The sequence below is a fragment of the Pollicipes pollicipes genome, unplaced genomic scaffold, assembly GCF_011947565.3.
Source record: "Pollicipes pollicipes isolate AB1234 unplaced genomic scaffold, Ppol_2.1 Scaffold_3087;HRSCAF=3621_pilon_pilon_pilon, whole genome shotgun sequence".
Lineage (NCBI taxonomy): Eukaryota > Metazoa > Arthropoda > Thecostraca > Pollicipedomorpha > Pollicipedidae > Pollicipes > Pollicipes pollicipes.
In genome coordinates, this window is record NW_023596225.1 from 27,932,960 (window position 1) to 28,075,854 (window position 142,895).

The window sequence follows — 142,895 nt, forward strand, 5'->3', positions numbered from 1 at the left end:
TGTGTGTGTGTGTGTGTGTGTGTGTGGTGTGGTGTGTGTGTGTGTGTGTGTGTGTGGTGTGTGTGTGTGTTGTGTGTGTGGTGTGTGTGTGTGTGTGTGTGTGTGTGTGTGTGTGTGTGTGTGTGTCTGTTAACAGACATGCATTTCTTACAGAGCACACTTACCTAGTCAAAGCCCATGACGAGTAATCCTTGATTGGAATGGTCCTCGAAGCCTGCCTTGCTCCACGCGACACCGATGTTAACGATAACGGCGCGCCACATCATCCCACGCCCACGATCGATCCGCGCGTTTGCCAGGCCTGGTGTAACCCCAGAACTTAAAGGTGAACTAAAGACATGGACTGAAGGCACGCATGTCTATGAACCAGTTCATTTGTGTTATAAACTTAGTTCAAGTTCGGTAATCGTGTCTTAGCTACTGAATATCCACGCAATTTCATGAAAAAATTATTTTGTTAGCTGATGCATCATTAAAAAATTTGTAAACATTTTAAAAAAACTCTTATTAAAAAATTCAGGCCAGCAATTATTCATGAAAACGCCTAACATGGTGTCTCCGTTTTTGTCTAATTTCATGATTATCACCCGAACTTCACGGTTACCTAGACCACGCCGCTCCACCATTCCATGTCTGTTCCGGCTCCAGTGAGTAGTGCACTGTCACGCGGCTCGACGTTTACCGAGTCTCACAAATCATTCTTTGGAGCTTGAACCTGCATTCTTGTATGCAGCATGTTACGGGTCTCCATGGAATATCCTGTCATTCGTTCACAAAAGCGTTGTGCCAGCAGTCATTGTCTCCTTTACTGACTTTATTCACCATATTGCAGTTTTCCCCAAATCCAGCGTTTAGCCACGATCAAATCTGTTCCAAGCCGTGTACGATCATAAACGCAACACCAGCCCCATCCTCCTCTCCTTGCAACTGGTTTCCATCCGTCGGCACTCGGCACATTCCACACTGGAGCGGCCCAGAATACCGTACAGGGATCCACGTCAGCTACCACGGCGCGGACCAGCTCGCCGTGAAGAGGCTGCCTCCGACAGGCGGCGTCGGCGGCGACGGTCGACGGTCGAAGGCTGCCGGCGGGAGGCGGGCGACACGGCCGGGAATCTCATCGACGCTGGGCTTGGCCGGCGCACCGACGGGGGCCGGGGTCCGACGGCAGGGACTGGGGTGCCGATGTCAGTCAGGCGCTAGAGCCTGCTGTCGCCGTCGGAGCACTTGAAGGCGATCGCCTCGATCTCCACCATCCCGCCCTGTGGACGGTGCGTGGATGGTCAGCGCCGGCCCAAACAGACGCCGTGACGACCGTGACGGCCCCGCCGCGGCAATGTCGTGACGCCGTCTGCGGGACAACTGTCCACTGTGTACGGGACCTCGCCGTATGCGGCGCCCCGTGTACGGGACCTAGCAGTGCACGGCGGCCCGTGTACGAGACCTCGTAGTGAACGGCGGCCCGCGTACCGGACCTCACAGTGTACGGCGGCCCGTGTACCGGACCTCGCAGTGTACGGCGGCCGTGTACCGGACCTCGGGGGCCCGTTGTACCGGACCTCGCAGTGTACGGCGGCCCGTGTACCGGACCTCGCAGTGTACGGCGGCCCGTGTGCGGGACCTCGCAGTGTACGGCGCCCCGTGTACCGGACCTCACAGTGTACGGCAACGCGGCCGTTCACGGATATGGCAGCCCTCGGCCCACGGTATCAGCTGAGCATGATGGAGGTCACTGAGTCTCAGGCAGACGATCCGTAACAATCTTCAGTATCTATCAGCTTTAGTCAACATTCTAGTAAAATGAAGTAGTTGTCTTCCATTCTCAGTGTCCGTAGGGTACATACTGGAAATACAGTATCAAGCTCAATTGAAAGATGCATGTGTGTGCAAACTATGCCGCAGTTATTGAGTTTAATTGAGCGACTATGGTAAGCAGGGATGAAATTTTGTTTAAAAGTCCAAAATGTTTCGTCGGGAGGCAGATACGCTTTGTCACCATAGCTCATGACCTCAGGCTAGTAGATGGAATCATGACTACTGCTTCCCCCCCCCCCCCCCCCATCTCCAATGGCGCCTCATCTTTTGTATGGTTTCAAAAGTTCGCCAGCGTTCCGAAATACACCACTCATGTTAAAACTACTGGCGTACGGCCTTGTCAAAAGCCAGCGATCACATGAACCTAAACATTCCGGCCCTATTCAATATCTAACCTTGTGAATGAGATGTCCGTGGCCAGATCGCCTCATGCCTTTCGGAACGTAAAAAACATCCGTGTACAACATGGTTTCGCCCAGATCACTCCACGGAGTCGGCCATGTGGTGCACTGCCAACTTATTCGCCTACTACACGGACCGAGGCCTTGTTACAACACTGACAACGACGGATACATCGAACGCGTTTGATAATGCTTAGCATTCCCAGCTCCTGGAGGATGGCACGGGATTGGTTTTCACTGGTTCCGCGGTTGACGGAGGGCCGTTCACGTGTCGTAAGATGTGAAATGCTAATCCCGGTTACGAACGTTGAAGATCAGAGAAGCATCTTATTGCTAATGTTCTTTTTCCTGTGTGATAACGACCTGCCTTCTTATATTTACGGAGGTTATCTCATGTATGCCAACGACCTTCAGTTTTTTTTCGACGCAGATACTCCGGTCAGCGTTGACGGTCTTCGTGTTAGGGTGGAGACTATGCAACTATTGCCAGAAACTAATCAACACCAAAACATCTCAACACTAATTCTCGCAAAACTGCTTTTTACTAGTAAAATCACCCCCGTTTCATCCAGACGAAAAAATTTTGGTTCCCCTTGTGGCGGTAAAAAATAAAACCTTCAGCTTCCGCCAAGTTGCTTATCTCACGGTGAATTTCAACCAAACTTTGAAATACCACGTATCTGCCCCTGTAAAGCGCCGTTCTAATATATATATATATATATATATATATATATATATATGTTTCAAAAAGACAACCTGTTCATCGAGCGTAGCCTTTCAGCGCTCCACCCCACAATAAGTCGCCTAGAGCTCCGGATAGTCTGCATAGTCTTGTGATACCGCGATCTGACGTGTTTGGCAGTACCACGCGAGGTCCTGAAAGTCTGCTGCCACTCCGCGTGTCCGTACCGAGCTCGCCGCAGACCCTTCGTGCGCTGAGACACTGGTGCATGGGATCAGCTGCCCCCAGATGTTAGAAGCGTACAATTGGCCAAGCTTTCCCATGCGCTAATCTGGCTACTGTCGGATCACACATCGTGCAGATTAGCTGCCTTTTTCCAAAATTATAACTGCGCCGCCATTTTGTATTGCCTGATGTTTTGGCGGCAGGGGCTACTTCCATTATCTGGAAGATTGGAAGTTACGTTGCAAAAAAATTATAGATAAATAGCCGCATGGATTTAAACGCACATGCATGTCCTGCATATGTGCTTTCATTACGGCGGATCCATTCTCTGCGCGTATGCTGCAAACTGGCTTGAATCAGGCCACTGAGCTCACCTTAGGCAGTGCTGCCACTTGGTAGGCCGCCCGGGCCGGAAAATCACTGGTGAAAACTGGAAAATGATATCACAATCACTGACATATCGCTGGGCGGAGCACTGTCGCGAGACCGCACAACAGGTGACGTGCCTCACGCCTGAGCCCACGGCACGCGCCCGCACGGCACGTCTGCCGCCCGCCTGGCTACTGATGCATACAGCACCCGACCAGCAGTGTCGGCGCCGTTGCTTGCTATTGTCACTGACATGACACTGCTTAGTTGAGACTCCCAGGCACTATCGAAATCGGGCTCCTCTAGTCTCACCCTGCCCCGCAAACTGAGGTCTCATGCCAGGCATTTTGTGTTATGAGAAGTAAACAAACAACTAACTGCATGCAGCCCTATTCCAGATCGGCTCCACACCAACGCCTGCCCATGTCTATGGTTCCCCCTTCGCCACAATGAGTGCATTGTTCCGTCCTCCAGGCGCCTGCCACTTGTACGCGAACCGGGTGCTCGCCGCGCTGGGGTGTGGATGAACTCCCTGAGCCTGTGCAGTGTGTCAGCGCTGTGATTGCCCTTCCCCCACCCCTCCCCCGTCAGGGATTCGGCAGACGGCCGGGTATGACGTCACGTGCCGGCTGTCAGAGCCGGCCATGGTTTCGCCGCTGCGATCTCGCCGACTCATGTGGGGACCGCCGCGTCGGCGAGAGTCGATGACGCAACGCGTGGTACTGCGGCGCCGGAGAGCAGTGGGGCGGCGGACGGGGCCGGCGGACCGGGGGGGGGGGGGGGGGGAAGGGGGAGGGCCAGGGCGGTTTTATAAACACGATCGAGGAGGAATGGTATCAGCAGCCGCCTCCGGTCCGCTTACATGTCTTGTAGACTTCGTTGACTTTGGAGAAGTCGTTCATGTCGGCGAGAAGAACCGTCGCTTTAACGACTGGAACAAAGAAAGGCGTCGATCAGGTGGGCGCGCGCTGCAATGTCGCCGACATCCAGGGCAGGCTGGGTAGGACAACAATGTAAAATACATGCAATTTGTTGAATGCATCGGAATGATCCGTTCTGGCGTTAAGCTATAAAACAAGGTGACGACACTGAGGGTAGTACGCGCAGTCGTAAGTATGAAGGTTACATCGAGCCCCTCATTAGCAAAAATCAATTTACTGTGCATATTTGCATTTGGACAAATTTAAACAGATTTGGACGGATAATTTCATCAAAATATCGAACCAATAAAACGCAATGAAAGGAGGACGGGTGGAGAAGAGAGAGTGCGATGAAGAGCAGACATAAACGTGTGCAATTGGTTCATTCGAAGGAAACGTGGACTCAACATATTTTATGTGACCATCCTCACCGTCCGCGTGCCGGTCTGCCACCCTCGCCGTCCGCGTGCCGGTCTGCCGCCCTCACCGTCCGCGTGCCGGTCTGCCATCCCTCACCGTCCGCGTGCCGGCCTGCCGCCCTCACCGTCCGCGTGCCGGTCTGCCACCCTCACCGTCCGCGTGCCGGTCTGCCACCCTCACCGTCCGCGTGCCGGCCTGCCACCCTCACCGGGCACCCTCACCGTCCGCGTGCCGGTCTGCCACCCTCACCGCCCGCGTGCCGGCCTGCCGCCCTCACCGTCCGTGTGCCGGTCTGCCGCCCTCACCGTCCGCGTGCCGGTCTCCCACCCTCACCTTCCGTGTGCCGGTCTGCCACCCTCGCCGTCTGCGTGCCGGTCTGCCGCCCTCACCGTCCGCGTGCCGGTCTGCCATCCCTCACCGTCCGCGTGCCGGCCTGCCACCCTCACCGGGCACCCTCACCGTCCGCGTGCCGGTCTGCCATCCTCACCGTCCGCGTGTGTCATGCCGGCCTCCTGCAGGATGTGGCCCATGTTCTCCAGCGCCTGGCGCGTCTGCGCCTCCACGCCTTGGCACAGTTCTCCGGAGGTGGCATCGATCCCCAGCTGGCCGGACACGTACAGCGTGTCGTTCACCAGCACCGCTGGCTGCGGACGCGGAACAGATATGTCCCGTATCTGTCCTCGTTCACCAACACCACCTGGCTCCGGACGCGGAACAGATATGTCCGGTATCTGCCCTCGTTCACCAACACCACCTGGCTTCGGACGCGGGACAAAGATGTTCGGTATCTGTCCCTCGTTCACCAGCACCGCCTGGCTCCGAACGCAGGACAGAGATGTTCGGTGTCTACCCCTCGTTCATCAGCACCGCCTGGCTCCGGACGCAGGACAAAAGATGTTCAGTATCTACACCTCGTTTACCAGCTCCGCCTGGCTCCAGACGCAGGACAGACGTGCTCGGCATCTGGCCTCGTTCACCAGCACCGCCTGGCTCCGGACGCAGGACAGAGATGTTCGGTATTTGCCCTCATTCACCACCACCGCCTGGCGGCGGAAGCAGGACGGAAGGGTTCTGTATCTACCATCGTTCATCAGCGCCGCCCGCTGCTGGGGACGGGGTGGTGCGACGGCGGTTCGGCCTAAGGCAGTGAAATACATTAAACGGCGTACAAGAAAATAAGGCGACGTAGAGACTGAAGATAAAACTTCGAACGTGAACACATTAGAACGCACTGAAAAATTTGATATAAAAACCTTCCGTGAGAGCTATCGACCGTAACGTCTTTGCTGATACTCCGATGACTTTGGACATTTATTAAGAAGGGATGAGCGGACGAGAGAATCTCAAGATTCCTAACAAAATCACGTTTTTTCATTCTACTGTGTACGCTTGAAACGAACTACATTGACAATCAAGGGGCAAAATCGCAATCGCACTTACATAGGATCTGCTGATACATACAACTAACCACACGGAACGCGACTGACATCAGCTCCCGACTGCTGGTTTTGGAATTGCGACCCCTGAAATCAACCTTAACTTCAGAGGGGCAGAGACAATTTTCGGCAAAGCTTACTTGCGAAAACAGAAAGCTCCACATCAAAAAGCACGTACGTTACAGCAAGCTTTCCGCCGGGCCTCATTATCAACCATCTTCTGCGGTACCCATGCAACCACTTGCTGACGACGTTTGCGTTGTGAATGTGTTTAGGTCCCACGCCAAAGTCCGCGTCCTTTGATACGACGAGTGCAAGTCCGAGCCCACCGGCCATTATCAGGCGCGTATCCAGACCAAACTCCCAGGGGGCACACCAGAAAACCAACAAAAAAGTGGACACTTTGTGAAGTATAATTAATTTTGTTCTGGCTGCAACGAGTTTAACCAACGCTGCACTGAACGAATTTTTAGCCTCTGAAACTAGCTGGATTACCTTTGGGAACGGACGGGATGAAGAGTACATACAAATTCGTTACAAATACGCGGGAAAAAACGTTGTAAATGCCTTGACCTAAGAATGCTGCATGGCGCATGCGAGCATCGTGGAAATGACAGCCCAAAACAACAAAATGACCAAACGATGACACCTTATCAAATTGCTAACTGTCGCTTTATGAACTTTTTTGTACGGACAACCTTCTGTGTCGGAATGTGCGTTGGCTACTGACCGATTCATGAAATGAATGGAAGCACCCACTTTGCACAAAGCGTGAAAGTTCATAGGTAGTGGCGACTTTTCCAGTTATCTTATTGCTTCTCAAGGTCTTTTCATTAAAATCAGCGAATTAAAAATTTGGTGGGAGGTCGCGCTACGAGCTAACAAACTGTCTTTTTCCACACACAAAAAAAACGCTTAAAATCGGACAAATTTGCTTCTAAATAAGTGAACATCTACTCTATTTACTGTATGCAGGTGGCAGTACCGTATGGATGAGTTATATGCCATCCTTTCATACCCATTCATTGATATGCGCCGGCTAGTTAGTAAAATTCTAAATGTCCTGCAAAATGACGCTTTCATGCGCGAGTACATGCAAAACGATTGCGCAGACACTGGGTGTCCTAATCAATACTCCATTTGATAGCTATGCAACTGTTGATGCCTAGCTACGCCAACATTTTTCAAGGTCAAGTTAAGTCATGTCACGACAGAACACGGCACGTTTGCCTTAAGCCATTCTCTCCTGAACTTTCCACTGGTAAGTCCTGGTCTCTGCGGGTTCCGCCGTCTCTGCAGATTTGATTCCTATTCCGGATTGAACCTCGTTTCGCTTGCAGGATTATCTCCGGGACTATGTTTTGTGAATTTAGTACACCACGGTTGCAAGTTTTGTGATGACGTGCATCAGACGGAAACATTGCATTACATGTTCCACAGGTTAAGCGAGGCTTTGCTACCGCACGCATACCGCACGAGTGTGCTTTTAAGTACAGAGGCTTGGAATTTGACATTTCCAAAGCTAAATCAATTTTAATAAAAAAAAGTATGCTCGACGAGTGGCCGAAACCGCGGGAAAATTTTAATGAAATAGGAAGGGAGCACTGCCCAGGGACTTGGAGAACAAAGAACTTATCGCGTAAGATTTTCCTCACCAAATCCATCCGCTACCCCTGCGGCTGTGCCCGCAATAGATACCTTCACGGGTGAGACTTCCTTACCCCGATCCTCTCGTTACCCATTCGTTAAGCATGCTCATACCTTGCTCTCAACCAGCCGTCCATGTAGTTATGACCGCCCGTTACCCACTCGTTTGCATTTTCCCAGGCATTTCATTTTACATTATGAAAAATGTAAGAAGAAACGTTTGAATTCATCTTTACGCTGATGCGTACATAATTGCAAAGAAGGTACGAATTAAGCTAATCATGTCTTGATAAAGCGCCAGCAGCAACACTGCGAAGTGTTTCTTGCAGAATCCAAAAGACATTTCGTAAACGTCTCACCCATATCAGAAAAATAGCTTGACCAAAATGTGTATCAATCCACCCTGTTACCCACATCACATAGTTACCATTGGGTTAAACCAACCCATGAAGTCCTCTAGCGCACACTTACCTGTTGCCCTTCCATAATCAGTCCTATCTACACATTACTCATCCATTCGCCACGTTACAGTACTTAAGCTCTAAGCAACAAAAATGTCTTAGAGAAGCTTCCGTGCGCCCCGACATCTCAGTTGGTTTGTGCTTCCATCCTCCGATTCACCAATCCGTGGTGGGCTGAGTTCGAGTCCCTTTATTTTTTTGCCATTTGCCCCTGGCTGAGATGCTCCGCGGCACGAAGCAGCAACCGCGCTGAAGTTCAGGTGGCCATAGACGGATCGTGCCGAGTAACGGGAGACGGTTAAGTTTTCGCCGTAAAAATCATGACATTGACCCGGAATTCTACGATCGGACGGTGATCTCAGTCGTCACGCAACAAGCACCGCTTAGCGCGAACACTGATCCCAAAAATCAGTCTATTCAAAGAGTTTAGACTAAACCATAAAAACGAAATAGATATTTCGTCGAGCCCAGGCACAAACTTCCTGTTTTGCATTAATAATTGCAAAAGTGAGATGCATGAACCTAATAATGAGGAAAAGAAGCGCAAGCAGTCAGATCGCGTTATATTTATTTGAGACATCCGCCTAATATTTCGTAAAAGTCTTATCCATACTCGTGCCCACTTATATAATTTTCCAAAAAATTCATACAAGCCCAAGCCGCTGCCCGTTCCATGTAGGTGCCTATGGGTTTGTCCAGTCCGTTCATTTTCCTGTTGTCGAGCACCCGTATTCAGAACTGTCGAAAATCTAGACAAAAAGAAGTAAAAGTGGCCCGAAAAGTGTCTCAGAGTTCATAAAGAAACTTCGCCCTTAAAATACGTCGATCGTAATCCCAATGCACGTGCATAACATGGAACATCCGATAGTTGTCTCCTTAAATCTATCCGCTCTAATATCGCTTGGTTGTCAGGGAAATGTGGAGACACTTAGAGTTGAAAAGAAGCCTCTGTCCACACGAAGAATTAGGCCTCAAAACGCAACCCCGACAACTGATACGTGGTTTGAGATCGGTAACAAACCTGGTATGAGTCAAGTGCTAACTCCAACGCTTTTCCGTTACAATTGTCGCAGATCTAACCGCGGGGAAGAATTGCATCCAGTCGTGAAATCCCCCGCCGTTTGTTTAAGGGAGCACTGAATGCGGCTGGGGATGCGCTCCAGATCCCGGGATCCCCCGTTAGACACGCTAGACCCGGGGCACCGGCCCAATGCACGCCACTGGTACGCACCCGGTGTAGCCACTGGGTGCGTGCACTACACCCGCATGCAGCCAGTAGCAACACATGCAGCCAGTTGCTACGGGCCTGGCTATTCTGAACGTGAGTCAGTCTGAATCTTACGGCTCAAGTTTGAGTCCTAGAACCCTAAGTCCTAGCCCGATGTTCTTTGGTCTGAATCAGGGTACGAGCTTTTCTATTCATCAGCGCAGAGTCCAGAGCTGTAAGCCCGAATCCCAGGACCCTGGTAACCAGTCCTGTTATCTTGACTTTGAATCTGTGCTGCGATAGGAATAGCCTTCTGGACATTTAAAATTGGATGTTCCAGCGACTGGAGGGCGGAAATGAGGTGGATTCCACCAGGGCAACAAATATTGTTAAATATTTGGTGAACATGATGAATCAGGCCGGCGCACCGGATACTCGCGAAGCAGGCGTGCCTTCAAGGTTCCAGACAGGGGCAACCACAAGGACATTCTTTGGAGCAACAGGTACAAAGCATCGTGATGTTTTTCTTCTTTATCTTGAGGACGTGCGTTGAAGCATATGACTTATGGTGGGGAGTAACACGAAAAATGTCGACATTTATGTGCAACAAGTACTCCGCGCATCGCAAATACGTTTTCTAGTAAGTAGGACCGAGAAGAATGCGCCCCCGTAGGACCAAGCATTTCTGTTCTGCCAACTACTAAGATCGATTTCTTTCGTCATCATGGGGTCTTGAACGGTACGGGTTCCGGAAAAGACCAGCAAGTATGATAGGACCAGGAGTTGCGGTGGTCGGAGGCATGGAAAGCTTAGATTTTCCGGGTCGTCTCGCAAGGGACCATCGCCCAAATATCCACCTCCATGTATTCGCCCTGTTCATCAACCACCGATGGGCACATTATAGCAGACTAACGTTTACCGCCACGGGAACATTGCTTGCTTCACCCACGTTAGACCCGTATCGCACGCACAGTGCGGCTCAAATAGACCCCGATGAGACACAAGACATCAAGGTGCCTGATGCACAAGACATCAAAATTGTGCTCCGTGCCATTCGGATTTTGCGTCCTCTTCAAAGGATATTAACGAAGGGGGATTTGTTTATGACGCCGTGCAGGGGCGCATATCTCAGATGTCACTCAGACACGCCCACTTTTGCTGTATTCTCATTGGCCGCCCCAAGGTCAGCGTTTGTCGATGAGTCGGCGGAATGCCGGTGGTTTCCGACCCCCCACCGTAAGAGGGCAGCAATGTGAGATGCTCGAATCCCGGTATGTTTCAACACAACACTCATAATTTAGACACAGAAACTAAAATATGATTTTAGTGGCATACTTCCTATTCACCGCCGTACACAGTGACATCAGTTGTTTTGAAAATATTCTTGACAGACATGATGAAGGAAACCTATGTTGAAATCTGTAATTTATGTTGCTGTTTTTAAGCTCACAGCTTAGCTGTCGAGCGTAATACAGAGTCTTGGCCGGACGGGGTTTGTGCGCAGAAGGCAGTGAAATGCAACCAGCCTTGATACATTGGGCAGCTCTGCCGAAAGCTATATCTACGACGCTAGCAGACCTAAGGCACCTCATTTTCGGCATAGACCAAAAGATGCTTGAGGCCTTGGAAAGGGCCATAAAAGTGGCTCCTCCGATAGAAAATGATCTCTGCACCCTTGAAAGCAAGAGGCCAAAGGTCAGAACAATTTCAAAATTCTGAAGGTAGGATGAGCCTGACGTTTCGGCTCACCTGCCCCTCGGCGAAACCCTGGGGAGAATAATCGGGGTCGGGATAGAAGAATATTCATGGTTTGAGCATGTCAAAACCGACTTTTTCTCTTATCCACTAATGTGACGTAGTTCATAACCATACTGACGTGTAGAAATTGACCATGAATATGACGTCTCCCCCCCCCCCACAACCGAGAAATTCAGATATTAACCGCCTCAGTGGTACCTTTCGTGGCTGTATATCTGCCACTCGGTCGACGCGGTGCCAACTGATCAGTGAACGCTTCGGCCAAGAGCGGTAATCTGTGGCGACTGAGAAGCGAGCCTAAATCCGCCAACTGCGCAGGGCGGCCTGCGGTGCCGGCCTACCTGTACGGGCCAATGGCTGGCGCTGCCTTGGGTGTGTAGATGGTCCTCTTCATGGCGCTGCCGGCCGCGCGTGACGCCTGCCCGCCTATATCGGTCGTGTGGGGGTACGCTGGCAGCCGACTGCGGTCCTCGCACGCGCGGCTACGGCAGACGGCGGCGAACAGGGCCGGCCGGTGGCTGGCCGGGGCCGGCGTCCTGTCACATGGCCCCTCCCCATCCTCCCCCTCCCCCGGCCGGCCGCCCGGCCAGACGCCAAGGTCGGCTCAGCTGGCTGATAAACACGCCCGCCGAACGTCACGTGACTCCGCCATCTGTCACGAGCCGGGCAGCCGCCGCGCGGTGGAACCGCGAAGAAAAGGGGCCGTCCGGGCATGGGGCAAGGAGGGGTGAAGGGGAGGGGGGGAAGCATAGCCAATGTGTTTCAGGGGTGTGGGGCCTTGGACAGCTTCACGGCACACCCAGGCGTGGTTGTCATTCATTCGGAAGTCTTGAGAATGCTTACCACATCGCTGGATGGCCGGGTGAACACTAATCGTCCCGGCGGGGGCGGTTCAATTTGACTCCCACTGATATATCAAAGATTATGAGAGCTCGATACACTGGATTGACAGGGTGGCTTTGCGGGAACGCAACTGTGTCAAAATTTCAGGCCAAGTTTTAGGTCCATAGGTCATGACCTCTGAGTCAAATAGGGTCGGACAAATTTTCCTTCAAGATTTCTGTCCAAAGTGTCCCCAGACCTCCTCATACAGCCGCCTTGGACCTAGATGTCTGTTTGAAGCAAAAGGTCACTGATGCTCATTTCGGGTCCGTAGCCTTGTTTAACCGTAATAAGGTTATAATCTGTTCTATGGCCTTGGTTATAATGACCAGAGACCTACGAAGTTGCCTTGATTTTGTCAAATTCAATAAGGGGTAATAAATACGCCAAGGCGGTAGGCTCCTAAAGCACAAAGTTGATCTGGGTCATTTTAAGTCAGTGACCTGCTCTAACCTTTAAGAGGTTCATGGCAAAATGTATGTTGCGGTCCTTGCTATCAATTCGTTCGAAATGAGCGTGAGTTGCCAACCACTCCTTAGAGAAAGCCTTTCACATTTGGAGATATTGAGGTAAGCATCAGATATGGCGAAACCAGCTCACTTATAGCTGTTCGTATACTTTTAATTTTTATAAGACTTCTATAGGCAATACTATTTCTCTGCTTAGGAAATATTCTCCTCGCTACGTCATTGTTTAATACGTTATCGTATCTCGCACAATATTGATTACGCTATCGTATCTTGCGCAATTGTATTCACGAACCCCGGATATGAATGACTCGACCATTTTATCTTTATTTACCTTGATCGCCGTATTGCTTATGGAGTGGCAAAAATTGAATGACGCTGTTGTGACATCCTGCAAGCCAAGGTGGCAATGTAATGCTCTTCCCCAAAAAGTTTCCCAGTCTTCGCGGACGTATGGTTCAATAACTATAGGGGGCTTGAACTTAAGAAGGGCAGGGCTGTTAATTGTGTCCAATGATATTCAAAATGGCCATCTTAGTTAATAGCCCGATAGAAGTGTGGAAGCATCCCTTAAAGCAGCCTTTCAAGTAAAAAGGTTGGTTTTGACCTTGGCCTTGACCCTGGCCTTCATACCTAATCACAGGTCAATGGCCATCCCTGTAATCCCAAATATATTTCCTGTATTGCCTACGAAACTGTCTACCTACTGAGGTAGAAACTGTCTACCTTCATACCTAATCACAGGTCAATGGCCATCCCTGTAATCCCAAATATATTTCCTGTATTGCCTACGAAACTGTCTACCTACTGAGGTGTATCGCCTCGTCTAGCACTCCATTGTCTGATCAGATTGAACGATTCCCTAGTAACTGGCTTCTCTTACAGCCACGGCCTGACTCTGACTTGTCATCGGTCAGTTGCCTTACAAGGTGCATCTGGTTTGTTATACTAAACGATCCGCTATTCAATTGTCTACAGTCATGCAGCGTTTGACGCAGTCATGCCACACCGTTCAGAAATTATCGGTAAAAACCTTCGGAGGTGGTCATACCGTTAGGTACCCGAGCGCGTGCTTAAGCCGAATGCTGTCGACTTCCGCTCATGCAAACAACGCGCCCGTCCTTGTCTGCACCTGAAGCTTAATTTTAGGGGAAATGAACGTATTGAGCACAATCAAAACACGACTGTAATGATGAACTTGGCGCTTGCAGCAGTCTTACCGTGATTGAATTGTTGGCGGAGAACATGTATGCTTTGGGAGTGGGCGAACAATACTTGTTGAGAAAGTGCAAGATGCAACTGCTGGGAATAGTTGCCCTGTAACTTGCAATGAGTGCGAGCAAAACTTGAAATAAATCTGCCAGGCTTAGAGGCATGGCTCCACGGCGCTAAATAAAGCGCTACCGTACACGCCGGGCGTTGCGGTCTCCCGTCTCGCCCCGCCGTGGCAGCCGGTGCCTAACACCAGCAAAGCACACCGCGCTGGAAGGGGCAACAGTAGCGGAACTTTTACGCAGCGACGGATCCAAGAAATCACCGAGGTCGTCCAGAGCAATGAGGGAACTGGCCCCACAACGGGTCATGTTGTGCCCCCAAGCCATATTCTTACCCTAACTGGAATGAGAAACGGCAAATTTCAGTCACTTTATCTTCAGGAGACCTCTCATTCCGGGCTTGTTTGCGAAATAACGAGCTTCTGAAGAGGGGCGCTCTCCCTCTAACGGTTAGCTTTAACATCGCAGTTGCTCATTAGATCTGCTACGGGCTAGCTGGTTGCAACAAATGCATTTTTACCAAGGCAACATTACAGGTTGACGCGTGATCCTGCGGTTTTCCTTTGAAGAATTATTTTTCGAAACGTCATGTAGCATTCATCCTTATGATGAGTTAGTAAGTGACACCATATCATTGCGAGCCATATGACATTTTTTAAAGAAAATGTGAGCATCATGGGCAACGAGCCACTGTGACGAGATATCTACGTGTGCTCCGCTCAAACCGAGTGTTAATCTAAGCTTCGAATTACATTCCAAGGTATGTTCGACAAACTTGGCCAAGTCTTGTCTTACTGATTTATTCACCAATCAGCCAAACAAATGTGAAACAACATTTCGCGAGCAAGCGAGCACAGACATCAATTTGTTCCGGCGTCACAGTCAGTGACGTCCGCAACTCAGTGACGTGACGTATGTTACCGTGATATTGCTGACATGTCACACCGGCCGACTGGGTACGCGCTATGCTTATGCCTAACCATATGGAGTCGAGACTCGACAAAGACGAACTTCACTACACAGTACGCGGTCCGGTTACTGCCGATACGGCCCAGGTTGTATCAGCTGCACCGCAGTCTTGCCACGCATGCCCGGCCAAAATATTGCTACCAGTTCACCCAACCACAGCACTTAAGACATGAAACACCGTCCCAATTCACCAGACCACAGCACTACAGATGAAGAACGCTGTTCCAATTCACCAGACCACATCACTACAAATATAGAACGCCTGTTGTGCTCAGCCTCAGGCCACTCATTATTTGTTAATGTAGGACTGTCGCAACAGCAGGTCTTTGGTAGTGCGAGGGAAAAGGGGGAGAGACACAGCATGCACGAGAATAAATATGGGGTTTTGATGTCAGGCTTCGTGGTTGATTGCTGAGGCAGTGGCGAGCATCACTGAACCTCGGCTGCCGGCGTGGTCACCCCAGATGTTAAACATGACCTGGGACAGGGACGTTCGCCTCCTTCACCAGTGCGAAGGAACTGCACCTGTGCGCACTGACCTGCGCCCATGCTCCAGTACACAAAATAGACATATTTTGTGGAGCTGACCGCATGCCAAATAAACAAACAGTCTTACTTGTACGGGAACTGAGGTGCGGCCGACCTGCTGGTGCTAATAGTCCGCTTCATGGTGGCTGGGGAGCTGGCTGCTTCTCTACAGGCAGATACGAGGACGCGTGGCGCTTGGGAAGAACGTGTGGCTCGCGGAGGAACTCTCTGGCCGGGAGGCTGGCACGGGTCAAACGAGCACCATCCCAGCATTAACGTAAACACCCCGACGGCGTCTGGTTCTTGACACAGGCAGCGCGTCACAGACAACACGCGGCTCTTGGTCGCAGGGATGTGACGGCAGCGTGGCGATTCACTCGGCGCAATCGCTTTCAGGTTCCCACATCTCTCGCATCTCTTCAGAGATGATGACATCCCTAGTTTTTAGGACATGAATAACGACCCCAAGCAAGTGTTGCATTGCGCCCAGTAATGTCCAGTGTGCTTGCTACGGGACTGTGCGCCTTGTTTTTGTTGCAGGATGTCCCAATTCTGACCAGCAAAGCATACAGCGCCAGAGCCCAGGTCTGTGCTCGACTTCAAATGAGCAGCCGGGTGTATCTGTGCCCCACAAATCTACGCTTTAACTGACTCCCTCATACGCAGGGTAAATTTTTCATCCGCCTCCAGTTTACTTTTCTTACATTTGTGCACTCGCGCAGACATAAGCATAAAATGCATACATCTATGTACACACACACACACACATACACACACACACACACACACACACACACACACACACACACACACACACACACACACACACACCACACACACACACACACACACGCACACACACACACACACACACACACACACACACACACACACACACGCACACACGCACACACGCACACACACACACACACACACACACACACACACACACACACACACACACACACACACACACATATATATATACATATATATATACATATATATATATATATATATATATATATATAACTAGACATAATAAGCATGTCAATAACTTTCATCTTGCATGATATCTGTATTTCCTGAATTAATCATTACAAAAACGGCTAGGAAAGGTGCCCCTGTTTCTTTATAAAGTGGCATTGGTTTTCTCAACGCCATCCATCAACACAGACACATTTATACATAACAATTATGTATCAATCTTTCGCAGTCCTGTCAGGTAAGCGTCATCTTTCTGCATTTATGCTGCCAACAATGGGTCATTTGTGAAAAAAATAATGCCCATCATCAGCCAGATGCTGGACCCCATTGGACATCGACACGTTTTTGCAGATCTCAGGCAAAGAAATGGATAAATTTTGCGTCTGATCTAGCACGTTTTCACTATGCAACATATCGAAGTGTCGAATATAGGCATAAGTTACCCAAACACGTTCATTCACGGAAATAATAATTCATGGAGTAAGCTGTGTGCGTGTATTGTTTTATCACATTGGCCTACTAGCTCGTAAGTTGTTTGCGAAATTTTATGTAAAAAAACGAAGTTAAGCAAAATCAAAATCGTCCACATGTTACCTCGCTTTTGCGGAGTAACCACGTAAGCTGCGGTATCTGCAACTGTCTAAATTTGAAGCAACAACATACCACGCTGCTATTTCGCAACATTTATTTCTCGTCACTGTTTTTCATTGGATTTTGCACATTCAGTATTTGGAGCCGCTGGGCTCCTCCAAATGTTCTAGCTTAGTGAAATGAAAACCGCCGTTATTCTGGGTTCGGCGGTGTTACAAAACAAAAAACAACAAACAACTGGGGCAAAACAGTCGTGATTCTTGACACCAGTACAAAACAAGAACAGGGGAGGCTCAAAGATGCAAACATGATAATTTCAGAACAGAGCATTCGACAGAAGACATTCACAAATACTGAACATAGACCGTACGGGCCCGTACGGTCTATCGCTCCATCCTACCCTCACGCCAGGGGTGTCAACCTTGAACGTGTGTACGATAGTGTACCGGTAGCCAATGATGAATCCATTTAGCGCGTCCGGGCAGGGACGGCGCCACCGGAGCGACGGGGAGGTCGTGTTCCCCTCTATCGTCGGAGAGGCAGGGATACTCCCCATATCTTGACAATCTCTTGTAAAAGAATATGTACCCTCGGCACAGATATTTACTGAGGGGACCTTGTTCTCGATTGCTGTCATAAAAAGTTGTCTCTCATCGGTAGGATTGCATTGTTAAAGAATGCTAGTGCGATGCTACTAGTGTTCCAAGACAATTCGGGGATCTTCCCCCATACTGCTCGAGTACATTCGATGTTATTGTCTTCCGCACGCCTGGAGTTTGTGTGTGATTGGGACTTTACGACGCACTCAGCTGCTGAGGCTATATGGCGCCGCCTGCCCTCACCCTGGCAGCAAGGGCGGGCACCGCGGGGAATCGAACCCCGTACCTCTGGTTTCCCAGACGCGCAGTAGCCAACGCAGACGCGTTAACCACTACCCCGCCGGCACCCCGTGCCTGGAGTTTAAAGTCGGATGATGAGGTGATGGGTGATTGGAGCGTCACGTGCATGCAACCTATGAACATAAGGCATTGTTTTTTAAGAGAAAGGTGGAACTAAAATTGAATTACAATGTGCGTACTTCGACCCAAAATATTTCATTCTCCAGGTACAGCTGCTTTTCCATACGCCCTCGTCAATGTCCATCGCGTGTCATCACCACTTACACCGTCGTGTTTTTGCGGTAGCTGTAGAACGCAAATAGATACGACCATACACGGTTGCGTATCTTCTCTGTGCATTGCGCACCTGGAAACATTTCGTGTATAAGTAATTCCGAGGTCGAAATCCAAAAATTAGAACCCTCTAATCTTGTCTAGGCATTGACACATTTGGTGGATCATACAGAAGCATTGCAATACGAGTCGACATGTGCATTTACTCGTTTTGTTTAAGTTTATAAGCTTTCTATGATCCTGTACCATGTAGAAGAATGACTTTCAGCAAGTGTTCCGTGAACTGCTTGCCGGACTGGCAGGGACCAACCTTCAAACATTTCCCTTGAATAATTTTGAAGTGGGGTGTTTGTGGTCAGTAGAATTTCATCAAGACATCAGTGTTGTAGTTTCTTGGTGTTATGGCATTACCGTGCCATTACGCAATGCAGTGGCGGGTTTAAACGGTTTGCAGCACACCACACATTCTTGGACACAACTGACAGCAAATGTGACGTCTTAGGTCCAAGATGGCATTCCTACTTAGTGAGGAAGACGTGACATAGCCGTTTCAATTACCACGTGTCTGTTTAGCAAATAATTTATTCAAAGACAAACGTCCTTAAAATCTGCGTGTCCATCTGTATATGAGGAAATACAAAACAAATTCTAACTCCTATTTGACCTTGTGATGGACCGCCAAAATGATGAATTTAAAACTTAACAGCGGCTCATAAGACACAAGCTCACTCAGCATCTACAAAGTTAAGTTAAAAAGCAGCTATTCTCTTCCATAACAAAACGCATGTGTTAATGCAGGAGAAGGGGAACTGCACTGATTTCTCAGCCTTTGCCTCCCTTCCCCTCCACACACCGTTCCCAGCCTTTCCTGCAGCTGTGATGGCTTGACATGCACGGAGGCTCTCCTTCAGGTTTTCAAACAGCCAGAAATCTGACAGGCCGCCTGGAAAGCAGGGCCGGTGCGGATGGGTTTCGATATGCTCCTCGTGCATGCGTGTGTGCGTGCGTCAGTGGACGATTGTGTGCGAACTGAAAACTAGCTGTTCTTCATTTAAAGTTTCAGCACAGGCAGCTCGATAACGTCGTTTGTCAGACGTACGCAACTGCGACCCATCATCCTGCACCAAAGTCAGAAGCGAAACGTGTATTGCTTGCCGCTGGCGAGCTGCGCTTTGGAAAACCGTCAACGGATTGATTTCAAACGGATTTCAAACGGATTGATCTTCATTACAAAAGTGTCAGCACAGGCAGCTCGATAACGTCCTTTGTTAGACGTACGCAACTGCGACCCATCATCGTGCACCACAGTCAGAAGCGAAACGTGTATTGCTTGCCGCTGGCGAGCTGCACTATGGAAAACCGTCAACGGATTGATCACCACACACGCTGCTAATAAAAAGTAAACGTACCGCTTGCAGCGGACGGCAGACACAAACGGCCAACCACACCACCTGGGAGGATTAACACCTGGACCCGGCGTCACGGCCCGAGGGGAGCGTGACGTGCCCCCGACACTCCGGGGGTCGCGCGTCCCGGTGCAGTGAAACACAAGTGCGAGCGTGGACATGCCGGTGCAAGGAACACAAACACATGCAGCATCCGTGCCACGATACACCCGGTGCACCCGAAGCAACAGCAGTCACGACCTGAGTTTGCACATAAACCAGTGCAATAAATTGGCACCCTATAGATAAGACGCTAGTGTTAGCCTTATTCCTCCTAGAATAGCCCGAAAGGAGAGATAAACGCAATGACGTTTCAGCCACCTGCCTTTATCGAACCAAATGTGAGTGGTGAATTCAAAGGTTTAAATTGCTTGTCAGCCCCACTCGATTTTTCAGGTTTGTTTAAACAGCGAGTCACAGTTTCTACAAGTCACCAACACGCAGGGGATTAAACAGTGGCCACTGCCAGCTTATACTGCATATGCATTGTCAGCATATACTGTGTATGATACAGTATATACCCCACAAAATATCAGAAACGTAAAAATACGTGTACATATACGCAAATTCAAGAAATAACGCATTCAAGGAAAGACACATGCATCTTAATGCATTTTAATGCTTAGTTGGATATCCACTATAGCATATTCGTGTCTGGAAATTGATCCTTGTTTAATCCTCTGAATGTTGGTGACTTGTGAAAACTGTGGTTCGCTGTATTAACAAAGAAAAAATCGAGTGGGGTCAGCAATTTCAGATTTGGAATTTCCTGGTCATATTGGTTTGATAAAGCCATGTAGCCAAAATATCAATACATTTATCTCTCCTTTCTCCTGGTTACTCTAAATGGAATAAGGCTACCAGTATTGTCTTATCTTAATGTATAATGTTCCTCGCAAATGCACTTAACAACATACGTAAATTGACACGTTCTCGTAAAGAACGGCACAGTACATTGGCGCGCAAGGTCTTGAACGCAAATAATTACGCATGCAGGAGGATGATTCGCCTAGTCAAGTTTGGAGCACATAATATCATTCCAGCTGCTAGACAATATATTTTGAGCCACATGGGTTCGGCACGAGTAGATGCCCCTCCCAACAAAAGACAAGTGACTGCAACGCTGTAGCCCAGCGTCAGCGATCCTCCACAGTACGTACAATGCTGCCGGCAGACTGGAAGCGGCACAATGGAAGACGTTACTATGACAACGGCGGCCCTAACTACAGCTGTGACGACCCACAATTCGCCAACACGCAAACTTAACTGCCGAGTCCGTCGGACCCACCAGAATACCAGTTGCTAGAAAGCAAGCTACATCGTGCTCTACAAAAAATCCTTAGCCGATGCCCCAGCCTGTAGCATAGTATCATCCTCCGGTCGACAGGCGCTTACGACCTAGCGCCAGTGCCAAATGGCGTCCCCTGGTGATGGGGTCAGCGACCGGCCGGCCAGATCCAGTAGCCGATGACGGGGGCCACGCAGCCGGTGGCGATGGTCATCAGCAGGTTGACGGAGTGGTTGTCGATGACAGGTCGGCCGCAGATGTGACGCACACCCGGCCCCGGCCGCTCCACCACCACGCCCTCCTCCGTCACACCTGAGCAGGGTGGGCAGTGATGGGACGCGGGTCTTAACTGCGGCCAGGCGCCTGGCCTAACGCACCGCTACTCAGCCGCGTCACTCGGCACTGAGTACTGCACTACACCTCGACCGCTGACCTGACCTGGCCTGACCCGTCCCACGTCACACCTGCGGACCAAGCCTGAACACTACGCCACCACACCTGCCGACCCCAGTACCACAGACTGGCCTCGACCCGCGCACTACAACGACATCTGAGCTTTGGTCCGAGCCAAGCGTTAATTAACCATTGACCTCTGCCGCGGCCGCCGGCGCATGTGACGTCAGCGCTGACTCCACCGCACCAGCAGCAGCCGCAGCAGCAGCAGCAGCAGCAGCAGCAGCCGCGGCGCGCTGACCTGAGTACTGCAGCGTGGCGCCGAGCAGCGAGTCCAGCAGGCTGCCGAACAGGCCGGAGAGCAGGCCGACGGTGAGCAGCGGCCACTGCGGCGGCCGGCCGTGCAGCGTCCAGCTGCCCAGCACCGCCAGCTGCGTCAGCCAGCACGCCAGGCCCACCAGCGCGCCGCCCAGCAGGCTGGCCAGCAGGCCGGCCAGCGACACACCGCCGTTGGTGCCTGCCAGAGGGAGCGTCGACTGTAGGCCAGAGCGGGGTGCAGGTGCGAGAACTGAACGCTGGGCTTAAGGGCAGGTGTTCCACGTGCCGCGCAACGCGCGATGGATTCACGAGGAAACTACGCTGAAGGCATGGCCAGCGCATGGTCACAGCGCGCCGAACCTACAGCCGATGCAAACTAAACGTGCTGTCCATGCACGCCTGATGTAAGCGAAAGTCGGGAAAGCGACACGGTAACAATGCAGAGAGCGCACTAATAACAGGCCGGTGGTTAAGAGGGCATGAGGTACAGCAACAACAGAAACGTAAGGCGCACCAGTTGACACCGTGCGAAAGCCAGGCGCATGGTAAAACTGCACTAAGTAGCATCAGCAGGCCCGTATATAACGCGACCTCCACTGCGGACCGCACGCTTTCTTTTGCACGGTAGGCCTCCGCTCATTAGCACAGAGCTGTGAGCAGCACGCTGCAAGCGAGGCCAGGCGGCGGCCGGCCCGGTCGCCGGGTGCACCCCCGGCCGCGGTCGGGGCGCGTACCTGTGGGCACCCGCTTCAGGGTGGTGATGAGCACCGGGCCCCGGCCGGCCAGCACCGTGCCCAGCTCGGAAGCCCACGTGTCGGCGTTGGCGGCGGCCAGCGAACCTGCCGCGAGGGGGCGTCCAGTCAGCGGCGGCCGATGGAGCGCGCCGACACCACCCGGACGCGCGCCGCGGCCGGACACGTGCCACCACCGGACACGTGGCACGGCCGGACACGCGCCACCACCGGACACGTGGCACGGCCGGACACGCGCCACCACCGGACGCGCGCCACGGCCGGACACGTGCCACGGTCGGACGCGCGCCGCGGCCAGACACGTGCCACCACCGGACACGCGCCACGGTCGGACACGCGCCACCACCGGACACGTGCCACGGTCGGACACGCGCCACGGCCGGACACGTGCCACGGTCGGACACGCGCCACGGCCGGACACGTGCCACGGCCGGATACGCGATACGGCCGGACACGCGCCACGGTCGGACACGCGCCACGGTCGGACACGCGCCACGGTCGGACACGCCGGCCGTCGCACTCAGCAGATAAGAGACAGACCATCTTGAATTTGACTGTGCGCAGGCTCCCGGAAAGGTCAACAGATTCGAAACGGCCGCTGTCAGCATAAACTGTGCTCCACATCGCTTGGATATCTGTCTGTTTCGACCGGTTATGCTGGAGCTACCATACAAAGGTCATCGTTACAAGCATTCACCAGCTAACGCCGAAATCTACGGTCAAGACGAACATGTAGGCACTTGCCATCGGCTGTGTTTCTGATTCTCAGCGACAATCGACATGGCGGAAAACGAAGAAGGCAACAGCCACACCAGTCACACCGCTCCGAAGCTCAGGCAAACGGTACACTGAGGTGGCAGAGCCAGTATTCACCACTTTGACGTTCACATAAGAGTAAGTCGCATGGCGGCTCCTTGCGGACTCATGCGTCAACCTCCAAAACGGTCAAGCGGAGAGCTCATGCCTACCGACCTCAGAAACCCACCCCATAGCATTCCCACCTGAACACCTCGCACCGAGGTCCGCAAATCCAGACAAGAGCTCCCGGTTTTCCGCTTGCCATCAGCCAGGATGCTCTCCAGAATGTCGTTCCCAGCGCTAATCCATCGACCCGATGTCCAACTTCGCACACACCGGGCAACCGGCGCGTAACACTTGGTGGTTGCTTTTTTCCGACGGTGACGGGTCAGTCAGGGCCGCACCGATATTCCCACGTCCCATCGCACCATCCCGGCTCTCTCCCAAGTTCCGTCTTACCGAGCACGGCCAGCATGAGCACGGAGCCGTGGAAGTCGGCGTGGAAGTCGACGGGCGTCTCGCGGCAGCCGCACTCGATCAGGTACAGACAGGCGGCCTGGGCGGCGGCGCCACCATTGCAGAACACCTGTCGCCAGTTGCGCTGACCGCCTGCGGAAGGGGAGGAGCAACGGCTCAGCGCTCTGGCAGCGGGGGTCTTGCCCTGGCGATTGCCCTCTGTGGTTTTGCTAAACCCAAGGAATTTCCCGTCAGTAGCAGATTAGTGTCCTTGCACGAGTACCGGTTAAGTGCAATGCGTCTTGGTGAGGGTTAGCTTGATCTGTAGGGCAGCTTGATCTGCCCTGAAATACCAAAAATTAAGAGAGCCAACAACACCAAATTTACATGATACGTAGAACTCAATGTGCTAATTTGGGCGCACTTTTAGGGCTTAAGATCGTGACCTTCAGGTCAGTTAAGGTCAAACATGGCCAAGCTTGAAATCAGGCAAAACGATGTCGCACCATACACATAACCCACCGCCAACTGGAAGGATAAACTGAAATAAAAAAGTTGACATTCTCAAGACAAGTACCTTACACACTTACCTTCCTTAAAATCGTCCTCAAACCTTTGCTTCTGTTTGCTTCTAAAACGTGTGGCCTTCGACGATGATAAAAAGAAGGTCAGCAGCATTGCCAAGAACGTCCAGTTTCCCAGGGTGAGGAGAAAGCCAACAATCAGACCTGAAATGCAGCGAGTTTTTCACCACCTCACAGTTATGCAGCATGAAAATAACTCTTGCAACTGTAATTGCATCCTTATCCACGAACAATGAGGATAAACAGATAGGAGTATATGTAGCGTAAAGGTCTTTGCTCGCACCCTTATCCATCCGCCTAGGGAATACTATTTCAATTCAACTGATATTTTGCCCCCGACCATTTTGGCAGACAGGGCAGCGGACAGATATTTCTCGTGGCGTACAAAGCGGCGCACGTGTGCCACGCTGACCACCTCTGGTCAGATGGCGGCTGACCATCTTTGATCAAGTGGCAGCTGACCGCCTCTGGCCAGATGGCAGCTGACTACCTCTGGTCAGATGGCAGCCGTCTGCCTCTGGTCAGATGGCAGCTGACCGCCTCTGGTCAGATGGCAGCTGACTACCTCTGGTCAGATGGCAGCCGTCTGCCTCTGGTCAGATGGCAGCTGACCGCCTCTGGTCAGATGGCAGCTGACCGCCTCTGGTCAGATGGCAGCTGACTACCTCTGGTCAGATGGCAGCTGACTACCTCTGGTCAGATGGCAGCTGACTACCTCTGGTCAGATGGCAGCCGTCTGCCTCTGGTCAGATGGCAGCTGACCGCCTCTGGTCAGATGGCAGCTGACCGCCTCTGGTCAGATGGCAGCCGTCTGCCTCTGGTCAGATGGCAGCCGTCTGCCTCTGGTCAGATGGCAGCCGTCTGCCTCTGGTCAGATGGCAGCTGACCGCCTCTGGTCAGATGGCAGCTGACTACCTCTGGTCAGATGGCAGCTGACTACCTCTGGTCAGATGGCAGCTGACTACCTCTGGTCAGATGGCAGCTGTCTGCCTCTGGTCAGATGGCAGCTGACCGCCTCTGGTCAGATGGCAGCTGACTACCTCTGGTCAGATGGCAGCTGACTACCTCTGGTCAGATGGCAGCCATCTGCCTCTGGTCAGATGGCAGCCGTCTGCCTCTGGTCAGATGGCAGCCATCTGCCTCTGGTCAGATGGCAGCTGACCGCCTCTGGTCAGATGGCAGCTGACCGCCTCTGGTCAGATGGCAGCTGACTACCTCTGGTCAGATGGCAGCTGACTACCTCTGGTCAGATGGCAGCCGTCTGCCTCTGGTCAGATGGCAGCCGTCTGCCTCTGGTCAGATGGCAGCTGACCGCCTCTGGTCAGATGGCAGCTGACCGCCTCTGGTCAGATGGCAGCTGACTACCTCTGGTCAGATGGCAGCTGACTACCTCTGGTCAGATGGCAGCCATCTGCCTCTGGTCAGATGGCAGCTGACCACCTCTGGTCAGATGGCAGCTGACCGCCTCTGGTCAGATGGCAGCTGACTGCCTCTGGTCAGATGGCAGCTGACTACCTCTGGTCAGATGGCAGCCGTCTGCCTCTGGTCAGATGGCGTCAAATGACAAATAGTCAACACCATGCAGTGGTAGCACATCGCCAGGCTGATTGTAGGAGCAGTCGTGCATCACATGACTCATGGCCGACGGCCTCAGGCCACAGGTTCAGGTGCTGCTTGATGCATAAACAAAGAGCAAGCAAAATACTTGTTGGATCCTATCGTTGCATCAGTGTGCTTTTACAGTTCGCCATTGCTGGTCACTGTAACTTCATTTCATAGGAAGTGTGACTGTGGCTATCAGCTTCAGGAATGTATCGCAGTCTGTACAGGTTGTCACCGACAAAGAGCGGTAAACACGCCATTTTCAGTTGGCTGAACCGGTTACCGGTTTTTATCGGTGACAACCTGTACAGACTGGGATACAATGTGCAATATGCACGGCATGGTCCAGCATACAAAGCACAACGTGACCAAAAACATTTCAGCTGTGTGATATGTGCATATGACAGCTGTGCATATCCGCTAAAAATACGCTAAGTACCCTCATGTCCTTCTCAGGATGAGCTGACACGCAAGAAAGGCCGGGGAGAAGAATCAGACCAAAACGTTGGGTAAACAAGAACGACACTGGCGAGGACAGTATTCCGAATAATCTTACAACACAATGAAGTACAAGGATTATGTATTTCGATTCGCAGCTAACTTGAAACAGTGTATTGGGAAATGCTTTCTGCCCCTCCCGTCAGCGCAAGGTTTCACCGGTCAGATTTGATGCAAAGCTATTTGTCGTCGTGCGCACACAACTAGTGGATCTTCGACTGTTGAGCACTCACGCAGGGCGGGGCTTCCAACGCATTAATATCACGTCTTCTTTCACCCTGCTTCAAAAGCAACAACATTTCAAAGCGTTTGGGGGCACTAGCTACGTTTTTGGAATCGTCTACGTGACGGCATTTGATCAGTATCACACGCTCGATCACTTCGCCCGTCTCAACGTGCACAAGACGTTATTTTGTTAGCGTAAACACTAAACAGACTATGTGCCTGGCTCATCACCCACCTGCTAGTACTCCTGACTTGTCCAAACTGCGCTTCTTCAAGCCCCGGTGGGCGATGAAGATCGGTACGATGATGGCGGCGATCCATCTTGGGGCTGAGCACACGTCTGAAACTACAGCTGCCCATCAGCCACCCTGCACATTTTAACAGAGAAGACATCGCAATGGTTGTGCAGCTGGAACCTTTAGCAAACGCGGTTTCAGCTAATCATAGATATGTGCATGGGGGAATGTGGCATTTCACGACAAAATAACCGAGCAAATCTCAAATTTACGCCCTCATACTTTCAGAAGATCTGAAATGACATACCAGGGATATTTTTAGGCCCTTAAAGACAGCTGGGCGAGTCCCAGACCTCTCTGGGCAACGATCACCGCATTATAGCCTCGGGTATTTTCGAGAGATTATGCTGCAGGCAAGGAAACTTTTGTAAATTTCAAAATTTCTTTGTAACTTTCACCACGTGACTCCGGTCTTTTTCAAAGAGCTTCCTGTATCAATTATGTCAAAAGTTGCCATTTTAACATGACCCCAATCAACTTTGGTGAAATATGTGAAAGTTGGAAAACAAAAAGATGGCCTGTTATTATAAGCGCCATTGTTGGGGTTCACAAAAGGCGTGTAGACTGCGCTGGGAACGGTACCGCCGTATATCTCCAGAGTGGGGAAACATATCCAGAGGCTGTGAACCACATACAATTCGGTGGGCGATTCTGAGCTCGAAATCTATCAATATGTTTGTGATCCGATGCCAATGTCGAAGCAACAATAGGGATCAAATGCAGGTTAATGCATACACTGTATAATTTACTTCTGCTATCACCATATTGGTGGGACTTGCACAATGAGACAGCTGATGATGTCATCATTAACATACAAATGAGTCACAGTTACTCTCTTACTTGTTGGTCCAAAAAATAAGGTGACATTGGGTTGCACTCAATACATTAAGAAATTGGCACATTTCCCCACAGTCACTGCTGTATGTCTGATCATACAAAAGACAAGGTCAACACAACAGACATGCTGCTCAACTGGCTCATATTGGAACTTTGAATTTGGAACAGATCCTCCTCACTGAGCACCAATTAATTTGCACAACACAGTGATGTTGGCCAATATTAGAATAACTCTGCAATTAATATGGTGACAGCACATGGGAACCAAAAGTGGCCTTTAGCCAAACATCATGGCTCCTGACAGCTGAGAATATGTTTCAATACCTGAACACCCATCAGACAAACTGGTCAAACCCATGCTATTTTTATGGCTAATAACAACTAGGTCATCATCCATCTTTGCTCTGAGGGCATCATTTTTGCTCAAATGAAACTTTAAACTTCCTATCCCTGATCTGTAGACAGTCCATGAACCACTGTGGTTGCCACATTCTTGGACAAGGATTCATGTAAATGCTTTGATCCCTTCATTTTGATAGCCATTTACAATGGAATCCCTATACTTAGATAGCCCTTGCACACTGACCACAGCTCTCCATCTTGCCTTAGCCACCTTTCCTGAGGAAACTAAGGGAATTGTAAGATTCTAATAAACTTTTTGCTGAAAAACTGTGTTTCCATTTGCATGACATTTTAAGCATTATCAATAAAACCAATAGCATTTTTAATAATAACCCACTCAATGCCACCTACACTCCAAATGCAATTTCTGCACTGTTGGCATTTAGCAGTTGCAGGTTGATACTTGCAAATTATTTGCTATTACTAAATTTGCCACTTGATAGCTGGCAAAACTACTTGTTTACTTCTGTATTTGTTTCCTTGTGAATGTTAATCATATCCATGGTGGGCTCTTAAGAGAAGCCTCTTGACAGAATAAAAATATTGAAAGTAGCACTCAAGTGAACTGTTCTGAGAACCAGGCATGGTGCACATGATGACATGATGCATACATGTTTTTTTAACACAATATGTATGTGAATCCTATGTTTATATATAATGTATTTGCATAAGTAAAATGAATTTGCAGAGAACATTATATATATATATATATATATATGTATATATACATGACACCTGTAATGGTCTCATTCCTTATAGAAAAAAATAGGAAAATACAACACTTTTACATTTTCTTTTGCTGTGTTTTTCTATGACAAATGAGACTATTTCTACTATCTTATCTACCATGCACTTGCATACATCATGTTAAGTCATATTTTCATAAACACTACACATGCCTCACTTAACAAATTTGCATTGATCACCATATCACATCATCACATGGTTTCTCACATTGATCACTATATCATAATCTCACATGGTTTCTCAAGTCATTTGAAAATTAGTGATCATCAATTTGTCTATAAAATGATATAAAAGTACTTAAAATATCCTATACCACATGAATTATTGAACCAATCTTGACATCTTCCAACATTCCACCTCTGTGAAATTAGCCTTTGGTTATGCCAATGTCTTGTGGCCAGTATTGATATTTCATCATTTTGATAACTTGTGAAATCTTCACATTTTTAGCCTCTGTGGAATTGGCCTACAGCTGTGACAATGCCCTGTGGTCAATGTTGATGTTTTCTCTTATCACTCTTATCTCTTAATTTGGTCATTACCCAGGACATTCAAAGAAGATTAAAGAAACTCGACAAACAGCATTGTCAGTTTGTGCCTTAGCGAAATGTTATTGTTTTCTGAGCAGCCATTGTGAGCTTTCACCTCATGTTGAAGTCTGTGATAGGCCCTACGCTACCGCTCTCCGCGCGTTATCCTCACCATTTCCAAACATCCAAAGGCTCACATAGTTGGATATCCAGAATGCAACTGACAGACTCAGAGCAACGCAATACAATAGAAGTATCATAACCATATCACGCAATTGAAGGAAACAAGTAGTGCACGTCCTATAGTCCCAATGCAGTGACTCCATTGATTGTCCTGATACCCTTGCAAAGTCTTAAGCGCGCTGTAAATGTCTATAAATTATCAGGAGCATTTAGTAAGTTTGGGACATCAACGATGTAAGGAAAGGGCATGAATTTCTTCTATGATAACCCCTGTCTCCTATACATTGAGTGGGAAAAAAGAAAAACCAGTTTTTAATTTATTGGTCGAACAACAATTAGGTTCGTGTTCAAAAGTTACACATATTACGCTTATTGACGTGTTCATGATAGCTTGGCAATCGACAGCGAGCGCATCTGCAAGTACCTCGCTGAGTGTGTGTGGGGCGGTGGGCTGTTATCATTTTGGTGTTGTTGGGTGGGTGTATGTCATTAGAGCGAGTTTCATGGCATGCCTCAAGCTCGTTATTATGGGCGCACTGATGATGGTGAACGAAAAAATGTTCCGCTTTGTTTGCGAGTGCGTGAGCAGTTGTGAAGGTGTGTGAGTTGAGAACACATCACTTGCTGACCTCTCGTTCCCGTAACAGCCCAGATAGGTTCATTACTAGGCTTCTGTCGATCGCAATTCCTTGGCATGTATGTGTGCCATCAATTTCTCAAAATTTCATCTAAGAAATTGAAAAATTGTGTTCGGCTTGAAGCATTACTTATCAAATGGTGCTCTGGGAATGTGATCACTGTGTCCTACACCATCTGTGCACCTTGTTGAAAGTGGCAGGTTAGAGTGCTGTGGCATTGACCCCAGACTTTGTGAAAGTGTATGCAGTTGTGATATACTTGCTTCATAGCCATTCGTTTTTGAATTTGTGTAGCTCATGCTTTGTTACTTCTTATTTCCCCACACTCATCATTGTTTTGGCATTGCAGCATGCTGACAGTAAGTCAGTGAAAATTTAATCACATAATATCTGATATTTCTATTTGGGATTGGTATCAAGTACCAGTAAAGAAGAAGTGTTATGATTTGCCATTTACATTCATGATAGTTCCTAAATTTACTCTAAGGAAATGCAGAAGACAGGAACCAGCAAGGAAATGTTCATCATCAAGGCATTGGAGAAAATCCTGCAGGAGCGTGAGACCAAGAAGCCTCATCACTCTCAGCTCAGAAAAGCCTGCCAAGATGCTTTGGGTAAGGTTGCTTCTACTCTGTTCTCTATAACTTCTTCAATTGTGGCTTTTGAGATACTTGTCATGCCTTTTAGATCACAGGAGTCATGATTTTAGCTACTTTTAACCATTGCATGGCTTCACAGTTTTTCATGACCAGAACAGATGGGTGGGCTATCATGACAGCTGTCTGCACCTCCCATAGGCTGCTGGGCAGTGTTCCCAGATAATGTCAATCCCAGCAAATATAAATGCCAGTGGCATATTTTTGGTATCAAATCAGTAGACAGTAGATGCTCCCAGATCAGTAAAACAATTGGAAGCTCAACATATCACATGACCTACCAGGAAGATATAGTCAGAAAATCCATGGGTGAAAAGTTATGTAGCTGCAATTTTTACCACTTTGTTTATTTTAAGGAAATACTACCTACATCACTGTGCCCCCTTTATGCAGCATCAGCTAATGAAAAGGCCATCTATTTTCTGCTTAAGGCCATGATACAGTCAGGACTCAACTCCAGCTCCCACATGGAAGTAATTAAAGAAGCACTAATTATGCAGTTCCAAGCTGAACCTGAAGGCTTTTACCTCTTGGCTTGTACATCCCCTTCCTGTCATTGTGATGCTTAAGGTTATTAGACGTGGGAAATTGTTTCAAAGCATTGTGATAGGTAAGGTGGATTTGCTTTGTTTTCAGACCAATCAAAATAATGTGTGATATGTGCAGCACATCCTTATTTCATCTCAGTTAATGGTCATTCAATGTCTATGAAGGGCTGCTACCAGCAAAAAATAAATGGTAGAATTTATAGGCTAACTCCCTCTATTTTTCAATCTTCAGGCATTTATTCAAAATAGCTTCATTTAATGAATTTCTAGAATCAGCATGAACACTGGGCAATGCTTGTCATGTGGGCCCTGGCCCCTCCCTCATTTAATTGTTAAATTCTGGGTCAAGAGCAGAATATTGTGGTGAGAGGTGAATGCTCCTCAGTACTCAGCATGGTACATCCTATCCTTGGGCATAACCTGAGGTTTAGTGCAGTGGCTGTACCCAGTGTAGGTTGTCCCCATCCAGTAGGTAGTAAGAGTGCATAAGGTGATGCAACTCAAGCCCACCCTGCTGTGCATTGGTGAATCAGGAGGCAGGTGCTGTAACCAACTGAGCTATGAAATGGCAGACATGTATCAGCATGATTCTTACAGAAAATGAATTGTGGCTGAGGATGATGGACAATCTTAGTGCAGATATAGATGAGCATGGGCGTTAATTTTTTTGTGGAAGGAAGCTATTCATGTTTGGCAAATGCTGGAATGTATCATCAGAGGGAAGTGGTGTGTTGGTGTCAGGTCTGTCTGGTTGGCCTCTGTTAAAGTGATATGTGCAAGGAATTTCAGTTTGTTCTGATTGCAACATGCAGTGCCATAAATGGTGCTTTATTGTTGATAAATGTCTATAGTTTGCTATGTGTGGGTGTATTTACATACTAAATGTCAGCTATTGTTTTAAATGTTGTACGCATTCCCATGGACCTTGGATCCATATCATATTGATCTCGCTCTTGCTCGATTCACCGTAAAACACCTTGGTCCCATTGCATATTGCGGTCGTCACACGCTAACCGAGCTGGGCCGCTCCAGACGAGGCCAAAAAGCAGTGCCAGGCGAACGGCGAGCCGGCCGGCGACGGCAGCTCGGTGCTGCCGCTGCCGAAGCAGGACAGCACCGGCTTCCGCGCCGACAAGTACCTGCTGCCCTTCGAGCTCGCGTGCCAGTCCAAGTCGGCCAAGATCATCGTGACAGCACTCGACTGCCTTCAGGTGAGGGCAGAGGAGGGCAGCGGCGGCGGCTGCGGCGCGACACCCATGGCGTGGCCGCACTGACAGTGTATTGCCGGCTCGCACCGGCCAGCACGTGCAAGACGCACGCAGGTTGTGCAGCCAGTGCAGTTTGTTTGTGTGCGCGCGCGCATGTGTGTGTGTGTGTGTGTGTGTGTGTGTGTGTGTGTGTGGTGTGTGTGTGTGTGTGTGTGTGTGTGTGTGCGTGTGCGTGTGCGTGTGCGTGTGCGTGTGCGTGTGCGTGTGCGTGTGCGTGTGCGTGTGCGTGTGCGTGTGCGTGTGCGTGTGCGTGTGCGTGTGCGTGTGCGTGTGCGTGTGCGTGTGCGTGTGCGTGTGCGTGTGCGTGTGCGTGTGCGTGTGCGTGTGCGTGTGCGTGTGCGTGTGCGTGTGTGAGTGAGCATGTGTTGTAATATCAAAATGCCATAATCACATGCAATTCTGTGTATTATTTGGTGACGATTTTACCTGTGGGGTTTTGAATCACCTCTAGTCGCACTCCTAGTCGTGTAAGCGCCTAGCAGGCGGGCAGCTGCGCCCGCCGCGGCGGGGCGCCGGCCATCAGACGCTCAGCGGTGTGGGGTGCCTGAGCTGCCCACGTCTCCGTCAGAAACTGATCGCGTACGGCCACCTGACGGGGGACGTGCCGGACCTGACGGCGACCACGGCCGGCCAGCGCCAGATCGACCGGATCGTGCAGACCATCTGCGGCTGCTTCACCGGCGCCCACACGGACGAGGAGGTCCAGCTGCAGATACTCAAGGTAGGCTGGTGGCTGCAGCTCGGCAGGGTGGGCGGCTCAAGGTAGGCCGGTGGCTGTAGCTCGGCAGGGTGGGCGGCTCAAGGTAGGCCGATGGCCGCTGCTCGGCAGGGTGGGCGGCTCAAGGTAGGCCGATGGCCGCTGCTCGGCAGGGTGGGCGGCTCAAGGTAGGCCGGTGGCTGCAGCTCGGCAGGGTGGGCGGCTCAAGGTAGGCCGGTGGCCGCTGCTCGGCAGGGTGGGCGGCTCAAGGTAGGCCGGTGGCCGCTGCTCGGCAGGGTGGGCGGCTCAAGGTAGGCCGGTGGCCGCTGCTCGGCAGGGTGGGCGGCTCAAGGTAGGCCGGTGGCTGAAATACGCTGTCAGCCGGTTTTTGCCGAATAAGACTGATTAACAGAAACTACTGACAGCAAACTGGCTTTAGCCGCCACAAAGCCAAGTGCAGCAACAGATGCTGTAAAGCCAATTGAATATTGAATAATAGATAATTATCTCCATCGCATTTAAAGCATTTTGTCACTAACCTTTTAGGCGTTGCAACTGCAAATGTTCTGGGTGAGGGGGGTTCCATCTACCGATAGTCTGGTGGAGCAACAGACATTCAAAGCACTTACAACAGTATGTGTCTGTAAAATATGCCAGACACATGGTAAGATTTCGTGTAAATGCTGTCAGTGAGTGTGTTCGTCTGATGTCGGACATGTATGTCGTGCGCCTGTCAGTGCCGTCGGACGCTGGGAGCAGGCTGAGTGCGGCTGGTGACACGCCATCTTCTGTTGCAGGCGATCCTGACGGTGCTCACCTCCCAGCACGTGGAGGTCCACGAGGGCACCGTGCTGCAGGCCGTCCGCACCTGCTACAACATCTACCTGGCCAGCAAGAACCTCGTCTACCAAACCACAGCCAAAGCCACTCTCACGCAGGTACTGTGGACCGTCCGGTGTTCGGATGGCACAGATTGTCAGTGAGATCACGTTTATGTCTGTGGGAAACGCGGGGACTTGACCAGTGCAGGTTTGACAGCTTTTTTTTTGGGGGGGGGGGGGGGCTTCCATAGTTATTGACTCAGGTTTCCCTGATTGGTCTTGTTCACGTTTTTATGGAGGTGTCTAGGTCCTGGCTTCGAATTCAGCATCCATAATCTGGTATGCTGCTACAAGATTGTGTTTTACAGTCTGGAGAGCAATAATCCTGCGGCCAATATGGCGGTCTCCGTCCCGTGACCCGACCCGTGATCTGTGTGCTGGAGGTATTTTAGCGCATGTCATCACATTGACATGATACTGCGCAGCTCATTGGTTCTGGTTGGCTGTGCATGCAAGTAATGGCCCTCACAGTTCAGGGCACATGTAGCGCTTTACATGGTCGGAAAGGTCACCTATGGCATCTAGTTATAAAAACAAAACGTCAATCACTAGATCATGTCACGCCTGTCTGTATCGGGTATGTAGCACGCTTCGTTTAGAAATGTCAATGGAATGGTGCCAGCTGCACCGCTGCCCCACACACCAACGATGTCAGAATGCCCTGCGCGGATGAAGGCTCGCATCGAAGTGGCTACTCCTTGAAGGCCGCGTTTGTTCCGCCAGCGGCCGTTGGGCGCCTGGTGTCGGACGTCCCGCAGCTGCGATCCGGCTCACCCGTGCCTCCCACGGACAGGTGGTGAACGTGCTGTTCATGCGGATGGAGAGTCAAGCGGCGGGCCAGGCGGCGGCGGACGGCGCGCCAGACGGCCAGGCCGAGTCGCCGCCGGCGCCGGCGGAGGCGCCCGTCGGCCCGCCGGCCGGGCCCGAGGAGCCGACCGAGCCGGCCGAACCGGCCGAGGAGACAGACGGCCAGCCGGCGGCCGACGTCAGCGCCGAGGCTGTGGTCCGGCCTCTGCTGGACGAGCTGGTGGACAGCGTGGTCCGCGCGGGTCAGTCGGCCGGTCGGCCAGGCCCGGAGAGGGCCGCCGACGGCGCGGTGTTCGGGTCGGGCCAGTCAGGACTGTGGCCATCACAGAACCCATCAAGGCTGGCTGGGCGTTATGTTCACGTCGGCTCGGTGCTGTGACTAGTGCTGAGCATGAGTCGGAGCAGCATGACGGCTGCTTATGACCAGCTTCAGCTCTGGCCCTTGCGGAGCTTTAGTTATATCAGCTTAAATGGCGTTCGTACGGGCCCGCACTGCGCAGGTCAAGGCGGTGGTTGAACACAGGCAAATTTAAAAGTTTTGTTCTATAAAACAAAGCTACTGTGCAGCTGACGCGACAGATCACATTCACTTTGCTGTTAGTTCACGGATCTTGTACATTTCGAACCAGATGAAGTGATTTAGTGAATATGCAAAAGCTGCGTTAGATTTGTTGAACGCCATGTGTTATATAGGCTGGATTAGACCATTGACGAAGCGGATTCAGCAGCTGCGGAATCGTTTAATGGTGTTCGTCTGCTATTGCCAGAGGCGGCAGCCACTGAGACGACGGCCTCTGTGAGCAGTGAGCCACGAGAGAACGGCTCCGAACGCTCCAGCGGCCCGAACACGCCCAAACTAAACCGGCGACACTCGCAGGTGTGCGCGGCGGGAGATAGCTTGTGATACTCGACCGCCTCTCTCTGAAACAGGACTGATGACACTGTTGGTACGCCCTGTGGCCAGCAGTGGATGTTTTTGAGCGTATGTATGCCGCCGGCTGTGAGGCGCAGCGCGGGGATGGCTGGTCTTAACGCACTGGCCGTTCTGAATGCTTCGCAGCCTTGGTCTCCGCAGAAAAGTTCAACCGCACCTGGTTTTGAACGTCAGGGCGCTTCTGTTTCTGCTTCTAAGCGTGCCGTCACACGAATGGGAATCCTGACCGTGACACCGTCATGAACGCCTGGTGGCAAGTCTTCTTCTCCACGACTATGTGCGCCGCACGCATGACACGCCTCCTCCCCATCCTTCGGCAGGGCAGCGAAGACGCCAGCGAGAATGACATGATGACGGCCAAGTTTTCGCACATTCTGCAGAAGGACGCCTTCCTCGTGTTCCGCTCGCTCTGCAAGCTGTCCATGAAGCCGCTGCCGGACGGCACGCCCGACCCCAAGTGAGACGTCAGCCGCCCCCCCCCCCCCCCCCCCCCCTCCGCTCCCGTCCCTGGTCCCAGTGGGGGCTAGGCTGGGTGGAGGTCGTTGCGTCAGCAGCTGGATGGCGGCGATGGCCGGTGCGGTGCTCGGTGCGAGGACTTTGACCTCTGACCATATTGCGTCCATGTAACTGGGCACCAGCATGCATTGTGCATATTGGGACTGTTAGGCTCACAATCATTTAAAAGAAATTTGTTAAATGGTTAATATGTGCGTAGTTCTCCTTAAAAATCATGAGCTATCAAATGCTTCTCGGACTGCCCCTTGCCCCACCTGTCATCAGTAACGTGCTTTACGTGAATAGGAACGCACCATGTGCTTACGGGTGGCGGACATGTGGTCCTGATGGCTATAAGCGCAGAACGCATGTTTGGTCCCAAAATTCAACTTAAGTATCATGCAAACTGTCGCAAAATGTCGACCCTCGGCAAACCCAGTCGTGTGAATGTCATGTCGCTCAGCTATTCAGCTGCCCCTTTCACTGTACCGTTTCGCTGTTCAGTCTAACATGTCGTGGCTGCTGTTGTTTTTGCTTCAACTTTGCTGAAGAGCTGCTTACGATTTGTTGCGCCCCAGAACAGCACCTAGTCCGTACCAGAAGGTACGTCTCCACCCAGCTGCCGTCCACCGGACCTGCCTCCGTCTAACGCGTGCCACGCTGTACCTCCACAGGTCACATGAGCTGCGCTCCAAGGTGCTGTCGCTGGAGCTGCTGCTGTCGATCCTGCAGAGCCCCGGCCCCGTCTTCACCACCAACGACATGTTCATCACGGCCATCAAGCAGTACCTGTGCGTGGCGTTGTCCAAGAACGGTGCCTCTTCCGTGCCCGAGGTGTTCCAGCTGAGCCTGGCCATCTTCCTGGCACTGCTGGCTAACTTCAAGCAGCACCTGAAGAAGCAGATCGAGGTGAGACCGGTGCTCATGGAGAACGGGTCGTGTCACGGAGGCGCTTGCGGTGGTAACGTCAGGAGGACAGTTGGATTGAGGGAGATTGCATCATGGTGGGGCTCAGTAGCTGGTATGGGGTATGGCATGCATTGGAAACAGTGCAATTGAAACCTATGTCGTGGGAGCTCTCGACTAAACTCCGTTGCTATACACAAAGTTTTGCTGTGGACAAATACATTAATGTAAACGCAGTAATGCAAGCCAGTTTCCAAAGTCTCCACCCACAAGAAAGACTAATGCGAGCCGATTTCCAAAGTACTTACCCATTACACGGACTAATGCGAGCCAATTTCCAAGGTACTTGCCCATTACATAGGCTAATGCGAGCCAATTTCTAAAGTACTTGTCCATTACACAGGCTAATGTAAGCCAATTTCCAAAGTACTTACCTATTACACAGGCTAATGCGAGCCAATTTACAAAGTACTTATCCATCACACAGGCTAATGCGAGCCAATTTCCAAAGTACCCACCCATACACAGACCGTTTGGAGCGGTGATGCCAATGGCCAGTTGTTGCGTGGATCGATGCATAATTGAACAAAGATTACCACCTGGTCGTCCATAAATCCAAATATTGGCAAGTCGGCCGCTTGTCCTTGGCAGGTATTCTTCAAAGGCATCTTCCTGAACCTGCTGGAGACGCCCAGCTCGTCGTTCGAGCACAAGTGGATGGTGATCCAGGTGCTGACGCGCATCTGCGCCGACGCTCAGAGCGTGGTCGACATCTACGTCAACTACGACTGTGACTTCGCCGCCGCCAACATCTTCGAGCGGCTGGTCACGGACCTGAGCAAGATGGCGCAGGGCCGCCAGGTGAGGGCGGGCAGCGCGCGCGGGGAAACAACGCTGCAAGCTCGCCTGGGGGGGGGGGGGGGGCATTTACGACGCGGTGTGGCGCCGTCCTCCGTAGTGTCAGCTGTTTGCGGCGGAGCTTGTGTCTACACGATGCCCGTCAGCAGACGAGTAGGGCTTACAGAAGACGAGTAGGGCCTACAGCATCTCATGCCGCTAGAACCTGCGTTATCACCCATGACTGCAGGGATACGTTTCGCCTGAGTGGCAGCGCTCTTCGCACAAAGAATATGTGTGGCAAGGATGACGGCTTTTTCGCCGTCAGTAGAAATGCCAAAAAATAGGAATCGATGTAATTCGAATCCGATACGGATCACGTTGCTGTTGGTTGGTGTAGAAAGGTGCTTCTGTAGTGTCCAATGAACTTCGCTCGTAATATGAGGCAAACTCCACTGCCATGTATCGTGCCCCACTGGCGTCATGTGATGCAGTCGGCTCTCACCCGCCGTTGTGACCTCGCCCCCCTCCCCCCCCCCTCAGATCGGGCAAGAGCAGCTGGGCGTAACGCTGACGCAGGAGCGCAGTATCCGGCTCAAGGCGCTCGAGTGTCTGGTGGGCCTGCTCAAGTGCATGGTCGAGTGGAGCCGCGAGCTCTACGTCAATCCGCACTCGCAGACCAACCTGGGTGGGTGTCGGCCCGGGCCGGAGCCGGGGGCCGCCTCCGGCGGGCGGGTCGTGCTCCGGTCGAGCGGACCGCAGTCGTCGACAGCGGTGTACGTCAGGAGTGGGCGCCACCAGCCATTTCCTGCGCCTGGGTTAAAGCCGAATGAATAGTGTGGTATGCTGCTTGCTTGACGTCTACGGTCACTGAAGTTGTCATTCTTGCCGTTCCGTCGCCGGTATAGAGAGTTGTGTCTGCGGGGTGGTCGACGACAGGCCCTCCTGCGGTGCTGTCGCCGCGAGTCGATGACGTCTGGGGACGCATGGCCAGACGCTTCCCGTGGTCCGTTTCTTCACCGTGTGATGCTCTCATCTTGTCACCGAGAGGCATTCTAGCGGCGTGGCGTCTTCACTGCGCGCGGTCAGCCGGCGGCGCGCGGTGTTGTGACGGCGCTCGCGTGCTCCAGACACGGACCGGGAGGCGCCGGACGAGCCGGCGTCGACCTCGCTGACCACCTACGGCAGCCAGAGCAGTCTGCCCTCCAGCACGCCGCAGCAGTACGAGTCGCTCAAGCACAAGAAGGAGATCTGGGAACAGGGCATCGACATGTGAGCGTTCCTCCGCTGTTTCACTGGAGTGACTCTTGTGACCTGTTGACTCATCCATTCAGTGATTAGCTCATGCACCGTCTTGCTTTGAATCAGCCAGGGGCGTGGGCGTAAACGTCGCTGGCTAGCGTCTGCTTGTAAACGTTTTTAGCAGATGCCGCCTCGGATGAATATAACCGTAGCTTTCTAGTTAACCTTGAGAGTTCGATCTCGTACGCCGTGGACCGAGCTGTTCTAGTCGGGGCTTCATCTCAACGGCCTCGTCCGCAATGTGACCTTTAACCGGCGCTGTTCGAGCGCGCGAGAGGTCAGCGATGGTTCGCTGTGGCGTGCTCGGTACCGGCGTGTGCCGTCACTGCGGCTGTTTCGGCGCGCCCGGCCTGCCCGGCCGTCCGTCCTCCGACCCTCCTCCCGCCCGGCCGCCCGTCCTCTGACCCTCCCCCCCCCCCCGCCCGGCCGGCAGGTTCAACCGGAAGCCGAAGCGCGGCCTGGCGTTCCTACAGGAGCAAGGTCTGCTGGAGGCGACGCCCGACTCTGTGGCCGCCTTCTTCCACGACGACCACCGGCTGGACCGGGCCGTGCTGGGCGACTACCTGGGCGACCCAGACCAGCATAACCGGGAGGTGAGTGGGACGGGGAGGAGAATGCTGAGTGGAAACGGTAATCATGTGAAAAGGCTTAGCGTGGCATTGGTGCTATTCTTTTCATAATTTTGGATGCACCCTGAGATATATAATGCCATTAGATCACCAACATCCATGTTGAATAATTAGCAGGCATGTGTGCTTCACCAGAGGACGATCAGTTTCAAAACTGCATAGTCTGACAGGCAGACCGCGCAAACTGCGGTTAGTCGTAGCGAATTACGGACAACCCAGCGTTGGCAGGGAGATGAAACATGGCTCCAGTCGCATTGGGGTGAATCTTTGGGTGGAACATATGTAACACGATGCCTGGCATGCAAAGGTTGTGAATTCACCGACGGAGATGTATATTTTGAAGGAGTATGCGCCATTAACATCGTAGCTAATTTCGTGGTTTTGGGTCCGGGAGTCTCTGATTTGAGTCCTCGTCTGAGAATTCTCTTTGGCGATGCGGCGCCATTTTAGTCTGGCTGGCTTCCGTTGATGAGGTTTGTTAAGCTTTTGGCAGGCTCATCTTCAAAGTTGCGATACCGTGGCATGTATTTGATGAATCTAATATGTTTCTGGTGGAAGGCTGACGCGTGCAGATTGTCTTATTTCCGCTTCAAAGTTGTACCTGAGCGTATACTCAATGGCTGGAAGTTGTTTCTTGTGTATGGGTTCGTATCGGCGAAGCACAGCCTAATATGTTAAATTACTAACGGATGTCTGTCTCTGTCTGTCTGTGTACACACACATGTCTGGCGAGCTGGGTACCTCTGTGTGACGCACCCGGGCGCCTCCGCTCTCCCTGCAGGTGATGTACGCATACGTGGACCGGCTGGACTTCAACGACCGCGACTTTGTGGCGGCGCTGCGCCTCTTCCTGGACGGGTTCCGGCTGCCGGGCGAGGCGCAGAAGATCGATCGGCTCATGGAGAAGTTCGCCAGCAGATACTGCGAGTGCAACCCGAAGTGAGTGGCCGGCCTCGCCTCCTGTCGGTTGGGTATCTTTGAGCTCCGTGTTGTTTGTTGTTCGCCTGCTCACGGCTGGTGTTTGTTGTGGGCGAGGCCGCAGGCCAAGCGGGGATATGATATCTAGATATTTATTGCGTGGACGCTCAATGTCATTACCTGCCAAACCCATTGAAGTGGGATATTGGAATGTCTAGTGTGTGCACGCTAAATGTCATTGCCTGCCAAACCCATTGAAGTGGGATATTGGAATGCTTCGATAAGTCCCATGCGTAGAGGCAACCAAAGGCGACGACTTTTCTCGATCGTGTTAAGGCATCTGCTGCATGGGAATAACAATCGCGCCTGCTATCGTCTGGCTCGGCCCGTGACCCAAAAGGCATCTGACTGGTGGCTTCTACAGGTCGTTCTGTTTCGGATTTTCACAAAAATAAACAGTCAGGCGACCGTCAGTTCCGTCGGCGGCGGCGGCACTTCAGGGAGAGTGTTTCAAGTGTATTTGTTATCTGTCCACCTGTTGACATGTGCTTGGTGCTTCCCCGGCCCTGGTGGCGACTAGTGTCGCGACATTGACGTGTTTAACGGGGCGGTCGATACGTGTGCCGACTTACCGCTGTATTGCCTGGCAATCTGGCGCGCGGTGTGGCCGTGCGGCTGGTACTTATGACGTGACGTGACACGTCAGCCGGTTTGGGGTCGGACCCTGACCGCTGGCGATAGGTCGGACCCTGACCACCGGCAACAGGTCGGATCCTGACCAGCGGCATTAGGTCGGACCGTGACCAGCGGCAATAGGTCGGATCCTGACCAGCGGCAATAGGTCGGACACTGACCACCGGCAGTAGGCTTGACCTCGACCATCGACAGTAGGTCTGACCCCGACCAGCGACAATAGGTCGGATCCTGACCAGCGGCAATAGGTCTGACCCTGACCAGCGGCAATAGGTCTGACCCTGACCAGCGGCAATAGGTCGGATCCTGACCAGCGGCAATAGGTCGGAATCTAACCAGCGGCCGGTGGCGCCTGTTTGCAGTCAGAACATCTTCGCCAGTGCGGACACGGCCTACGTGCTGGCCTACTCCATCATCATGCTGACCACGGACCTGCACAGCGCTCAGGTCAAGGTGAGCCGTCGCAGAGTATGTGATGAACTCATAAAATGCCTCTGTTAGAGGAGCAGGTGTGTGGATGATCTCTGAAAGAGGAACAGATCTGTGGGTTGCCTCTGTTGAAGGAGCAGGTCTGTGGGTGGTCTTTGAAAGAGGAACAGGTCTGTGGGTTACCTCTGTTGAAGGAGCAGGTCCGTTGGTGATGTCTGTTAAGGGAGCTGGTCTGTGGGCAGACAACCGATTTGGTTTTTTTCACAACTAGCCATTCTGGCCGAATCAGGTGAGCTTGATTCTTTCGTGACTGGTTAGTAGTTTAGCTGAACCGGTCCGTCCGAATAATTTGCGTTGGTGCGTCATGTACGTTCAAGAACTGAAACTTCCTGGTGTGCTTACAAGAATGTTCACCATGTTTCGGAGGACTATGACGGGCATTTGCCGCTCGGTCAGTTGTCCTGATGTCACCATGGTGACCGCGCACGCTGTGTCAACCAGCACAAGATGACCAAAGACCAGTACATCAAGATGAACCGCGGCATCAACGACAGCAAGGACCTGCCGGAGGACTACCTGTCACAGATCTACGACGAGATCGCCGGTAACGAGATCAAGATGAAGGTCACCGCTAGTGCCAAGCCCGGAAAACAAGGTAACGCGCTCGCCGCGGTGGGCTGCCGCCCCCCCCCCCCCTCACGGGACTCTTCGTGACACGGCTGCCACACACCGCTCGGTTGAGGTCTGTGGTACGTTTGTAGACATTGCGTTGTGGCATAAACTGTAAGTTTATTCAACTTGATTATCAGTCCCTCTTCTCAGAGCAGAGTTGCCGAGTTTGGTTCAAGGTTGTGTTGTTCCTGGCGCCCATCACACCAGTTCAGCGTGTTGTGGGTTCACTCCTCTCTTCCCTCACGGCTGTATTTTGCTAGCCATCGTCTCTTACTAACTTCAGTTATTATGGACGCTGTTTGGCACGCAGTGTACAACCACGCAGTAGAAGCGTCCAAATCATCGTGTCGCTAGCCCAGTGAAAGACGCTGGGACGCTGTGACCCAGTGATGGAGTACTCAACCTCGTATCCGTCCCGCCGCCGCAGTCGCCCAGAGTGAGAAGCAGCGGCGCCTCCTCTTCAACCTGGAGATGGAGCAGATGTCGCACGCCGCCAAGTCGCTCATGGAGGCGGCCAGCCACGTGCAGGCGGAGTTCACGTGCGCCACGCACGTGGAGCACGTGCGGCCCATGTTCAAGCTGGCGTGGGCGCCGTTCCTGGCGGCGTTCAGCACGGGGCTGCAGGACTGCGACGACCCGCTGGTGGACGAGCTCTGCCTGGACGGCATCCGCTGTGCCATCCGCATCGCCTGCATCTTCCAGATGAAGGTGCGGAGTGGTGGTCGTGACGCGGCCTCTGCACCCGACGGCGCGGTGGCGGGCACGGCGGCTGGTGTGTGTCGCAGTGGCGGGCCGTTCATGACGATTGTGAGGATTTGAATGAGATGGACGTGTGAGGTCTGGTCGAGACAGAAGGATTATCTAGGGTGGAAAATATGTGGTTGTTAAGAAGTGTCATATGTTCTCGATGTGGAAGATATTTGTGGAATAGTTGAACGAGCGTAATGCAATGGAGGTGGTCGTCCCACCAGTCACGTTTTCACACGTCAAGAGAACACTCTGGGCCGAGGCTGTGTAAGGGATGTTGGAAGTGCTGAACGTATCGCTTGTTCTATCCGATGCCATTTTTGGGACACTGACGACATGAACTAAGACAAAGTAAGGCGGGCTGCAGACAGTTGTAGGATCGAGTGAGTTACGCTTCAACTGTGTGAGTGCCACGCCGCCCTGAGGCCTTAAATACCTGGAAAGTGAAAGGTAATAATGCTGGTGACAAGTGAATGAGTACCTCGCGGGAAGAGCATTTTCCCTCCTTCCACACACACTTATTAGATCCACATTAATGCTCGCAGTGCGCTACTGCCACATACGTCGTCTGAGGCTGTTGCGTGAGTGAATACACCACGCCTTCTAGCGTGCTGCATCTATCCCGCCACGTATCCGTCTTCACCTGTCCTGTCTGCTGCCGTGCCGCCAGCTGGAGCGGGACGCGTACGTGCAGGCGCTGGCTCGCTTCACCCTGCTCACCGCCAACGCGGCCATCACCGAGATGAAGGCCAAGAACATCGACACGATCAAGACGCTGATCTCGGTGGCGCAGACGGACGGCAACTACCTGGGCAGCTCGTGGCTGGACATCCTGCGCTGTATCTCGCAGCTGGAGCTGGCGCAGCTGATCGGCACGGGCGTGCGGCCGCAGCACCAGCACCAGCACCAGCAGGCGCGGGGCCGGGCACCCGACGGACACCGCTTCCACTTCCTGGAGAGCATCGACTGTGAGTGGCCGGCCCGGACGGTGGTCAGCTGGCGGTGCCAGATGAGCCGCCGCGGCGAGGTGCCGGGTGGATGGCGATGGTAGAGATGTGAGGGTTTGCCACGTGGCCGTGTTCGTGCTGCGTGACAGCCTATGCCGGCTTATTTCGTCCCACATGTGCGCTGATCCTATGCTCTCCCTCGCATTTCTGTAGTCATTAACTCGAGGGTTCCCACTCGCCCTTGGCCTTCCATCGGCCCTCAGCCGCACCTGTCTCCGTCTCCGGTCAGTCAGGCCTCTCGTGTTCACGTGCAGTGACGCTGGGCGTGTCCAGACCGTACCCGTAACGCTCCACTGCACCGACAGTCACCGGTACAGCCGAGCGACGCATGGCGAGCGTGGTGGAGTCGATGGGCGAGACCAACTCCCAGAGCGTGGTGGTGGCCGTCGACCGTATCTTCACCGGCTCCATACGGCTGGACGGCGACGCTGTAGTCGACTTTGTGGACGCCCTCTGTCATGTACGTCCTCGGCTCCGGTCTCAATATTGGTTATGTGTGTGCCGGTTACCTTCGTCTTCGAAATAGCGTGCCGAAGAGAGGCGCAAATTTGAGTTTGACGCCTGGACAGTTGGCGATTTGGCGATAGGTGTTGAGCGGCTCCCATCGACCATGGTCCGGCGCAGACACCATGACTAGTAACATGTCCCCATGGTTTTTAGCTGTCAACTTGTCTAGCTTGGACTGAAACTCGAGTATTTTGGGCGTGGTCCGTTAGAGCCAGCCGTGCCATCGGTGAGTAGCCGTGGGTTACCGGGACCTGCGCACACCGGCGCCGTGTCTGCGCCCCCGCTGGCCACACACCAGTGCCATGTCTGCACCCCGTGTGACCGCACATCGGTGCCGTGTGCACCCCTGCTGACCACACACCGGTGCCGTGTCTGCGCCCCTCCTGACCACACACCGGTGCTGTGTCTGCGCCCCTGCTGACCACACATCAGTGCCGTGTCTGCGCCCCTGCTGACCACACATCAGTGCTGTGTCTGCGCCCCTGCTGACCACACATCAGTGCTGTGTCTGCGCCCCCGCTGACCACACATCGGTGCCGTGTCTGCGCCCCCGCTGACCACACACCGGTGCTGTGTCTGCGCTCCTGCTGACCACACACCAGTGCTGTGTCTCCGCCCCTGCTGACCACACAACGGTGCCGTGTCTGCACCCCCTGCTGACCACACACCGGTGCCGTGTCTGCGCCCCTGCTGACCACACACCAGTGCCGTGTCTGCGGCTCTGTTGACCACACACCGGTGCCGTGTCTGCATCGTGTGTGCGCTCCTGCTGACCGCACACGGCCCGCGCAGGTGTCACGAGACGAGCTGGCCCAGGCCCAGCCGCGCATGTTCTCCCTCACCAAGCTGGTAGAGATCTCCTACTACAACATGGGCAGGATCCGTCTGCAGTGGTCCAGGATCTGGAAGAAACTCGGAGAACACTTCAACCGCGTAAGGAGCTAGGCGGTCCACGTGATGCTGTAATGGGTTAGAACATCACGCCCTTCATCACGAAGCATATATTTGGGTTGACTAGGCTTTTGCTGATAATCTGTGGCGATCATGGCGTAGCTGTTAAGTGCGTCAGGGCATCCTAGCCTCAGACAGCATATCAGATACGGTTGCAGGATAGCCCTGAGCTGAACACAATGGAAGTGGAAGTCCCGTGCCCGCGGCATCGGTATCGCACAATGTGGCCGAGGAGTGTGTTTCTGTCATATGGAGATGCCACAGTAGCCACGAAATCTGGCTTGATCAAGCGTCAATGAATGCGATGTTAAACGCCGCCTGCTGGTGTTTTTAGGTGGGATGCAATCCCATGGAAGAGATATCGTTCTTCGCCGTGGACTCCTTGCGGCAGCTGTCCATGAAGTTCATCGAGAAGGGGGAACTGGCCAACTTTCGGTTCCAGAAGGACTTCTTACGGCCGTTTGAGTACATCATGAAGTCCAACAGGTTCGTGCCGTCGTCTTCGCCCATGTTATGAGCAGCCTGAGTCTGTGTCGGGAGGGCGTGGCGCCTCAGGTGTCTGGGTCCGCTTCAGGACGTGTCCATGTCACCCCGAGGCGCCAGGGTTGGTCGAATGGTTCCAGGTGGCGACTGAGGCCTCTCGGAAGTCATACACTGGCCTCAATGCCTTTGGGCTTCGTTACAACACGGCGTCGTCAGTCGGCATGCCCCAAACCCTCTCCGCCGCTGGGCTTTGGGTCAGCCAGCCGCAGAATACTTGACAGCCATGTTGTTACCACATTGCCAGTGTGAGGGGAAGGCGACCTCGGCGATCGACAGGCCCCAGATCTCAAGCTATCGCTTTGTTGGCGCTGGGCGGTGAACACGCGTGGATGACGTCCGGTGGCCGCCGGCAGGTCACCCACCATCCAGGACATGGTGGTGCGCTGCGTGGCTCAGATGGTCAACTCGCAGGCGCGCAACATCCGCTCCGGCTGGAACAACATCTTCAGCGTGTTCCACCTGGCCGCCTCTGGTCACGACGAGAACGTGGTGGAGCTCTCCTTCCAGACCACCGGCTCCATCATCTGTGAGTGGGTCAATGGGGTGGGTATGGCTATCACAATGATTTTGGCTTGACAGCTCTGGCGTCTCACCGGCTGCCCGGGCCAGTGCGAGACGGGATGCCTGTTTAAGGTGTCGTGTGGGATGCGGTGACGGTGTGGCAGGGACCTGGGGTCCGAGATCCACATGTCCATGGCCGGGCGCACTAATCGCTACACCGTCGCCGATCCGCGGTAACGTTGCAACCGTCTGCACGATCGGTAGATAGGTTTGTTGGTTCGAACAGCAGAAGGGGCAGGGAGCGTGAGGGTCTTGCCGAAAGAGGCAGGCAGTCCATTCGCCTTTCTGCAGCCACAGGAGCCGTTTATGAATCAGTCGAGTCTCAGTGGACCCCGTCTGTACCCTCCGTCACCGAGTTTCTGGCGACGGCGCCTCACCGCGGTCCGTCCGCCGGCAGCCACCGTCTTCGAAAACCACCTGGCGATCGTGATCGACAGCTTCCAAGACTCGATCAAGTGTCTGTCGGAGTTCGCGTGCAACGCACAGTTCCCGGACACCAGCATGGAGGCGATCCGGCTGATCCGCAGCTGCGCCCGCTACGTGGCCGACTCGCCGCACCTCTTCCGCGACCACAACATCGAGGACAAGACCATCCCCGAGGAGGACCGCGTGTGGGTGCGCGCCTGGTTCCCGATCATGTTCGAGCTTTCCTGCATCGTGAACAGGTGAGCGTCGCGCGCGGGTCCGCCTTCCGGAAACAGTTGGCGCGTGTGAATTTGTTCATAGCGCTCGTGTTCTGTCGTAAGCATTACTCGTACCCTGGTCGTCCGACCGTACCTCGACTCCCACCTCATCTTCTGAATGGCTCACTGTGTCCCGTTTCTCACCCCTGGTACAAAGTAATATTGGTGGTACAGCTGGCTGTGGCGTCGGTCTTCAGGCCGCTGGATCTGGGATGGAGTTGAGCAGCGTTATCACGGCCTTAAGCCGTGTGATACGCTGTCATTACCAGCGGTAACGCCAGCCGTCTGCGTTATGTGGTCCGGTGAGCGTCACTTCCTGCTGTCATCAGGTGCAAGCTGGACGTGCGCACGCGCGCGCTGACAGTCATGTTCGAGATCATCAAGACGTACGGCATGACGTACCGTCAGCACTGGTGGAAGGACCTCTTCCAGATCCTCTTCCGCATCTTCGATAACATGAAGCTGCCTGAGCAACAGTCAGAGGTAGAGGGCTTGGTTCCCAGATTTTGGTGTGGCCGGCTGCGCCTTTCCGTTGTGTTTGTGGAGAACTGGCTGCTGCTGCTTTCGTGCTACCTCGTGCTAGGTGCTACTTTAGCAATTTCGTTTGGCTGCTAGATAATGGATGGATGGTGGTGTCTGCTTTAAGTTGTGACTTTCGTTGCGCGTGATTGCTTTACAGCCCTTTTGAGTCCGTTTGTATTCGTCTTGCACTTGAGGAACCAGTATTTAACTTGTAAACTTGTGTATGCGTTTCAAAGTAGGGTATGTTGTATTGCTGTCATCATCAAAAGCCGCTAACGTGTAAAGTAAAGAGGCGGGGCGTGGTAAATTGTCCATTCGTGGATTCAGAAGCGAATATTCGGACGAATTACTGATCGCAGCGAATTTCCATGTCTTGCCCTACTGAGACCGTAATTGTTTTGTTTAGCTTTTTCTCGCACATGGGTTCGTGAGTGGGCACTGGTTTTCGGGGCCATGGGTGAGTTTGTTCTATTACGCGCCGCGTTCGGCCCCGTTGTCGTTCGGCTCTCCGGACCTGCTATTCTGTTCGCGCTCCCCATCGTCCAGGGCGGCTCAGGCAGTGACAGTAACCAATCGCACTCATACTCTTAACTCCAACCGCATTCTGAACGCATGGCTGCAGAATGCGGTCCGATAACAAGGCGCGAAGAAAATGTACGCTCTCGTTGTACAAAGCTCACCATGTCGCAACAATTATCGGCTTCGTTGAGATAATATTGTGGTACAGATTCTTCAAAAGCGGTCGGGATCGGGCCGTCTCTCTGCGTTCCAGTTCACAACAGATCAAGTTTGGGCCGCCTTGGACAGGGCACACCTGTTTCTTTGAGCGTCAGCGGGCTGGTCAAGCTGGGCCTTGGTACTGGCCCCGATGGCTCAGCCGCTCTGTCTGATTCCGTTCTCTTCTGTTTAACAGATTTTCGTGCATCCCGACAACCAGCTGGATGTTAGTACTCGTCGCTTGTTTTGTTTGGGGCCTACGGCTCGTGGTGCACTAGCATCTGGTTCTCGCTCCCCGCTCCCCAATCTGAGCAATTCCGTTTCACTCCCCTCGATTCCATTCCACACCACTTTCTTCAATTCACTTCACTTCACTTCACTGCAGCTCACTCCACCCCGTTCCGTCTCGTAACCTCCATCGTTTCTCATCTTCCCTCTCAGTTCATTATTGTCATCCTGCTGTCCATGCTCCACAGCTTCAATAATCTCTGCCGCACTCCCTCTTGCCCCGGCCTGACTTCTCTCCGATTTTTCGTTTCGGCGCCGCCAGTCGGTTCTTGTTGCAACTTGTTTTGTTGGTTTCTTGCTAAGTATGCTTGCTTTTTCTCCTGTCATTGTCATTTTTGTTTTGTTTAAACATATCCTTTTTAGTGACGTCCCTGTTTGCAGTTTTCCTCGCTGCTTGGGCTGGTTGGTCTGTCTAACATAATTTTTCAGATTGCTAATATGTAGCGATATTAATGTCCTGTTTATCCTGTTGTCATCATTTTTTAACTAACGGTATGCACTAAGGAGCTTCTTGGTAACATGTACAAGCATTATGCATATAAGTTGTGTGACCCATCTGCGGTCAGTACCCGACCGCTGCCTCGCGTAAAAGGGAATGGCATGGCCCCGCCCCGTTCCATGCAGCCGCCGGCCGTGGGCGCTGACTGGGGTCGCCCTCGGAGCTGGCGCTAACACGCGTCTGTGTGGGCGGCGCCGTTGCAGAAGGCCGAGTGGATGACGACCACGTGCAACCACGCGTTGTACGCCATCATCGACGTGTTCACCCAGTACCACGACACGCTGCAGCCCATCCTGCTGGAGCCGCTGTACTCCCAGCTGCACTGGTGTGTCCGGCAAGGTGAGCACACTGGCACAGAGCGACGCGCCGCCGGGGCTGGGGCAGAGCGGTGCATGGCTTGGCCGCGGCACAAGCCAGCAGCCGGCCAGGACTGCAGCGCCGTTGTGTCGGCCACCCAGTTATGACGGAGAAAGTCATGTCCAAAAAGGCCCCAGAGGTACGGGGTTCGATTCCCCGCGGTGCCCGCCCTTCCTGCCAGGGTGAGAGGCAGGCGACGCCATATAGCCTCAGCAGCTGAGTGCGTCGTAAAGCCCCACTGACTCAATGACACAAAAAGGCTCCAGGAATCTGAGGGTTGCTCGAGGTTTTGCAGTGTGGTGTTGTGTTTCTTTTCAGGAGGTCATGCTGACCGAAAAATGGCAGGCTTTCACGGTTTCAGTCGAACCAAATCCTACGAACTCCACAGAATAGTGATATGCGTGGGTGATGGGTATGTTCATAGTCGAAGATCGCCACGTGTGAGCGTAACACACATCACTGACGGTGCCGCCCCAGCGCTGTTCAGAGGCTGAGAGTGTACGACACATCACTGACGCTCCCGCCCCAGCGCTGCTCAGAGGCTGAGCGTGTACCACATGCCACTGACGGTCCCGCCCAGCGCTGCTCCGAGGCTGCGAGTATACCACACATCACTGACGCTCCCGCCCCAGCGCTGTTCAGAGACTGCGAGTGTACCACACATCACTGATGCTCCCGCCCCAGCGCTGTTCAGAGGCTGAGAGTGTACAACACATCACTGACGCTCCCGCCCCAGCGCTGTTCAGAGACTGCGAGCGTACCACACATCGCTGACGCTCCCGCCCCAGCGCTATTCAGAGACTGCGAGTGTACCACACATCACTGACGCTCCCGCCCCAGCGCTGTTCAGAGACTGCGAGTGTACCACACATCACTGACGCTCCCGCCCCAGCGCTGTTCAGAGGCTGAGAGCGTACAACACATCACTGACGCTCCCGCCCCAGCGCTGTTCAGAGACTGCGAGTGTACCACACATCACTGACGCCTCCGCCCCAGCGCTGTTCAGAGACTGCGAGTGTACCACACATCACTGATGCTCCCGCCCCAGCGCTGTTCAGAGGCTGAGAGCGTACAACACATCACTGACGCTCCCACCCCAGCGCTGTTCAGAGGCTGCGAGCGTACCACACATGACCGACGGTCCTGGCCCAGCGCTGTTCGGAGGCTGAGAGCGTACCACACATGACCGACGGTCCCGGCCCAGCGCTGTTCGGAGGCTGCGAGCGTACCACACATGACCGACGGTCCCGGCCCAGCGCTGTTCAGAGGCTGCGAGCGTACAACACATCACTGACGGTCATGCCCCAGCGCTGCTCGGAGGCTGAGCGCGTACCACACATCACTGACGGTCCCGCCCCAGCGCTGTTCAGAGACGGGGCCGTTGGTGCGCCCCGGCCGCCGTGTGTTGTGTGTGGTCCGCGCGCGAGCTGGCGGCGATCCCGCCGTCCTCCGCAAGGCAGGCCTCACTGACCTGCGGCCGCCGTCACAGACAACGAGCAGCTGGCCCGCTCCGGCACCAACTGCCTGGAGAACCTGGTGATCTCGAACGGCGTCAAGTTCCGGCCGGAGACCTGGGACCAGACGTGCGCCTGCATGCTGGACATCTTCAACTCGACCATCCCGCACCAGCTGCTCACCTGGCGGCCGGGCAAGCCCGGGGACGCGGCCGCCGAGCCCAAGGTCAGGGGCGCCACGCTGTGCCGTAAGGCTTGCGTGACCAACGCCAGAGCATGTTAAAGGCTGGTGCTGGGGCGTATTGGCGCTGCTGTAGTTGGCGTCAATACGTGCGGAAGGCTGGCGCCGTAGCTTGTCCAAGCCGAGCGCCGTGGCGCGGTGTAAGTGGGCGCCGTTACGAGCGGTTGGTTGCTGGCGTGATGTGGCGCGCGCGCGTGTGTGTTGACGCCGCCGGCCCGCTGTCTGCCAGAGCCCGCTGGAGCCCCCGGCTGAGATCATGAGCCGGGCCGACAGCATGCACAGCATCAACAGCATCGGCTCCTACAGCAACGACGACAAGAACAGGAAGATCATGAAGATGAAGGTGCGTCGCCCGTCGTGGCGTGGTATTGAGTTGGGTGCGGCTGGCTGGTAACTGAGCACCCGCTATGTGTAGGGTTCGTCAGGCGGTGCGTCGCGATGGCTTTGTCGCTGCGGCTTAGAGAGTGAAGCTAAAGCTGCAGACGTTCAACTGTTGAATGCCGTGAAGTCGGGTCTTTTCACGTATTCCTTGGATGTCAGTTAGCGATATCACAGATTTACTAATACACCCAGTCATAGCTTCAGTTGCCTGTTCAAATGTTCTTCAAATAGCTTGCGACGCCCCCCCCCCCCCTGCCCCTTCTGACCGAGACGGTGGGCCGGCCAGGTGCACCAGGACCACGATCTATTCGCCAGCCTGCTGATCCGCTGCGTGGTCCAGCTGGAGCTGATCCAGACCATCGACAACATCGTCTTCTTCCCCACCACCTCGCGCAAGGAGGACGCCGAGAACCTGGCGCTGGCGCAGGCCGAGGCGCTGCGCCAGCGTCTCTCGGACGACGCCCAGCAGCGCGAGGACCAGGGCATGTACCCCTACCTTAGCGCCGGACAACTGTTCCAGCTGATTGACTGTCTCATGCAGAGCCACCGCTTCGCCAAGAGGTTCAACGCAGACCACGATCAGCGCAATCTGCTCTGGCGGGCAGGTGAGTGGCGGTTTGAAGGGTGGCAGGTGGCGGTGTGAGGGGTGGCGGGTAACAGTGTTGGGGTGACAGGTGGCGGTGTGAGAGGTGACAGGTGACTCTGGCTCGCTGGGACCGATTTGAGCTGGTTCGGGGTCCGCGGCGGAATGGTCCAGGCTGGTCTTGCGCCGGGTTAAGTGTGGTTTTAGGCTTGTGGTCTTCGTTCGGGTTGTCTTTAGATATGGATCCGGGTAAGGAAAGTATGAGACAGTGCAAAATTAGTGTAAAATGGGTTCAACGGCCGATGCGTTTCACAATACCAATTGATTATCATGAGATGACAGCCCAAGGGTCTCAAGGGTCTATCAGGGTCTCAATGGGCATCCTCGGGCTGCACACCGGGTCCGGCGGGCTGGCGATAGTCCGGTCTGGCCGGGCCAGTTTATGGTTGTGTGGGGCTGCTTGAGGCTGCCTTCAGGCTGACTTGTAGGTGTCGTAAAATAGCCGAGAGGCTAGGATCTGCTAGCTGGCATTATGTAACGTACCATTTAATTTTGCAGCAGCCGGTTCAGGTAAGCGACGAAATACTTCCGTCTGATTGTTGCCTGCGTTGCTGTCACCCGGCAAACTGGCCTTTGTCGCCGATGCCCTTCCGCATGGCTGCTATGAGCCGAACAGCCTCGAGACGCGCGCGCTCACCACCATTCACACCGAATCGGACGTCGATCACCGCGCGGCCGTCTCTGACCGGCCGTCCTCCGGCAGGCTTCAAGGGCAACGCCAAGCCGAACCTGCTGAAGCAGGAGACGCAGAGCCTGGCGTGCGCGCTGCGCATCCTGTTCCGGCTGTACGCCGACGAGCAGCGGCGGCCCGGCTGGCCGCAGGTGGAGCAGCGGCTGATCGCCACGTGCCGCGAGGCGCTCGAGTACTACCTGTCGCTGCAGTCGGAGGCGCACCGCGACGCCTGGGTGGCGCTGCTGCTGCTCTTCCTCACGCGCGTCCAGAAGATGGACGATGAGCGGGTGAGTGGCGGCGGGCTGGGCGCGGCGGCGCGCTGCTGTGAGGGATTTCGGGGGTCGCTACTGCTCGTGGGCGGCGGGTGTCTCCTGCTGAGAGCGCCGATACGCTCTCGCTCGGCCGCGAGGGTGCGCTGGCATGCACACGGCTGTCTTCGAGAGGGCAGTTGTTGCGCTGTCGTCGCTGGAGCGCTCAACAGTGTATGTCATGCTTTCAAACGAACCTATTAATCTGTGAAATATTAAGTAGCGCCCGCTATCTGTCGGCCGTTCAGTTTCTCTGCCTTTGTCGTCATGGCGATGCCGGTGATGTTTGCGTGAGATGCTCGTGCGAGCTCTCGCCCCTGACACGGCCTTGTCTGCTTGCCGCAGTTCCGGGCGCACGCCTCCAACTACTACCCACTGCTCTGCGAGGTCATGTGCTTCGACCTGAAGCCCGAGCTGCGCGCCGTGCTGCGCAAATTCTTCCTGCGCATCGGACCCGTGTTCGGCATCACCCCGCCGGCGACCACGTGACTGGCCGCAGCCAGTCAGCGGTAGCGGGCGGCGAGCGACGCTTCTGATTGGCCGGCGGGCCTGACGCCGGAAGTCGCGGGACGCTGAGCTTGGCGTCGGGAGAGGCTGGAGAACGCCTGTGATTGGTTGTAGCCACAGAACTGAGCGCATCGCCAGATGGCGGTGGGCACGCGTGTGATTACGTCACCTGTACATACCTAAATATCCCCGATAGTGCCTGAGAAAGTCAGATACGGCGTCCATTTGACGGGGTTCAAATGATTATGTTTATGTTGATTATACTGGTGATTATGCTGGTGGGGTCGCCAGTCGCGTGATGCCCGGCCATCGTTAGTTGATTCAGTGGACGGTATTTATTGGTCGTGCGGGCGGGCGAATAGTCGGTAGCGCTCCGTCCAATTATGGCCGGCCAGCGACCCCGCGCCGCCGGCCCGACAGCGTCCAGGACATCGTGCAATGTTGCCTTCAGCGAATAGTGTTGTTATCTCGGCACGTGGCACGCACGTGCACTGACGCGAGGGCCGCCGCAGTTCGAACAAGGTGCGTGCTCCACCGATGCTGCCAGCCGTTCCGGGGGAGGTGGGGGGGGGGGGGGGGGCGAGACCCGCCTCCTCCCGGACGCTCCTGGACGGCACGCTCCACCGGCCGGGCCGGCGCGCCCGGTCTGTGTCGCTGGTCATGATAGGCGGCGTCCAGTGTCGTCCGCAGCGCGCGGCGCCGGCCCGGCCCGGCGTAGGGTCTGTGTCGCATCCCGTCTGTCCGCGTCGGCCGGACCTTTGTCGTAGGTCTCACCTCTGGCGACCTCTGGCCGTGACAAACAGGGCATGCGGACGGGTCCACACATCGAGAGCGGGCACGAGCGCCAGCTGCTGCGTGTGCTGTACAGGATGCCTTATAGCCTGGTATCGCATCACTCTCCGTTAAACACATGGTAGACGTGAGGTACGCGTACAAGTCGCTATCGAAACCGGTGAGGCACGCGTACGGTGACCCGGTTGTCCCGTCTTCATCTGACCGATGTAGCCGCGGGCCTGTGAGCCGGCGAGCGTGTCCGGTCCCCGCTGTGGCCGCCATGTGTGCCGCCTCACCTCGCTCGCGATCGTGACGCATCCGACCGGCGCCCCTTGCCGAGGAGGGCTGCCCTCCGTGGGGCGCCGGCCGACGGTCCGGCGCTGCTCGGCGTGCGCCCCGCAGCCGGCCAAGGCCTGGACGAAGAGTGTCCAGCCCGGCGGCCGGGAAGACGAGCGATGCGGCGGCGCTCCGAACATTCCTCCGTAGCGGGTAACCGGTGGATCACGTGTGGGCGGTGATCGTTGGCGGCACGTGCCGGGTACGAAGGAAATAAAATCATCCAATCGTATGTGTTCGCGCGTGCTTGTGGAGCGGACGCTTGCCGCCAGTGGGGCTTTGGGATGAAGCGTATCCGGCCATCTCCAGTCACGTCAGGAGCTCAACAAAACAGAACAGACGTCCAACAGTAGTCAGCAGTCCAACAGAAGTCAGTCAGTAAACAGTCGGCTTCGATTCGCGGCGATAACGAGGGATTACGGCACGTCGGTCGGCGTGGTTGTTGGAGCGGTTCTCCGTGATTTCACTGGATATTCGCTACTGATCCTGACTTAACGTGGATATTATCCCGCCAACTCACGTCATAAGCTTTTCGTTAGCCTTTGACAGGCAGGCACGCCGCTGTTCGCGATATGATCGAAGTACGGCGGATTGCCGTGCCAGCAACGTCAGGTAGAAATATCCTTCGCTATTGATTGCGCGTGGCCAGACTCCGCGCGATCAGAAATGTTTATTTTTTTCCAGTGCTGCCGGATGTTTGCCACTAGGCTACAGGCCGCCAGACCTCATCCAGCGATGCGCTGCCGGGTGGCATATGTACAAATGAGCGCTGTTCACCGACAATCGATTGACGTGGCCGGCAGACAGCGCTTCCACAGTGTTATCGTGTGCACGAGCGCACGGTTACCCGCACCGCGCACCGAGGGATCAGCCGAGTAAAATAGATGCTCTGTGTCAGATCAACAAAGTAGGGGATGTAATACAATGGATGAGTGTCAGATTAACAAAACAGGTGATGGCCGACGGCCGATTTACATTGACGGTCGATATGGATCCTGCAATGACATCTTATCAATTAGGTTTCGACAATTCTGGGATCCTGGGACTCTATTAATGCCAAATCACGGGATTAGAAGATCTCGTGATTTCGAGATTCAGTGGCATTTACCATACCAAATCGTTGTTCAAAAAGCGTCGCTGGCAGCATTGGCAAAACAGCATAGAAGCTAGCAATGGTTAATACGCAATAATGGAAAATTCGTTTGGTATATGTCCAAATTCATTATCCACGTCGTGGATTATCGTAAAAGCCAGTCGCGTTCTGCAACTGTGAGAAGACTCGGCATCGTTTCACACCGTGTCAGGCTCCGACCTCGAACTTCTCTGGCGCGGAGCGCGCCGTCTCCTCACCACGCACGGAGCACAACAGCTCATAGCACCCGAGAACGTGCAATATCGAGTTGGAGCAGGCCGAACATCGTGTTTGTGAACGAGCATACCCTTTGGCCCAGTTACTGCCAGCGCCTCGTGGCTAAGTGACCCAGGAGGTCGTCCGGGCACCCTGGAGCATCTCTAGTGAATGGTGTGCATTTTTGAGTAGCCAACACTGCTAAGCACGTCCGACTTCGTGGGCTTGAAAGAGAGCGCAGTGTACGACGCTCTCTAAGCAGTCAGGGTAGCAACATAGCAAAGTGTCAAAGCGCCCGCTGCGCGAATAACCTTCACGGCCGCCGTCAGGGTGTCAACCCAATGAAATGTGTGCCTTGAGCCGATAGCCTCCAATATCAGCTGATAGCCCTAAAGCATTGTTATGAAATTCACACGCTTGCATATTTCACGCGCGATTATCATCATTGTTTCTCGTGTTGCCGGATGTTAATCATTATGCATTTAGTCACCTGTGACAAGCGGTATGTGGCATTCATTAATGCGCCGTCTAGAGGACAAATGTGCGAAGTAAGCGTTGTCCACCAACGTCTAATTTACGTTGCTGACTAGCAGCGCTCCCACAGTGCTGTGGTGTGCACACGTTAGCACCCAACGCACACACAAATAAGTTAGAATTTTAAATGGCCGTCGTGAGTATGCAAATGGCCACCCCATGCTGTACCGTCATCGCCATTAAGAGACGCTTTGCCAGGTGATCAACGCAATAGCAGGGTTTTAGTCCGGCAAGAACCGTGTCCAGTGTTTTCTGATAGCCGTTCGGTAGAGCTTTTTAATCCACACTGTCGCACTCTTCCCGCTCGATTATAAATATTGTTCTGGGCTGCTACTTTTTTCTTAAAACGACACCAGTCGTCCGCTTTCAGTTAAGCGCCGTCAAATGTTCAGATGAACACGACATGTGTTGTCTGCCGACAACCAACTGACGTTGCTGCAGATAGTGCTCCCACGAAGCTGTCGTGTGTACGCGGCAGGTGCTGCCGCGCACCTTATTAACACCAGTGTTTGCTGCCTATGCTATGCATCTGAATGCGTGTTCGTGTACCTGTGCAAAATATTTTGTTGGGCTGAGTGAAGCCCGAGGGATGCTTTAGCGGGCCATATTTCGAATATCTAAAAAGGCAAGAGCTGTTTGAAACCATGTCGTAAGCTGTGTTAAGTGTAAGCTCGTAAGCTCTTAAATGTCCGACGAATACCAGTGGTGGAAATGTCGGATTTGATTTAACGTTGATCTTGCCTTTTTCGACATAATTACCAGACTCGCGGACAAATGATCAGTAACTTCATTATCAACACGTTCTTCGCAACAGCGCTGGAACAAGGAGCCTTCCTATAATTTTCGACTCACAGACGCAATGACCTGTAGTCGCCACGCCACCCTGATGGTCTCAGGTCATCTATGTGTCCAATGTTAGTCTGAAGTTACGAGTCTAGTCCGGGGCTACGGCCAGCTCCCAGCTAAAGGGATCCTGTGGCACCACTATCCCCCGATAGCCTGTGGACGTCTACCCCTGCACACGTTTCGGCTCCTGAGGACTTGAGCCCCAGACTGAGGCCGAGACTTCCGGGTCCACTAGACTCATGGCCGTGCCAGGGCACCACTCACGCGGTTTGTACAGGTCACCATTCTCCTCCGTGTCCGTTCCAGTTCATCACTCCCCCGTGCTCGTCTCAGGTTATCACTCCTACGTGCCCGTCTCAGCTCATCACTACTCCGTGCTCGTCTCAGGTTATCACTCCTACGTGCCCGTCTCACCTCATCACTACTCCGTGCTCGTCTCAGGTTATCACTCCTACGTGCCCGTCTCAGCTCATCACTACTCCGTGCTCGTCTCAGGTTATCACTCCTACGTGCCCGTCTCAGCTCATCACTCCTCCGTGCTCGTCTCAGGTTATCACTCCTCCGTGCCCGTCTCAGCTCATCACTCCTCCGTGCTCGTCTCAGGTTATCACTCCTACGTGCCCGTCTCAGCTCATCACTCCTCCGTGCTCGTCTCAGGTTATCACTCCTACGTGCCCGTCTCACCTCATCACTACTCCGTGCTCGTCTCAGGTTATCACTCCTACGTGCCCATCTCAGCTCATCACTCCTCCGTGCTCGTTTCAGGTTATCACTCCTACGTGCCCATCTCAGCTCATCACTCCTCCGTGCTCGTCTCAGGTTATCACTCCTACGTGCCCGTCTCAGCTCATCACTCCTCCGTGCTCGTTTCAGGTTATCACTCCTACGTGCCCGTCTCACCTCATCACTCCTCCGTGCTCGTCTCAGGTTATCACTCCTACGTGCCCATCTCAGCTCATCACTCCTCCGTGCTCGTTTCAGGTTATCACTCCTACGTGCCCGTCTCAGCTCATCACTCCTCCGTGCTCGTCTCAGGTTATCACTCCCACGTGCCCGTCTCAGCTCATCACTCCTCCGTGCTCGTCTCAGGTCATCACTCCTCCGTACCCGTCTCAGTTCATCACTTCTCCATGCTCGTCTCAGCTCATCAACCCTCCAGGTCCGTCACCCGGGCACCACTCTCTCGTGCCCGTCTCAGGTTATCACTCCTTCCTGCCCCGTCTCAGGTTATCACTCCTCTACGTTCAGACTCAGGTCATCACTCCTCGTGTCCGCCTCAGGTCATCACTCCTCGTGTTCGCCTCAGGTCATCACTCCTCGTGTTCGCCTCAGGTCACCGGAGTCAGGTGGGCCGGCACCCGGCCCAGTCTTCCCCAGAGCCGCACCGGCCGAGCGGCGGCCGCTTCTGCGCTGCTGGTGCGGCGGCGCCCTCCGTCGACACGGCCGCGGCGGCCGGCGGCGCAGCGGCAGTACCGCGGCGGAGCTGGCCGCGGGAGGAGGTGGACGCATCCGTCGGGTCGCGGGGCGGCGGTGACGCGACCGGCCGGCGAGAAGGACGGAGCCCGTCCAGGTGAGAGGTGAGAGGTGGCGTACCGCAGAGGCCGGGCCGGTGCTGCAGTCAGACGGGTGTTCATCTCCGCGACGGACTGAATATTTTCCAGACAGGTAACCGGCCTAAACGGCGGGAGCACGCGGTTTTCCCGCGTATGGAGGCGTGTTCGATATTGATGTTGGCTGAATGTGCTACATGCAGTAGTTTGGGCTACAGACAGTAGCAGCCGTGGGCCGGCCACTGTACCCTGTACAGCTCCCTCCGATAAGAGCGGGGTGTTGTTACCGGGACAGTCTTCCGTAAGAACCGATTTACTTCAGGTGGTGCGGTGATGCTCGCAGCCATGCAACACGGACTCAGATCCAATCCTGGCTCCGTTTGTGACGGTCGAAGCAGTGTAGAACGCTTCTGTGCGCCTCAAAAACATACATCATGATAAACTATGACCAGTCGAGGCCCAATAGGGTTGAAACCATAATCTTAAAGCAGGCTTATGTCATGAATCCAAAATATATGCCTATATCAAGGAGGCTATAGTTTTCTCGCCGCAATGAGTTAGCGAGGTGTGCTCGTTTCTGTGGCAGTGTCCTAAGATTTGATCAGTTAGTGAACCGATTTCGCTAGGATTCGGAGCAGAAAGTGCTATGATACAGTGAAACAGTCCTCATTCAGTTATGCTTGCCTTTGTTGGGGTGTCGCATAGTCCAGTGAGCACATTTACTGAACGGAGGAATTGTATTGTCTGCAGTTTTTTTAAACTTTGAACGATTTTCGTAGTGAAGAAATGCTAGTAGGTATAAGTGAGATTGTTTCGTCATTTCTGTTGCTTGCTTCAAATCTCCAAATGTAAAGCATTCCCTTCAAAGGCACTGTCCCACCTTTAGAAAATATAAAAAACATAAGCTGGTGGGATCTCAGGACTAGTTACGTCTAATAAAAGCATCGGGTAGCGCCACTGAAGCTGCAACCTGTGGTTAGCGCCATGCATAGGGCAAGAATCAAAGCCATATGATAGCATTTCGTTGTTCGCATATCTTTTTGTCTAAGCAGAGTGCTTCAAGCTTTCATAGAACTTATTACACAAACATCTTGACACGTTAGTGCGATTGCAGAACACGCACGTTGGGAAAAGCGAGGCATATGCAACGCATCACTTTGATGTTAGTCAGCAGGGAGTTAAAACGCGCGCTTGGGTGGGGTCAATTTGACCCTCCGAAGGTTTTTCCGGAATGGTTTCTGAATGGTGCAGCGTATCTACGCCAAAGTTTGCAGTGCAGTAGACAATTGATTAGCAGATTGTTTGGTATGGAAAAACTTTAATGTAGCTCGTAAGGTCATTAATTTACCACAGGTCAAAGTCAGGTCATAGATTTAGCAAAGATATCTTCTGGAGATCGTTCAATCTGAAGCAACAACGGTGCGATAGATGAAACCATGCAACTCTACGAGAGCTTCTCGGGAAACAAAACAGTTGAATGAACAAATTTAATTGACATAAGGTCAGGTATGAAGGTCAGAGTAAGGTCAAAACCAACCTGTTTCATTACTCTAGAGCTTGCTGTATTGGGTAGATTATGGTGCTCATTTTGAGTTTATTGATAACAGGAACCGCATATACATGTACCATGAACTTTTTAAAGATTGGGATAGGTCACTGACCTTAAATGACCCAGGTCAGCATTTTTTTCGGAACGTACCGCCTAACGCAAACTTTATCACTTATTCAAATGCAAAATTCAGCGTAGTCTTGTATGTTTTTCTGCACCATTACCAGAAAAGGTCAAACAAGGCCATTGACCTTAAATGGGCACCAGTCATTCTTTGTCAGAGCCGGTATCTAGATTTGTAAGCGCTTTGGACACAAATCTGGAGTTTGACCCGAAGCTCATGGTCTAAGAACCTCAAATTGTAGCACAAGTGAGTTCATACACAAGCCAACAAACCCTGTGAATTTGGTGTCTCTTAGTCGTTGGGATCTTAGGGGGGTCAAATGGACCCCTACCCGAGCGAAGCGGATTCAACCGGCCGCCCGGGTGCGTGTGAAACCGTACTTGTCCATGCTTAGCTCATTACGCTACCCATGCGCCTGCCGCGGCAATTACATGCCTGGTCTGGGTTCTCTGGTGGCTCTCGAGATGAGCAGTAAAATTATTGGGAGAGGCGTTCATGTTGTATCTACAAACATGTGGGCCTAATATGTGGGCCTGCATGAGATTCGAAGCCGCCGGTGTCAATATTCAGCGTCGCATTCTGTGACAAGAGCTGGGGTAAACCAGGCATGAGTGCGCTCACTCTGAAGTTGTTCAGTAAAAAAAGTGACATGTGATTTCATGTTTAAAATCGCCGACCTTCAATCCGCCAGGAGGTACTGGTTGAGCGAGGATGCTGAGCAAATATTTATGACGCATTATGGGATTAGTCGACGCTTCAAGGCAGCGCTTATAGTAACGGGTGGATAAAAGTTGAACACAAATTAAGAAACAAAAACCCAGGCGCTTGACAGACGGAAAATGTTTCGAATCTGTACAGATGCTGAGGGTCAAGTCTGCTTGTGGTTAAGGATGAGCATGGCCCCTTCTTCAGCATTCCTCAGCTTCCGGCGTTGTTCTCTAAACTGGGTCATTTGGTGCATGACATCTCCAATAATAGGGTTGCACTTGATAACATCAAGAAATGTCTCGAGCTGCTGGTGCAGACTTCATCTATCTTTCTAAGCATAACGTTTAGGCAGTAGCTCAGGCAGGGGAGCACCGGGGGCGCATACCCCCCCCCCCCCCCCCACACACACACACACTTTAGGTTCCAAGAGGCCCTTCAGACCCCTCGGAACCTACAGTTAAGGGCCTGATTTGAGGGACCAAAAGGCCAGCCGAGGTCGCATTCAGGGACCCCGGTCTACGGAGACGGGCGCTCAAATCACAGTCAGAGGGCCCTTTGCGACGAGCGGGAACCCCTGAGTCGATATGGGTCTATGTGTCGGTTGGCCACCACCAGCACCGTACAGTCGTCTCCGTGTCGGTATGGGCCTGAGAGCCCATTTTCCAATCACTTATAAAGCCGAGGCCAGTGATTTGCGCTGGTCGGGGCCCCCGTATTGGCCCTTCAGCCCTTGACCGGGAGTAATAATGTGTACCGTAGTGTTCTTCTCAAGGGGGCCCTTTACCGGAAAGAAATATGGGGTCTCATAAGTGTGTTGAAATGAGTTAAAAATCGCACGATGTCACCCCATGTTGCCTGAAAACGTCCATTCTTTGGCAGAATCGACTAGTGAAACAAATTACATCAAACAGTTTGAGCCTTGGCGCCCGAAATCTCGGGAGCACGGACAGCGATGGTCTGGGTTGTAGTTTTCGTAAAACCTAACGGCACTGCAAGTAGAGCCAGGTGGCGGGTGTCGTGTGCGCAACAATAGCCATCGCAAAATAATGTTTCTGAACGCCTTTCAAAATTGATTAGTTAAGTTCAAGAATAAGACTTGGTTTACCCTCTTTGAATCTTTGAGGATGTTCTCTGGACAGATTACAGCTACAGCAAGACGAAAAATAGAGATTCCGCCTTTACTCTTCCAGTTCCATCGCCAGCTTCCAGCAGCACGAAGTTGTGCTGGAAAGACCAATCCGTTAGTATCATCAATTGAAAAGTCGCTCAGGTAAAATATACGCCTGCAATATCTTCTAAATGCCCGATTGTGCGTCTTGAAGGGTTCAAAGGTACTTCTTTCAGATGCGTCAGCATATTTGTCCACCTGTTGGCCACGGCTCAGTGTCAGCCACGGGGCCGACGCTGTACAGCCAGCGGAGACTGCAACGCCTGGCGTGGAGGTTTTGTTGCTAAGATGGGCGAGTGCACATGCTCACAACTACGTTTAAGTTGTATCACTAATCGATTCTGACTGAATGGTGAACATTTCCAGACAAACATGACTTGGCCATGTCAATATAGATTGTTGACCCATTTTTATCTTCAATCTAAAATCGCAGGGTCTTTTATATCTCTGTACAACCCAGACACTACTTCTAACGAAGTTTCTGAGCTCAGTAGGCTTAACAAGAGTTCACTGGACCATTGTAAACTGAAGAGCGCGGGCGATTTGTTTTATGCGGTCGTTTAATACATGACTTATTTGGTTTATTGGCTATAACTTTCAGGCAGTGTTGGTCCCGCGGTAGCTTCTGGCTTCTTTCCCAGTAATAGAGTGTAAAAATGACGAATATCAAAGAAACATATCTCCAGATTAACAAATGGGACATATCCGACATTTTGGAGGGCCCTCTTACTATCAGGGGGCCCTTTGTCAACCCTGTGCCCCCCCCCCCCCCCTTGGCAAGGCTCTGGCTGCGCGCCTTTGTCTAGCTATATCAAAGGTCGGTTATTTTCAGCTCAGATCTCATAATGTAAGGAAAGAGCAGCAGCTGAGGGCCTTGTTGTTTCTGTCAAGTAAACAGCCATGAATTCACGGCTGACACGTATAGCCAGATAAACTGCTGTCGATGCTTATCCACCAGACGTGGCCAGCCGCGGTGAGAATCACCATCGAACCTGGAGCGTCCCACGTAAACGTCCGATCACCTTAGCGAACTGGTCCAGCTCCGTCCCTATCGGCGTACTGGCCCGAAGCGACCCACGTAAACGTCCGGCCACCCCAGCGAACTGCTCCAAATCCGCCCCTATCGCTGTACTGGCCCACCACGTCCGTGGGGACGCCGAGCGAGCCAGCCCATGTCGGACGCAGTGTGAGGAGCTGCTGGTCGGACGTCATAGGCTTTCATCGTGAAATTTTAAGCCGTAAATCGCTACTGTCAGTGCGCTTCAAGACGCTTCAACATTCGAACAATCGGCGGTTAATGCCCATGTTCCGCCCGTTTCTTAGCTATCATCTGCAACGAGCTGGTACCCGGATTGCAGCCAATTGCACTCGGTTTCATTAAAGCCACTACAGTCTCGCAGGCTGTCGTCCACGGGGCATGGGTCACATGCAGGAGGCGGCTCTGCAAACCTGCAATAAGCCGGTGCCGGAGGTGTGCTGACCAGCGTGCGATTCCGCGCAGCTCGTTGGGTTGTGTTGTGCTGACCGCCGCACGGGCCTGTGGGCGGCGCACCACCCGGCACGGAGCGGACAGCGTCGGCCAGCGCCCATAGGGTACCATCTGGTGGAGAGAGAGCAGGGTCGCACGAGGAACGACGCGCAGCACCTCAGTCCGCTGCTGCAGGTGGACACTTGTGAGCGACACGGTGTACGTAGACCGCTATTCAGAAACATTCCAACGGCTTCATACTATTTCAAGGCAATTAGGGCCTTTCAAGACGATTTATCTTGCCAATTATGCTGCAGCTCGGGAAGAAATGTTGATTCCCGAAGGGCATATTTCCTGCATAGCATCAGGTCCGGCCTTCCATCAATTCCATAAGTACGTTCTCGATTTGTGTTGGTTGGTATGGACCATTTGAACTGTGCTGAACGCGTCGACGGAGGCTCGGACTCTTCACCTTCTCGCATGGATGTTTGGTGTCAGGCTTCACTGTTTTCAAACAAAAATAACACAGGATGTCCATCTGGTTTCTGTTGTGAAGATAAGGTACAGGGTGCGCTAGGTCTGACAGGCAGTCGGCTCGTAGGGCCTCTTACGAGGCGTCATTTAGTTCGAGGTTCAACGTCGGAAAGGCGGATTAAAGTACGCCACAGAACATCCTCGTCGCCGCACCACGTAAGCAATGGGCGTATAGTTCTGACAGCTTACTTGATGTCATCAGCAGGTTCTTAGCCTTCAACAAAAGAGTTAAAAAAAGAGTGACAAAACCGTAACGGAGAAATAACCATGACGGGGCCGTAACCGTGACGGGGCTCTAACCGTGACGGAGCTCTAACCGTGACGGAGCTCTAACTGTGACGGAGTGGTGACTATGACAGAGCTGTAACCGTGACGGAGCTATAACCGTGACGGAGTGGTTACCGTGACGGAGCTATAACCATGACGGAGCTGTAACTGTGGCGGAGACGTAACCGTGACGAAGCTCTAACCGTGGCGGAGCGCTGACCGTGACTGAGGTGTAACGGTGTAACGGAGGTGCGGGCGCCGGCGGACGAGCCGGGTCAGCCGGGCTTCCGTCCGGTCGGCCGTGACTCACCGCAGCCGGAGCCGGCGCCTCCTCAGCGCGTGGCAAAGTCCACCAACGGCCGGAGGTGCCGAGCGCCGCCCGCGCCGTCTGGTTCGCCCGCGGCGCTGCACAGTTCAGCATACTTGATCCTGATAATGTGTAATTGTAGACAGTTCATGAACGTCCCAGCCGGACGGTGCACTGACATTCGAGCTGGCTTATCGGCGTACTTTGCCGGCTTCTGTCCGTCTGGTTTGCGTCAAAGTTTGCGACTCGTTCTTACTATACTTATACGCTCTTTCTCGTACTTACGCGTACTACTACTTACTTCGTACTCCCAGATCACGTAAATCAGTGATTCGATTATATTCCGCCACGGGTTGAGGTCTTCGCCTCCAGCGTGACCGTGCCCTCCCTCCAACTGGCCTGATCAGGTGCCTGTGCTGCGCAGTAGCCTTGGGGCCCGCCCGCTCGACCCGCCCGGGCAAGGCGCGGCCACCTCTACGTGACCGTGCAGTGCACAGCGATCTGGGCGGTGCGCAATAGTCGATTAGCACCGGCAGAACTGAGCGGCCGGGCACAATGGGCGCCCCTGACCGGCGGCCGCCCCCGGCTGACAGCTCAGGGGCGGCCCTCCCGCTCTGCGTGACGTCACCGGCCCGGGCCGCCCCCAGAGGGGCCTCAAGGGGAGGCGACGGCACCCCCGGGGTCTCCTTGGTGAATTTGACCCTGGAGCATGCTTCGGGTCTGTCGGTGAAGACGCCGTGTCGGAAAGCTTTACTGGTGTTACGTTTCAGTAATCGGCAATGTAGGCCACGGTAAGCGGCCTAGGTGCTTAAACGCATGTAAGTGAAGTCTAAAGTGAAGTTGTTAGTCCTAAAATAAGACGTTCCCGTCGTTCCCTTCCCGTTCCCGTTGTTCCGTCCCGTCCCGTTTCTGCGGACCCATCAAAAATACATTATTAGCATGAGACCTTGAGGCTCGAGCGAGCGAGGGTGGTGTGAAACCAGACGGAAGTAGACCTTGTCACGGTGGTCCGGCTGGCGTTCAGGGGCTCAGCCATGGTTACCGAGTGGGCAGGGTGGGGGATGGGGTGTGGGCCAGTAGATTTTGTGACGGAGGGCTGCGGTTTTGTTCAGGGCAGAGTCCCCAGCCCCATTCACAGCACTGCCAGTAGATTGCAGGTACCACAAACGTTAAATATGTCATACGTCACATATCAATGGGCTATCAATATTGGTTTCCATGACGCCGAAAAAATGTCCCAGCTGCGTACTGTACGTATTTACTGGGCTATCTGCTGACTATTGTACTACCGTTGTTATATGCAACATGCCATTGCACATGACAGTCAGTGTGACGCAATCAAATATCAGCTCTGTTTATCAGATTGCGTGATTATGTTAAATACCGTTGTGGTGCAAAAACTGCGCCATGGTAAAACAGTGGGTGCAAGTGTGAGCAGATTGGCAGTGGTGGGAAGATGAATCCCTGGTGGACCACAATGTCGCATCACAGCAGAGCCTTTTAAGAAGCTCTCACCGGTAGGCAAAGCACTCAAAAGTGCACAGTCACTTAAGTGAAAAAACACTTGAAAACATGCTTGTAAATTATGTTAAATACAGGTACGCCCAAGGCGTGTGCCACAATTTTGGTCATGTAATGAAGCAAACCTGACCTGTCCGAGGGTCATGGATTGTGGCGAGTTTCCTGGTTTTTATAACAAGCTGCCTTCCATTTTCACTCATGTCTTTGATCTTTGCATCAGAGGCTTCCTTAATATGTTCGGCATAGAAGTCTTATTGAATCGGCAGCCTTCAGCTTAGCAGACTTTAATGGTGCCCACATGAGGTAAAGTGTCTTGATCGGTACACATCGCTTGATGCTTGATCGCTTGATCATCCAGCCCAGAAGCAGTTTGGCCACACATGTGGAATTTAGCTAAGAGTCTGGACCGGCACATTAGTGGGGTCCAGGTCTGAATCTGACCGGCACACCTGTGCTGTCCAGGTCTGAGTTTGGACCGGCACATCAGTGGGTCCAGGTCGGAGCCTGACCGGTACACCTGTGCGGTCCAGGTCTGAGGACCGGCATATCAGCGGGGTCCAGGTCTGAGTTTTGACCGGCACATCAGTGGGGTCCAGGTCGGAGCCTGACCGGCACACCTGTGGGGTCCAGGTCTGAGTCTGACCGGCACGCCAGTGTCGCTGTCTCGCGCGGACACTCCCGCTTTCCCGGAGCGGGCGGTCACCGCCCCGATCGCGCAGGTCCGCCCTGTTTTCCTGCTGTCAACATTGACAGTGGCGCGTGTCAGGGACTGGCGGCGTGTCATCAGCCACTCGAAATAGCGCTCTGGATAACACAGCACTTCCCGGACACACCCATCACACCGCGCCCCAACTACTGCGTAGGTCAGCGTCCAGACCTCTTCGGTGAAGAATGCGACCGTGGCAGGGGCGAATAAAGTAGTCATGAGTTGGTGCGGGGGCAGGACTACTCCGTGAGCAAATGCCGATATAATCGGAGCGTGCTACAAAGACTGCAAGGGTACGCACGTTCCGAGCGATTGCTCTGTCGGGGTGCAAGTTCCAGCGCGGGTACACAAACTCCGAGCGATTGGTCTGTCAGGAGTGCAAGTTCCAGCGCGGGTACGCACGTTCCGAGCGATTGGTCCGTCAGATATGCAAATTTCCGCGTGATGTGTGAATGTTTATTGCTTAAAACTGCTAATTCGGATCTGAATCGGGAGCCTTAGAGTATTCCGAGCCTAGAACTTCGCACTGCTGCTTAGTTGACTGCGAATTGACAGCATTCTGTCCGCGATGAACAACTCGGTACCTAACTTCAGTTTAGGCCAACATTCCACATCTCTGAAGAAATGTTTTCGGTTGTCTGAGGGTGTCTCGAACCGAACTACAACTACCTTTTATGCTCATCAACCGAATCGGAAATAAACAAACTCAGCTTCGAGCCATTTGGCATGAAATAGAACTAAATCTATTGTCTTAGAGCAGAGAATGGATAACGCACATCCGAAATGCACTTAACGCTCTAGAGTTCAAGTGAAATCATCGGTATCTAACATTTTTCATCAGCTATTTTGGCGTGCTTTGTACGGCCAGAGATGCAATTCCATGGCACATTACATTTCATTTTACACACACATTTCGGGGAAAGCTTCGACCGGGAAGTTCCAAATGTAAGACCTTCGGCCTTTTCGGGTGTTAACGGAGGGTCGCTGTTCTCCGTTCCCCTGGAACTCCCAGCGACAGTGGTGAATTTAGTGAGCTATAGCGCAGCGGCGTTCAGTCCGGGCCGTGTTTGGCTCTGGCTGTCATTGCGCTCTCCGCTCCGCCTCCCTGCCGCGCCGCTCCTAACAGCAACGGAGCACGATGTGGGCCGGACTGGCCGGGTCACGTGACCCAGAGCCGCTCCCCTGGGCCGTCACGTGACCGGCCCACAGCTGGACGGGATGGCTGGTGACGTCACCAAGTGATGACAGCGTAGCCTGTCCGCAGACAAGAAGCGAGCGGCTTTCTCCTCCATCGTTCCCCGGTGTTCGGATGACAGCCAGACCGACCAGACATACCCGACAGACGCCGGCTGTCTGGCTCACCGACATACTCGGAATCGACATGGACGTGGCTCCGTAGCATGTTTCCATTGATCATCAGGTCAAGCGGTCAGACAGTCAACGTCCTCATATTATCCCTGCTTGTGGCGTACTGGGGTTGAAATTCAGCTGCTGAAGAGCTGCTTGTGTCAGAGTGAACCGGATGTCTTCCGCCTGGGGCGCCGGGATGGGGAGGTTCGCGACCTATGCCTGTCAAAGCCATGGCCGCCCGGCATGACGGGTGGATTGGCCCGGCTCTGGCTTCGACAACAGCCGCGCTGCGTCTTGCATGACGTCAGCGCGCGGCATGCTCTCGCCAGATGCTTGGATTGGCTTGGGTGCGCCGTCACAGCGCTGGAGAGAGCGGGAGCGATGCTGGAAAGCGGAATATACGACTGCTCATGTGAGAATAACAATGGTGCTGTGTCGTATATCATTGTCAGTTGGTCGTAAATGACATAGCAGGCAATTTGGCATTCATTTCACGGCGCTTGGGCCCGCACGAAAAAAAACTGAACGTTCTTTTCTTGCAATCCTTTTTCGGCAAGTAGCCCGAGGAGTTGGCTTTTTCCTTCGTGAGTTGTATTGCGAAAAAATGAGCGTATCTGTACCTTTAACAATACAATAACAATGAAAATGAAATAATAACATCCGCATCTTCAGCGATTTTTCCGCCAGTATGTTGCTGAAAATCGCCAGTGCCACACCTTCGTGAAGCATGTTTAAATCTGTTTAAAAGCAGGAGATAAAAGGCGGTAACATTCTGAGGGGATTTTAAAAGCGGCAAAAGTTGACTGTTATGCCAGTCAATTCTGTTGGTCTGCCTCATAAAAATCCATATCAATGACGACATATCAAACCCGTCATTCCATCTCGCTCCTTCAAAAGGCAGCTCTGAATAAACAGATCAAAGGCTATCATGACGTAATCAAATACACACGATCAATCAGTCATGCGCAGCCCAACGGCCGCAGCGGCGTGCGGCACGTCTCCGGCCACAGTTTATACTACCGCCTTCTGTGACTGGCCGCAGGCGCCCGGGGACGCGTCGGCGCCACGCTGCGAAGCCCGTGGCCGGAAGGTCAGATAACTCTCTCACCGGGTGCGTCAAGGCACTGTGCTCCTTACACTGTCGAATGCGTGAACCCTGTGTTCAAACCCTCTACAACCACGCAGGGCGATTGCACCCATACGGGAACTTGCGAAACTCGCGAAACGTTCGGAGGGGGAATAGTATGCCCTTTGAACGCAACGTCATGGGTCTAGGGTGCAATTTCCCCCTGGTGTTTACTGGTCAATTATTTGTTTCCACTAAAAGCTACAGAGTTTGGCGGAAACACTAGGTTTTACGCAAAAGTAGTCTTTTGTTGGGGGGGGGGGAGGGGAGCCACCGAACCATTTTCTTGCTTCTCTGCCCACCGCATCGAGAATACGAAGGGCGCCTGTTGATGGAGACTCACTGTGTGAGGTCGCAGGACGACTATTGATTATGGGTGGAGAACTCCTACCGTAAGCCAGGTGTATCTGCTGCCAAAACAACGCTATTCAAGGTGAGACAAAATTATATTTCTCCATGGGGAGGTTGTGGCTGCTGTGACTTCGCTCCGCTCGCTCTTTCTCGGGCCCGTCCACCAGCGCCGCCGCACTGTCCTCGGTCCCGGGCCGTCTCGTGTGGCTGACACCGTTCCTCAGACGCGTGCCGAAGGCTGCGCCGCAGCCGGGCAGCCCGGGCTGCCGGCGGCTGCGACGACCGTCGGGTCGGAGGCGCCGTCGGGTGCCATTGCCGGATCAGAGGCGCCGTCGGGTGCAATCGTCGGATCAGAGGCGCTGTTGGGCGCGGTCGCCAGATCAGAGGCACTGTTGGGTGCGGTCGTCGGATCAGAGACGCTGTCGGGTGCGGTCGTTGGATCAGCGGTGTTGGGTGCGGTCGCCAGATCAGAGGCGCCATCGGGTGCGATCGCCGGATCAGAGGCGCCGTCGGGTGCGGCCGCCGGATCAGAGGCCCCGTCGGGTGCGGTCGCCGGATCAGAGGCGCCGCCAGCCGGCTCGGAGCGCGCCTGCTGAGCGGTGTCACGCAGCGGGAGTTGGCTCAAGCCCGTCGAAGTCGCCGCGCGCTCGCCGTGCCGCCGCCGCCGGCCGGGAAGTCCTGTGACGTGGCAAGGTGACCTTGGCTCTGAGAGTGGCCGTGCATGGCTGTCAGCCCTGGAACTCGAGGTCACCGGAGCTGACATTCAAACGGCGCTCACTCTCTCCGGTGACGCCGGCGCGCCGACGAGATCATTGTGAGCTGCGGCGTTCAGACGAGAACCGGGCGCTGGCTGCCGATTCTCTGCAGAGAACGGAGGAAGGGGGGGGGGGGCGTATTTGAAGTCAGCCCAGCTGGGTTTACCAGCAGTCAGACCAATTTGATCGGCGGACCCGGGTCTGGATCACCGCCCGAGGCACACACAAGTCAGTTCTGGAACACTGCCCGATTCACCGAGGAGCCGGGCGTGGAGTACTCCGCGAAACACCCGCCAAATGTGGCTACAGCGCTTACTCGAAAGGTCACCTGAACCTGATTTGAATAAGTGCAGTGATGTTCGTTAACCGATACTGCTTACCTGAACACGTCCCTGGTGACAAGAAAAAATGTCAAAATGTGGAGCTACTGACTTCAGTGAAATAAGGTACCACCTTGATCTGCGTTGGCTGGTAGCGCACCGGCTGCCTGCCACACCTGACACGCACGTCCCGACGGGCCTCGCTCGGAGCTGGTGAGGAAATCTTGGGCGCTGCGTCCGCCGTTCCCTGCTCAGAGCCAGTGAGAAGATCTCGGGCGCTGCGTCCGCCGTCCCTCGCTCAGAGTCGGCGAGAAGATCTCGGGCAGAGCGGTGGCCTGCCGCCCGCCGTCCCTCGCTCAGAGGCGGCAAGAATATCTCGGGCAGAGGGGCAGCTCGCCGTCCGCCGTCCCTCGCTCAGAGCCGGTGAGAAGATCTCGGGCAGAGCGGCAGCTCGCCGTCCGCCGTCCCTCGCTCAGAGCCGGCGAGAAGATCTCGGGCGCTGCGTCCGCCGTCTCTCGCTCAGAGCCGGTGAGAAGATCTCGGGCAGAGCAGCAGCCCGCCGCCTGCCGCCCCTTTGACCATTCTTCTGCTCCTCGCCGGGCCGGCCGGCGCAGTGATGAAGCACTTTTCGCCGCAGCAGCCATGTCCGACCGCATCTTAGTCTGAATAAGAATGAGTGGTGCACCGACCCCTGGTGACGGCTCGTGGGCTGTTGTGCGAGGGGGCACTGCTGCGTGAAGCGGGCTGTGGTGTGAGGTGGGCTGTCGTGTAGGATGCGCTGTTGTGTGGGCGCAGTTGCACTTTCGACGAACGGTTTGTCCGTGTCAGCCCACTAGGCAAACTACAGCGGTGCTCTGACATCAGCCGCTCTCGCCACCACGAGCCTTAGCGCCTCCCGGACGGGGACTCCGTGGCCGCGACACCGACTCCCCGTTAGCATACCGCACGTCTCGTGTTCCTACCGTCGGTTGTTGTGGTGCAGTCGCATGTGACGTGTAGCCTGCAGCACTTTAAGCCTATGTTGTAATCTGACCGCAGGCAGATAACCGTCATGACCACAAGAAGACTCTCACCTCAACCGCACCCGCACGGGAGCGTAAACCTGTCGCGACCGCTTGCAACGGCGATACAACAGTGCGTTCTGTCCGGCTGGCTTGTGCTGAGAGCACAGCGGACGAGGGTCTGGCCGCCCCGGTTTAACCCTCCTCTACACCGCCATACATTAGAGTGGTGCAGGAGGGATGCCGCCTCCTTGCTGACCTTGACCCTCGGTGTGGTCGTGACGCCAGTATATCCGGATCGGCGCCGATGCCGGCGCCTGGACGAGGGCGCCGTTACCGTGCGCAGGACTTTTTTCCGACATAGGGTCTCTTTGGCGGCTCAGGATCGTCCTCATTCGTCGTCGGATCCCGTCTGCCGCCGCAGGATGCCGTTCGTCAAGCGCAGCATGCTGTTTGCCCAGCATATGACCGTGGCCACACAGCGTAGGAATGTGGTCACGCAGCGTATGATCGCGGTCATGCAGTACAGGACCGAGGTCATGCAGTACAGGGTCGCGGTCACACAGCGCAGAACCGCGCTCACACAGCGCAGGATCGCGGTCACACAGTGCAGGATCGCGGTCATGCAGGGTATGATCGCGATCATGCAGTGCAGGATCGCGGTCACACAGTGCAGTACCGTGATCATACAGCGCAGGATCGTGGTCACACAGCGCAGTGTTGCGGTCGCCTGGCGCAAGATCCGGTCCACCTGAATGAGAATTCCGTTCGCCAGCACCGTCCGATACGATCGCTGACGCCGGCTCAGGGATTGGCGCGGTTCATGGCCAACGCGCTCGTGAGCGTCCGGTTCACAACGCCTCTCGGTATATATATATATATATATATATATATATATATATATATATATATATATATATATATATATATGGATATAGATATATAGATATATAGATATATAGATATAGATAGATAGATAGATAGATAGATAGATAGATAGATATATATATATAGATATATATATATATATATATATATATATATATATATATATATATATATATATATATATATATATATATGCCAGAGAGGGGGGGGGGGTACGCGGGTGCTTGCATCCGTGTGGACGCATGCTTGTGTGCGTGTTTGTACGCGTTTGCACTTCCATTCGCCTGAGCGCACGATAATGTGCGTCTGTGCACGTAAACGCTTTGCTTGTGCACGCATGAATGCTTGCGTGTAAGTTCGTCGAAGGATGTACATGCGAGTCAGCGTTGTGACCTGTTCTTGCATGTGATATTGGCAAGCACATACCTGGACTTTTCCCCCAGCGGCGGGGGTAAATGTCCAATCGTTTCCAAACTCCTGCGAAATCGGACCAACTTTCTGCGATAGCGCTAAATATGTAGGGTGGGACTTTTGACTGAGGGGCCATGAGCCCATTGCCCCCCCCCCCCCCACCTGGCTACGTGTTCGATCACATCATGCTCACCATAGACCGGTTGAAGTGTTCAGGACGCATTCTTTACAGAGCGTTGCAAGCTAAGGAAAGTGGTGAGGCTGAAGGCGTTCTATCTATGGTCTTGAGTCCATTAAACAGCATGATCAACTTAAGCGAAGCGCAGTGTGGCACTCCTTTGTAGCGAGTAAGAAAAGCAACGCCGGCTGTTTAACATATCGATGAGACACATAATCACTAGATAAGACGTTGAGCAATTAAATGTGCCCCAACTCACATTTCACCCAAAGGTTGGTGCATTTCACAAACATTGCTTAAGCATCGCTTCAGTAACATGATACATTCTATCTGTTCGTCATTTGGTGACGACTCATCATAGATAACTGTGCATGTGGGATATATTGCACCATCCAGTGCAGCATCGTTTTTCGCCGCTCTTGCCTTCGATCTGTAAGATTAGTATAAATATAGCGAAGCATAAGCATATAAATCGATAACGTATTACATGTTTATGATAAACACTAAAAAACGGAGTACTGGCGCGGATCGGCTTGGCGGCCATTTTAAGTAAACACAATACACTTGTACATCACGACACAAATGCTTGAGGACAGTGGTAAAACGAAGCGCATCTCAGACTGTTTCTCACGAAACGTGCCCGACCACTTCGGAAGAAAGAATGCGCTTTTGCTCGCACCCACAGCGGACGAACATGCTCTGACTCGTACCCGCGGCGGACGAACACACTCTTGCTCGCACCCACAGCGGACGAACACGCTCTTGCTCGCACCCACAGCGGACGAACACGCTCTTGCTCGCACCCACAGCGGACGAACACACTCTTGCTCGCACCCACAGCGGACGAACACGCTCTTGCTCGCACCCACAGCGGACGAACACGCTCTGGCTCGTCTCCACAGCGGCCGCCGCCAGGGTCAGCTCCTAGCGCACCCTGCACCGTACGTGGCTCGGTTGTCGCCACTAGACACATGCCCCGAGCACGGAATGGTGTCTCTGCCGCGACGTGCTGAGAGAGGAAGGCCGTCGCTTGTGACGTCTGAAGACCGGGCAGTGGCCAGCGCCGCGGCAGCTCGCCTGGCTGCCGGCTGGGGGGAGGGGGCCGCTCGCAGCCTCAGCCGCGCGGAGCGCCGCTCGCGTGACCCGGCGGGCTCAGGCTCCGTGACGTCACGGCCCGGCGTGCCGTCCCCCGGCCGCAGCTGTCGTCCAGTGAATCAGCTCAGGGTTTATGATCGGTCCCGCTGCGGCGCGCTCGCATCTGTCGCCCCCGAGCAGCCGAGCGCCGTCAAGTGAGTCAGCTCGCGGCGCGGTGCTTACGTGCCGGGCGCCGCGTTGGACGCGGGCCGCCCAGTCGCTGTTGCAACGAGGAGAACGCCTCCCGCTGGAGCGTCCGCGCGGCGTGAGTCGCTCACGGCGCCCGTACGTCGGGCGGCTTGCGGCCTGGCAGTGCTGACAGGATTAGTTACAGAGGCTTACCGGCACTCTCCGGAGACGGAGAGCGCCCGGTGGTGGCGGAAGTTTGCTTTGGAGCAGAGACTGGGCGAGAAAAAGACACGGAAAGAGGAGGAGAGAGGGAGAGAGCAGAGGAAGTTATGGTGGCGGCCGGCTGGGGGGGGGGGGGAGGGGGACAGATGTACGGCACACCACCGGCGTGGAGCGGCGCGCGTCCCGCCTGTGTGTGCGCCGATGGGACGCACCGAGCGCCAGCCTCATTCGCATGCAGCAGCCGTCGTCGCCAGAACAGATGCCGCGACCGGCCGCCGCCCGTGCGCGCAATCTCGGCGTTCAAATATGGTGCGGCCGGACGAGCGCACGCCCCAGCAGCACCAGGTGCGCTCCGACGGGACGCTCGGCGACCCGGCAGGTCACGTGTCGACAGCCGCCGCGGCAGATGCGGGCCGTGAGACAGGTGCGGCGTGCACTGGGGCAGCAGTGGGCGGAGGCGGCGGGCGGCGCGGCGCCTCAGCAGCCGCCAGCATCTCTGGAGCCTCTCACGAGCGAGCAGGAATGGGCGTCATGGGTTCCTCCCGAACCCGTCCGAGTGCGTGTTTGTAAGTGGATTGACGATGATCGGTCCGCTTACCAAAACATATACGCGCATCTTTAGCTCACATATTGGGCTTTTCTTTGTTTTGTGTCCATTATTCACGGAGTCAAACAAAGATATGCATGTAGATAGCTGAACTTTACTGAATAGTACGAAAGTTAAATACTGTCTTTTTTATCTTGCTGCGAGCATGGCTGTAAATTTGGTATATATATATATATATATATATATATATATATATATATATATATATATATATGTGTGTGTGTGTGTGTGTGTGTGTGTGTGTGTGTGTGTGTGTGTGTGTGTGGTGTGTGTGTGTGTGTGTGTGCGTGTGTGTGTATGTGTGTGTGTACTTTAGACATAGGTATATAAGATTTTTGTTTCGCGAGAGATCAGACTGTATAGGATAAAATCATGTTGGGGTTTTAGGGGTGAGGTTGTATAGGTGTCAGCTTCCCGTGAGCTGCCCGGTCCCGTTTCCTGGGAGCGGCCGTCCACCCCACGCTATGCCCAAGCTGACGCAGTTCCTGGAAGCGTCCGCTGGCGGGCAGGTAAACTTGGCAGGGTGGGGCAGGAAGGCCGGTTCGATATCGGCCTGGTGTTTGTTGATGCCCGCTGTGGGACGGCGGCGCAGCGCCGCGTTTTCGCCGCCACTCCTGTCAGTGTTTACCCAGCCCCAGCCCCTGCCGCCTCCCGGCCGGCCCACAACAGGGCCTCTGCGAGCCCTCGTGACGCAATCAAACCCGCAGCGGCCGGCCGGTGACGGCTTGTTTGGAGCGCGGCCGAGACTGCCCGACGTCGCGCGACGACGGACGCCAGAGGTCGCCTGGACGGAGCGGGGTCACGCAAGGCGCGCTTGCCTGTCGACGCCCGCGACGCTGCACTCAAGCGCGCTGGCGCCGGCCGGAGCCGGCCGGGGCCGCGGCGGAGCGCACGCCAGAGGGAGGCGCCCGGTAACAGAGGCCCGCCCCGGCCGGCGCGACATGCTGCGACGCAGGCGGAGGTGGAGGCGCCCCGCCAGCAGCGCCGGCGCCGGGGGCCGCCGGCCGGCTCGGCGGCTCCGCCCAGCTCGGGGGGCCGCGTGCGCGGCTGGCGGCCGTGGCAGTGACTGAGTTACGGACCTGGGTGAGACGGGGCGGCGGCGGCGGCGGCCGGGAGGGGGAGGGGAGGGGCACCTCGACGGTACCTGACTGACAGCGAGGCCGGCCGTCTGGGGCAGGTCGCGGTCTAGAGGTGTTGAAGGCAGACGCCCGTCGGCCCGAGGCACCGGTCCAGACGCGATGTTTTGACATGTGGCAGGCCGTGTTTGAAGCGTGCGTTAAGTATCCCGCCACGAGCGCGGAATATATCATTTGCAACCCACCGCCCATACAACTCATTTTTCCCCCTGCCCTCAACTCGCTTTACATGATAGGGGAAGTGGTTGACAAGCTGCCCGGTGACTATGTGATGCAAGCCATCATGGTTTAGAGAAAACAAGGCGAGACTATGTCAAATTATGCACTTCATTTTCCTTGCTGAAACCTTAACATTTTCAAGGCACAAATTGCCTCTGTCGCTTATAGATAACTTAAAACTAAAAACTAGCCTCCCAGCAGTATCAATCATCTGACACCTTGATGTTTATTTTAAATAGTGCACTGTTGATTTCGGTCTCAAATTCGGATAAAATGCAATAAGTCGCAAAATTCACTTTCCCTTGGCTGGCTTGCCCTCTCCAGATTAGTTCAAGTTTTACTCCGGCACCAACAGCAACGCGAATTTTGCGATTTACCGTATTTCATTTGCATTTGAAGCCCAAGTCAACAGTGTGGCCGTGTGTAGTTTTGAGATCCGCATTCTGGGTCCGATATTGATAAAGGAAAGATTTGGGTGAAAAAACACCTTGGTATTGTCAAGAAAGGCCTTAAGATCCTGGTTATCACGCATTGTGGCTTGGAGTTCCTGCGCTGAGAATAGCCGATTTGGTATACACCGGGAGGCACTGGTTAAGTGATCTTATTAAGCAAGCATTGGTTATGTTCAGAAAGCTCGATTTTTAAGATCGAATATTTTTCGATATCACCAATGCTTTGCATCGTCGTTTAAGCAGTACCTTGTGGTGCACTGAAGCTCGAAGAATGTTCTGCATAAGAATTTCAAACTCATGACATAGCAACATCATTACATGATGCGTAGGAAAATTTAATGTTGGGAGATGTATCCACTGGAGCACTTTAAAGCGGTGTTGTTACATGCTATAGATGTCGACTTCGCGAAGCCACGTGCTGTCTCACATAGCAAACGGTCCATATTGGGCTGCTGTGCTTGCATCGCTGCTCTCGCGACTCCCTTCAGGCTGTTTGGCCCCGGTTAATGTTCCTGTTAATCATGGCGTTTGTGTGCATTGTGGTACGTGAGACGCTCACTGGGTAGAAGGGGCAAACAGCCTGTGTTTCGGCTCGAAGTGCGCTGGCTACCATGCGAGTGTAAGGCCAACGACCCAGCTACTGCGTGCACAGCAAATGTTTGGTCGCTGGTTCACGTGTTAAGCACCGGACAGCACCGATTCGGCAACCAGTCCCGGTTGCTGGGGGTCAATAGTTGTCAACATTTGTATTCTCGTCACCCCAGCGATACCCTGTCCCGGTCAAATGCACCGGTCAGGATGCGAGCAGCCGCGGCCACGCCACTGACAGCCTCCTGACCTCTGTGACCCGAGCTGGTTAGACACGCTAGTTCAGCTGACCCACACACGCCCGCGCACCACAAAAACGCGCCACTCGAAGTCGCCGGCACGGCGCGCACGCGTTTTTGGCGCGTGTTTTACGCCGCGGCACGGCGCGCCTTTTGTTTCGCTCCGTATTTGTCCCGTCTGCGGCGGGTGGCGCCCACACGTGAGCGCCTGCCGTCCCATTTTGCCGTCCTCGCTGCTGGTAAACACCGTCAGCGGCGCAGCATGGAGCAAACGTGTTTTTGTAGGACAAAACAGCGAGTGTCGAATGGGGAAGGCTCGCAGCAGAGCGGTCTGCTCTTGGACAGCTGGAACAGTTCGGGAGCTATCGGCTGGAGCCAGCGGGAGCCAGCGGGAGCCATCGGCAGTGCGGAAGTCGGGAAGGAGGCCTGCATGGTTGGAGGGAAAGGCTCCGATGCTTGTGCTGGGATGCTCCGGTGGTCGGGGCTTAACGTCACGACAAGTCTTAAGTTCACGATAGAGATATTTAGTTCACGATAGAGGTCTTAAGTTTGCGATGCGTGGTTGTAACAGGTGCGCAACCAAGACTTTTTATGCGGGGGTCCCAGTACTGTGATGGTCCTCTTCACACCCTGAGAGCAAATGTCTTAACTAAAACCCATTTAGTGTTTTCGCACGACCAGTGCGAATCCTCAAACACGACGATAAAAGGTAATTCATCAAGACCTAAACTCAGTAGAAACGAATGCCCTGGAAATATGGGGCACGAGGGGTTCCCTAATCGGGGTGAGAGGCTCTGATCGCCCTGGTGCCTGAAGCATTCCCATGATCGAGATGGCTGGTGTTCCTGTGGCCTGCAATGGCCTCACAATGGCCTACAGTCGGGATCAGAGGTAGCGATGGGCAATATGAGAGGTTTCCAACGGCTTGGTTAGGTGATGTTCCGGTGATCGGAACCAGATGTTTGGAGCAATCAATGTTGGGATGGATGGGATGGGAACCTAGAAAGGACGGGACATGCCGTTCTAATGTCCCAACGGGCGTAACGGAAGTTGTGGTGATTGAGAAAGTGGTTCTGATGGTCGGAATGCGTGGTTCTGATGGTCGGAATGAGTGGTTCTGATGGTCAGGATGAGTGCTTCTGAAAGTCGGGATGAGTGGTTCTGAAAGTCGGGATGAGTGGTTTTGATGGTCGGCCGAGTGGTTCTGATGGTCGGGATGAATGGTTCTGATGGTCGGGATGAGTAGTTTTGATGATCGGGATGAGTGGTTCTGATAGTCGGATGAGTGGTTCTGATGGCCGGGTTGAGTTGTTCTGACGGTCGGGATGAGTGGTTTTGATTTTCGGGACGAATGGTTCTGATGGTCGGAACGGATGGTTCTGATGGTCGGAACGGATGGTTCTGAGAGTCGGGATGAGTGGCTCTGATGGCCGGGTTGAGTGGTTTTACTAGTCGGGGTGAGTGGGTCTTATGGTCGGGACGAGATATTCACACTGTCGGGATGGCAGCTGACAGTGACGACAAACAGTGATATAGGGGAAGAAAATATAATGGCGTCGGGGGCGTCGGAGTTGTCGGATGTTGGTGTCGGGGATGAAAATCCGTACTTGTCAGCATGTGCAGTCTTCATGATGGCGATTAAAGCTTCCCATGGTCGAGGGGAAAGGGATTGCGATAGTCAGGAGCAGCTTGTAATGGTCTGGATATGGCCCTTTAAACGTGTTTGGTCTCTGCTTCCCTACGTGCTTGCTTGGGCCGTGTGTCTTGCATTTTGATCGTTGGCTGGTGAACCGCAAAAAGCAAAACTCGCCATCATTTTCAGGTGTTACAATGATTTATGAAACCTAGCATATGCCTGTAGCTTTGGTCAGACTTAAGATGCCATCCGGCAAGTATTTATTGCGTTCCTCACAAGCTATCTGTATTGCGCTCGTATAACAGAGATCATAATATTTCGTACTGCAACTTTATTAGCTGTACGTGCAACATAAACCTTTGAGCCGTTTTAAGCGGTTTCCATTTGCGAAACCAGCCTTGCATGTAGCGTGTTGTCACTTATTGATCCAGTATCCGATCGCATTCGAACGCCTCTTATACCATAATTAGGGTGCGATTAGTTGCCACCACTCGCAGAATACAACTTTGCCTGATCTGTATCGCACCGCTCAATGCATTCTCGCAGTGCTGACCGACCCAACCTATCGGTCTTTTCGCAGACGCCCGAGTGATGCAGTAACTACAGCTTACTGGTGACACTGATAGATGCCAGCACTGCGCGGCAACCGCGGCGCGCTCCCGCCGCCGCCTGGCCCGCGCCACGGTCGCGAGCTTGACAACCTGATCCGCGACCTACAGCGACTCGACCTCTCACAGTGTCTGGACCAGCTGTACTCGGACATCAGCCAGCTGAACCACATGGAGCAGCAGCTGGGCACGTGGTCGGGCCTGTATGTGCGCTTGCCCAGACCCCGAGCCGGATGAGCTGGGGCACGACCCGGCGGACAAGAAGAGCTCCTCCGGCTATAGTACCGAGAGCGCCTCGCCGCCAGAGAGCCGTGATGTCAGTGACGATGTAGCGGGTGGTGGTGGCGGCAGCGGCGGCGCGGGCGCGGGCGGCGGCGGCGGGGCTGTAGCGGCGCTTGTCTACCCCGTCTGCTGCGAAACGGAAGTGAAGCGGCGGCTCGGCGACGACGCTGGTTCACCGTGCGGCGCAGGCGCGCTGGCTCGGCCGCGCCACCGCACTGCGGTGTCCTTCTGCCCGGCAGCGGCCAGCACGCCACGCTCCCAGTGTCCGCCGCGCTCGCCCAAGACGCTGCGTTTTGCCGCCACGACCGAGCTGATCGCGCCTGACTCGCCGTCATGCCGCCAGGTGGCAGCAGGCACGCCGCGGCCGGGCATCCTGCGCGTCGGCCGCCAGGAGGCGCGGCCGGCGGCGGAGCGGGTCGGTCGGGTCGTTTCCGAACTCTCGCGGCTCGAGGCTGAGCTGAGCGGCTCGGCCGGCCGGGCGTACGGCACGGGCCAGTTCGTCAGCTCGCCTCGCCGCCCGACGGCCCTGGAGGAGCCGTCACCGTCACCTGCGCCTCTCGACCCGCTGGTGCTGGTCCGCGACGGCACCGACGCCGCCTCGCCAGGGCCGGACGAGGGCGCCGCCGCCGTGCGACCGGCGCTCGAAGCGAGCGACAGCTCAGCGCACGACCTGGTGCGCTGGCGGCTGGCGAAGACGCCGCCGCTGCGGGCGCCGCGTCGTCGGCTGGCCTGGCTGCTGGGCTGCACCAGCTGCCGCCGCCCCTGCGCGCCTCCCTCCGTGTACCTGAGTCGGCCGGCCGCCGCCGCGCCGCCGCCCACCGCCTTCACTGTTATGTACAGGTGCAACCTGTGCAAGGCCTGCTTTCCGGAGCACCTGATGCTCGTGGCGCACGTGCACGAGCGGCACCTGCGCGTGCAGGTGCGTCCCAAGTACAGCTGCGGCCTGTGTCCCGCGCGCTTCTACGCCAGCCGATTCCTGGCCAAGCACTGCGCGTATCAGCACGTCTGGATGGGGGACAAGCGCACGCCGCAGTGCCTGAAGACCAGGCGTGTCCTGTGAGCTGCGAAGCACGCTCCGAAGCTGCGAAGCACGCCGCGAAGCTGCGAAGCCGCCCAGACCCAGTCCGAGCGGCGCGATCCTGCAAGTACAAACCGCCGCCGACGGCGCCTCATCGGGCGCTCAGTCCGCGAGCTGCGCGAGCGGCGCCTGTCATCGTGGAGACCAAACTCTGCGGGAAGAGGACTCTTCCAAACACAATGTACCAAACACCGCACAAGAGGACTCTTCCAAACACAATGTACCAAATACCGCACAAGTGAACCAGTGGACGAGTGCTGCTGATCAGGATGACATTATCGCTGTGATGACGTCGTACCTGACTCCTGACCTCTTGTGGGATAGAGCCCCACTTGAACAGTTCGTCAAAAGATAGGTAAAGAAACGTGTGTTGTGACCTTGCTCTGATGCCGTCTTTTCTTGCTCAGGATTTCCTGCTCACGTCCTAAAAGTAGTTGACACTCGGGGGTGTGTGTTCCGTATTTATTCTCTATAGAATTGTGTCACATCACACCACTTTATTTACACCATCAACGTTAACACGATCAACATCAGTCATCGAATGTTTACACCTAGTAGCAAGTCATACGTTCCAAAATCCGATTAAATTTTCGGCAAATTCGACAAATTATTTACGAATTACGACAAATTCCTCTCTTATAGAAGTCACCTGTTGCCCTGTCCAGTGCTGCCAACAGTCTTGACAGCCAAAGGTCCAATCTACCATAATAAAGAGCACGTTATTTGTCAGAGCTGCCGCTCGTTGCCTGGTGGTGTACATATCATATTTTGCAACAGTCAAGACATGGGTCATAAACGAGCGGTTTGAGCCGCCAAAAATATGTTTAACGGCTTGAGCCACCAAAAATATGGTACTGATCGTTATCATTATGAATTTTTCAAAATGAACGGGGTACTTTTTTATTGGTACTTTTCAAAATGCACAGGGCATTTTATATTTACAGCCAATTACGAAGAAAGTGTTAGAAAAATCGCAACTATTTTATTTTAACTGAAATTGAGATTGAACCTGGAAGCGCTGTGCAGCGAGTGGACGTACGCGCCATGCCCGCATTCTAAACGGATGGTGAGTGGGTAGACGTTTCGATATATTTGAGTCATCGGCCGCCGGCTCTATTCGCACTAGTATTCAACAGCCTGTTATGTTACCAATTTAAACATTTCATATTTTTATAGGCTGCGATTACCTTCAACCAGGTAATGCAGGTGAGCGAGAAAACTAGACTGCTGCTCCCAGTGATCGGGCTGTGTGCGCTGCCGTGTAATGAAATGACAAAGTGTGTGCAAGGATTATAAAGCCCAGATAATTACAGTCGGTACCGCAACGTAGTCTGACGTCACCTGGACAACGAATTATGTTATCCTCAAAAACTTCTGTCACAGATCGAATGTTTTTTTCCCCACATACTTTTCTGGTGAGTGTGCCGTGCGTTCTCAAATGATAATTTATTCATATTGTAATGTTGCAATGGGGAGGTGACTTTTGCATGTAAAATATTACCTTCCTTGATGTGTTTACATGTTTCCAAAATGATGTATTCGCTTTATGTAGTTCTGCCTTTAAAGCACATCCCCATATGTGTCACATGTGCTGAATAAACGGTTTCCTTATTGTTTTGGGACGACCGTAACCAGGTGCGATATGATCGCCTGCCTTTGATTGGCCATTTTTCCGCTCAGGCTTGAAAGAAATGATGCATAAGTCGGCACATAGCATCATGTCACCATACCATCCATCGCGAAGTCAGGGTTTAAACGGCGTCCATTCTGAAATACTTGCGTTGCTCTCGATCGTTCATTTGACAGAAGTGGGCATGGCCTAAAAACATCTAACATTTCACGACTTCTGGAAAATAATGACTACACCCGGCCTAAGAAGATCCCACGTTGCTGCGTACCCGTTTATAACGAAATCGTTTGGGAAACCGCATGTCCTTTCCATAGGACTCAACGCTGAGGTCAATCATTTAATATTTACAGAGCAAATTTGTTGGCGCATTGGAGTGCAGGGACTTGACCCCCTCCTTCGCCTTGCTACATGCCTGTCCTGACCTCTTGTCAGAGGTGGCTCAACAGCTTTTTAAGCACAGTTCTCATGACATGCTGCAGATGAGACGATACCAGCCAAGTGCAAGGCTACTACCCAGGGCGCAAGATGGAGAGGATCGTGGAGCCGCGACTTCGAGAGCCAGCTCCGCGCGACGGCAGCGCCACCTCGCTACCAGTCACTCATCCACCACTCGCCAGATTTCGGAAGCAGCCTCTTTGGAGCGGAGTCATTTACGGCACTTGTCAAAGCGCGACGGCGCGGTGCGAAGCGGTGTTATAATGATAGGCTCGCGCTGTGTCTGCGCATGGGTCAGAAGGCAAGAAGTTGGCACCCCTCCGTACAATCTGACCAGATCCATTGGTGACCTGTAACGCTTCACTGAATGTGCCATGGTGTGATTGTGTCACAGCGTCTGATCGGGCTGTGGAATTTGGCGGATGTGCGGAGAAGGAAGCTCTTGCGTTCTGCCGCGTATGCTGAGTATCAGGAGTCATGACAGAAATACATTGATTAGCAAGAACGCCTGAAGTTCCACCTTTAGGTTCCCGTGCCGCGGTGCTGACTCGGCATCTAAGATCACTTAAACGTATTTCTGGCAAGCGGCGGACGGAATTCCACCGCGCCTAACTTTTACGGTGGGTTTTCCGAAGCCGTTTGGGGCATGTCGTTGAAATTTAGGCGCAGACTGCCCCGTCCACGTCACCCAATCGAAGGATGTAATGATGGCAGATCGGTGTGAGGCGGTCGACAAGATACTAGGTTGCTCAGAATGTCAGTATGGACAACGGAACAGGCCGTCGTATCCATCACGATGGTTAAATTATGATGGGACAAAACATGGGCAAACGTCTCCGTCCAGCCACCACCAAGCCCGTCCATGAAGGTGTCACATAAGTTTTGCGATGGTCCTCTGAGGATCGTCAGACTAGTTGAGAAAACCACACAAGTTCAGTTTCAGTGTAATCAAAGAACGCTTAGAGAATGCGCGTCGACTATTTGCACCGCACTCAGTGCTCGTAGCAATGAGTCTCCTAGGAGGCGTATAACCACGGCAACATCATATGAACTGTATTCTTTGCGTACGCCGTACATCAACCTTGATCGCCATAAACGCATGAGGGTACCTTTCAACAAGATGAATGTCGTCCCTCAAGGGATGGTGCCGGTCGCGTCCCCGACTGCCCGGGCCACACATCGTTATAGCCTTGGGGGGGGGGGGGGGGGGAAGGGGGTTGGACGGGTTCTGTGCGGGCTCCTGGCGTTGGCGACTTGGCGCTCCGGAAGCCGCACCCATGCTTTATGCCGAACGGCTGTCGGCTGCGGTACAGTGCCTACCAATTGTGTAGGATGTAAGCAATATTCGCGCCGCGATCTTGTTGCATGTCGTAGTTGGGATTCTGGTGGGTCGGTGTTCTCTACCCATGGCCCTAACTGTCTGGAACTCACCAAGAATTGTTTCCACGGTGCGAAAATGGAAAGTGTTTTTCGTGGTACACTGGCTACCGGTTACGTGCGGGCACCGGGCGGGCAGGCAACCCGCGGTACACTGGCGACCGGTTACGTGCGGGCACCCGACGGACGGGAGGCCCGTGGTACACTGGCTACCGGTTACGTGCGGGCACCAGGCGGGCAGGTAACCCGCGGTACACTGGCTACCGGTTGCGTGCGGGCACCGGGCGGGCAGGTAACCCGCGGTATGCTGGCGACCGGTTACGTGCGGGCGCCGGGCGGGCAGGTAACCCGCGGTACACTGGCGACCGGCCACGTGCGGGCACCAGGTGGGCGGCTGCCGGAGGGCGAGCTCAGTACACCCCGGACATTTGACTGTGCTCCATTACAGCGCGCGTTGCGTGCGGGCTCCACCATCGATCCACTATGGTAATGCTCCGGACAGCCACCCAAACAATCGCGCCTTAATATTCATAAGCGCAACACGTGAGAGGTCAATGGTCAAAATGGGGAAATGGGTCAGTGTGACATCAACAGGCCGCCGAAACTGCGGGGCGTTGCCCGTCCTTCTCGGTCAGTGAGACTCTCCAGCAACGTAGAATTTGCCCGTAATACGTTTGGACGCATATGGGTCTTATTCCTTTCGACCCGTGATTTGGTGGAGCGTGTCCTTTATATGCAATTATGGTTAGGCATAATACTGTATTACGCATAGTTATGCATGCTGTCGTATGGTGCGTCTGTATGCATAGTGCACCTGTAACGATTACAAGTTCCACCTGAGATCTAGTTGCGTGAGAATGAGAAAACAGCTTGATCGTGTCTGTGGGACATTTGTGGGACATTCAGCAATCTGTGGTACCTACTCCAGTTATTTTTAGTTTGGAGGGTTAAGAAATAATTATTCCTAATTCCGCAGTGAAAAAATGAGTATCGTCTGAGTAAGCTTCGTTTTTACTTACCTGCATATTTGACTGAAATTGGGCAGGAAGCGCTCGTGAAAGACTTTGCAAAGTTCCAAATAACAACAAGGTTGATTTGTCCGTCGCATCTTGGCCCTAAAACACCTAAGTTCCAAATTAAAGATCCAGATCTAGTCGTTCCTACAAGCACACCCACTGGTATTCACAATGCGACTGAGAAAACGAACCCCGGCAAATATTCAGATTCGCATGAAATTGCGTAAACCCTGTACCCATTCTTTGTCGTACTGGGTTATTCATTAGCTGTTTAGTATGGCAAAAGCTTATGCCTGAAGTCAGAAATAAGCATCGGAAATTTGTGAGACTTGTCTGTCAAAGTTGTCCAGTCTTATCGGTCATCAAACGAGGAAAAGACTGATCACCAACAGCAGTTAGTCAATCCCTACGAGTAGCGAAGATAAAAACATTATCTTTTTTGCGTGTTGTATTCTGTCGTAATGCTGTAAAACAAACTGCTGTTGTAAAAGCTCCACCAGGCTGGTACTTGCCACCCGTTAGTTAAGCCAAAAGTTCGCAGAATTATTGCAGAATACACCTAATACTACTAGAAAAAGCAGCCATGCCGAATGAGAGTCACGGCCTGCCCTTCGGCCGATCAGCCATGTGTGTACTAAAGCTGTGGTTCCCTTGTCACACAAGTGGACGGCACACCACTGCGACGTGTATGCTGGAACCCTGGTGCTCTTGTCACGCAAGTGGGCGGCACACCACTGCGACGTGTGTACTGGAACTCCGGTGCCCACGGCACACAAGTGGGCGGTACATCACTGGAGCTTTGGTACCCTTGTCACACAAGTAGGCGGCACACTACTGCGACGTGTGTACAGGAGCTCTGGTGCCCTTGTCACACGAGTGGGCGGTACACTACTGCGACGTGTGTATTGAAACTCTGGTGCCCTTGTCACACGAGTGGGCGGCACACCACTGCGACAACGAAAGGCCGCCTATCAGTCAGTGACGGGATGGAAAAGGTAGATCTAAGCCAAATTATGGTACCACTGGGGCATTTCTAGCGCTATGTGCGACTGATCTAAGGGCGGAATGGCGAAAACACTGTATCTCACCTGGCCGGTGCTCTGGTCCCCGGTCGAGCGCTTCAGGTGTGCTGAAACGCCTCGACTTAGTGGATAAGTTTTGCAACAAAGATGAAAATCCTCCCACGACGCCTGGCGCAAAAAATGTGTTTGACAGAGCATTTAGGTAACGCTTGCGGCAAAGTATGCCGCAGCCCCAGGAGCTAGAATGCGACCGCCATGGCAATGCATTCCATCACTCCACATTAGCAGGCCTTTTCGTAGGCATCTTACTGCAGCCTACGGGACCATGGGGTCGTTTTGAGGTACCACCACAGCTTGACGATATTGAATCAATTTTAGCTGATCAATTTGATCAATTAAATCAATTTAGCTGATCGGCCGACATGGTGGCAGGTCGACGACAAATCAGTGTATGTCTACTGACCAGCAAACTCAGCCGAGCCAGCTGCTTTTACCATCAGAATGTCGGTGTACCGTATCATTATGGGAAGAAAAAAATTAAATCACATCTAGTTATAGCAATTTTTTTTGACTCTGGTGCACGTTTCGTTCACCGTGGTGCGACCATATGAGACGCGCAGCGACTTGCGATGCCCTGTAACTTTGCAAGCGGCATTCATATCGTCGTTTCACCGACACGTATCCGTTTGGCCTTCTTGGCTTCACTGGCAATATCGCGGCTGAGTATCTGCCAAGAATGTATTTCACTTGTTCTCGACCAAGTAAGTGCTACGTGTCAATTTGCCAGCTGCCATGAAAGGGCTCGCTATGGCTGGGAACGGCATTACTTCACAAACAAGTTGGAATAAATAACAGGAAATATAACTTTCATATCATATCAAGATAGCCGTTTGGAATAACAGATGATAGTGGGGAAATGGGTATCTTCGACTAGAAAATACGTCATGGCGCATGCATCTCTCTCCTGTTCAATACGCGTGTTTGAGACAAAGTGACCGATTGAAATACATGTAGAAGTATTTGGTTACAACGATAGCTGGCACAAGGAAGTACGAGTAAGTGCTGACGCCCGGTCTCGGACTGATTAAGACGACATACATTTAACTCATTTACAGCATAACTGACCACACACCAAATGGAAAGAGCGGAATCTATTCACTTGAAGTTGAAGTAATGTGTCCGACTTCAAACGAGAAAAAAATCGCGAAACTATAACATAAGAGGTAAAAATCAGCGTCAGCTGAGTGTATCAAATTGCAATACATAACCGTTCTGTTTCTAACAGGTTCGACCAGGCCAACTCGTATTGCCGGCCGTGGCGCTACGTTCCCGCCATCTTCATCCGTTTCGCTACTTCACCCACATGTCCACTGCGCTCGAACTGGCCTGCGATGGTCATCGTCGGCACCTGGGTCTGTTGATGATGATGGCTGTGGTTGGACCACTGGTCATCAGCGTACAGTGGAGCTGGTCCACCCTCGGTTGTGTTTGTTTCTGACTTCCTACACTTCCGGTTATACGTGTCAATGGGTAGTGACAATGATTCGATTCCGTCCGTTCTATGAACAAGCACTTTGTGTGCAGACGAGGGCGTATGGTGTCATTGACACATTGAGACGTACAACTGGGCCGTCTCGATGGCGCATTGTGCGTACTTATGACTGTCGATAGGTGAGAATAGATGCAGAGAAGACGTAATAACGACTTATCTCCGTAAAAGACTCGAAACCACTTCACTTTACTTAGCTTACTGCACCTCGGAATGCACGACGTGCCGTGTTGCCGTTGTTTGACATATGGCTTTCCCGTGATCTCGGCATATCAACCACAAAGCCTGTCTTTTCTCTAAAACGTCGTCGTGCCTCTTCCTTCCGTTCATGTATGACCGTTAAGCGCTCTAAAGCCCCCGTCCATGTCTTAATAAGCGACCCATATAGCCGCGAATAACGCACCGGGCAGCAGGAACCCAGGCGTGCACCGGCGGGAGGTCAAATTGCTCAGTCTCCTGACGTGCGACGCAAGCTGAAAAAGCGTTCGGGTCATCCGATTCCTTCCTTGCTACTCCGCACACAGCGCAAAACACAGAGTCTGTCTGCCAGAGCAGCGGCGTGTTGAAAAGGTCGCGCAGCCGGCCAGGCGCCGCGCCGCCAGGCGCCATCCCTCCCGGCCGGCGGGACGCCCGGGGCCATTCCCTCCCGGCTGGCGGGATGTCCGGTGCCATCCTCCCGGTCGGCGGGACGCCCGGTGCTCTCCCTCCTGGTCGACGGAACGCCCTTTATTCTGCCTCCCGGCCGGTGGGACGTCGTAGTTTGTACTAAAACCGTCATAATTTGTATCGAACCTGTTCTGCAGCTGCAACGTTTGTTGGTATTTGTAAATATCACATTCTCGTCATGTTTCAGGTACCACAGACGTGTCTCAAAAAGATGCATTTCTATGAATCCAAGACAAGTTGGGTCAAACTAAATGTCAGCAATCGATAAGCCACGCCTTGGCGATTCTTTTCGTGTCAACGCCTTTGAGCCTTGGGATATCAATCATTCACGAATACTCAACAAACCTCTTGTCAATGCATGACGGAATAGAAGCACCAGGTGACACCAAAAAATGCCCAGCTTCAGACACGCAAAACCAACACCATGGAGTTCAACTTTCAAGTGACTTTTGACGTTGATTTAACGTGACCTGATTAATTCGGCGGTACAAAACAACAAAGGCGGACGAGATCCGGCTTGTCATGGGCTGAGGTTTCCGTCACATTTGAACCAGAATTAACAGTGTGCAACGGCACTCTCCAGGAAGCTGTTTTCGACATGACAGTGGCTACCAAGTCTGGGGCTCATTTCTGCTTCAGCGTCGAGCAGCGGATGCGGCGGCGTTTAAACAGCAGTAATGCTCGCGACTTTCACCGCAAGCGGCGACAATTAACAATTACTGCTGTCAGCTCCAGGCATGCAATTTCAGGTAATGTAACTACCCTCGTGTCGTTCAACGCTCTGTTCTCCGTGCCTCTGTTGGCTCTGTGCGGCGTGTCGGGCTAGGGCCGGCGACCGTCTGTGGTTGGGGGCGCGGCTGCCGGCCCAGCGCCCGGCGGCGGGCCGTCCGCCACCCCACTCAGACGTCAGCGCCGGTGCCGCCCTCCACGCCGGCTGTTTTTGCTACCGCCGGCCCTGCACGCAACGCGAGCGTAATGACGGGAGGGAGCGGACCTCGAGACAGGGGCGGGCTCCAGTCGAGCCCGCGGGAGTACTCTCTCGAGATGGTCGTCAGACCCTGGGACGGCAGACAGGGGCCGGCTCCAGTCGAGCCTGCGGGAGTACTCTCTCGAGACGGTCGTCAGGCCCTGAACGGCAGACAGGGGCGAGCTGTCGTCGAGGCTGGGGGGCACTCTCTCGAGATGGTCGTCAGACCCTGAGACGGCGGACAGGGGCGGGCTCCGTTCGAACCTGCGGGAGTACTCTCTCGAGACGGTCGTCAGGCCCTGGGACGGCAGACAGGGACGGGCTCCGGTCCAGCCTACCGGAGTACTCCCTCGAGGTGGTCGTCAGACCTTGAAGCGGCAAGTCCATCACGATCACCCGGACTTCATCCCGCCGTGTCGATTATGAGCAGTGGCCAAACGGTCTTGATGCCACTTGTCATGAGGTATTGGCTCGACAAAAAAAAAAAAATGTAGAACCGAAGACTGGTGGCGTCATCAAGTCCTCTTTCCAGCCCAAAGTCGTGGTTTCCACGCCAGCGTTTCATTTGGCCCAAGCCCGCACATCAGCGCCCGCGAACCACTTGTTCGCAGTCCATTTCGTCTTCATCTAACATACCAGCACGCCGCCGCAAATTGCCAAACGTCGGTAGCGCTGCCAAAGGTGACGATTAACAGCATGCTCGCGTGAGCCGTCTCACTATAATTAATGGCTGAGTTTCCGTTCCTTACTTCCCGAATGCCGATCAACACTTGGCACTTTCTGTGGCGCAACCTTCTGCTTACGCAGGAGCTGAAGGAACTGACGGACTCATCTTGGTGTCGTAACAGGACGTCAAGATCGACGAGAAGATGCCGCCTATTGTCGATCTAATGTCAGGGATAGGTGAACTGTGACCCCCGTTGCCACTCTAGGACCCCTGCTTCCCACCTGGAACAGTTCGGAGGTGGTGTCGCTGAAAAGTAGCACTTTGCTTAAAGGCTACAGCGGCGTGCGGGATGTGAACAGACCACAGCGCAGTTGAGCATTGTCTGCACCTTGTTAGGCATGTTGATCGGACTCTGTGATAGCATTATCGCAGGGGAACAGCCTCACGGTGAGACCACAGCGATGAAAGGATGACAGGGTCTCACCGCATCATCACGGCTTTCACTAGATGAGTCAACAGCCGTTGGTTTGCGCGAATGTTTGGGAAGGGTGGGGGGGGGGGGGGGGGGGAGGGAGGGGGAGGTAGGACAAGTAAGGGCCCGACAACCTATTCTCCCCCAATCGGTGTCAGTCAAAGGAAAAACTGTCCTATTTTGACAGACGTTGGTATTTTATTTTTGCATCATGTGTCAGGTATCTCCTTGTTTTGGGAACACAACAGTCATGGTTATCAAAGGACGTCCGAAAAGATGGACTTGATGTGATATTTTCCCATAATTCCCATTTGCTAGAGAGATTCCAGCCACAATATCGGGCAGGCCAAGCAAATATCGGAAGTCGGGGTCTCACCAAATCGACACCTCTGGGGTCAGCAAAAAGATACCATAGACTAGACATAGAGGTCATCAAGAATAACAAAGCTGGCTTGTTCGCAGTCGTCGAACCAGGTGCTATCTGAGCAGAAAAGCTGCAGTAAAGCATAACTGTAGGTGACATGATGACTGCGATATGTTTTATAAAATTCAGGACGTATGGTCAGTGCTATGGATCTGCATGGGTTGGTTCATCAAGGGTTATGAGCTTAGAGTTCCCACACTTGCAATGATCAATCATCACTATGCTAAGAAGTAATGGTCAATCGGCGTTATTGAGGAAGTATTGGTTACATTAACAAACTCGACGGTTCAACTTGGCATCATGGCATCAGCGAACAAAGGTAGCTAACAATAACACTTAATAGGTAAGAGACCTGTTCTGAGCCTGCGTAGACACTGTCATTCAAAATATAGCAAAATAGAACCATCGGTCAAGCTCCCCATCATAACACCCAACACACGGAATTACGCTGTGGGCTGCACAAAAAAACAGGCGGCTTAGCAGAAAGGTTTCCATGATCCTTATAGAGTGCGGGGTTAGAAAACTATTGACCACGAACATTCCGACTCTTAAGGCTCTCACGTTCTAGACCCCAATCAGCGATCCTGCGTTAAGTAAGCCCTGAAACACAGGCGGCTAAGTAGAAAGGTTTTACTGAACCATAACGATTAACACTTGTCAGTGCGCATCTGTGTTCATCACAATACATAAAGAACTGTTTCTAAATGCGTATTCCCTGAAGAACGTTAATCAGATAATATATATTGACAACGCTTGTGCACAGCCTCGAATGACGAATGTGCAATGAACCTGATATCTTGGGACCTGCGTTGTCTTTGGCTGTTGCTAAATCGTTACTTCATGTCGGCGTTTATTTCGCTATGCTCCATCGCTGACTGCTGTTCTACAACTTGTCCCCCCCCCCCCATTCACATCTTGCAAGGCCGTTCACCAGCGCTGCTTCTTGTATTCCTACTGAAAATATACCCGTGCAGAGGCTACATGAGATCTTACAGTTCGCATTCTTCCGTGAGTATTCTTCATTCAGCTCATTTGCATGCGTGATTTACATACAAATCCTCCTCCCATATGGAGAGGCTGGGCTCTTCACGGCTGATCGAACTAGCATTGACTTTAAACTGGGAGTGGCAATCTACGCTACCCTAAGGGCGTGAGAACCCCTCAGTCGTGCGGCAGCACTCACCTGCTTGCACAGCTCGACATATCAGCGGGAGTTCACAAATGCATAGTCCGTTTCACCCTTCTAGGACTTCTCTGCGAGCCTGCTCTAGCGTTAAATTGAGAACGTGCGACGAGAGCGGCTGACCTCACTCGGTGTCTGGGCGTCCGTTCTCGCGGGGGACAATTAAGGGGTACTCAAGCTAGACTAGATGCTTAGCTGTCGGAATGGGTATTCGCACGATGAATTGCCATCTTCATGACAGGAAGTTGCCTTCTTGACTTCCTGGCCGTTGAGATGAATGCAAACATGGGCTAGATTTTACGTATGTTTTAGCACGACATTTCATCGTTTTCCTGTCCTTAGTTCTTTCTTTTCACCCTTTCGTCATCTATCATTTCCTTTCTTTGTTTTCCCAGTCGTGCTTAGCCATTGCCTCCATTGCACTTGTCAAACCGTTCCCCAAAGTGATAGGCTAGATCAAATTTGACCGCGCATCTGACACGCAGACGGACTGATCTCGTTTCTGCCCCGCCCACACCGGCTCCCCGCAGGCTCACCGTGTCAAGTGTCCAAGCCCCATACGGCAGCGCTTCTCTGACGCGCTTCTTCTCTTCCCATATCACCTGCTCGGTAACGGTCCGTGAGAAGTTGAACCATCCCCGCTTCACACGGTGCCGCCCCTCCGAAGCTTTGCCGGTCCCCGCACCAGCCTCTCGGACCCTCGGCGTAAGGCGGCCAGGCCTGGCGCGGAGCCGCCTGTCGGACACGCTCCGAGGGTCGGCGCATGTCAGTCGGCCGAGGCGCGGCACCAGGTCACGGGGTGGTTCGTTCCGCACCAGGGGCGCGCGTGACGAGCCGGCCCAGCGTCCAGATGACGCTCGGCCCGGCCCCCGGACCGTGCCATCTCGGCCGGGCTCCAGCGACGCGTTGGCGGCCGCGTCGGACGGCCGCCGCGACCTGATGGCGCCCGTCACCCGGCGCCGAGAGGCGTCCGTAACGCAGCTGCTCCGGCGCCCTCCCTGAAATCGTGTCAGCGGCGAGCTCGTGCAGGACAGCTGGCTGCACCTTGCACTCCGTTCCACTCGCGGGTTTTACGTGATGGCCGGAACGATAAACGGTTTCGAAATCCCTCCGGTGCAGGGGCTTTCCCTTGACATGAAGTATGCAAATCTTAACTCGCCCAAGTGTGACGCCAAATCTTCAGCACGCGACTGGGTTGCAACTACTGCTTCATTCGTCGTGTGACTGCCACTTCGCCTTCGTCTTGATTTATATAAACACGTGTGCATACTTATATTCATATATGCAAGCATACAAATATACAAAGCATGCTATTGTCATCGGGGATTTACGGCACGCTCAGCTGCCAAGGCTATGTGACGTCGCCTGGCCTTGACCCTGGCAGGAAGGGCGGGGACCATACGTCTGTTATGTATGTACAAACAAGGCATGCGCAATTTGCAGCTGCGCAAAAGCACAATGCGTTCGTGCCTTGGTACCGTCCGCTTTGCATAAGCTCGGGCAGTCCCGAATCACCCGAGGGATGATGTGTTCACTCGCCTTGGATGCATTATGCAGATGCGCATGCGCTGACTACAAAATCTCTTCACACGTTTCCGGGCTGCCACGAAGGCTCGCCGCGGTTCCTCCGCTACTCCACCTCTGTTGGGTCCTGCTGATGGTGCGAGGCGCCGCGCTGTCTTGCTCAGCTACAGCTCGACTCTTGTCACGCTACTTTCTCGTCCAAGTGCGGCCCACGTTTGGTCTAATGCTTCCATTTACCTGAATGAGCTGATTTCATGCCAGATGCATGCAAAATTCAAGATAGTCTGTTGCAGGCATGCGAAGCGCTGAATCGACCGCCGTGAAAGCTTGGAAAGATGTCAAGCTAGTCTTTTCAAATGTTGCGAAACTTTTGTTGATTTCGAAGCAGACGCGAGAGTTGCACATACCGAAAAACAAGGCTCCGTTTTGTAGAACACCCGGTTGTAATGGGGCAGCTGCAAATTTCTTTATTTTGTGAAAGCACTTATAATTTTTATCCCGGAGGATGAGGCGCGATCTTCACCGCCACCCGGACGCCGCCACGGATGAAAACGTTTTATTTTTGCGATGATAAAGACAGCCATGGGTGGAGACCGGATAACTATTGCAGAAGACAGTGTCTGACGTCTGCATCAGTGTTCCCAAAAATAAAACAAAGACGCCGCAGACGCCCATCGTGTGACAAGAAGTTTGCTAGTCACGTACTGAAAACGTGCCTTTTTAACGCTAGCCGTAGAGGTCGGCCTCTTTGGTGATCCGGGCAGCGGACAATCCCACGCTCTCCATCTGCGAATCCCATTCACACGATACAGCCTCCGCTCGATCCAGCGTAGTCGGACCGAGTATTGCAATACATATTTCTACGGTATTCCAATTACAGTGACCTGAGTGGAGGTGACCGATCACGAAATAATGGGCGCGCTCTGTTCGGTTGCCGACAATTGGAACGCTCGAAGTCCATCTGACCAATTTTCACGATACCTTCATCAACCGAGTCATCCTAGCCGGACGCCTCAGTTCTTTTAAATATTTTGACTCGGAATCACGTGGCATGCATCGAGACGACCTAACGGTTTTTTTGCTGTCGATCTGCTGACGGTCCACGACCCGGATCTGGGCGGAGATTTCTTTCAGAAACTGCCATCAGTGAACTCGGTGTAGTTCAGCTATCGGGTCATTCCATTTGTGTTCAGCGGTCAGGTCACGGTCACCAAACGTTGTTTTCCATCTGACAAGGCTTGAAGGTTCTGAATCCATCCGACGATTTCGCGAAACCGTTACCAGTTGATTCAGCACTGCTGATTGGCTTCCCCACTAAATGTTTGTGATTCCTGTTCAAAGTACTTGTGTAGCTAGCATTCCATCCACAGAGTAACTAGATCTGGAAGGAGCTAGATGTTCCGGCTTCCTTCCTGCCTGAGTAATATTTGACTGAGGTGTACCTACTGCATGTGTCTCCTGCATGTTGCTAAGAGACGTCCACAATGTGATATCGGGCTGCAACAGAAGTAGAGATGAGAGTTTTGATAGCGATATTGACGTTCATACATCAGCATCATTAGAATATCTAACGACCTAGCAGCGCGGCATACCATCAAGAGTCTATCCCTTTCGAAGCAGGAGATGAAGGGCTCACATAATCCCCAAACCATGGTAGAAGACTGAGACAGCGCGCTGGACATCGCGAATCTTCCCTGGCACAGTCTGAAGTCAAAACTGCAAACGATTGTATTCAAACACTAGAAGTTCATCACCTTGTAAAGCTGTCCACAGGGATATTTGCCTCCCAAATCTGGGGGTGGCGTTAACCAACGCGGCGCGAGATACTTGACCAGTGTTTGAAATGTACTTCTCTATCAGTATTGACATCTAATGATAATGATGCCAGAACAAATGGGCGCCGGGGAATGCTAGAAACATCTGAGACATGCGCAGCGCGCTGAACAACAGCTGATCCTGATGCGGTCCGCCCGAGATGGTTTATAACCACCGCCGGCGACGCTTGTGCTGGTGTGGTTACGGCACGCTCACACGGCCCAGTCGGTTAATGTATGCCTGCTGCTGTGGGGCGTCCAGTTAGGCTGTTGTTCACATTACAGTTGGACTGCCCATAGGTTCAAGGGTCAACTGGTGCCGGTGTAACGGGGCCGAAGCGGTGCACTTACGAGCCGGCTGGCCGTGCACACGCTACCGCCTAATTGTTTGCTCACCGTTGTTAGTGGTGATTTAAACGCGCAGCTCGCAAGCAGTTGCAACAGAATTATCCAAGGTTTCTGGCTGGGGTCCAAGATTTCTCATGTGATTTCAACCAAGTGTATTCAGGGACCGTGGAACTTTTTCATGCTTTGTCAAAAAAAAACTTTGGAATCCAACATTTCTTTGAAGAGAAAGAAGAAATCCAGATATCATTCAGGCTTGCTCACGAAAAGAAAAACAACGTTACCAATGAGCTCGTTACCAGACTAAAATAGCACGGGCCGTCAAGCTCTCAAAATTTAATCTATAGAGTTGTAACATGCTGACAACGTTGCAGCACCTGCCGCACCTCGGCCATGCCATGTCATGTCAGCCACTGCGATGACACTTGATAATCACAAACGGAGTCCACGACTGACGAGTATATCAGCGAGACGCCTTGCGCACTGTGGGACGAGAAAGGCGATAACAGACGTGCGAGTTGACAGTTGTTACGTAAGTGAAAACAAATGCCCCGCTATTGGGGCCAGGTTATATATTATCTGCAACCGATGTCAATAGCATTCATTTATGTACGGGAGAGCCTTCCATCAGCCTGTCAACAACAACAAAAAAAATGTGATGGGCAGGTGTCCACTGACGCAACATTCCCTTGTCAATGCCAGCATAGCTTGCTGGGGAAAAATGTCTGACCATGAGCCCGTTTTCTAGATTGTTAGTAGACTCTCAGTAGATTATTGGCGATCCCGTGCAGCGAAAAGTCCTGATATCCGTTAGCAAATCGTGCTGTATAAGTTGATTCCCTTTCACGTAGCCAACAGAAAAAACTGCGGTAGTCACTGAGCTGATTTCGTTTTTGTTTTGCTCCAAAAGATGACCATAATCAAACCCCGAATCCAGTACAGAACATTGTTTGATAGAGGCATGCAGCACTCCAAAATCTTGGTGAAACATTTGGCCATTTTTGTTCGATAGTTGCGTCGTCTATTCCCACCCACATGGCAAACGAGCAGCACGTGATAGCAGCGCACGTCTGTTGTGGCCTTTTGAAGTTAGGACGGGGGCCAGGAAAGTAGCTCACGAACAATAGTGGGCAGATCCGGACGCATTTCGGAAACAAAGGCGCCAATCTGCAGCGAAACGGAAGCAAACGAGTCGCATACCGCCATGCAGAGACAAAGTCACTCCGTCCCATTGCAGGAAAACGCAACATGCTCTGTAGATCTCCTTAGCACGAATGGATTGTCATCATGTCAAGCGCTGTTATCAGCGTCGTCACCGCGACACGACGTCATGGCCGCGGGTTTATCACCAGGTCATCGGCGGGTACGACTGCAGACGATCGCTGCCAGTCGATGCGGGCGTGATCGATGCATGGTTCGCTGTGCTGCGTTATTCGTTACAGCTGGCTATTCATCATCGTGCCCAGCATTATCGTGGCTGGGTGTCAAATGCGTGTTTGTGAGTTATTCACAGCCAGTTTGTGTGATGAATCGTAAATATTTGAACCCACATGTGCATTTCGCTGTCGACTTTAACCAAATGAGATCAAGATAAATAAACCGTGGCCGATAATGAGCTGCTTCATTTGGGGGCCTCAGGCCGGACTTTCCCTCTCACGGCTCCTCGCATCATTACCATCACTCTCAGAGGTGCTCCAAGGGACTCACGGGTATATCTCCGACATATTTAAAATACATTATGCAACACACACCTGAGCTTGCACGCACGAAGGCGCTCGGGGAGCATGCGTCGAGCGCCGGCGACGGCACAAGATCCATCCGAGGATCTTGCATCTCTAGTCGGGTCGTTGGCCGGCCGTCACCGGCTTGGGGCCGCCGGCGGCGCGCCGGCCGGCTCGCGCTCACGCGTACTAATGGTGACGGCGTGCTGGAGCGGCGGCGCGCCAGCACCTGCGCACGCGGCGCGTCGTGAGGTGACCGCATAGGGCGCCTAGCGACCACACAAGCCAGCAACGAACAGGGGCTGCCGGGAAGACCGAGAGTACCGCGGAGGTGCGTGTTCGCTTCTGAGAGCAGGGCAGCGAGCGGTAGGCGTCGAGGGCTAATCACGCCAGTGTGTTGAACATACGTGGACTCGCTGATGCTCACGCTGCGGAGATGCGTGTTCGCCTCTGAGAGCAGGACAGCGAGCGGTAGGCCGTCGGGGGATAATCACGACAGCGTGTTGAACATACGTGGACTCGCTGATGCGTCACGAATCGCGTGAAGCCATCCGCACGACAGCAGAGGTAATAAATGGTCAGAAAGGCTGCTATCACAAGCGGATCTAAAACAGTTTAGGCCGGGGCATTGACACGACGACTGGAGTGGCAGATGGCATGCCGTTGTGAAGATGACCGCCGTGCTTGTACTGTTCTCTTGTCTATCCGAAGTCTGAAGCACCGTGCAAGATAGGTCACAGCCACCACTGTTACGTGGGGTCGTCGGTAGGAATCACCCCGAGTCTTTGACCCGGCGTGTGCGGCGCATGGCGCCTCACTGCAGGACAATAGGCACGGTCGGCGGAAGACTTCAGGCCGCGTAATTGGCGCTCAGATGGCTTCACTTATCCAAATTAGTGAGGGAGGCACCAAATTACCGGGTGGAAAATTGGGATTGTTTCCCGTCAAATCCTTGCGTCTCGGATAGGAGATCTCCAAAAATGTCAGGTGCTGCGCGCAAAGTCAAAGACCCCAGAAATAATGTTCTAAACGAGCGACACGAAGCAGCACGGGTTACCCTGCCGTCGGTTTAGGGGCAATTGTACAGCTGGAGTAACAGCACTATGCAGGTAAGCGGGAGCATTCCACACGTGAGCGAGTTCTGTTAAACCTCCATTCCTTCCATCCATCAATGGTATGTGAAAATGGGATCGCAGGATTGCACAATCTGAATCGTGGCCACTTTTCAAGATTGTATTCAACTACCAAACTACCGAAATTGGATATCGGGGTTGAATTGCAAATAGGAGCTCAGTTTTACCAGAATCTCATTGCCAAGGGAATTAGGCGGCACCCGATGAATGATAACCGACTACACTGCCCTTCGCTGCGGATGAAGGGAAATTCCAACTATAATTACGTTGAAGTCTGCTCATCATTGAACGTAAAAAGACTGTGTGCAAGACTAGTTTCCTTTAAAGGCAGATTCCCCCATTGTTACATACATAGTATAAGGAAAGCAATAGTTTCGTAGAAGGATGAGTATTGTGTTCACGAAAACTAGGTGAGCAAGGGACAGCTCACCTGATATGTTTACGCCTATGGTATTGTTCTTTACAGCCTGAACACAGCGGCCGCTCAACGGGTATGTCGTGCGCCATTGCATGGCGACTGCGTGTAGCGTTAGTAACGGCGCCGTTTGTAACGGCGCTCACGTGGTTTCTTACTGTCTTACTCTGTTATCAATGCGGTTGCGATACGAAAGAGCCTATAGTCTTTCTTCCAGACGGTCGAAAGCTGGGAGGAGCCTGTTCTGGATGGCTGGGGTGACCGCTTCAGGCTCAAAGTTTGCTTTGTGCCAGGCTACATGGCGGCCTTTCGAGGCTCTGGAAAACTCCCTCTTCCAGCAAGTTTAGCTGCGTCGTTACCGTCCTGACATATTACGACAACGACAAGAGAAAACGTATCACGCTACGAATACGTTCCGCAAAGATTCTCCGAGATGGATGGGGCAATTCGTAACCTGTCGTGAAAATAACTGCGCATGTCATTCAACGCCAGCTGATTGTGTGGCGCATTTGTGCGCGCCCAAAAGAGGAGACATTCCCAGCAGTGTTGTGGGCGTGGCCGCGGTGCTGAGGGCGAGATCGTCCGGAGTGTGACTGTGTTTTGCATGGCGGTAGCCAGCCTGGCAGCCCGTATGGAGCCATCGACGAGCGCGGCAATAAAACTTTGTGACTGCGATCAGATTTATACTAGAGGTTCCGTTTAGAGGAAGTTGAGGTTTTAGAGATGAAGACTAGTGTGGGTTGCAGCATGAAGCGCTGTTGTTTCGTTTGGATTCGCCATGGTGCTGAATTACGGCCGCTGTGTTCACCGCACGCTCCGACAGAAACAAACATCACAGGAAACCGTAAATCTGCGCTTGCAGCATCACGATCTAATTATACGCATAAATTAAGAAGGAGAAAGTGCACCGGCGAAAGGAGTGTTACTGCAGAAGGTGACGGGTACATGCAAGTCTGTCTCAAAATAGTAATAATACCAGGGGCTGGCGTGCCGTCGATTGATCGTTTTCTACCGTGATTTTGATCATATATGTCAGTGGATTCCACGGCGTGACGAATGACATATGAACAGTAGCCGCCAGCCAATAGTTCGTCGATAGGATCGCGGACGTACTGGTGACGCAGGCCTCTGTTGCTTCCGTGATTCCATACCCTGCCAGCAGCCACGCCGATGGCCGCGACGATGGCCATGTCCCTCGCACATGGCGAATGTTTCGTTCGTGCATTCGTTGACACCATCTGGCAGATGCACTGAGGCCATGCCAAGGCCACTAGAGGGACATGTCTGGGAGCGCGTTCCCCGGTGGATCCAGCCGCAGTTGGGATCACCGATGCTCATAACGAGGCTTTACGCGGGAACAAGAAGGCAGACGGAGGCAACCCCGCGAGGGTCTGGTATAGCGCCAAACGCTGGCGAGGGCACGAGCGGAGCTCATGGCACACGGTACCATCAGAATTTCATCGGGCTGAGTTCAGTATAGACAGAGGTGCATGCAGTGGCTGTGAGGTGGACAGAGGGACATGCGGTGGCTGTGAGGTGGTTAGAGGGACATGCGGTGGCTGTGAGGTGGACAGAAGAACATGCGGTGACTGTGAGGCGGATAGACGGGCATGCGGTGACTGTGAGGTGGATAGAGGGGCATGCGGTGACTGTGAGGTGGATAGAGGGGCATGCGGTGACTGTGAGGTGGATAGAGGGGCATGCGGTGACTGTGAGGTGGATAGAGGGGCATGCGGTGACTGTGAGGTGGATAGAGGGGCATGCGGTGACTGCGAGGTGGATAGAGGGGCATGCGGTGACTGTGAGGTGGATAGAGGGGCATGCGGTGACTGTGAGGTGGATAGAGGGGCATGCGGTGACTGTGAGGTGGATAGAGGGGCATGCGGTGACTGTGAGGTGGATAGAGGGGCATGCGGTGACTGTGAGGTGGTCCATGTACACCGGCCGGACCCCCGGTGTGAGCGCTCGCTCTGTAAGTCCCACGGCCATTGCCGCGCGCGCGGTCTAATAGCGGGCCCCAGGCGGAGCTACCAGCGCTCCTCGCGCCCCGCACCTGTAACCGCTGCGCTACCCGTTGGGTGTGTTCAGGGAGGGAGCTCCGTCTCGTCCAGCAGAGCGCCCGTCGGTACGTCCCTTTCTCCCCCATCCCCCGACCCCACTGTCGTCGTCCGTGGCTCCCGCGACTCCCGCCCAGTCAGTCAAAACAGGGCCGGGAATCGTGGTCTATCGTGGTCTCTTGGGGACAGGATCGTGCCTCGAATCTCAACATCAGAAAGCACTCCGACCAGTACGTCATATCGCACATGACGTCACGCATGGGATAAACTGAGCCGCGCTTTTACATGCTCTAGATGGCGCAAAACCGAGGTTAGACCAGGTGTGGCTAAGATGGCGCAATGCGAACGTGGCATCTTTTTAAGCAGATCAAAATATCTGCGTGGCACCGATTTCTTCTTCAAACCCGGTCCGAATATTGTGTTGGGTTACGTAGAATGACCGTTGTGTGTCCTCATAGCTGATAATACCATACTGGAAATGCCTCAGCACGAAGTCACCTCGAAATGCCCCAGCACGAAGTCAAACTCGAAATACCCCAGCACGAAATAGATATAAAGTTAACCGCATATGAGCCTAGTAAGTACCATTTTGGATTTTGAGGTAAATATGTTCGCATAGATCTCGCATGTACCACATATATCCTGATGCACTTTCACTTATACTGCAGTCCGGTCATTTCATTGCACAGCCCTATCGTCATCATTATCATCATCACTTACTTAAGTGTCCTCTCACAACATATAAAAGAGCATGCAACTATGTGCATACAAATTGCACACATTCAATGTACATGGATGCTTCCCCAATCCATACACAAAAGGTACACTAGCCTTCTGGCTTCTGGGTCGGTTCTGGTCAAGAACCATCTGAGTGACTCACTCACATCACACTGGGGCTGCACTGAAAAAAGAAGGCAGCTGCCCACCCTCCTGCAGGCCGAGTTTGCTAGCCGCCTCTAAGCCTGACCACAGAACAAAAAACGCAGGTCTGGCAAAGCCGCCAGAAAGCTCACCCGGGCTGTAAGCAAGCAAAGCCAAAGCCCTGAAAAGGGCTTGGCGTAAGCGATGTGCATAACGAAATAGGCCGCAGAACTTTGAGCACAGAAGATCGTACCTCATCCTGCATTGATGGGTCACGCGGGGCCCTGAGAAAGCCTGTGGTGTTCGCTCGCCGCGGCAGTCCGGCTGCTCCTCTAAAGCAGACACCTGCCAGGCCTCCATAGCCTCAATGTCCGCTGCGGTCAAATGCGCTTGTGGGCTCCCAAAAAGAAGACCTGGAACCACTGTAGTACGTCACAGGGGAGCTTTCTCCTGTGCCGGGAGGCAGAGACTCAGCATGCCAGCTGGTGCCAGAGCGTAAGGTAAATCACGCGTTCGGTGGAGACGTGCGTCCACGCTGCGTCCGCTGCGCAGCTGCTGGTCGAGCGCGACATCCAGACGCTCGGCCTAGGCACGCAGGACCTATCCTTGCCCGCACAGGCGTTATTCCGGCACATTTAGTAAGAGTCTGTCTCCGAAAGCAAGATGGTGGCTTGGGATGTGTGCCAGATCGCGGTGCACAAACTCCGAACGCCTCCGGGTGGCGACCCCTTCAACAACACTAACCATGCGACGCAGATGGTGCGCGATGCTGCAGAGGATCAGTAAGCCGTCGGCATAACACACTTCTCGGACATGAGAGACATGGAACCGCGCTCCAAAACCACTTAGGTCCAGCTGTCTAATGAGTGGAAGCAGAGGAACATTCTCAGGTCGAGGCGACGACATCGCTCCCCGAAGAACACCCCCCTGAAGCGGGAAACTTCGCGACTGCTGACCGCCAAGCATAAGGCGCGCTGCCAGAGATGAATACCAGGGTGCCGGGAGAGCCCATCCCCGCGCAGACAGGTGCTCGGTAGCACGCAACAAAGGGTCGGCGTGCCAGAGACTGTCGCAGTACTTCCGAGCATCTAGGTTAGCGGCCAAGATTGGCGAGCCATAGCTAACATGCCACTGAGTCCACGAGGACGATGGCTGCCGGTGGCCCTCGTCCCTCCACAAGGCCGAACTGCAACTCTTTTGGTACAAACCGCGACTTAAGCTCATCAAAGAGCGGCATCTCTACAAGTTAGGAGATCACTGAGACGAACAAAATCAGCCGACGATTATCTAAGACATCACGACTAGACCCGCGTTTTTGACGAGATACAGTCGTGCTGCCGGTAAAAGTGGACGGCACCCACAGTTCATGAGAACGGACGATCACAAGTCATGCTAAGGCCTGCGAAGGTGCTGGAGAAGCTCCATACAGAAAGTACCCGGTATGAATACCGTCCGTCCTGCAAGCTGCACCGCGTCTCAGCTGCGCAATATGACAAATAGCTTCATCAGGCCTGACTTTGCAAGAAGGGCCAGGATCAGTCGCAGCAGCCGCTCTGAGCATGGCAACATGTTATTTCGCCCCAAATTGTTCAGTAGAAAACTTCCTCGTTGCAATGAATGAAGCATAAGTCAGACGCGGAGCGATCGGCTGTGATCGGCGATCACGAGCGCCGCAGACCGCGATACAGCTGCTGCACGCGCCCAGGAGGCGCGCAGTTGCCCGCCGCGACGTGATACGGCTGGAAGTTGTACTTGCCGGTCTGGCCCGGCGCAAGCAGTCTCCCCACGTGCGTGTCGGTGGGCCCTCTGTGCAGCCCCGAAACAGCTGTGCAGCAGTGCTTCGCGAGGCTGGCGAGCTTGGGTCAAGAGGTGAGACATGAACCGCGCTCTGTCACGGGCAGTCGCGCGGGACTGAGTCCAAAGTTTCGGCGACAGCCAGGGCGTGGAACAATCGGCCTCGGGGATGCTGCGTGGCTCGCCAACGTCAGGGCATGAACAATCTGATCATTACTAAGGCAAGAGGGTACGAGCTGCCCAAATCGCTCCTCCAGACCACTAAGAAATGCATCGTTACGGGCGGCATGTGGTCAATTCAACACGACGCGTTGCGGAACACCTTCACGGCGCGTACCCTCGCTGTCCATTGCACGCCGCTCTATATTCAAAACATGGGGGCACAAAAGGGGTAGATGAGGGCTCAGCTTACCTACCGACGGAGGGACAATGGCGTAACGTGTCAGGTCTTTGGAGTGAAAATTTGTTGGCATGATCACGTGGTCAGTATTGGTCATAATACCACATCGCTCATAGGTGCACTGCACTACGTGGTCAAACATAAATTCTGCCACTACTAATCGATGCAAGCCAATCAACCGTTGCTCCTCAGCGCTGAAAGAATTGAAGCCAAGCAGTTGGTTCCAGTTCCGGGGCCGCTGACCAAAAGGCAAGATTGGTAAGGCACACTTAACATCACGCCAAGAATGGCCAGGGGTGCCACAGCATGATGCCCGACTAATGGTGCATCAACTTCGGAGCAGGGGGTCGCATGCAACTCCAGCTGATCCGTGGATGCTCAGTTCTAAGCCGTGCAACAACCGACAGGACTTATAACAACAGCTAGGGATAACGTCAAGAAGACGAACATTGTCGCGACACACCTCATCAGACGTCATACTGGCACCACTTTGGCAAAGCATAGCCGGTCCCCCCTGTAACGATCCCCTCTCTCCCCATATCCAATCACTGCATTAAGCAAGGTTCTGTTCGAGAGAGTCAGGTTTTGGACAAGCACAAAGCATCTAGGTTTTGCATCAGGTCTGCAGCACAAGCTGCCGCACTCAATAGGCCCTAATAGTAATATGTACCGAGACGAGGCCTACATGTACCTGACGCCGGCGTCATAGGCGTGATGCTCTCCGCGCCGCTGGGAATCACATCGACAACAGCACTGCTTACGTCGAGCAGCTGCGGTGGCGGGGTAGCGGCTCCTGCTGCGCCGGCGGGCGCCTCATCTCCACCCCACTGCGCTGAAGCGGCTCTGTCTCCGCCAGCTGGCTGAGACGGGGGGGGGGGGGGGGGGGGCAGGAAACAGCCGCGGCCTTTGATGGTGTTGAGCAGCAAAGCATTTGCATTCATTTCATACAGGGTCTAAGCAAACGTCTTCCTGCTGCACCGCACAGCGCTTTTATCCGGAACAGTCGCGATGTGGCCGATAACCTTGCTCAGACCAAGGATTCTGTCGAACCGCAGGGGGAGGCGTTTTCTACACAGACGTGGGACATTCTCGCCAACTCAGTTTCGAGACTGCATTTGCTTGGCCCCGTGCCAAGTAAACACAGACAGCCGTTAACACATGCGTGGCAGGAGCTCAAAGACGACGAGAACGGACGGACGCGGCGTAGTGGTCTGAATTGCGCCCACTCTCTGTACATGTCTTGTCCCCGCTGCTCGTGCCATTGTTCCGCGTGGACCGACTCGACAGCTAATAAACACGGGCATAGGTCGGCCGGACAAAAACGCCCCAGACACTCACAAACAATAGAGGGTCAGCGCCAGCAACAAAAACACATGTAGCTTACAACCGCCCAGTATAATTTCCACAGATAGCAGGTGGTACAAGTGATATTCACTTCCGTTGCATTCCATCTCTTTCTGAACAATAGCAAGTAACTGCATGCATGCATACGCGCAACGCCCGATACGGAGCTGGCCTGGTCAATGCTGAGGGTCTATAGGGATGTGCCTGTCACGTCTGGGACGGGAAAAGAGAGGCGACCGTAAATGTGCGTATAAATGACGCTTGTTCTATTTCCCGCCGACAATGTCCAAGCCTCAGACCGCAATCGCTCCGGTGAAGCAGGGGGCTGTGATCTGATCACTTCGTTAACAGAAAGACAATCGACATGCACGTGGTGCAAGACGAACTCCGTTAACGAATAGCCTCCATGCTGTACTCGGCTGATCCAGGTCACCAAGATGGACCTCCACGATTTCGGTGGAGACAACTATCATTTGATTAGGCAGCACAAGACCTGCCTCATTGTGTTAAGCATGCCACGGAACTGAATTTCGTGTTCTTTTTTCCGCGGTCCCGTTGTCCACCAGTCCTCAGTATTCCGGTTGTTCGGCTTCAGCAAGGTGAGAGTGAGCGCTGCTTTCCGACAGTCTGGCCGTAGTGAGGCTTCGTGGGTCTAGCTCTCCTACCACCGCACTGCCTCCAGTGCCCGTCCCCGTCTACAGCAGTCGCTTCTCCCGCCACCGCACAGCCTCCAGTACTCGTCCCCATCTCCAGCAGTCGCTTCTCCCACCACCGCACTGCCTCCAATACCCGTCCCCGTCTCCAGCAGTTGCTTCTCCCGCCACCGCACTGTCTCCAGTACCCGTCCCCGTATCCGGCAGTAGCTTCTCTCACCACCGCACTGCCTCCAGTACCCGTCCCCATCTCCAGCAGTCGCTTCTCTCACCACCGCACTGCCTCCAGTACCCGTCCCCATCTCCAGCAGTCGCTTCTCCCACCACCGCACTGCCTCCAGTACCCGTCGCCCTTCTCCAGCCGTCGCTTTAGCCACCACCGTACCGCCTCCAGTACCCGTCCCCGTCTCCAGCAGTCGCTTCTCCCACTACCGCACTGCCTCCAGTACCCGTCCCCCGTCTCCACCCGTCGCTTTAGCCCTGCTACCTCGTGAGCTGTCTTCAGGACTGCAGCCGGTCCCCGGCCCTGGTGGAGTCACACCGCCGGGGATCAGAGGCTACCACGGGCCCGGGTCGGGAAGTACCAAGGTGTTTTCCTGCTACATCGTGCAGTGCCTTTATCCGAAGCGTTCACAATGTGGCTGACACCTCATTCAGACCACCAAGAGCTCCATCGAGCGGCAGGGCTTGCGGGGTCATTCGGGCTTAAGTCCCTTGTGTTCGTAAAGACAAATGTGTTTCATTGACCCCCTCAAAGCTTGGCTACTCGTGGCCAAGTGGCCCCATAGCCCAGTCATGTAACTCATGGTGACTAGTTGTGTTTTCACACATTTCATGCCTGGTTCCATGGACCATCCATGGGTTTCAGTCAGAACTTTGGGCCTTCATGCTGGAATAAACCGAGCACGCCTGACGACCAATTCTAGGATAAGATTGCGAAATTTATCGCGGCCCAAGGGACAATTCGTTACTAAATCTAAATAATTACTTTGAATCAATTCCCTCGACCTACCTTCAAAAAAAGCTATGAGTGTGGATGGGGGTTCTGAAGCGCAGAGGTCGTCATGCGCTGCATCATGTAAGAATGCACCCACGGTTCCGGATGTATTCTGAAAACATATCAAAGAAAGTCAATACAATAAACCTGTTGCAAACTTATACTGCATGCTGTATAGACCGACACGCCGCCATTTGAAGTACAGTGATTGCTCACGCTGGATACCAGACGGTGGTAAGAGCATGAGCTTGTCTTAAGAACAGCATAAATGAGTGATCTGTCCTGCAACATCCCAAATCGCGACGCAAGATTAAGTCCGTTTTTCCTGAGCACTTGTTCATTTGAACAATTTGCCGATCTGAACGTCAGGCGAGTTACCGTTACGATGAGCCCTTGGTCATTAAATCGCTAACAAACGCAGTACTGTGTGGTGAAATGCGACACGTTATTCAAAGGCGTGTTCGACTAGCAACATACTGTGTTCAACTGGGCAAGCGTTGCGTAGTGCCTGGGCGTAAAATATGACCTAACTTGACATCGGGACAGAAGTTATAGCTAAAGAAAGATACCGGTTACGAGCCGTGTGTTAATTACACGCATGCCAGTTCTGACATGGGCGGATTAAAGATATCGTATTCAAATCATTATCTATCATCATGCCACAGTTCATCCTTGCTTTACCACCAGGTTTGTTGGTACGTATCGAGGCCTTCAAAGTAAGAATGCATCGCCAGTTACCAGCTTTTACGGACACGTGACCGGACGTTTTACGCTGATGAAGATCTTGAGATCAGAGAACTCTCTGAGCGCAGTCGTTAAGATCAGAGAACTCGCTGAGCGCAGTCTTTGAGATCAGAGAGCTCGCTGAGCGCAGTCTTTAGCGAAAACTAGAATCCTGCCACTCCAGCGGCACAGTTGCGATCCAACGTCTAACTGTTTTGCTCTGTTGGCAATAGTTAGTCTCATGTCGCTGCGACGCATGGTTTTCGAAATCTGAACCTGTCTATGGAACCGTCCTCTTCATTTTTCACAATTTGAACTTTCATGCCTATCATGTTCATGGAATGGGGAAGTGAGGTCGCAGTCACATTTCAACGGTGCAAAATTACGCCGCTTGATCAAACAGCTTGCAGTTAAATCTTTTGGAACTATCACAACACAACTTTTAAACATGTGTGCTACTTCTTGCAGAAAACTTCGAATTGGTACGACCTGTGATGGCAAAAGTACAAGCCCAGTACCAGCATGACTGACCGGTCCAGGGCAGCTCATGCGTTTAAAGCAACACAATGTTCGGAAAGCTGGTGTATTCCGGCATTTATGTCTACATGCAGCCTTTGAGCTTTTTGGGTAAGTAGTCCCGGATCTGGATTCCTTCAACCGATTCAGACACATATTCTGTTGTTTCACTGTTCAATACCACTGTTTGTGTTTTTTGCTGTTTGCTAGCACCTGTTTAATTGCCAATGCGTTCCCAGTGTGGTTCCAGCATGTTACCAGTTGTTGGTGGTGCATGTGGAGTGACGGGCAGTGTGCTTCTACGCGGTGTGAACGCTTTAAGTAATGGCTGCCAGGTGGCACACGAGCAGCTCCCATTTAAATAACCTCCGCCAGGCTTGTAAAGAATGTGCATTCTACCAAGCTCGAAATGACCTTTGTTAGGTTCAACTACACGTGGAACTGCCGCCACACTTGCTAGGTCAAAGCGCAGATCAGAGAGCCACTCAGGCATGACATGGCTCCAGAACAACGTGGCTCCTCTTGATCACACTGAAAGTCGCGGAGAGCAGACTTCGGTTAGGATTTCAGAAGGCAAGAGCGCGCAAACATTTCGTACAGGTACTTCCCAGAGCGGCACCGAACGCCGACTTTTGTTCTGGCACTCGGGGCCAGACAGCTCTCGCTCTCTCCATGACGATGGTGCAGCCCGTATAGCGGGCCTTCTGTCGCGCGAGTGTGCCGCCCGTGCCAAGGGAGAGGTCGGCCAGACACGGTTGAGCAGCCGCCGAACCGGACGAGCCCACACCGATTGTCACATGAAAAGCGGGTCATCGAAACAGCGTCATCACGTCGTTTGCTGACAGAGAGAAGAGAGAGAGAGAGAGAGAGAGAGAGAGAGAGAGAGAGAGAGAGAGAGAGAGAGAGAGAGAGAGGAGAGAGAGAGAGAGAGAGAGAGAGAGAGAGAGAGAGAGAGAGAGAGAGAGAGAGAGAGAGAGAGAGAGAGAGAGAGAGAGAAGATGAGAGAGAGAGAGAGAGAGAGAGGAGAGAGAGTAGAGAGAGAGAGAGAGAGGAGAGAGAGAGAGAGAGAGAGAAGCGCTGAGAGACGGAGACTGACAGAAGCGTTGAGGGACGGAGACTGACAGAAGCGCCTCCTTCCAGGACTGGGCCTTTGGCTTGGCGGCAATGGGACAACACCGTGCCGTGCGTCATCCGCGCGGTATCCAAAGCACCCGGTGCTCCTGGCCAGGCCACAGAGGGGCGGGAACGGCAGCTTCGTGCCCACGTGTCTTCCTTTCCCAGGCGGCGCGGCACCTGTCGCCGCGTCATCCGGCCGGCCTGGCCGCACCGCCGTCATTCACGCCGGACAATGGGCGACGCTCGGGCGGACCCGGTGACGGACGTCGCCCGGCCGGCCGCCGCCCGCGCCGCGCGCGCCGCGCCCGGCGGCGGACGCGGGGGCGGCGGCGCGGCCGCTCGCACGCCCGCCCGTTCCGCCGCGGCGCCGGCACGACTCGGGCGCCGCGCCGCCGGAAGCGGCTCGCTCGATTGCACGTCGGTACGAGCGTCTGCACGGTGTGAGAGACTTCTCACTCGAGGCGCGGCTGCCCTGGCGGTCTCCTGCACCGCTCTGGTTGACCTCTGCACGGTGCTGGAGATTGCCCATCTGAGACGCGCCGCCCTGGCAAAGTCGCTCGGGCTGGCACATGCTTGGTGTTGGAGATTTCACACCTGCTCTGGATACTCTCCACAGGCTCTCAGAGCAGGCAACACAGCGAACGGTGGTCTGCTCTTCCTGAGCTGTCTCTACTGCTCTTCCCGAGCTGCTTCCACTGCTCTTTCCGAGCTGCCTCCACTGTTCTTCTCGAGCTGCTTCCATTGCTCTTCCTAGGCTGCCTCCATTGTTTTTCCCGAGCCGGCTTCATTGTTCTTCCCGAGCTGCTTCCATTGCTCTTCCCGAGCTACCTCCACTGCTCTTCCCGAGCTGCTTCTATTGCTCTTCCAGAGCTGCCTCCATTGCTCCTCCCCAGCTGCCTCCACTGCCCTTCTTGAGCTGCTTCCACTGTTCTTTTTAAGCTGCCTCCATTGCTCTTCGCGAGCCGGCTTCATTGCTCTTCCCGAGCTGCCTCCACTGCTCTTTCCGAACTGTCTGCCGCGCTCTTACAGACGCTCTTCTTAAGCTAACTTGTTTGCCTTTTCGGTGTGCCTCCCTTACGTGGCCGGCCGCCGACCTGGCACCAGCCGAGCACCGCCATTGACCGACAGAGCACGTCACCAGTTGTTCGCATTTCCCGGCTGCCTCGTCTCCTCCTCGGAGGCGCCTGCAAGGCGGCACGCAAGCGGTGCTGGCGGTGGGGCAAGGAGGCCGCCGTCAGTCGGAATAGAAGTGCTGGCTGTTGTTCGGCGCTCCCTCGGGTCGGGGCGTATGGGCCGGCAGTGGCGCCCGACCCGCCGTTTAACTGCACCCCCGGGCAATGTAGTCCGACGTCATGGCCCCTGTCGTGGGGGTCGAGTCAACAAACCTACAGCTGATTTTGTTGCTGATGTCGCTATTAGATGCATCATCTAAAGCTGAATGTTTCTGGAAACTATTTGGTCAGCATTAAAAACGTTGATGGGTGCAGGAGTTTCTGAGCCGCCCTGGCGAGCAGGAGCTTGTGAGGGATTGTGAAATGTTCGTTTTTTTGTTTCGGTCCGGGTTCAGAGCGCGCGCAGCGAGCTTCATCTAGCAAGTGACCGGCATCCTGTACCCTAAACAATCTATGCATATCATGCGAGGAATTCTACAAAACCAATTTAAGAAGTGCAGCAGTGAGGGGGACTTCCTAGGTAGTATGGGAGCAGTGGGACCGCGGCAGGAACGGTGGAACAAATAACGCGTTTTGGCCTGGAAATGTTCCATATTTGAGAATATCAACGCAAGCTTTAGATCTGATGAAATCGTCTCACTTATAATCATTGATATATCGATATTGATATATCGAGTTGAAAATACTGATCTAAACAACACAGTTTCTTCGTTAAGTGAATTTACCTCTCAATACGTCATCGTTTAATAACGTAATCGTACCTTGCGCAACATTGAGAGCCGATCGACGGCCGCTTTATCTAACAATCGTGCTCACGAACGTCAGATATGAACTACTCGACTATCATATCCTCATCGACGTTGATCAACGCATGACCAATGGAATGGCAGGAGTTGAATGGCGTTATTATGGCGCCATGGATAGATCTTAAAAAGGGCAGGGCTATGAACTCAACCAAATAGCCTTCAGGATGGCGTTTTCAGTTCAAAACCCCCATACCATTGCAGAGCACTCCGTTCAAATAGGGGGGGGGGGGGGGGTATACTAATGCCACTGCCGGGCCGCATCAGTAAGCAGTCTTATAAGTAAGTCTGATTGCTGAAATAGCAGTGCCATCAACGTTGTCGGAGCAGTTATGACATAACATTGATAGTTTGACCTAAGGTCATTATTATGCAACGAAATGTCTTTAGCGAAATTGTTCTCAGTTAAAGGTCTTCTTTTCATCATCTAGCGAAACTGCTTTGCGTATGGGAACGGTTTCAAAAGCCTTTTTGTCGTACACATTTTTCAGCAGTAGCTTAACACAACTAATGACAGCGAGTGGTGTGAAAACAGAGTGGCTTTAAAAAAGCTCACTTTAACACTTATCCACGTGGGGATTACCGTTCAGGTAGCCTTAGCACATGTCAGATCATGCCACACTCCTGGACTCATCGAGCACACCAAGGCGGCGTGCCTGCTGTACAAAACCGGCTCCCCCGCTGGCCCTAATTAGCGCCGGTCCGTCATTTCCGCCCGCACCCTTCCCCTCACCGGGTTCAGAGCTTCCGCCGTCGCCAGGCTTTGTGAGCGGTAGTGTTTGGGGCTGGGGTGAGGGGGGACGGGCGATACCTGGGCGGGGTTCCAGTGGGCACCGGGACAAACGAGTCCGATTCAAGGTGGGGGTCTAAGCCTTACAATCTGCTTTATTACAATCAGCCGGTGAGTGTTCATATTTTGTTCAATTGTGGTCTGGTTGCACTGCTTCGAATATTATTCCTGTCTTTTCTCCTCTGCAGTTTAGCTTTTAGAATCATTGTTTTCCGGTCCGGTGTTTGCCAAACACGGTGCGGATGAAGCTTTGCTTCCAGATTCTGCTCTGTTTAATGAGGCATGGGAGCAGCACGTGCGCGCACACATACGCCGCACAGCCGTCCACAGCGCGCGATAAGGTAGATGTCGATCAAAACGTCCAGGGCGGTCACTCCCTCCAGCAGAGCTAGCCAAAAGTCCTGCCCACGGTCTCGAGGAGATTCCAGTGGCTTTGCCGCCTGGACAAGCGATCGTCGTCGTCCAGCCGGACCTGCCCCAATTCTGGACTGGTGACGCCGCCGCGCCTGACCTTGGCTTGCCTTCACCAGCCGAAAGGCCGCAGAACAGATTTTTCTGGTGCTGCACCCTTTCAGTCAGGTCGCCAAGGTCGGCTTTTGCTGAAATGAAATGTTCGCATGCCACATTAGTTTTACCAACACAAAAGCATTATAAGAGTCCTACAACTCATCACGCAACAAATCTGAGAATATCTACAAAACGCACTATGGCTGCATACGAATAAAAAGTGTCCTAGTCCCATTAAAGGCAACATGTTTTCACCAACTTCAGCAAAGGAACTGATGCGGGAAAACACGCCAAGTGGCAATTTTAAATTAAACACATAGTTGCTATGCGTAATCAGATATTGGCATGAATCATTCTCCCCCCGCTGCGGGGACAGAGCAATCGGGAGGAAGCTCGTCGCCCAATAGCTTTTGAAATTTGAGGCTATCACTGTCGGCATGGCATGATGGGAATGTCATTAAGATGCCTTCCATCCTCCCCATCCATCCCCAAATACCGGCATCAGCCGGCGCCGCCGCACGTGAACGAGCACGAGCGGGGATGTGCCCACGTGCCGCGCTCGTGTGGCGAGCTGTGGGAGTGCTGCATCCATACTTTTTATTTAGTTATTTATCCTTGAAATTCGTGACATGCATGGGCAAGAACTCTACTTGACCTTAATAAATCGTGATACCTAAAATTTAATTGTTGTGTCCACACTAAACCGCAGGCTATTCTTGCATCCATCTCGATGAGCCGCCATGCAAGCGTGAGCAGGCTAGCACAGAGTCAGCATACACAGAAGAGTGATGGGGGTGGTAAAACGTAAGGTTACACGGTTAAGGTCTGGGAGGTGCATGTAGAACATCATAATTACATACATAACAAAACCACACGGGTGTGCGGGTCGCGGCTGGCCGGGAGCGGAGTGGAGCAGCGACGCCTGGCGCAGGCCGCGCGGAGGTGCCGGGCGCGGTGGTACACTGGTCGGAGCCAGGTCAGCGGCCCGTGCGCAGGCCAGCCAGCTGACCCGGCCGCCTGACCCCGCCACCTGGCGGCCCAGCGCGCCGCTCGCTCACCAGCGCCTCCCTCCAAATGGCCGACAGAATCAAACGCAATTATGAGCAGGGGAACCTGTGAAAATCGGAGTGGGACAAGGGCGAAGCAAATCGCTCTATCCAGCGGTGCTATTATGTGGCGTGTGGCGGGTGCGAAGATGGATGAGATGTGAACACGCTGGGTGCACGGCCTGGTCGCCGATTTTATTTTCCTTTTTAGCCACTACACATGGTTCAGTCAACGACTAAGCAAGCGTGCTGTCAGCATGGCACCAGAGCTGCCAGCTTAGCCATGCAGTGCCGCACTTGCTTGTCAGTTCCCACGTTTGGACCATCCGAAATGGCGCTTGTCGCCGGGTGTTCGGCTTTCCCGACGGGGAAAAGCGTGACGATGGTCCATTACACGTAATTTTATATGTTAAGTATAGTAATGATGTGGCGTGGCCATAATTTATTGATGGTGCCAACTCGGTGATCATTCACGTTGCACGTTGCACGCTTGTGCTTATGGTGTATGCTTGTGTTTGTACTGAAGAGGCATCGAGGACTAAGAAGAGTTTTTATATGTACGTACCATTGCATGAAACTTGTACGTAGCAGACGGTACATGAAGCATTATGACGTCTGTGGTGAAGAATGGGGTTGGCCGTGATGTACGATTATACGCGCTTGACATTTCCTCGATACATAGTGTACATGTATTATGTTCGTATTACGTATTGCATCTTCTGCTGGCATACGCCTGTAGAGCTTTAGATGTGGTGTGTGCATATTTTGGGGCAAATTTGTAAACATTAATCCACTCGGGCACGCACGTGCTTGCATGCACAAACAACTGTTCCTATTTGTATTTATCCACATGGATGTGTATTCAACCACCAATATCAAATATGTCCAGTAGTGCATCTGTGCCGCATGCAAAACTATGCAGCAGCCAGGAGTGTTGTAATGATGAAACGTTGATCACGTTTTTATGATGCGGCTCTACTGTACACAGCATTTGTAATTCATATTTTCGATTGGCGAAGAAAGGGATACATGTTACGGATGGATAATCGTTCCGGACTACCGTCTTCTCTTGGTGTGTTAATTTGTACACAAAGTTTCGTCCAGTTATAACTCTCTGGCCGTCGTCGGGTCCTGAGGACATGGGGATGTTTTGCTTTCAGTCATGTAATCGCCACAAGACGAGCTCTCCACCCGCTGGAATGCTGGAATTTGAACTAGGGTCTTCTGATTGTGATTCCAGTACTCTACCAACTGAACTAACTGGAATACTTCGCTGGAACCGGGAAAGTTCAGGTGGTACAGGCACATTACTTACAACAAAAACCATTATTCCAATCCCATCAATTCCAGGATGAGAATTCGGGTTGTGATGCATATATGGCTGACAGCCGAACATCATTCAGCCGCTCTCAGGATACCATGCCCCTGATGACAGCTGGCGAATCAGCTTACTTAAAAAAGCTTACTAAAAAAATCAGCTTACTTAAAAAACATCATGTACTTACTAACACATCAGAGAAAGACTACAGTACGAACAACTGATTTCATGCGGAATATTAACGTCTCGTCTCAATCCTTCCTCAATCCTATGGGGTGCAAGCTGTATTCCGTGGTTGAAGACGGGTAAGTGTTGTGACGAAGTGCTGGTGGTTTCGGTTGGAAAACTGTTCTTCAGGCGGTTGTGTACATGTATCGTTTTGTTCACGTGCTTCTTGACTCTTAGAAATGAACCGAAATGATGCTGGACGCTTAGGAAATGATGCTGAACGCTGGACGCCTAAATAAGGAGTTTGTGCATCACAACAGCCAGCTAAGTGTTGGCTGTGGCAGATAGGGTGCTTAAGGTTTTTATAATTCTCAAAGCATATGACCTTTCCGTCAAAGTGGCATTTTGAGGAAAGACTCACAAGCCGTCATAAATGAGAAGAGTAATTACGGGCTCACAGTAGACAGCAGTAACTGAAACACGTAACAACCAACGAATGATGTGGCATATATGGAGTCTAAGTCAATTTATTGTGCAATCCTGCTCACAGCACCGATATCACAGTCTACGGTACATAATGCCGGCCAGGCGCCTGGCTGTAGTGTCTGAGGTCGACGGCAGCCGGCAGAGTGAGAGCGATGACGAAGGGGGGGGGGGGGGGAGGCGGTCCAAACACACTTAGGGATCCTGTCGTAGGCAGCGTCGTGGACCGAAAAAAACCCCATTCTTCGAGGGTTGCTCAGTAACTCCGTCGCTTGGACGCTGCTGCCTAGTGCCTACGATTGCTTCCAATAAATTACCTTATTGCATATCAATAGGACAGGAGCCGCATATGTTTGGATTGCTTGTCACATGATCGTTCTATTTAGGTCCTACTAGGGCCCATTCGTCGAAATTGTAACTCGCCTCATCTCTCCCTTGTCTGACCGCAAACCCTCGCGCACGCGCTGTCCCAGACAGAACGACTAATAGACCAACCAAGCGTGAGGTATGGATCAGACAGCGAGCACGACAGACCCATGATATTTTGTGCTGATCATTTTTTGGTCTGCTGCCAATTCCCTGGGCGACCTTGCGAAGCCAGCCGGCCTGCAGAAGCGCCAGGTAGCTGGCGAGCTGGCGCGCTGAGGGCGGCACCCATAGCTGGCGCACTGTGGACGGCACCGACAACTGGCGCAGTGTGGACGGCACCCACAGCTGGCGCTCTGTGGACGGCACCGACAACTGGCGCTCTGTGGATGGCACCAACAGCTGGCGCCCCGTGGACGGTACCGACGGCTGGCGCCCCGTGGACGGCATCTGACAGCTGGCTCCCTGTGGACGGCACCGACAGCTGGCGCCCTGCCCACAGAACCCGACATCTGGCGTCCTGTGGACGGCACCGACAGCTGGCGCCCTGTGGACGACACCGACAGCTGACGCCCTACGGACGGCGCCAGGCGGCGGCGCGCGCTGCAGCTCGACCCCCGGCCAGACACGGCGCGGGGGCGTGCGCCAGCCGACCTGTACACCTTGACGGGGCCGCAGCCAGACCACTGGCAGACGGACCCACAGCAGCTACGAACCGGAGGCTCGTCAAGACACTACCGAGCGGCACGGAGCAATGCTGACGCCGGCGAACGTCCGCGCGTTCGCAGTCGATGCCACCAGCCTGATACAGAGGCGCCGCATGAGCTCTGGCCTCGGCGTCTCTCCGGACCAGTCCGTCCACTTCCGGCGGTGCTGCGGCGCCTCCCCTCCAGCCGGGGGTCGTAACTGGAGCCGCTGTACGTGCCGCCGCCGCCGTAATCCCGCCTTTGACCAGCCGTGAAATGAGTCCCGTCCGGCGGGCGGGGGCGTCCGGGCAGGTGTCGGGGGACCAGGCCGGCGGACCGTGCCCGCAGCTGACCCTGAGAGACCGCGCCAGGGTCGACGTCGGAGCTGCCCTCGCGCCGCTCGCCTGAGCGGCAGCGGTGCGGCGGTGGAGCCGGCGACGGACCACCCGGATGGAGCGGTCCCACGCGGCGGCGGACCTGAGTCCGGTCCCAGCCCGTGTCCTCCTCCAGCGGGCTCCACCTGGGCGACGGTCAGCCAAACGTCCCGTCACGGTTCCGGTACGATGTGGTATTTTGTTGGCACTATACATTCATCTCAGACACACTTCATGAGATGGCTGCTCCTCTTTGGCATTCTCATAAGAGGATTCGAGCTATCACTTTGTCAGGTCAACCCGATATGCACAGTGATCTTGTTTTCAAAGATCTGCAACGTGACAATGAAAAATGTGTTCCCAATGTCCTCTCGCATTCTGGGCACTTTAAGCAAACATATTTGTGTCCAGTGGGTCTGGAAATATGCGTGATTGTTTAGGAATCACCATTAATGCTCATCACCTTTGGATATGTCAACTGAGGTTGAAGCAGCATCAGGTTGAATCTTGACGACTGCGTTAAAGCAGCCCACGACCCCTTTTTGCCATCACCAAAATGACGTCGAATGGCAGGGGTCACGTTATGACGGATATATCACTGAAGGTCAATGTCACGTCGGGTTAAGCACTCAAGACGGCTTACATTAATGACAGTCAACTTTTTACGGTCCAGCGACGCGTCGGGGGATCAAGCATTCAAGATCGCGGTGATTGATGGCTCCCGATCCTTGCAGTGCAGCGATATTATTCCGGTACAGACAGGCTGTAAATACTCATCCAAAGTTAAGGCCATTGAACGTAACGAAATGACCTCTGACGACCTTCATGACCCATCGGGCACGTCCTACCCGGCGCACGCATAAAAATCCGCGCAGATAGGGCAGAAACATGATTTCACAAAGCTCTAGGCAATTCACACCTTTCAACTCTAGTCACGCCGGGCTGTGCGGGCGCAGGGACCGAAGCAGAGCGCAAGCCGGCTTCTCACCTTTCCGTGGCCGGGGTTCCTCCGCGTCCGCCGCCTCGCACAGTGCCTCGCCGCCTGGAGCGGGTGACGTCACGAGCTCCAGAGCGTTGATTGGTGGCCGACCGTGCGGCGGAGAGAGGCCAGACACGAGCGCGCGGCCGTCGGTACGTGCAGTGGGTGGCGAGCGGCGGATGGGTGGTGAGAACGGCGCACCGGAGCCCGCGCGGAGTGGACGCGGCTGTGAGAGGGACGCACGTGGTGAGTACTGGGCCGCGGCCTCAGCGGGCTGAAACCAGCCCTGGGACATGCGTTCGCTTCCTCCCCAGGTGTGGTCTTTACGCATCGCTCAACGATCCTCAGGATCAATGTGTGCATCGGACTGGATTGAGCAGTCACCAAAATGTACAGATGAGCTAGCTGGTGGGTGGTGGAGCCTTCCTATAAAAAGCTCCGGAATATTCATTTCGCGGTAGACGTTTACAATTTACAAGATACATGTGATCTTTGCTCAGACATCAGCTGTAGGGGACCGCATGTAGATAAAGATGTGCACTTACAGTCCAAATAAGACGTTTCTGTCCATCGTTCACAATCGCTGGGTATTGGGCTAAAAAGCTGCAATGCTTTTGCATGGAAATGCCCGGAAATTCATGATTGCATGACACGTTTGCTGTTGAACAGAGACCGAAATTCGTTCGAATGACGCTCGGCCGTTTGTAAACGCCAGCATTTCCTGGTGCACCTTGCATGTTTATTCTTAAAGACATATTAGTCGAGCCATAGGTGGAAGTCGCGTTTGTTTACTAAAGTGACGCGCCGTCTGTCATACTATACAGCATATAAATGACTCTTACGCTTTTTCAGTTCTAATACTGTGGAAATTACAATAAGGCTTGATCACCCCACGTCACCGGATTTAAACTCATGCGAATAAAAGCCATATTTTCATGAGCAAGTCGTCAGTCGTATCATGTTTTTTTTGTACGTCACTACCCTCAGAAGTTCCAAGCTAGTGGTATTGACGCAATTTAATGTGCATGTAGAGGTCCTCTATGCTTAAGACTATCCGCCACTATATCCCCTGTAACGTGTCATTAAATACACTTGCTCTGACGTTCTTTAAATCGATATGCTCTTCCGCGCAGCGGACTGAGACTCGTTTCGTTTTGTGTTGCTTGTAACTATTTGAAATCCATATTTATCATCAGTTATGTTGGTCTTTCGGGGTGCTTTGCGAGCGATCTTATTGCGATTGTCATAAATACCTACTCAGAGAAAACAGGAATAATTCCGAGGAGGAAAACCATGAGAATGGAGATATAGGTGCGTTTACACATTTCTATCTTGATTCTCATGGTTCTCTCCGAGGAAGAAGACTATTACTTGTCTTATCTATGTGAATAATGTTCCTCGCAAATGCACTTAACAAGTTGCAGTAAATACCTATTTGTTATTTCTGAGCATCTCTAAGTTCTCTGTACTTTCACATGCCTTTCCGAAAGTATCCGAGGTGGCCTATTGACCAGCGAACCCTGCACCATCTTACATTTTCACATCTGTTCCAAACCCGATGGAGTATATTTAGCCCATATGACAATGCCATTCTCCTGTGCGATCTTCTTTTTCTTGGGCCCGTTTTCGGCGCGTGACAGATGCGTTGGAGGTCCTTTGCATGGTTTTATTTGCCAAACTCTGTTTGGCACCAAGTCATCACTGGGTCTTTGACAGACCCGGGGTTTTGAACGTGCTGAGATCTTCCGCACCTCTTCTGACGTTTCGCACGTGTCTAACTGGTTCGTGTACTTCTGCGCGCCTTGTGAGTCAGCGGGTAGCCTCTGAAGCTGTGCCAGATCTGAACAACGTGGTTCTTGTATCGGCCGTTGTGCTCTTCCGACATTAAAGCTCTATCGACCTTGGAGAGCAGGTCCCCTGGGGCACAAAAATAACAAGACAATTGGTTCGATTCGATGAGCGATCCGTTCTAATTTTTAGATATAACGCCTATCAATCACACCAAACAGCCCCCATTTTACGTGCGCAGAATGTCGTTCGAGACTACCGCAGAACAATGCGTTGCATCATGGAAATCATGGTGTAAAACCCATACCCCACGGGTGATGGGCGCTGACTGCCGCATGTCGTCCAAGCCAGACTTGGGACCTTTCCAATGACGTCCACCAATCCCACGGTTTGATGAATTCCCACATTCAATGGGTACTGCTGGAAGGGTTTTGGAACGAAAAAGTCATTTTTCGTCGCGAATTCCGCTCAATATCGGGTAGCCGGGATGTGGTAAGATAGGAAAGGATGACTGCTTTGCTGGTTCTCTCCAGCAAAGTACTCCTGAGGTACTCCTGAGGAACTCCTTATCCGCTTCATAACGACATTGCACTGTTTGGACGCCACAAGCAAGGCCGCTCTCTGGACTCGTCCCGCGTAGCCCGTCACGACTCTTAACATTCCTCGAAGGAGCGTGACGCATGGAACCTTACCACGCACGTATGATTCCTATCTCGATTGCATCGTTACATCCCGGGAACGTGCGCGAGGAAACGGCGAGGCCCTGACATTGAAGCGAAGGGTGCAGAGTGGAGCTCTCCAATACTGATATCACGACGCGACACGGATGCGAGATCTTCGATAGAACGGGCTTCGATAGAGCGAACTTCGTGGAACACGAGCGCGAGCGACTCCACTAATCCCACGTCCAGACATTCTCACGTAATATCCCTGTTGAGGTACGGGCCGGACAGCGTCTGTCGACACCCAGCGCTGTCGGCGCTCGTATTCAGGCCGCTGGTGGCCTCGAAACAGCACGTGGGGGCGTGCGCCGCTCTGCCGTCGCAATGCTTTATCGGCGGGTGCACGTCAACATGGGGCAAACACATTTGCGAGATTGGCTGCAATTGGACCAATGAGGCGCTCGACACTCCGCGTGCGCGACATTGGGCTCTGGTGGCCGGAGCTCGAGTGTCGCCTCCGCGCCACTCTGCTCTCTGTCAGCAGGGCTCTGACTGTGCCACTCTACGTACTCTCTGCTAGCGAGGCCCCGACCGTGCGACTCTGCTTGCTCTTCATCAGCGCCCCCCCCCCCCCCCCCCCCCGCCTCGACCGTGCCACTCTGCGTGCTTTTCGTCAGCGGGGCCTCAACCGTGACACTCCGCATGCTCTCTGCCAGCGGGGCCTCAACCGTGACACTCCGCATGCTCTCTGCCAGCGGGGCCTCAACCGTGCCACTCTGCGTGCTTTTCGTCAGCGGGGCCTCAACCTCCGCATGCTCTCTGCCAGCGGGGTCCCGACCGTGGTGCGCGCCGGGTGGCCAGCGCCTCTGACGCCCGGCCACAACGAAAGTACTAGGAGAAGACAGAAGGACACCTGGGCTGAAGCTCTGGCGCTTACACTGCTACGGCCGTACTCCCGACTAGGAAGAGAACAGCTCGGCTCGGCTCCACGCGAATTGCTCTGGCCGGAGCAGAAATACTTGAGCAGTGGCAAAACATGAGATAACCTCCCATTGCAGGTAATTTTCCGTCCATAGTTTATGGGCAACTTAGAGCATCTACGCCAAGCTGCATCAGCGTTTTTATGTGGTCGCCAGCTTCCCTGTAGTTCTACCCTAGCGCTGTCTACCCTTGCGTAGCAGCTCCCCCTCCCCCTCCCCTTCAGCCGAACCCGTGAGGGCGACGTGACCGGAACCGGTGGGCGTCCGGCGCTGGTGACCGGCGCCGCCCGGCCCGCCGGAAACGGCCGGGCGGGAGCGGGGGAGGGGAGCGGGTGGGTGACCGCCCAGCCCAGCCCACGGCCGTTTGACCTGGGGCGGATCAGCGCCGTCGAGAAGCATGTCGCTTTCGTCACTAGCTACAAGGAGTTGAGCAAGGTGAATGGTTATTGTGCCGGGGGTAGGTCAAGTGGCACTGTCCACTGCATGTGAGGGGTACTCTCACTGACGCCACGCATTTGCCCAGCCTCGTGCCCGAACCACACCTCCGCCATTTTAGCCCCGCCGTCGGGACCCTGGGAGGTATGTTCGTGTCGTTCGCACAGGCTCGCCTCCGGGCAGGTCGGGCTTGCACTCCTTACCGCATCCAACGTAATCGGTGCAATCATTCTGACCGCCCACGTGACGCAACAGCGAGATGTGGCTTGTTAGTGCGCATGCGTCACGTTTATAAGCATGCAATCCTAAACCGATCTAAACCCCCTGACCCGCCATTCGGTGCTCTCGTGTTGTAAAGTTTTCTGGGCATTAACTAAATTACATTCTGTCATGATCTATTGAGCAGCAACAAAGCAGGGAACATGCGCAGGACGTTGAGGACAATGGTGCCGGCATCGAGAGGTCCCCGACTGCCGGGGTGCGAGCACCTCACCCCAGGAACAGGAGCGTGCAGGGGAAGGGTGGCATGTGGGGCCGGCTGATGGTAGTACCCGTTATGTTCTCAGTGCTTGGCACGCGAGGTGTATCTAGCACGTGCTATCCGGCACAGCTCAAACTAGCTGATAAGAGATTTAGTCTGATCAAAAATCAAAACAAAACACCTTACTAGTATTTTTTGGTAAAACTAATAACCTCGAACACCACGATGCACGATATCGCAAGCCTATAATTACTTGCGCTTGCGGATTTTCCATGGGCGGAGGGAGCAAATTCGTCGTATGCGGTGGTATTGCGGTGAACGCCATGCAGCTGCTGTTCTAACTGAGCGGCGCTGGATGGGCGACGGCGGCGGCGGCGGCTCGGCTGACTGGCACCTGCACACGCGCCGCGGGCGGGGCCGCCGCTGCTGCACCCCAGCGCGGCCGCTCCGGCCGGGGCTGTCGGCCGCGGGCGGAGAGCGGCAGTAACGGGCCGGTCCAGTTCATCACCGAGACGACTTCATAACGCGTGATAATTTGGCCCGGACCCGGACGCCGGCCGAGGAGCAGGCGAGCCGCCAGTAGGTGCGTCCGTCCGTCCGCCCGCGCGCCCGGCCGGCCACCCACCCCGCCGGCATGCGGCGGCGGCCGCCGCCAGCCGGCCGCGACGCGCCAGCTCACCGTGCAGGTGGTGCGCGGTGTAATTTGATGGGGGTATTTTACTCAGCAGCGCGGCAAGCCATGCGAATCTGCCATTAGATCGGCTCGCGGGGGCGGCCTGCAACTGCACAGGAGCGTTGAGCAAAAATGTCGTATATCAATAGCGAGGCTCGCGAATCCCTCGCGGTCGTGCGATAATGGGTGCAGATATGGCATGCATCGTTTCACGTACGACCGGTCTGCAGACTAAATTAAGGGTAAAGTTTGCCGACACGCAGCAATAATTCAAAGACAGTACGCCATTGGCCAAACCAGGCGACCGTGCAAGGCTTACGCAGGCAGGCTCTCGCGCCCTGGGTTCGCAGAGGTCGAGACCGTGCATAGCGCTCCTCCCTCGCGGTGGCCAGCGGCGGATTTGAATAATCCCTCAGCGACGAAACCGCCGCGGCCAACAGGTGCTTAACCGGAACCAACACGTAAGGCGTGCGGTGCCTGCCGAACTCCGCGCGGAGGCCGGCGGAGGTTAGTCCGGAGGCGTCAGACGTCTGTTCAGCTCACGTGACGGGGAAGCCGAGAAGGTGCGGGGCTCGATTTCCGCGGTGTCCACTCTTCCAGGGTGAGAGGTAGGCGACGCCGTGTAGACTCAGCAAGTGAGTGCGTATTGAAAGCCTCAATGGCAATGACAATTTTGTTGTGAGTATGGAACTATGCGTTGATCCTCGTAACAAACGGCTCTGGGCGTACGACACCCAAAGCCGACGCAGAAATACATGCGACGACAATCAGTGACAGACTGTCGTGTAGGGGGCCGCATCCTCCCAGGTTACCTGCTAGCTGGCGCACACTTCGACGGTATCTACTTACCCTACTTGTTTTTCGCGGCATCACGGGTCCGGGGTCTCCTCCGACAGCGGGCCCGGGTGCGCACAGGCCCGCTCGGCGGCGCACCTCTAGTCACCGCGGCCGGGCGGCTCGGCCCCGGCCGGCTTTGGCCGCCCCGGCCGGGGGCACGTGGCCTGGCGCACATGACAGGGCAGCACCCGCCGCCCGGCCGGCGGGCATGGCCTGACGCACATGACAGGGCAGCACCCGCCGCCCCGGCCGAAGAATGTGGCCTGGCGGACACAGCAGGACGGCACCCGCCGCCCCAGCCGAGGAACGTGGCCTGGCGCACAAGACAGGACAGCACACGTTGCCTAGGTGTCTGCCACCTGCATCGCACCGGATGGAAGCCAGACTGTGCACCACGCATTTGCATACAAAGGCAGTGGGTGCAAAGGGCCGGAAGCGCTCGCTTACTGTTTACAACGCCAATTTCACTCTGCAAGGGGATGCATTTTACCGCACTTGAAACTAGTAGTGTCAAGCTCCAAGACTTTGTTGTCCAGAAATGCAGCTAATTGGTGTGAAAGGTCGCGAGGTGAAGTGAGAAGGCCAGTAGCCCCCACAGGATTTTCCAACGCCATCTACATTGCAAAGCATCCACTTCCGGACAGAACAACAGATTGCGTCGGTGTTTGTTGGTGTATCGCTGGCCGTGTATCGTGTTCCGGCTCTGTGGCTGATGGTGTGCAGCTGGTGTGTGTCGGAGCGTCTCCTAGCGGCCGTCCCGCTACGGCCGCCCGTCTGCCGGCTGCCGCGTCCGCAGCGCTAATCCACTGATTTATCGGCGATCGACGAACGGTTCTGGAACGCACCGGCTGGCTGCTGGAGCGTGTCCGGCGGTGCTCAGAGCCACCGCTCGGACACCGCGGACACAGTGGTCAAGTGCCTGCTCCGGGCGCTCACTGGTCCTGCCCGGAGCCGCTGCTCGGACACCGCGGACACAGTGGTCAAGTGCCTGCTCCGGGCGCTCACTGATCCTGCTCAGAGCCACTGCTCGGACACCGCGGACACAGTAGTCAAGTGCCCGCTCCTGGTGCTCACTGATCCTGCTCAGAGCCGCTGCTCGGATACCGCGAACACAGTGGTCAAGTGACCGCTCCGGGCGCTCACTGGTCCTGCCCAGAACCGCTGCTCGGACACCGCGAACACAATGGTCAAGTGACCGGTCCTGGTGCTCACCGGTCCTGCCCAGAGCCGCTGCTCGGATACCGCGAACACAGTGGTCAAGTGACCGCTCCGGGCACTCCGGGCTCTGTGCGCTCACTGATCTTGCTCACGGCTTTTGCTTTCATATGGCGAACACTGGGAACGCAGTGACTACTCTGGACTCGCCGACCTCCCCCGCACTCGATGCTCTGTCTCAGCGAAGCGGTGCCGGACGGCAGAGCGAGCCTCCAGCCGCGTCCCACCCTTCGTTCCGGAGCGTAACCCGGTGACACAGGCATGAAAGCGTTTCATTACCTTACCGTAACGATGCGGCATTGAGTCTGGCTAGAGTTTAATTTATCCCGCCATTCACCGTTTATAATCGGATATGAGCCGGTCGCTTGGTGGACAGGCAGCGCTGCGAGCAGGCGCGGCTCCACCTGGGACGGGCGGATGGCTGGAGGGAGCGTGTGTGACGCGTTCTGCCAATGATCGTGGAATTTAACATCACGCCAGCGTGGCTGCGTGCGGAGAACAGACTTGCCGAACTGTGTGGCGGGGCGCCGCTTTGGCCGCCCACCATTAGCTGGTGGCGCCGGCTCGGTCGTGAGCGGACAATTAACGGCCGAATGTAATCAGCGCTGCTTGATTTAGGGCTGGCCGCTGAGGCGTCTGCGTGCTTTCATCCACCACTTTTCCACTAACGATATGAATCGGGGCGGTTCGTAAATCAGCCCCTTCAAGAGCCACGTGCACTGAGCAGATAGAGATCGGCCTCCACATGTCGTGCCTTGCTTCATTGCGTGCGCCGCCGCGGCGAGCCGCCTCGAAAACACCTGACACAAACGGCCGGCAGGCGCGGCAGCCGCACACACATCCTTCCGCCGCTCCCACGCGACGAGCTCATAAACGGCGTTATTCATGTGGGAAGATGCAGGCGGCGCGCTGGCAGGCCGCCCCGACCGTCTCCCGCCCGCGAGCGGAGGGCACCGAACAAAGCGAGGCGCCGCTGCGGCCCGCTCTCGGCGCGCTCCCACCGCGCGGCTGTAATCAGCCGTGCACCTTCCGGCCCGGCTGTGTGAAGCGGAGCGATTAGAGCGCGCGCGGCGGCCGGTCCGCGCCGCGCCGTTCCCACCGGCGCGCAGGCGGCCGCGGGGGGCCAGCCGGCGCCGCCCGGGCGGGGGCACGGGCCGCGCGAGCTGCCGAGGCCGGGCGAGGCTCGGTCCCAACGCGAGCTTCGTCAGAGGCAATGCTCAGAATGGCGGTCTGAGTCATGTACTAGCCCGGCGTGCGGGATCACGTCCGTTCTGCAGCCGCACCGGAGCGATGTGCGTCTCGCCCCGGCGGCCTTTCGCTCGTGTACGGGCCCTGACCGGCGCACGGTCCCCGCGCGGTGCCACGATCCACGCGGAGCGCCACGTGACCGCGCCGCTGGCACGCGAGCGGCCGACCTCACACGTGACCCGGCGTCAGACAGCGCCGACAGGAGGCACGAGGCACCTGGCTGACCCCGACTGCTGGGTCGCCCGCCCGGCCATGAGTGGCCCGCCCCGACGCTCAGTCTCAGACGCGGCGGGGCGCCGCTGGGTCACCGCTTGTCGCCGCTTCGAGTCCGGCGTGGATGAACCACACGACCGCCGCCGCCGCCGCTTGCGGCGACATTGGATCGCAGCTCGGCGGCCGTTTCCCATCGCGCTGGACCGGCGGAGCGCGGTGTTGCTACTGCGTGCGTCACGCCGGCGGCCCCCTGCGCTCCCCGACCATGGGAACGGGCCTGCGCAGAGGGGGCGCGGCGGTCAAATTATGCACGGCGTGCCGGGGGTTGACGGAGCGGCGAAAACAGGCCGGGCTGGCGGGCCGCGCGCCGGGCTCGCAGGCCGCCCATCTGATGACGTCACGCCCAGGCGGAATGCCGGGCGCGGTTGTTTTGGCGGCTCGTGCGGCGCGCCGGCTCGAAGGTCGCCAGAGGTGGCGAGGCCGGCCGGCTGCGGCGCCGGTGGCGCTGGCGGATGCTCGGCGGCGGACCACGCCGCCCGCCGGCACCGGCTGGCGGTCGGACCCGCGCCCGGGCCCGCACGCCGTCGGCACACGCCGCCCTCACGTCCGGCGTCGCCACGGCTCGCCTCCTCACCGGACTGCGCTTCGCGCTCTGGAGCGCTCTGAAGCGCTCTGAAGCAGTGCTCTGAAGCGCTCTGAAGCAGCGCTCTGAAGCCGCGCTCTGAAGCAGCGTTCTGAAGCGCTCTGAAGCAGCGCTCTGAAGCGCTCTGAAGTAGCGCTCTGAAGCGCTCTGAAGCGCTCTGAAGCAGCGCTCTGAAGAAGCGCTCTGAAGCGTGCTCCGTACCTTGACAGGGGCCCAGTGCGACGCAGCGTGACTTCTGGCGGTATCTGGAAGCCGCTGACGGCGTGGGAGCGCCGCCGTGAGCGGGGCACACGCCCAGCACCCGGCCGGCCGCACCGGAGCCGAGTTCCTGTCAGCAGCCGTGTGCGTGCTCACCTTTGCCCGCGGCCCATTGTCCGGGCCTCAGCTGCGCACTCGACCATTGTTCACCGGCGTTTGTTTTGTGGCTGACGAGCAACTCTGAATCCGGCGACGGCGGCCACGCGGAGACGATCCCAGAAACAAAACAGGAAGCGCCGGCCGGCGTTGTTGACTGCCAACCAGGATGCACGCGGTTTTACGCGACGCTCACCCTTGCAGCGGCTGAGTTATTAATCCAGTCTCTGTTTTGTCTTTGCGGCTGTGGCCTACTTTGCGTTTCAGCTCATTGGGCTGTGTTCGTGAATATGTGATATTGCCGATGTTATCTGATAGTTTCACTGATCGCTTGCGTGCCTAAAAAGCTGGTTTTAAGCAAAAGCTTGGCACACCCCGTAACTGCTTGAAATTACACGCGGCAGCTTAGCTAGCCATGCAATGGTGTCATTCAGCGAGAGGAAAATAGCGCCTCAAAGTCCATCTTACTGCAATCGCATCGGAAAGCATGATTGAATGAAACGTCTTCAGCTTATCTCACATCTGAAAACGAACCGACATTTGAATGGTTTTAACTGATGCCTCTACGTTGTGGGCAAACTCGTGTGCTTCCATCGGTATGTGTAACCTGCATCTTATGATGAACGCGCACGGCTTCTATGTGTAACTGAAGTCTGATATTCCCGTTCGCTTTATCAGTAAATTGAACTGACATGAATTGCTCACTTAAGTATGCGGTGAGCAATATGCAGCGGTACACAAAGAACACGGAGGCCTGAGCAAAACCTCCCGGGCAACCAAGCCGTTTTTGTCAGCGCTACGTATCGCGCTGCACTTTTTGGTACGAGCTTCAGCCAAGCGTTAGCTGTTTTGTGTCTAATTCCTGAGGTGTAACGACTACCCTGAGTGCCCATGGGCTCAGGCTGTGCTGGTTCGTAGCAGGTTCATGTGCCGCCATATGCCACTGGACGGTCACATTTCATTACTTCTGTGGTATTTGTTTGGTGTCACGGGCCCCGTGGTTTCATGTCACGGGCCCCGTTCCTTTGATCGCACTGACGGTCACGTGCCGGACAGCGTGCGTTTTTTATTACGGGCGTTTACTGTAGCCAGCCAGCCGCGTAGCCCGGCCGAGGGCAGACAACTACGTCAACTTCAGGGGATGATGCGGGCCGGTGCCCCGGGCTGACGGTTCTCTGGTCCAACCCTCCGCCAATTTCTGGAAGTGGCGGGGTCTCTGGGCAAATTGCCCTTCTCTCGCGGGCGGAGGGTCGCCTGGGAAAGCTTCTCCCGCCCCGACGCATTAGCGCCGCGCCACGTTCGTCTTCGCCGCGTCATTGTATGCGGCGAGCCCGCGTCGTGCTAATGGCGCTGTTTGTGCCCCCAGCGTGACCCCGGCCCGGCTGGCGAGGCGGCCGCGTCTCCGGCTGCGAGGACGTCGCCCGGCGGCGGCCAGGCGCGCCACCGCCACGGTCGGCTGAGCCTGCAGTCCTGCCGCCGGCCGGTGTCAGGGACCGGGCTCCGCGCACCGGCGAGTGTCGGGCCCGCAGCGCCGCGGGACGGCGCGGCGGCGGCCACCGGCGCGGAGCGGAGCCCGCGGACGGCGCGCCACGCGCCGCGCTGCCGCTGACACGGAGCGACGAGTCAGCCGCAGACGCCGCCGGACACGAGCGCCGGGTCACACCCCGGCAGTAGCGCCAGCAGCGTCGCCGAGCCTGCGACGGCTGTCCGCTCGGACAGCTCCAGCAAGACTGGGTGTTGTCACGCCTGGCTGGGAGCAGGACAGAGCCGTGTAGACGGAACGGCCCTTGTGAAGGCTCTGGACGCCGAAACCGCGCACCACCAGCACCCCGACCTCTGAGTTGAGTCCTTCAACGGACTCAGTATCTCGTCAGCACCATGTTTGCCGCCATCAGAGGGCGCAACCGGAGCGAGTCGCCGACCCGCTTCAGCGAAATCAGCTTACGACGTTATAAGAAGAATGTCAGGTGAGAGATGAGTCTGACGTCGAAGGCGACAGCAGTCTGGATTGTGCCATCAATGCATCTTGTTTGGATAGGTACCATGAAATCGTCGTGTTGCCAGGTAGTAGACCCGCCTTGACATGTCTCTGCACACTTAGCACGTCTCCCACGCCAGTGGGCTCGTGTGTTACGCATATGCATTTCGTCAAAACAATCGATTACAGTTCGCTGCAAGCATCACATGAAGAAACAAACTGTGCATGGTGTCCGACCACCATCTCCTGTTAAGCTTGTCCAGTCGGCGGCTGCGGTTGTTCCACTCTCACGGGTTGCACTGGAGTGTGCGCTCCGTGTCACGATCCAGCGTGTGACGCCCTGTAGCGGGGGCGGCGCGCGGCCACCAGTCCCGCCGCGAAGCTCACTCTGTCTGCCCGCGCAGGTCCAAGAAAAACTCGGCCGCCGCCATGTCCGCCGACGAGGAGGCCGTCGTCGGGCACCGGTCCGTCTCCATGGTGAGTGGGGCCCGTCAGCCCCTCCCTCGCCGCCGGCGGGTGGGCCGCGGTGGAGCCGGTGGCGCGTCCGGCGGCGCGCCCGGCGATTCCACGCTCGGCTGGGTCAGCCGCCAGCTGCTGCCGTGAGTCAGCTGATGACGGACAGCAGCCGGCGGACCGGCACCGTGACGTCAGAGCGGGGGGGGGTGACGCAGCTCGTGGGAGAATGAGTCACACGTCACACGGATGAGTCACACGTCACACGGATAAGTCACGCGTCACACGGATGAGTCACACGTCACACGGTCAGCGCGCGCTGCGGGGCGCAGGGTGACGCTCGAACGGTGTCGCCGAGTTCCCCGCGTTTCACTCGGGGGGTCAACTGGGTGCAGGCGCCGAGCGGCTGCTGAGACTTCTGGACGAACCGGCCTCCGACACGGGCCCGACGGTCGGCATACCGCTTTTGTACGTGATTTTCACTCGCCCTAAATGATTTTTGCACATATCCATTGATCAAAATTCTGCGGAACCCTGACCCCCTCCGTGCTTCGCGCAGGTTTTATTTTAGTCCCCAGTATTGACGTTGCGTTGAAGATCACTACAATTTGACGGTCGCCGGGCATTTGTTCGCCCCGTGGGCTAAAAAATTGTGCCCTTGATGTCCTCACAGACACCAACGAAACGCTGTCATTGTATTGCATTACACTTTGTAATTGTATGCTGCATTGTGGCAAGTTACTGAGGGGTATGTCGTAAGACGTGTCTCAATTGCTCGCCTCTTTGACGCAGCGTTAACTAGTATTGCAACGTTGATGAATCTGTCAAGATAGTGGGAACTCGCCAGTACGGCCGGCAGACCGTTCAGCAGGCAAACGATGATCATGTCTTCTTAATCCATTCGATTGAACCACCGACCTCAAAGCCATCCCGGCTGCGAGGGAAATATGAAATTGATAATAATATAGTCATCAAGTAGGGACAATTGGCTTCTCCATCAGGAGTTCATTAAGGTTCGGCACCAGCTCGCTCTGGCGGCAGACATGAAAGAATCCGGCGCAGTCGGCTGACGGTGCCGAGTCCGCCAGGCGTTTGCGTTCATCCCGCCTGCCGTGGACTGGCGCGGTCGTGCGGACGCAAGATGTAAACAAATTGTCTTTTTGACCAAACGCTTCGGTCTGTAGATAGATAGCCTAGCAAGAAATGAATTGTGATTTACTGTGTGGTGCGTTTGAGGCCTCGAAACGGAGCCGCCCAGGGCTAATGATCTGGATTCAGCCGGCGGCGGCCTTTCGCTTTTCCCGCATCATCGCCAGGATCGGCTAATGATGCTCTATGGATTATTCTGATCTTGTGTTTCGTAAGCAATATGCAGATTACTGGTGGTGGTGTCGATCAAATTCAGTCGTAAGATTGATGATTTTGGGGCATCTGGTGCCTAACAGGTGTCACAAGCTTGGGAGACCGTAAGGATCGGCAATCGCTTATGCCGGCACTGGTAGTTAAGCTTTCATTTTCAAACTATATACACATATACGCGCACACACACACACACACACACACACACACATACACACATACACACACACACACACACACACACACACATATATATATATATATATATATATATATATATATATATATATATATATATATATATATATATACATGTTATGCTTTATCGCTTTTTTACAATGCTCGGGAATGACGTCCTTTGCTGGGTGTCCAATAAATCCTCCCTGCGGAGAGCCAGCCACAAGCCATAGTGCTGAGGCAGCGGCATGAAACGAGCCTGCGCCTCTCCATTATCCTTCAGCCGGATGACCGGCCGGGGCATTAATCTCTGTCACTTGTGTCCCGGATCTGGCGCCGTCACACCCCTTGAAGGGTGACGCCTGTACTGGGCTAACGGGGCCTCCAGCAGCAGGCGCAGGGCCGGGCCTCGCGCGCCGACGCGACGGTGGCAGACCTGTGCCGCGCCGGCCCGCTATGGCCTGAGGCCACTGGCGGCACCAGTCGATCCAGAGGGCGTGCCGCTCTAGGGGACGGGGGGGGGGGAGGGGGTGAGCCCTGAGCTCCGGGGTCCGCTCATCTCGAGTTATAGGTATGCTCGTTACATGCTGCATGGTGCATTTGTGTCGCAGGAGATGGTAATGTCTAGAACTTTATATAGCGTTGCGGCAATGTTTGAGTTGGATACCATCGTAGGGGACGGTGCCATTTGTAGCGAATCTCTGTAACGCCGTCTGCAGGCACGTCCGATGACCGTGTACATCGTCCCTCGCGACTACAGCGAGCCACACGCTCGGTATCTCCGCCGTAGCGGGCCCGGGCTCGGTCCCACCGCCATAGCTGGCCCGTGCTCTGTATCTCTGTCATAGCGGGCCCGTGCTCGGTATCTCTGCCACAGCGGGCCCGGGCTCGGTCTCACCGCCATAGCTGGCCCGTGCTCGGTATCACTGCCACAGCAGGCCCGTGTTCAATATCTCCGCCACAGCGGGCCCGTGCTCTAGATCTCTGCCACAGCAGGCCCGTGTTCAATATCTCCGCCACAGCGGGCCCGTGCTCCAGATCTCTGCCACAGCAGGCCCGTGTTCAATATCTCCGCCACAGCGGGCCCGTGCTCTATATCTCTGCCATAGCGGGTCTGTGCTCGATATCACCACCATAGCAAGCCCGTGCTCGCTATCACCGCCACAGCGGGCCCGTGCTCTATATCTCCGCCACAGCGGGCCCGTGCTCCGTCTCGCCATGCGGTAGCTGGGTCGGACTCGTCATCGCTCATATTCTCTCCGAAAACAATGGCTGTTTTGTGTGGCGTCGGACGGATGAGGTGGTGCGCGTCGGATCACCTCGCCGCCCGCTGGGACCCAGACCGGCTCCTCGCACGCGCAGGCGACACTAACCCGCCGCCGGCCGTGTTCCAGAGCACGCTGTCGCTGAACGGAGCCAACTCGACCAAGTCGGACCAGCAGAAACCCAGCATCTCCCAGCTGGCCACCGTCGAGGCAAAGGTGAGTTCGTCTCTCTCTCTCTCTCTCTCTCCTCTCTCTCTCTCTCCTCCTCCTCTATCTCTCTCTCTCTCTCTCTCTCTCTCTCTCTCTCTCTCTCTCCTCATCTCTCCTCTCTCCTTCTCTCTCTCCTCTCTCTCTCCTATCTCTATCTCTTCTATCTTCTATCTCTCTCTCTCTCTCTCTCTCTATGTCTCTGTCTCTGTCTATGTCTCTGTTGTGTCTCTGTCTCTGTCTCGTATGTCTCTGTCTCTGTCTCGTCTCTGTCTGTCTCTGTCTCTGTCTCTGTCTCTGTCTCTGTCTCTGTCTCTGTCTCTGTCTCTGTCTCTGTCTCTGTCTCTGTCTTGTCTCTGTCTATGTCTCTGTCTCTGTCTTGTCGTCTGTCTCTGTCTCTGTCTCTGTCTTCTGTCTCTGTCTCTGTCTCGTCTCTGTCTCTGTCTCTGTCTCTGTCTTGTATCTGTCTCTGTCTCTCGTCTCTGTCTATGTCTCTGTCTCTGTCTCTGTCTCTGTCTCTGTCTCTGTTCTGTCTATGCTGTCTCTGTCTCTGTCTCTGTCTCTGTCTCTGTCTCGTCTCTGTCTCTGTCTCTGTCTCTGTATCTGTCTTGTCTCTGTCTCTGTCTCTGTCTTGTCTCTGTCTCTGTCTCTGTCTCTGTCTCTGTCTCGTCTGTCTCTGTCTTGTCTATGTCTCTGTCTCTGTCTCTGTCTCTGTCTCTGTCTCTGTCTCTGTCTCTGTCTTGTTATCTGTGCTTGTCTCTGTCTTGTCTCTGTCTCGTCTCTGTCTCTGTCTCTGTCTCTGTCTCTGTCTTGTCTCTCTCTCTCTCTCTCTATCTCTCTCTCTCTCTCTTCTCTCTCTCTCTCTTCTCTCTCTCTCTCTCTCTTTCTCTCTCTCTCTCTCTTCTCTCTCTCTCTCTCTCTTCTTCTCTCTCTCTCTCCTCTCTCTCTCTCTCTCTCTCTCTCTCTCTCTCTCTCTTCCCTTTATCTCTCTCTCTTCCCCCTATATCTCTCTCTCGCTCCCCTCTCTCTCCCGTCAGCTCGTCCACTGTCGGCGCTCATTCGACACGCCTCCACCCCTCTCCTGCCCTGTTCTTAGGCCCGTCATGCCCGCCGCGAGGTGACCATGCACCCTGGACCTGGCGCCGCCTGCTGTCGGCTGGCTGACTCCGCTGGTCGGTGCGGGGGCACCAGCCGAACGGGGTCGCTTGTCAGGGGAGCCAGCTCACAAACACAACGGACTCGAGCGGACAGGCTCCTCCCCACGCCCCTCCCCCGTCCGGGCGAGGCCGGATGGGTCGGATCGGAACTCGGTGCTGTCCCGAGAGGCAGGCCGCGCTGGTAACGTCTCGAGAGGCAGGCCGCGCTGGTAACGTCCCGAGCGGCAGGCCGCACTGAGCTCTGTCAGGGACCAGCTCGGTTCTCCTGGCTCATTACTGCTGCGACCGAAGCCGCACAAAAATTGCGTAGCATGCAACAGCCATAGGCTGCTCTTTCGCCAAGGGACTATTGCTCGAAATCGTTTGGCAATTACTTAGCGTTGTACGAGCAAGCTGTGTGATAGACCATACGGCAATAATCAGATCGACTTGTTCGTCGATTTAGCTAGCAGTGGTACGCGCCACGTGCCCTGGACGTTGCACCACGTACGGATGCATGGGATCGGGTGTCAGGGCGTGCAGCTGGATGGTGTCTGGCCATGCGCTCCGGTTTGCTGGCGGGTTTAACGGTCACGCTCGCGGACAGGCGGAGAGGTAGGGACATGGTCTCGCCTGATATCATGTACGGCTATCTAGAGTCATCGCGCTAGCTTAACTCCGGTTGTGGATGCGTATGCCTGGGAGCGGATGGTCGAGTACCAAACTAGGGTCACGTTTTCCTCACGATATTGGAAACATGCCGATCAACGGTTTGTCTTATCTATTTTGAGTTTCCGTCTTCCTTTGCGCGGATTCATTTAAAAATTAAAGCATCTCTCTGATGTGCATATTAGCATAGCCGTCATTTGCCGACAGGTCATTGATGCAGAAACAGCAGGTCTTCAAGAAGGAATTTCTTAGAGCTGTCGGTATATAAAATGAGTGTGAATGCATCAGATGTAATTGTGTGAAGAGATGGAAGTTAATGCTCTGGTAGGTAGTTGATATAACCTGTTGCACCTTGCGCACCAATTACAATGGGAGGTTACTGGCAGCTCCATGATGGAGTGTGGGATGAATGAGCCTGGCATAAACATCGAATTATAGCGTTGTCAGGCAATTTAATCAATTAGAGACGACATGAATCAAATGCTATTTATTGCGCTATCAGAGTGTTGTGTGGGACAATCAAGGTATGAATGACGTCCAAGGGCACCAAACTAACTGTCTGCAACCAGGAGTGGAGCATGCTGCGAAACTTGGGTGTGGCAGAGCTGCCAAAACAGGAATCTTTTGATGACATGCAAAAATCTTACCTGCAGTTGTTTAGTGTATTTGCCAGGAGCATTTTGCAAATAGATGAGACAGTATTTATAGTCTCATTCCTTGTAGAATAAGCAAGGGAATGGAGAGATAGATTTCACGTTTCGGCGACGTGCCTTTATCGAAACGAATCGTTTCGTTTCGTTTTGATAAAGGCATGTGGCCGAAATGTCACATCTATCTCGCCATTCTTCTGTTTATTCTACGTGGAAAGCAAAAAGCTATCATGACTTTTTCAATGGTAATCGGCGTGTCTCACATTCCGTGACCTCGGCCGGCCTTCTTTAGTTCAGTATCGTCTAGAATCTAAGCCGTGTCCCGTCCGGAGTCGGCCGATTTCCCAGCAGCAGAGGCCCGGCCCTAAGCCGTTCGCGGTTCATCCCGTGGTCGGCCGGCTCAGTGAGCCTGTGGCGAGCACTGCGGCAAAGGATGGAAGCTTCACTGCACAGGTGATGCATCAATGCGGCCTCGGGCTCTCTTTCGGAGATGGCTATCTTGCATTCATCACCCGCGCTCCGACGTTTTATCATCTGTAATCCGTGTATAACCTATTAGAGCTGCAGCCTGCACGTTCAGGGCGTCGCCTGAGTTAGTATGATACGCTTAGGCTTATTGAACGGCGCCGGGACTTCCAGCACGCCATCGTCCACGAGCGCGATATTTACTCAACACGTGCGGGAACGTTGTACGGCGGCATCTGCTAAAAGCACGTGATATACGGAGGGCTTTGGTATTGCGGGAGGTCCCCCCAAGCAGCGCCCCGCCGGGCTTAAGCGATCGAGGGAGGCTCGCCCTTGGGCCCTTCCGCTCGGCGGCGTGGGAGACCGCGCGCGATCCGTTCTTGTGCAGCACTAGGGTCACCGGGGCGGTGCTGTGTGGTAGATGGCGTTGCAGTCCCCGGCCTCCCCTGGTGTGCGCCCTTGACGCGAAGGCAAGCCTTAGCTGCGGGAAAACCGGGTCATCGCCAGAAACGAAATCGCCTAACGCTTTATTCAGAGGAGGGTTTGGATTACTGTTGAGGCGATACCGTCATATACTTTCATGGTATGTTACCATTTCGTTTTGCACCTTTCAACAGTTGGAACTTCGAAGCTATCTTGAGCGACTTCTGCTTGGGTGGGACCTGCTTTGGACACATCGTGACCACGCGTGGACCCGGCGTGCCTGCGGTCTTCATCCACCGCATCTGCAGTGGACACTCACTGCAATCGTCCATGTAAACTGTTCGGGTAGTTTCAAATCCGTGTCGGGTTTATTGGAAATCCGACAGTCAAAGACTATCCCGAGGGTACAAATGGGTCCTGGGGCGTCGCAGCGTCTCTGGGTCGGAAGGCCTGCTCGATTTGCGTACGTCCCTGTCAGCATTGCCAATTGCATGCATTATCTATTTAAGATGTGTATGCAAATTCCTTGTTGTAAAAAGACTGGCAGTCGTCTGGCAGTCAGCAGCTTCCGTATAAAACATAAGGCTTTACGGCCAATCATGGTCTGAATAGCGTCGAATCACGCGAGTGCTGTATTCTATATGCTTTGAGTGCTCAGTGCTTTGAAAACGTAGAAATTGATTTTACGTTGTGTTTCTTCTGGGCATCGAGCGTGCCAAGAAATAAAATGCGTCTGGAAAGGGCTATACTTGGCCCATCACTACGAGTAACGTGGTATGCTCAGAAGGTCGTATGAAGTTGCAGTGTTTTGCCACCGTGCAAGATGTTTTACGTCCATGCTAGTCGGACACACCAAAAGTTTTTTCTTTGCCGCGGCTTGCGTTTAACAAGCACACAACATAAAAACACATCTCTCACATGTACAATATGTCACGGACTGTCACATTCGATCACAGCTGAGAAGGCTCGACAGATACCGCGTGACGGCTGGAGCAGCCACTATCTGATGTCCGCGGGACGAGCGGCGCGCGCCGCGCCCGGGGCCCCTGATCGATGACTGGCGTTTCGTAAGCTTCTGTTTAGGGCGGCCGAAGATGGCCCAGCTTCCCGGCCGTGCTGCCTCCAGACGTGATGGATCCGATGCAAATATCGGCCCATATCTGGCGGCTGGCGCCGGGGCGGGCCGGGCGCCCACGCGCTGGTCGCAGAGTCGCCTGAGGCGCGCCGACTCGGGCGGCTCCTGCGCCGTTCGGAAGAGCTCGGTCCGCCGGCTCGGGCGGCTCCTGCGTCGTTCGGGAGAGTTCGTTCCGCCGGCTCGGGCGGCTGCTGCGCCGTTCAGGAGAGTTCGGTCCGCCGGCTCGGGCGGCTCCTGCGCCGTTCGGGAGAGCTTGGTCCGCCGTTCCGGGCGGCTCCTGCGTCGTTCAGGAGAGCTCGGTCCGCCGGCTCGGGCGGCTCCTGCGTCGTTCGGGGGAGTTCGTTCCGCCGGCTCGGGCGGCTGCTGCGCCGTTCAGGAGAGCTCGGTCCGCCGGCTCGGGCGGCTCCTGCGCCGTTCGGGAGAGCTTGGTCCGCCGGCCCGGGCCGCTCCTGCGTCATTCGGGAGAGTTCAGTCCGCCGTTCCGGAGGCCTCTTGCGTCGCACGGAATGGGATATCGGACGTATGCTCCTGCACTGGACATGCTGCCTTGTCGACTGCGAGCGGTGTGCTGTTCAGCCGCTGGACCCCTCCCCCTCCCCGAAAAAGTACAGGTAGTCTCACCAAGGCCATATCTGTAAAAGGGCATCCGAATGATCAGTTCTCATAACCACAAAATATCAGAACCACCCAGCCTGGAACGTAGACGAGCGAGACATTGTTGCTTTTGAGACGACAACTGCTAATTGCTTATTTGCCATATGCATGTTATTTGTCATTGTCATGCAACTTAAACCCTACTAGGCTTCCAAACATAGAAAATAAATAGCGTTTTTTAAAGCTGCAAGTGATAGCAAAGCCATTTCTGTCAGTTGTCATCATGCCTCATAGTTGCTTGAACGTCCCGCATGAATTCGTTTCATATACGTGTGCCTGCCTCGCTGCACAATTCAATGCGCTAGCATTGTCGGTGCCCTGCTGCTTAAATGACAGCCGTTGGAAGGCGCAGCCACAGGCCAAATAAAACATCGTGAACACAAGCCAGATGGGCGCGGAAGCGTGCCGCACCTGACGCCGGCTCCTTGTTAAAGCACTGTGAACCTGCCGTGCGAGAGGAGAGAGGTGAAATCCATAGCGACGCATCTGTATGCGGACCCGTCTCTGTATGCGGGCCTGTGCCGCGGCACACAGGTGGCGAGCACGATCTCGCCGAGTCGAGTCATGCCGGGGTCGTGCGTCCAGCGACCCCGCGCGGCGTCGGCTCGGGGCTCCGGCCACTGCGGCCCGCGCCAGCCGGAGCCGGTCCACTGGCTCAGCCCAAGGCGCGAGACAACCGTCTGTCTCATGTCACGCGCGCAACTTAACGGCTGTACACTTAACAGCCGTTAAGTTGTGCGGCTGTAGGGTGTGCAATGAATGGATGAAAGATATTGAATCCGAGTATTGCCAGGCCATTACGCGGCAATGCTGCTCTTCTGGTGTAAAGGAAATGTATCACACGGCGAGAACAAAAAAGAACGTCACACTTCTACTGTAAGGGAGTCCGACATGGGTTCTGCCGGTATGACAAGGCGCCGCAACCAAGCTGGCCATGGCTCGTGGATGTAAGCGACTGTTGGCGCAGGCCGGGTGTCGGCCGGCCAGCAGCTTCAGCGCGCGTGCCACTACAAACCGGCCCTCCGAGGCAGTCCTCCCGCTGCGGAGCCGTCGCTGACCACAGCGCGGCATAGAAATAGCTCAGGCTGACCGTGTCGCTCCGTCGAGACGGCCGCCTTTCTCGTCCGTGAGCCACGCATTCATGGCACGTGTGAAGAGCCCGCGGAGTGAATGATGTCCGTCCGCGGAGTCGACGACAGCTCCTGTGAAAAGCTGCCACCATCCAGCGGGCCGGGCGCCTCGACGCGCCGCCGACCCAGGCGAGCGTGGCCGGCGCCGCCGGCGGCCGCTCGGCCTCCCGCGCCGGGCGGACACCCGAGCCGGCCGCCCACCGTCAGCAGGTGGTTAGCGGCTCGGAAATTCACTCACCGTATTTGTGTTTGCCCAGGAGCGTCGGCCCCCGCCGGGCTGGCCGTGTTTTAGACAAAGCCCGCTGCCGCCGGACGGCGTCAGCTGGATGCGGCCTGACGGCGGGCAGAATCCGTCATGGCCGCTCGACGGGGCGCCAGCTTCAGGGCGCCGCTGTGCAGGCCGCGCGGGAGCAGCCGCTCCCATCCCGGCCGTCACCTCCCAGCCGGCCCACACGCGTGAAGTTCGCCGGGCTGAATAGCCGCGGCTGTCACTGAACGAACCAGAGGTGCCGTTTTCTGGAAGTTCTTGTCGAAAGTCCCATTCAAAGTGCAAGGATGGACCAGCCGTCCGCCCGAAAAGTATAACAAAATCAGGTTGTTCAGACACTTTCAATTCAAATAACTTCTACCTACAGCCAATAAACCCAGTCATTACCCGCGTGGCTGCGTGGCCTCATGAGAATCGAACGAAAAGAAGGAATGTGGCTGTGGGTAAGGAATGCGCATCGCTGGCTTTTATGAAGACATCTGTAGTTCCAACGCGACGTAATAGTTTCGGCCATCCCCGAAATTCCAAAGATGCTTGCCCCCGTTCGTCGGATTTCCAAATTAGATTGGGGAAATTTTTGGAATTTCTAAAATTTGCGATCTAACTGGCATCTCTAGAGCGTACACACAAAGATGACCAGCACAATGCGTCCTCTGCCTTCTTAAAGGGATAGAGCGTACCCAACCATTGGTGTGGCTCCGCAACGACACGTTACGGGGCGTCCTAGCCCCGAAACCTTTCGGGCAGATGCTTATCCTTTCCCTCGCAACTCTCTCGCGAAGTTTTTTCTGTTAACCTAGGCATGTGGGCGCTGGTGCCACCATGCGAAGCTCCTTTTTATCGCATATCGAAGTTTTCTTTTGTAGATAGATTATAACGTAAATAACGAAAGGCTGCCAAACTAGAAAGTGCCAAAGGAATGAGGTGATGCGGCAATTTTAACAAAGCACACATGCTGCTCAGTGTTTTC

At 54.1% G+C, this 142,895-nt stretch overlaps 4 protein-coding genes across 4 annotated transcripts in view; 2 read left to right on the forward strand and 2 right to left on the reverse strand.

Annotated features, from left to right (window-relative positions):
* Positions 1-786: 786 nt before the first annotated feature.
* LOC119089993 (2-iminobutanoate/2-iminopropanoate deaminase) lies at positions 787-5,795 on the reverse strand. Its single transcript, XM_037212792.1, has 5 exons — positions 5,781-5,795; positions 5,320-5,476; positions 4,355-4,423; positions 3,498-3,553; positions 787-1,262 (listed from the first exon to the last, which is right to left on the reverse strand). Exons 1-5 carry the CDS (start codon positions 5,793-5,795, stop codon positions 1,200-1,202), a joined length of 360 nt encoding a protein of 119 aa, XP_037068687.1. The 3' UTR covers positions 787-1,199.
* Positions 5,796-20,434: 14,639 nt separating this feature from the next.
* Positions 20,435-29,687, reverse strand: LOC119090691 (transmembrane protein 19). Its single transcript, XM_037213543.1, has 7 exons — positions 29,555-29,687; positions 26,806-26,916; positions 24,252-24,389; positions 23,665-23,814; positions 22,390-22,494; positions 21,639-21,854; positions 20,435-21,256 (listed from the first exon to the last, which is right to left on the reverse strand). Exons 1-7 carry the CDS (start codon positions 29,646-29,648, stop codon positions 21,093-21,095), a joined length of 978 nt encoding a protein of 325 aa, XP_037069438.1. The 5' UTR covers positions 29,649-29,687; the 3' UTR covers positions 20,435-21,092.
* Positions 29,688-30,049: 362 nt separating this feature from the next.
* LOC119089994 (brefeldin A-inhibited guanine nucleotide-exchange protein 2) lies at positions 30,050-55,014 on the forward strand. Its single transcript, XM_037212793.1, has 31 exons — positions 30,050-30,162; positions 30,553-30,817; positions 32,440-32,618; positions 33,244-33,396; positions 34,170-34,310; positions 35,047-35,181; positions 35,251-35,302; positions 35,828-35,937; positions 36,315-36,451; positions 37,164-37,398; positions 38,047-38,256; positions 38,776-38,920; positions 39,363-39,504; positions 39,968-40,127; positions 40,945-41,102; positions 42,137-42,227; positions 42,705-42,858; positions 43,303-43,583; positions 44,293-44,590; positions 44,935-45,089; positions 45,929-46,069; positions 46,422-46,573; positions 46,984-47,156; positions 47,589-47,856; positions 48,204-48,357; positions 50,104-50,239; positions 51,747-51,937; positions 52,182-52,295; positions 52,620-52,938; positions 53,680-53,936; positions 54,303-55,014. The coding sequence occupies exons 2-31, from the start codon at positions 30,694-30,696 to the stop codon at positions 54,444-54,446; spliced, it is 5,109 nt and encodes a 1,702-aa protein (XP_037068688.1). The 5' UTR covers positions 30,050-30,162; positions 30,553-30,693; the 3' UTR covers positions 54,447-55,014.
* A 76,545-nt stretch (positions 55,015-131,559) lies between these two features.
* LOC119089996 (uncharacterized) overlaps positions 131,560-142,895 on the forward strand; it is a 13,046-nt gene continuing 1,710 nt past the window's right edge. The window contains exons 1-3 of the mRNA XM_037212794.1: positions 131,560-131,923; positions 132,339-132,411; positions 135,318-135,404. Coding sequence (XP_037068689.1) covers positions 131,835-131,923; positions 132,339-132,411; positions 135,318-135,404 — 249 coding nt within the window. The 5' untranslated portion in view covers positions 131,560-131,834. The remainder of the gene's footprint in view (positions 131,924-132,338; positions 132,412-135,317; positions 135,405-142,895) is intronic.

Coding starts and splice junctions, on each gene's coding strand:
- LOC119090691 (XM_037213543.1), bottom strand. CDS start 29,648: ATGGTTATGATACTTCTATTGTATTGCGTTGCTCTGAGTCTGTCAGTT. Junction 21,855..22,389: donor CCTGAAGCGGGTGCCCACAG/GTACGCGCCCCG, acceptor TCCCTCTGGCAG/GCACCAACGGCGGTGTGTCG. Junction 21,257..21,638: donor CGCCACGCTGCAGTACTCAG/GTCAGCGCGCCG, acceptor CACCCTGCTCAG/GTGTGACGGAGGAGGGCGTG.
- LOC119089994 (XM_037212793.1), top strand. CDS start 30,694: ATGCAGAAGACAGGAACCAGCAAGGAAATGTTCATCATCAAGGCATTG. Junction 30,818..32,439: donor AGCCTGCCAAGATGCTTTGG/GTAAGGTTGCTT, acceptor GGGCCGCTCCAG/ACGAGGCCAAAAAGCAGTGC. Junction 33,397..34,169: donor TCCAGCTGCAGATACTCAAG/GTAGGCTGGTGG, acceptor CTTCTGTTGCAG/GCGATCCTGACGGTGCTCAC.
- LOC119089993 (XM_037212792.1), bottom strand. Junction 4,424..5,319: donor CGGCATGACACACGCGGACG/GTGAGGATGGCA, acceptor TCTTTGTTCCAG/TCGTTAAAGCGACGGTTCTT. Junction 1,263..3,497: donor AAGTGGCAGCACTGCCTAAG/GTGAGCTCAGTG, acceptor CACCGTCCACAG/GGCGGGATGGTGGAGATCGA.